The 125,127-nt window shown below is 43.9% G+C and overlaps 2 protein-coding genes across 4 annotated transcripts; both read left to right on the top strand.

The window, feature by feature from the left end:
• The first annotated feature begins 13,062 nt into the window (after positions 1-13,062).
• CREG1 (cellular repressor of E1A stimulated genes 1) lies at positions 13,063-25,797 on the top strand. Of its 2 annotated transcripts, none has more exons than XM_073304878.2 (4): positions 13,063-13,376; positions 19,448-19,567; positions 22,111-22,295; positions 22,879-23,091. In XM_073304878.2, coding segments are annotated over exons 1-4 (576 nt in total). In that variant the 5' UTR covers positions 13,063-13,106; the 3' UTR covers positions 22,880-23,091. The 2 variants fall into 2 exon arrangements, with proteins under 2 accessions (XP_073160979.1, XP_073160968.1); XM_073304867.1 differs by lacking the exon at positions 22,879-23,091 and adding an exon at positions 23,099-25,797 and having other exon boundaries at positions 13,065-13,376.
• An 87-nt stretch (positions 25,798-25,884) lies between these two features.
• On the top strand, positions 25,885-124,703 carry CD247 (CD247 molecule). 2 transcript variants are annotated; one of them, XM_073304902.2, is made up of 8 exons: positions 25,885-37,227; positions 103,391-103,497; positions 108,938-108,991; positions 112,202-112,288; positions 113,657-113,689; positions 115,714-115,770; positions 117,354-117,395; positions 120,846-124,703. In XM_073304902.2, exons 1-8 carry the CDS (start codon positions 37,170-37,172, stop codon positions 120,909-120,911), a joined length of 504 nt encoding a protein of 167 aa, XP_073161003.1. In that variant the 5' UTR covers positions 25,885-37,169; the 3' UTR covers positions 120,912-124,703. The 2 variants fall into 2 exon arrangements, with proteins under 2 accessions (XP_073161003.1, XP_073160993.1); XM_073304892.2 differs by having other exon boundaries at positions 113,654-113,689.
• The last annotated feature ends 424 nt before the right edge of the window (positions 124,704-125,127 follow it).

The raw sequence follows: 125,127 nt of genomic DNA, 5'->3' as shown, positions 1-125,127 counted from the left end.
GGTTTGTTTTGTGACTTGATTTGAGTTTTCAGGTCATGGCACTGTCAGCATGTGATAATACTTTCACTGATGCAGTGGGAAGACGCAGGACCGGATCCTGGGCAGTGCCTGGCAAACACAGGGCCGGCTCTAGGATTTTTGCCGCCCCAAGCAAAAAAAAAACACCACCCGGAATGCCGCCCCTGGAATTGTGCTGCCCCCTTGGTTTGCTGGTGCCTCGAGCCGGTCCTGGGCAAACAGCTGACCCAGGAACAAGGATGTGCAAAGCATCAGCCCCAACCTGCACTGTACGTTCTTTGGGCAAAGTAGAGGATCTGGCTTACATGATTATTTGATCCTGGTACAAATACAAATAAATAGCAGCCATACTGTTTCACTGTCACTTCAGATGGCAACATACCTACAGGTATTAGTAACTTAAACTCTAGATATAATAATACTTAGTTCTTTTATAGTGGTTTTTATCAATAGATCTCAAAGCACGTTCCAAAGAGGAAAGTATCATTCACAACAAATACACTTCACTTGAATAACACACACAAACCATAGCCATACACTAACAACTGTAAATGCAGAGGGGATTGGTGCCATGTGCAAAATGCATTGGTGGTCTCTAGTCACTAGGTAGTCAACAGTGTGACAAGGTCTGGGGTATTAACTGGTTCCTGATGAATAAAAGATTAACTCCAGCTCTGCTTCCCCCTTCCTTTGCACAGGTGGTATGGGGGAAGTGCTAAAACAGAGGTTGCTTGGAAATCAGGGAGCAGAAAGCCCATGGGAAGGTATGTCTCCACCCAGCAGAGGGAATAGGACTGGGTTGCAGCACGTTTTCTGATTATTTTAATATATTTTAGTTTTTTCATGCAAATACTGCTTCTATCCTTCCAGAGTAAATATAGGGGGAAGAGACTCTACTAACTAAAACTGGCTATTGGCTGGTGAATCATTCCATTAGCTCATACCTCCATATCACAACAAACCACTAATGGTACAACTGGAAGCCTCAGCAAAGAGACTAAGAATTGAACAGGATGTTGAGACTCAACTCCCCTCTTACTCCTAAATGGTCCCTTAAATTGGCACATGCTTGCAATTTAAGTTGGTCCCTTAAGTTACCATTGATGGAGGAATGTAGGGGGGCACTTTGTCTGTTCTTGCTGTACCCATTCTGGTGATAGCAAGAGGACTTAATCCTCCATGGATTTCAATGTGACATCTTTCACCTGGGTTTGTTGCTGAGAAGTCTGTCCAATAATAGGCCTTCAAAAAACCACACTTCTCACCCGAATATAACAATTGCTTCATCTCACTGAGGCTCTATTTCAGCGTTATTCTTTCTGGTTTGAGGGGGATGTGTATTGCAAGAGGGTGTTTTTATTCTTCACAAAACAGGGAGCGGAAGTTGCCAGCTGAGGTCTATGAAAAAGGAAACGGTTAGGCAAAGATAGTATCACTTCAGCCGTATTTTCAAAGTGAAGATAGCTGCAACTGCCCAATATCAAGTCTACTTTGTTTGCCTTCTGTAGTTATCCCTGCAACAAACTATCACTCCACAAGGCAAATACTGGCCCTTCTCTGGTTTTCCTACAAACAGGATTCCCAAACAGCAGTTTAAATGCAAATACTGTGAGCACAGTCCAGCATCTTCAGTATAACAAAGAGAGGGTTTTGTTTTTGAAGAAGCAGAATGTGAACATGTAGAATCCTGGTGGACGTTGATGTTTCAAGACTGGAAAATGTGAAGTATGCTCTTGTTCTAGAATCCCTTGTATAAATGGAGATTTCTGGATTGAAAACCACTAGAAAATCTGAGCCAAACCAGCCACACTTGTTAATTCTGTAAAGTCTTCTGGCAGAAAGTTTGGGAAGGGCAATTATAGGCTGTAGGGTAGGGGAAGGCAAGGGGAATTGTGTGCCCTTACATACTGCATGTGTGAAGAGGCTGACAAGTGAAAGATATCCTTGTGTGTACCTATCTGCCACATTGTGTATCTATTTAGTTATGGATCTTCTCAGGGTACAGTAGTGTTTCCGGGTCTGTCTGATGTGTTTGTATATAGAAAGGAGCATGTGAATCTTTCTGTTTCTGTTCTGTTCAGCAGAAAAAAATCTAGCTGTCGCAAGTGTCATGAAATCAGACTCTGGTGAAGAGGGGTTAGAAAATAATTTTGTTGTGGTCCATTTGGGCTTTGTAGCTTCCCAGCTGATCAATACTGCAGTGGGAGAAGGTCAGTCCAGAAAGCTTACTTAGGGCCTAATTACTGCTGTTCCTGTAGGAGTGCACAAAATGTAGGGGAAAGGGCGCAAGGAGCTCCTTCCTTCCCTCCCAGGACACCCATGGAGGAGGCAGCATAATTAGCCTAGCTGGGCTCAGGAACACTTTGCACAGTGTTTGCTGGCCTCCTGGGATTTTGGTTATTAACCCTTGAGAGGAGCTCATATACTGTGATGATGGGTACCATTATAAGAACCTGGATAGATAGACGATATGCAGGGATATGACAATTCTATATTCAGAGACTACCTAAGAAGGAAAGCAATTACATTTTGAGTTTATCTGTAAGACCCTGTGACTTAGCTGTGTATGTTGGTGCAGCTTATTTCATTTGGGTGTGTCTGTGAGGGCAGTTAGTCTGGGAGTATATGTTTGTGAGAGTGGTGAATTATTGTGGGGGTTAGGGGTGTCTGTGTGATGAATTTAGGAAGCTGTTTGTTTAGGATTTGTAGAAGCATTCAGTTCAGGATTGTGTTTTTGTATTTGGCTGGCTATACACTTCACTTGTCAGCAAAGTAGAAGTTGTGGCCAAGTTTCCTTCTGAATCTCTCCTGTTCCAACCCGAATGTTTAAGTCTCAGCAGAAGAAAAGGCGATAGTGCAGTCATGGAAGAGACTGCTTTTCATAGCTTAATCAACTCTAAAAGCCAACATCCTGTTTGTATGTAGGGGCTGTGTACATCAGCGCCTGTAACCCTTTTGTGACAATGGCAAGTTGACAGGAAGCAAATGTGAACAGCCTTTTTATATGGGACCCTTGCTTTTTTAACCTTGTGTCCTGCTAACTGTGTCCCAAAATCTCTCTCCCCACTCATCCCTCCAAACCCTTTCCCATCCCTCACCAGTAAACTAACAGTGCAAGCTCCAAACCTCACCCTCCTCTTCAGGGACTTATCTGCAGGAAATGAAGTCAGCTGGAACGCTTTGTACTATTGACATTTTTGCTCTATTTCTGCAGCTGCACTTAAGCACATTTGAGCACACACAAACCCAGCACTAACTTATTGCTCAGGATATCCAGGACCTGCTGGAATTGATGGGAGAGGGGGCAATTGAGGCCCTGTCACCACTGAAGCTCAAACCAAATTAAGGATGTTTAAATTTGAGCTAAACATGATTCCAGCTAAGCTGATTCCTAACACATTCTGACTGGCCCAAGAGCGCAGGACTTTATTGAGTTTGTAGCCATATACAAAATAGCTAACAGATGGATCCTAACCCTGTGAGTGATTCAAACCTTCCTGTGAGCTGGGCTGTAATATGATTGTCAGGCAGTATCTACTAACATGGTGGTTCTGCTATGCAGAGGCCAGCACTGTGTAACCAGATTAGTCAGTCTTCCTTCCTAACTCTCAAGTTCTTCTGTGAAGAAGAGTATCCCCAGAATATACTAGGAACATAGGAATTGCCCTACTGACAATACTTGATAGGGAGTATTTCACCATATGAAAATAAATCCACAGTTGTCTGCTTTGGTTTTAGAAACAGTATTACATTGAAAGATGTCTTTTCCAACAGCATTGCACTCTCTGACACCAGGCAAAGCCTCAGTATTCAGTGGGAAAGAGTGACATTGTGACACTTCCCAGAGGTACCCAGGGCTGTGAGGCACCTCACTAATACCTGCCCATAGTGCGAGGAAGCCTTGTCTGTGTCTGCCAGGGGTCAGGTCCCCAACTCCATCAGCAACAGACAACACAAGCACTCCCTTTTCAGCCCAGGTGGGCTCCACTGTTCTTCATGAATGCTAGCAATAGGCACACTCCGTCCATTGAGCATTGCCCTGCAGTGTCCAGCCCCTTATCCACTGGAGGGGTGGACAACCTGAGCCTGAGAAGGAGCCAGAATTTACCAATGTACATTGCCAAAAAGCCACAGTAATATGTCAGCAGCTCCCTACCCCGCTCCCAATGCCTCCCACCCACTGGCAGTCCTGCTGATCAATGCCTCGCCCTCCCTCCCCAGTTAGCTGTTTCGTGGTGTTCAGGAGGCATGGGGGGGGAGAGGGAGGAGCGAGGGCATAGCAGGCTCAGGGGAGGGGGCAGGAAGAGGTGGAGTGGGGGCAGGGCCAGTGGCAGAGCCAGGGGTTAAGCAGTGAGCACCCCCCGGCACATTGGAAAGTTGGCGCCTGCAGCTCCAGCCCCGGAGTCGGTGCCTGTACAAGGAGCCGCATATTAACTTCTGAAGAGCTGCATGTGGTTCCAGAGCCACAGGTTGGCCACCCCTGCTGACTGGACACTCAGGCCGTGTCTACACTACCCGCCAGATTGGCGGGTAGTGATCGATCTATCAGGGATCGATTTATCACGTTGAGTGTAGACGTGATAAATCGATCCCCGATTGCTCTGCTGTCGACTCCGGAACTCCACCACGGTGAGAGGCGGAAGCGGAGTCGACGGGGGAGCGGCGGCCGTCGATCCCGCGCTGCGAGGATGCGAAGTAAATGATTCTAAGTCGATCTAAGGTACGTCGACTTCAGCTACGCTATTCTCGTAGCTGAAGTTGTGTATCTGAGATCGATTCCCCTCCCACCAGTGTAGACTAGGCCTCAGAATTATCAGATCCTCTGTTCCCAAAGGAACAGTACACACAGCTTACCAGTTACACCTTAGAACACAACTCTGCTGAACACACAGCCCTTAGATTTTATAGAGAAAGCAAGTATAAGTTTATTTAACAAAGAACAGAGATTCAAATGATAGCAAACAAGTATTGGAAACAAAGGGTTACATATAAAATACATTAATAACACGCATTCTAGAGCCTCAACTCAGCTAACAAGGTGTCCTCTTGTCTGATAAGGTACTGCTTACCCCAATGTCCTTCTCACAGCGTTTTCCAACGAGTAGCTGAGATCCTCTTTTCAGGAGAACAAGCCCCACTGGCAGCTTGTCTTCTCCCAATGAAGGAAGCCAGGGTATCTTTCTGCATCCCTAGGTATACTAGACCGGTCCTTTGTTCTTCACCTCTAAAACAGAGTCCCGTCTCCCTGCTGTTTACCTCTTTTTTTCCTTTCTGAAGTCTCAGAAATCTCTTCATTAGCATTTGACTCAGTATGCTAATAGACTTCTATTGTAAGACCCACCAAACGCCATGGTCACCTAGGGGTACAAATGTTTCTCACCTCCTGTCTGGTGGAATCTGTCTCAATGCTATCTCTGGGTGACCCACCTTTAACTACATGGCCTTAAGACCATAGTATCTAATATATATACATATCTCCTTACATAGTATCCACACATACATTTTGCAAAAATTATGATGACCAATGTGGCACAAGCTTTCAGGAGAAACCTTACATGACAGTCTTTAGTGAACTAGTATGTGAATACTAGACCCAGGGATTCTTGTAACCTTTATGCATCCCTGTACCCTCTGCCAGTTGGCATCAGGAGGTCCTTGGATCACAGAAACACCGAACTGCCATTACTGTCTCTTACAGCACCTAAATTTCTTGGGAGATCTCCCATTTCAGAACTGATTCAGCTATGTCCATGTAGCATGAGAGAACAAAGAGAATGGGAGCACAAAGTGGTTAGGTTGCAAGCATGTGCCATACTGTACAAATACAGTCACTGGACAAGCTCACCACCAGCACAAAACTCATCCTGTCACTGGCCATGGCAAAACTGTTCCAAATAGAATAAATCACCAGTTTAATATACAGCAAGCCTTAATTTAGATATCATTTAAAAAAATACAGTCAGAGCCCAGGAGCTGGGCTAATCTCTATATATTGGTACCAGATGTCAGCATGTCTCTGAATTTGGTGCTGTCAGGTCCAATTCCCAGTGGACAAACACCAACATCATAGAAACTGCAATCACAACTGGCCTCTTTTTCGGCTGTTTCAACAGAGAGGCCAAGAACTGATTGGATCTTGGAGACTGAACCACATGCTCAGTCCCCTGAGGTGGTCCCTTCTCCAGGAGAGGGCTTGGGGCACATGAGTACGGAACTGTGAGGAAGAAGTTTGTAATGTCATTGCCCGTGCTATGATTCTTGTACGAATAAAGATGACTTCAGGCTCTCTGACTGTCAAGCTGGCACTTTTAACCAGCACTAAATTCACTTTAAAAAATGTTTAAAAAGCACGTCACTGGAAGCTGTGTAAGTTAAATACACATAGTTTGAACTGGGACCTTTTCCTGAAAAATAAATACAGGCTTATAGTTCTAACATGCAACATTTTTATGTTGCAATGTTTAGGGTAAGTTTTATGCAATTTCCTAATTGTAACAGAACAGGAATTGGCTGATCTGTTGGGGCTGTTACCTGACAAACATTTTTAGTAACAAATTTGCATGGAGGCTCTCACGTGGCTTTGAGTGGCTGGTACTTCAAACCTTGAATACTTTAGCTTTCTGACAGAACTCTATCAGAGGTCAATGTTTTCTGTGGTACACAGCGGAAAAGTGACTTTAATCTCTCTGTTTGTCACTTGAATGCACAGAGCTGGCTCAGCTCACAGACTGACCATTATCAAGCAGAGATTGCATAGCCCTCAACAAGAGTTAGCCAGACAAAGAAAGGGTCCTGTTCATGGAGAGACTATATGATCTAGACAGGAAGCTTGGCCCAGCTCACAGCTAGCCTGTGGTATCTGAAGAGAATATTAGTCTAGCCCACAGAAAGACTAAGAGCTGGCTCAGTGCAAAGATGGACTGTGTTATCTGCAGAGAGGGCTGGTTGTTCCCACAGACAGACCAGGTAGGATGGACAGAAATCTTGCCCGGCTTATAGCTAGACCGGGGTGGCCAACCTGTGGCTCCGGAGCCACATACGGCTCTTCAGAAGTTAATATGTGGCTCCTTGTACAGGCACCGACTCCAGGTGTGCCGGGGGTGCTCACTGCTCAGCCCCGGCTCTGCCACAGGCCCTGCCCCCACTCCATCCCTTCCTGCCCCCTGCCCTTCGCCTGCCATGTCCTCACTCCTCCCCCCCAGAGCCTCCTGCATGCCATGAAACAGCTGATGAGGAGGTGCAGGGAGGGAGAGGGCGGCTCTGATCGGTGGGGCTGCCAGTGGGTGGGAGGCACTGGGAGCGGGGTGGGGGTGGGGGCGGGGAGTGAAGGGGAGCTAATGCAGGGCTGCTGACATATTACTGTGGCTCTTTGGCAATGTACATTGGTAAATTCTGGTTCCTTCTTAGGCTGGCCACCCCTGAGCTAGACTATGCTATCCAGGGATAGACAAGGCCCAAGCCCAGCCCCTGGAATGAAACCAAGACTAATTCACAAACAATGTTATCTGGACAGAGGGATGGCCCAGCCCCCAGGGGAGTAGATTATCTGGACAGAGGGCTGGACCAGCCCATGGAAAGACTGTACTGCATATTTGTTATTTTTACAAAGGGGGTAAGAATGTGAGTTAAAAACAGAACTAGTAGCTGGCAGTGTTCCCTCAACCTCATTATGCAAGGGCTTTGGAACCCTAAGCTCCTTGTGGAGCAAGAAGAAGAGCCCTTCTCCTTTCTCTAAGAAATATTTGAGGAAGAGAGAGAAGCCCAGATTTATTTCAGATGAGCTGTTGATCTGAACTGGCTGGGGTTAGGGGTGCTAATGACGCATCAACTGGCACTGCAGCCTCCTCTTCCTGATGTTGGGACTATTGCCATTGCTTTGTGACACTTTCAGCAAACAAGCCATCAGTAGACTCACACAGTAATTGTCCTTGCCCACCGAGTGCCCAAAGTGACTGCTCATTAAGTGTCTGCCCCTAAGGCCAAAGTTCATGATATTTTGCCAGCATTCTTCAGTCCAATATACCTTATCCAGTACAGTACACTCAGAAAGCACTGTGCAAGTATGAACCCCGTTGAGTCCAAACTGGTACATTCTGGAAGCACTGTTCAGCCTGGTAAATCCTGTTCAGTTCAGTACGTCCAGCAAGTAATGTTCAGCCTGGTACACTCTGTTCAATTGGTATACTGTATCCAGCAGTCTCTCATTCATCTAGTACATCCAGGGAACGATTCTACAGGCTCAATCCATTTAATTAACTTCTGCAATTCAAACTACCAAAGCTGAAAGAATAGCACCCTCTTGTGACTAATGGAGGGAAGCAGAATGAACATTTCAAGTTTAAAGTAAGATAAACATTCAAAGAAACCTCTAGACCAGAGGTGGGCAAACTATGGCCCACGGGACCATCCTGCCCGACCCCTGAGCTCCTGGCCAACGAGGCTCGCCCATGGCCCCTCCCCCGCTGTCCCTCCTCCCCCTCAGCCTCAGTGCGCCACACCGCCAGCACTATGGCCCGCTGCTCCTGCTGGGCAGCGTGGGCGGTGTGGTTGGCTCTGGCCGGGCAGCGAGCTCCTGCTGTTCTGAGCTGCATGGTAAGGGGGTGGGTGGGGAAGGTTGGATAAGGGGCAGGGGGTCCCGGGGACCAGTCAGGGGCCAGGGAGCGGTTGGATGGGGCGGAGGTTCGGGGGGGGCAGTCAGGGGACAGGGAATAGGGGGCATTGGATAGGTGTGGGAGTCCTGGGAGGGGGGCTATAAGGGTGTGGGGGTGTGGATAGGGGTCAGGGCAGTCAGGGGACAAGGAGCGGGGGGGAGTTGGATAGGGGGTGCTGTCCCAGGGGGCGGTTAGGGGCGGGGGTCCTAGGAGGGGGCAGTCAGGGGACAAGGAGCAGCGGGGATTGGATGGGTCAGGGGCTCTGACAGGGGCAGTCAGGGGCTGGGAAGTGAGAGAGGGTGGATAGGGGGCAGGGGCCAGTCTGGGGAGGCATAGCCTTCCCTACCCAGCCCTCCATACAGTTTCACAACACCGACGTGGCCTTCGGGCCAAAAAGTTTGCTCACTCCTGCTGTAGACATTTGTTGAAATTGTCATGTCAGGAGGATGCTCCAACTCCGCCTTTTCCATTTATTCCCCCTTTGTAAAGAATGATATAATTAACAATAGCTGCAGATTTTTATTGCACCAGTTTCAGAATTTATAACGGCATCGGTAGCTTGTGAGAGCAATAGAATCCAACAGGGTAAGATGGCTGGGCACAAAAAAATCCCTAGAAGTGTGTGTGAAATACATAATATACTTTACACACTTCTACTCCTGGGATAGTAGTGAAAGGTTCTTTTAAAAATACTGCTGTAGACGGTTTTCAATAGCACTTATTGCCAGAGTGGCTGAGCACTTTTGTAACCAAACACCATGATTAATGGGAAGTTGGCAATTGTCACTTTTTGACAATACACTTTTGGTCTAATAATTGAAGTAATAAAACATAGTAGGTCTCCTTGTTCTCCTCCTTGTATCTCCATTGTTCACCTTTTCCCTTCCTTTGCCCCATTTGTTCCATCTACTGTATTTTAGTTTTTTTTCTTCTGTCTTCTTCAGCTGTCTGGTTTCCCACAATCTAATTTTTCTATAATACAGTAACTCCTCACTTAAAGTCATCCCTGTTAACATTGTTTCGTTGTTACATTGCCGATCAATTAGGGAATATCTCATTTGAAGTTGTGCAATGCTCCCTTATAACATCGTTTGGTAGCCACCTGCTTTGTCCACTGCTTGCAGAAAGAGCAGCCAGTTGGAGCTAGTGGGGGGGGCTTGGAACCAGGATGGACCAGCAGTCTCCCTATCAGCTCCCTGCTCCCCTAAGTTCCCTGTGCAGCAGCCACCCAGCAGGCTATCAGTTGCCGGGCAGTTCAGCTGTCCCTCCCCCCACTGCCATGTGCTGCTCCTGCCCTCTGTCTTGGAGCTGCTCCCAGGAGCCTCCTCCTTGCTGTGCAGGAGTGGGGGGGAAGAGGGGTGCTAATGTCAGGTGTCCCCCATCCCCACTCCTTTACCCCATTAGGCTATCTGCACAGAGCAGGGGGGGAACATGACAGGGCTCAGGACAGAGGGAGCTTGCTGGCAGCAGCTGCTGTCTCAACTAGCTGATCTACTTAAAAAGGCAGTGTACTTAGAGTATGGTCAGCGTACTTAAAGGGGCAATGCACATCTCTCTCTCTCTCTGTCTCTCACACAAGGTGTGTCTCTCTCTGCCATGCTTTCTCCCCTCCCTCCATTCGTGCTGCCTTGTAGAGTGAGAGGCTACATTAACAAGTGTTAACCCTTGAGGGCTCAGCCGAGTGCTAGTTCATCATTTAGCAGTAAGGCATTCCCTGGGAAATATCCCACCGTCTTCCAGCCTCTGACTTCACCACCTCAACCAAGCTTAACAATCATCATTGCTGTGTACAGTATTAAATTGTTTAAAACTTATTCTGTATATATATATATATATATATAGTCTTTTGTCTGGCGAAATAAATTTCTGTGGAACCTAACCCCCCCTATTTACCTTAATTCTTATGGGGAAATTGGATTCGCTTAACATCATTTCATTTAAAGTAGAATTTTCCAGGAACATAACTACAACGGTAAGCGAGGAGTTACTGTATTTAATTGCTAACTCCCTCTTTCCTTCTTTCACTTCCATTCCTCTCTTTCCCCTCCCTCTCTTTTTTCCCCTGTGGTGTTCTTTCCTTGTTCCACTGGTCTCCATTACTCCCTATCATTTTTTTCCTGTCCCAGTCACTCTCTCCCCTGCTCACTAACATTCTCTCCTGTTGTGAGCATCATTTATGGTGGAAAGGCTTTCTCAAAGCAGGTTATGCAATGTTTCCTAAAAATGGTCCGATTCTGGATTCACTCGATCTTCTCTAGAAGTTTTCTCTGTAGCCAGATCCCGTCGACTGAGAATGCTCTGTTCCCAGCTCTCACCTGCTTCATTCAAGGTTTTGTGATCTGCATTGTTGTAAAAGAGTGCAGCTGTCACAGTAGTTCACAGAGCAAATTCAGTCTTTTATATAGCTGGGGTTTGTATTATTAATTGGTGTATTAAATGCCAACTGGGACTTGAACAGAGAAGTGAGAGGAAGGAAGTTTTGAAGGAAATGCTGCTTAGAACACTGCTCTATACTCAGATTACTCTGCCTATCTGTTCCAATGGTTTGTTTGTACTGCAATTACAAGGTGTGAGTGCAGCTCAGCTAGACAAACCTCAGCTAGCTTTAATCTAGCTAGCTCAGGTCCCAAAGCAGTGAAGCCAAGAAACCTGGATAATCACCCAGGGGGCTAGCACATGCTGAAGCATGCACTGCTGCAGCTCCACTAGCTAGATTAATGCTAGCTTTGGTATGTCTAATCAAGCTGCAATCACGTTTTGACTGCAATATAGATATAACTAGAGTAGGAAGGTAGACTTCTCTCCAGTCTTTCAGCAAAAGTCAGGGAAAACAAGACTTAGCATTCCTGATACGTATTGGTGATTTTTTAAAAAGGGTCCAGAGGTGATGCGCAATTAGAGGCCAGTAAGCCTAAATTCACTACCACATAAATTGGTTGAAACTATAATAAAGAACAGAATTATCAGACACATAAATGAACATGATATGTTGGGGAAGAGTCAATATGGCTTTTCTAAAGGGAAATTATACCTCACCAATCTGTTAGAATTCTTTGAGTGGGTCAACAAACATGTGGACAAGTGTATAGAGTGTGGACTTTCAGAAAGCTGTTGACAAGGTCCCTCACCAAAGGCTCTTCAGCAAAATAGGCTGTCATGGGATAAGAGGAAAGGCCGTCTCACTGATCACTAATTGGTTAAAAGATAGGAAAGAAAGAAGAGGAATAAATGGTCAGTTTTCACAGTGGAGAGAGGTAAATAGCAAAGGGTCTGTACTGGGATGAGTGCTGTTCAACATATTCATAAATGATCTAAAAAGGGGGTAAAGAGTGAGATTTCAAAGTTTGCAGTTGATACAAAAGTATTCAAGATGGCAGTCAGTTTTGGATTTAACTATGAGTTACAAAGGGCTCTCCCCAAACTGAGTTACTGGGCAATAAAATGACAGATTAAATTTAATGTTGATAAACGCAAAGTAATGCACACTGGAAAACATAATCCCAAGGATACATGCAGCATGATGGGCTCCATCACCTAAATTAGCTGTTACCCCTCAAGAAGGAGAGCTCGGAGTCACTGTGGCTAGTTCTCTGAAAACATCTGCTTAGTGCGCAGCAGCCACCAAAAAAGCTAAGAGCGGCTTAGGAGCCATGAGGAAAGGAACAGACAATGGGACAGAGCCTAGCACAATGCCGCTCTACAAATCCATGGTGTCCAGGGAGCAGCTCTTGCAAAACCAGGGGGCAGCCCTACCCCCTGCTCTTACGCCACCCTGGCAATAGCCGTGCAAAAAATCCTCGAGGGGGCAGGGTGCTTGGGACAAACCTGGGGCGCTCCCCCCAGAGCCCCAAACGGCCCCCGTAGCCTGGGCCCGGGGGCGGAGAGGAGAGGAGAGGGGAGGGGAGGGGAGAGCGACCCGCAGCAGCTCGCGCCTGCCGCGGCCTGGGGAGTCAGGCACCCCTCCCGCCCCTTCTCCCACGTGACCAGTTTGTTTATGTTTCACCTAAACAGTAGCAGCGTGTGAGTGCCACTCACTCCCACCCAAGCCGCTTTAACCCCGCCTCCTCCCTCCCAGTGCGAGTCGTTATTGGAGGAGATTCCGAAGGGGCTTTATTCATTGGCTGACATAGGAGCGACTCCTTCCGCCGCACAGAGCCGGTGCGAGAATCGGTTATGTTTACCAGCGATGGACTTCGTGCCCATTCGCCCCGCCCTCTGGCAGAGCTCATTGGCGGACATGAGAGGGCGGTGTGCGCCCATTGGCTGAAAGCAGAATGACCACGCTCCACTGACGTACCGTTCCGCCTCCAACGCGCCCTCATTGGTGGAGACGGCCGGGTGGCGGGTGCCCATTGGCTGAGCGTGGCGTGGCCCCGCCCCTTCAGGAGGAAACCGTCTGGCCGCCCGCTGCGAGCAGGGTTAGTTACGCTCTTAGCTATGAGGCGGCTGCTTCTCCTCCTCCTCTGGGCGCTGGTGGTCGGCGCGGGGGCCGGGATCCCGCCGCATGAGGACGCGGCGCGCGTGGCCCGCTACGTGGCTCACCAGTGCGACTGGGGCGCGCTGGCCACGCTCTCCGCGCGCGAGCCGCTGCGGGGCCGCCCCTTCGCCAACGTCTTCTCGCTGAGCGACGGGCCGCCCGGGCCCCGCGGCAGCGGCGTCCCCTACCTCTACCTCACCGCGCTCGAGGTGTCGGTGCGGGACCTGCAGGTGAGCGCGGCGCGGGGCCCTGCGCGCCCCGGCGGGGGCGGGCCCGCAGGGCTGGGGCTGGGCGCAGCGGGCGATCGCTGACCCGAGTCCGTGCCGTGGGGTTCGCGTGCGTGTCACTGGAGCCGCCCCAACCCCGGGGCCATCTGCCCCCGGCCCGGTGCCCCTCAGTGCGTCAGTGTCTGGTGCTGGTGAAATGCTGCACTCGCGGGGGGGGGGGGGCGTGTCCCGGCCGCATGTGCCGTGGCCGAGCTCATCGAGGCCGGTGTGTCTCGTCTGTGCCCCTCAGGGGGGACACGGCTTGATCGAGCAGCAGAGGGGACTGGGTCTGCTATTTCAGGCCACAGGGGAGCTCCTGATGAGCATGCCCTTCCTCCCCCATTTGTGAGTGGTGTCATACCCCTGCTGCGATATCCTGTGCGCACACACCGCACGCATGCCCGTTGTGGTACGCGTGAGAGCTCACACTGAACGGGTCTCAAGCATCCCAAGATCGCCAATTCCTTTTGAAGAGTAAAGGAAGTTTATATTGAGATCAGTCTTAATTTGGATGTTACTAGTAAACATCCTTGCCCAACAAGTTTCATAATTGGTGATAATAAGCAAGTTAATAATCATCTTATGGTATGGTACGTGGAAATGGTATGTGGTATGGTATGTGGAAATGGCGAGATGCATCACTCCTTTATTGCAATTATCCTTTCCTTAGCATCCTTGCAAAAGCTGCAAATAGTAGTGTGTGCAAATTTGAAATAAAAGTAGGGATAATGGTGTATGAATTAGCTCCGACATTTGAAAAAACAGCCTAACTTCCTAACCTACTTGCTGCTAATATATTTGTAGTATGTGATATTTTCTTCAGGAGTTGGAACATGGTTTGCTCTGCGACTGCTATGACTTGAGTGCTGATTAAAATAGCCATTATGGAATACAGCATCTGGAGACATCAGAAGTATAAAGTGAAGATAGCGAAGCTGCTAAATGTATAGAAGAGGACTGGAGTGTTACAAGCAGCCAGAAAAGTAATCTCTAGGCAACTCTCCTCAAACATGTCATGGTCATCTATGACAAAAATGCACCAATAGATGAAACTGCTGAAGCTCCAAGAGGGGGCACTGAGTAAAGCAGAGGACTCCAAAAACATCAAAAAGGGGAGGGTGGGCACCAAATGAGCCACACGGGACTTGGGAGCTGAAAAAGTGGCACTGTTGGGCTAAAGCAACCAACGGTGTGTCTATACTTCAGGAAAACAAAAACAACAAAAAAAAACAGGCAGCTAGTCTCGGAGCCCGGATTGACTGAATTGGGCTCACGGGCCTTGCACTGTGAAGCTAAAAATATCAGTGTGAATGTTCCCACTTGGTCTGGAGCAGTGGTGGGCAACATGCGGCACATCAGGGTAAGCTGAAGGCGGGCCGTGAGACATTTTGCTGATGTTGACCGTCCCCAGGCACGGCCCCCCGCAGCTCCCAGTGGCCGCAGTTCACGTTCCTGGCTGATGGGAGCTGTGGGAAGCAGCGGGCAGACTGATGGGCCTCATGCGGGGTGCAGGTTGCCCACCACTGGTCTGGAGCCTGGGCTCTGACTGGGTTTGAGAGCCCGAACGGGAACATATACACTGCTATTTTTAGCCCTGTTCCATGAGTCCAAGTGAGTTGGCATCGGCTCTGAGATTTGCTGATTGAGTCTTTTGCACTGTAGATGTGCCTGAAGAGCTTCAGAGATGCTCAGACCCAAATACTTACTAAATTCATTTATAGCTGAAACAAAAGGCATATGAGAGCAGACTGAGACAAAGTCAAAGCAGCAACCACTGAAAGTCCCTAACCAGTTCCTGCCAAACTTCTTTTTTTGGCTTGGTGAAGAATAAACTAACTAGATTGATTTAGTGTGCTTAAGGCGATAGCAGCAGTTGGTTGTATGTACCAGGGCTTTGGAGCTGTGCTCTGCCTCCACTTCAGCTCCAGGCAAAAACCTGCAGCTCCACTGCTCCGGAGCTGCTCCGCGCTCCAGCTCCAGGCTCCACTCCAAAGCCCTGGTGTATACAATGCAGTAGTGGAGGGGATGGGAGAGATTTTGTGCACTAGTCACTGCTACTGGTTTCTGTAAAGAATTTTAAAAGTAGTAGAAGTGTGTCATGATTCCCAGTGGGGGCATGAGATCCAGGAATGAGGAACCAATAGTGATGGTGTTGTTTAAAGAAATCATTAAACTATGTAATACCCAGGATGGTGCTACTTATTTTTACATGTCTGCACACACTCAAGTCACTGCTGAAGAGTGCAGTCTAAAAAACACGGATTTGGAGGAGAATCCAGTACATGATTTCCCCCTCTCTTCACTCCTGTTTTCCTTGTAAAGAAAACTAAAACATGGGCAAAACACTCATGAAGTTTTGTTTTAGCCTTTGCCTATATAACTAATGCCAATTTGCCTCTTGAATTATCTGTCTGTAGTCCTCACCTGGTTGGTCTGAATGCTTTGTAATTACAATTTTTCCCTTTTAATTTCTATCTGTAATATTTCATGTATGAAACTATTTATTTGTTTTAAGAAATATGGAGGTTTGATCAAACACTGCATTTTAGGACCCCTGCCTAACAGTTTTGACACTGTTATAGATTTTACTGTTTCAGTAGGCTCTTTCCAATCAGAAAGCTCCCCCACAGATGATGTATTCTCTTATCTATATTCTGCTGTTGCAGCACAGAGGTCAACTGTTTGGTTCACCGTCTCATAGAGACCTGTGCCAGCAGATAACACCAAATAACTATGATTCAGCTTTTTTTGGAGTTGATCAACTTGAGCATTTGCACAGTCATAGTCTCGTGGTGGCTGTAGTTCCATAAATGCAGTGGGAACTTGTATAATGCTTAGGTCGCTTAAATTTTTTTTGCTGAAATAAGCTATTCTAATGGAATTTCCCAGATGCAGATTGAACTCTTAGTTGTGTTTGGGGGGAAGGTGTGAAATATAATGTCAAATTATATAAATAATCTAGTGTTTTGAAAGGAGACTTCAGATTCTGAAATCAAAGAAATGCACAAGAAAGTTGGAAACTTATGCAGACCTACATAAAGATTGTGCAAATATCCTTCCTTCTCTGCCTAGCTAAAAGCTCTACAGATCTTTGCAGTTACAAAACTAAATTCATTTGGGACCTAATTTAGATATGAAACTTGTCCTCAGGAGATAGAAGCCTTAATAATTTCTACTTTATCAGTTAAAGGACCAGAACTTATTTAAATTTTGCCCTTTTCTGAAGTCCATTACTGCTAACCTGGTAAACTGAAACCAAACTGAGAGGAATGAGGTTTATCTTCTGTTATTGGTTAAACAGACTTGTAAACAAACATGAGTCCTCCACCATTGGATCTGCATTGACAGAATCTTGTCCCTGTGTGGAACCCCATTGACCAGTAGGGCTTTGCATGGGTGTAAGGGGCTACGCATGTGATTTGACTACAACACTGGGGGGGAGGGTGTTATAGTCTTTTAAATATTGAAAATGAAGAAGTTCATGTGACTGTTCACTCCATGAAGGGAATGCAGTTCTTTGAAGTACTGTATTCCCCTTCTGGCCCCACTTTGGAGGGATAACATTGGTTGAATTGTTTGTTTCCTGACAAACACTTAGGGCCTGACTACGCTAGGAGGCCTTTGCACTGATATAGATGCACTGCTCCATTTTAAAGCAGGGCTTGCATTATTGCAATGTGTCTTGGTTTCAGATGCAACATATCTATACCAGGAATTTGTATCCATGTAGGTAATGTGGTCAGGACCCCTAACCTGTACCTTAAATGCACACTGACTTTTACCGCCTCCATATCTGGCTTTGGAAGAAACTGATTTTCCTAGTCTGGATTCTTTACTACAAAAGCTTCTATGTAAATTTCTTGATGTTTTCAACAAATTAATTTTTGTAAAATTTAAAAAATCTTTATGCATGTGTTGACAACTACTAAGTGTGACAAGTTTCAGAGTAGCAGCCGTGTTAGTCTGTATTCTCAAAAAGAAAAGGAGTACTTGTGGCACCTTAGAGACTAATACATTTATTTGAGCATAAGCTTTCGTGAGCTACAGCTCACTTATGCTCAAATAAATTTGTTAGTCTCTAAGGTGCCACAAGTACTCCTTTTCTTTTTAAACGTGACAAGTTATAGTTAAGGCATTCTCATCATATCAGCTTTTGGGCCTTTCTAACTTATTCTTGGACAGACACTTGTCATGCTTATTTTTAGACGAAAAGGGATTTTTGTTTTTTAAACTAGGTAGTAAGTCTTTCAGATATGTTTGTGCTTCCAGAATGGAGTTGAGTGCTTTTTATTTTAAACAGTTGAAGTTGCTTTCAAATAGATTTTTACACTCCTAACTTAAACTGGATTTTTAAAACTAGCTTCAAACATTGATGGAGTTGAGAATATATAGATCATACGTTAAATTCAGGTGTTAATAAGGCCCATTTTTTGAGGCCTCCAATTGTTAAACAGATTTTCCTGTTAGAACCTTCTAAACCAGGGGTCTCAAACTCAAATGACCACGAGGGCCACATGAGGACTAGTGCATTGGCCCAATGGCTGCATCACTGACACCCCACGCTTGCTGCTCCTGGTCCCTACTCCACTCCACCCCTTCCATTAGGCCCCACCCTTGCCCCCATTCTAACCCCTTCCCCGAAGTCCCCACTCCAATTCCGCCCTCTCCCTGCCCCCAGAGGGAGCAGGGGGTGTGGCGGGGGCTCAGGACAGGGAGTTGAGGTGCAGGAGGTGTGCAGGGTACAGCAGGGGGCTCCGGGCAAGGGTGTGGGGTGCAGCAGGGGATCAGGGTGCGGCAGGGGGCTCCGGGTAGGGGGTTGGGGTGCAGCAGGGGATCAGGGTGCGGCAGGGGGCTCAGGGCAGGGAGTTGGGGTGCAGAAGGGGTGCGGGGTGTGGGGTCTGGCCCGGCGCCGCTTACCTGGAGCAACTCCGTGCACCGGGGCCAGGGCAGGCTTGCTGTCCGCCTGTCCTTGCCCCACTCTGCTCCGCTCCGCTCCAGGAAGCAGCCAGAACCATGTCCCTGGGGGTGGGGGAGGGGGCACATGGCTCTGTGTGCTGCTCTTGCTGCTCCTCCAGGTACCTCCCCTGAAGCTCCCATTGGCCGCGGTTCCCCATTCCCGGCCAATGGGAGGTGCCTGGAAGCAAGAGTTATGCATGCAGCCCTCTTGCTTCCTCCCCAGGGCTGCAGGGGCATGGTTCCGGCCGCTTCATGGAGCGGTGCGGGGCTCGTGGTGCCCCGGGGTAGGCAGAGGGGCGCGCGGGAGCTTGGTGGGCCACACGAAAGAACCCTGCGGGCCCCATTTGGGCCGCGTGTTTGAGACCCCTGTTCTAAACTGTGTGGTCTTTCAGACCTATTCAGAGGCCATCTATCTAGGGCAGTGGTCTCCAAACTTTTTTGATTGCGCACCCCTACCAGTAAAAAACTTCTGAGCATGCACCCCCAATATATGTATATTTATGTATAAATTATATACATGTACTACTGTACTAATATATTATGTAAATTATAAAACATACACAAAAATAGAAATTAAAAGACGATGAGATAAAGATGAAATAAACAATATTTTCAAAAAATTTTATTTAACGGTACAAAAAACCTTTTTGCTCACTAAAAAAAAGTTATTAATATTTATAGTGAGAGCAATGTGATTGAATATGTTTTATTATTTTTTAAAATCTTGATTGAACACTTTGTGATACAGTGGGTGCTCAGGGTGGGGTGTGGGCTCTGAGAGGGAGTTAGGGTGTGGGAGGGCGCTCAGGGTGGGGGTGCGGGAGGAAGACCAGCTTTGATGGATAGACTGAGCCTATTCCTCAGTTTTGAATGGATATATCCATAGTTTGAAAAGATGCATTCTGAACTTGGTGGACACTGATGCAATTATTTTAAACCGGGTTTAGGCTGGTATTCACCAGCACCTGGCATTTCCTGGGAAATTGACAACCCTGCAATCAGTTTATTTTAACAAACTTAGTTATGTAATGCATTGTTTTGGGACAGCTTTGCCAATTACCTTACTGCTTGTATTTCAGGTGGATGCAAATGCCTCCCTAACAGTGTCTTTGGCACAGACTCCTTACTGCAAGAAGAAAGGGTATGATCCCCAGAATCCCCTGTGTGCCCACGTTATCTTCTCTGGGACTGTTGATAAGGTAAACAACTGAAAGTCTGCACTGAACAGGACAGTATTGTGTACAAAGCAGTACTCTTTAGTGAACAGAGAATAGAAATCTGTACAGAAGTGTAACATTACATACTTGACAGAAAAGATTCAAACTAATCGAATGATTCAGGCTAAGCCCTTTGACGATATAGCAATTTAGCTCGTAGTTTCCATTAGTAGATTAAGTCACAACTGACCAATACTCAAAGTATCACTGAGAGTCTCTAGAGAGAATTCTATAGAGGTGTTCTTGGCAGAGCTACTACAGTGAGGGAAGTCTCTAATTTCTGTGGTTCTTTTTTTAAGAACTAACAAATCTAAGCCAAGGTTCAGTCAGTACAAAATAACTTAATGCTATGGTAAGTGCTCAGTCCGGTTTTAAGTGACCTGAATGATTAGGCTTCTACCACTTTACTTCGTTAACAGCTAGTATGAGGCATAAAATTGTAGGAGTTCAAAGATGGAAAAAATATTGCATCATCTGTTGATCTTCCTGCCAGTGCAGTACTGTATTGTTTCCTGCCATTTACTAGTGCTTTTTTCAATCTAAGTTAGTTTTATCAGCCTTCTGTGGGACACTAGACACACTTTGTCATTCAGCCTGAATTTTTCCGTTTAGTATCATCTCATTACTGATGATTATTCCCTCTTAGCAATACCGTAAATAATTCCTTACTTGGTGTTTATGCCCTTCAGATATGAGTACATTATATTTTTCCAACCCCTTAATTCACTGTTCCCACATTTAGCTCTCAATCTTACTTTGTAAATCTGTTCTTCAGTCCTGCATAATTTTTATTACTCATTTGAGCTCCCTCCAGTTTAATGTGTTTTTGGTAATTAGGTGCCCAGAAGATACAACTGCACTTGGAATATTGCATCAGCCATGTAGAAAGGATCAACTACAGTGGTGGGCAACCTGCAGCCTGTCAGGGTAATCCGTTGGCGGGCCGTGAGACAGTTTGTTTACATTGACCGTCCGCAGGCACTGCTGCCAGCAGCTCCCAGTGGCTGCGGTTCGCCGTTCCTGGCCAATGGGAGCCGCAGGAAGCAGCATCCAGCGTGAAACAAGAATAAGGGAGATGGCCCCCAAAAATATGCATGATAAACTTGTATTTAATACACAGTACGTTATTGAACCACTACAGAACTATTTACAAAAGACAGTACTGTCAGGCTGCAGTTTGCATAAATGAATAGCTAGTGTTGCTGGTTACTCTCTCTCCAGACAGGGATATGACATCTTTTGCCAGAGTCTTAGTTTTAAAGGAACTAATATAACTTTCTCATTTTTGCTGAAACTTGCTTGTTTATCCTAATAATGAAGCTACCATCCCTGCTCCCTACCCTTTGTTTCCTAAAAGTTGTTTCTGTATCAATATTAAGTTATCCAGTTGAGAAGTAGAATTAAACCAGGTACTGCATCATTGAGACAGTCACCTTTTTCAGCTCTTGTAAAATGTGCTCTATAGAGGTGTCATTTCTAAAGCGCACTAATGTGATGTACAATAATTGCTCCATGTAAACATTGCTGGTGTGCTTTAGTGTAGTGCACATGAATAGGGTCTACCTGGACCAATTAACGTGCAATACGTTAGTGTGCTTTAGAAACCGCACCTCTGTAAAGTGCAGTGTCCCACAATGTAGTCAAGCCTTTGGCTTCCATTACCTAGTCTAATTAGCGTCACAAAGATTTACCTATGATTTTTTCCAAACGGTGCAGTTTCAGTCTGGGGCCATTCTTTGTACCCAAGCAAAATTATCTCTTCATAAAGATATTACCTTACTATTCTTTGTCTGAGACTAGCTTTTCTCTTATGGGGGAAAGAACTTAATCTGTAGCTGAAGTAGTACTTTATTGTGGCCAGAAGAGCAATGGGAATATCAAATGTTCTTAATTTCAAAAGAGATCAAACTAGTAAGTAAACAAGTGTCAATGATATCCAGTAAACATACTCAAGAACGCTCCTCTTCTTCAGGTGAAAGAAACTGTGTATCCTACAAGGAAACTTGCAAAGCTGCTATATGGCTCTCTCTCTTACTTTTTACTCACTATTACCAAATGATTGGTCTCTTCAACAGATATAGTCTTTGGCATTAGTTGATATTTTCAAGAAATAATATTGAATAAATGCAAACTTTCATGGGATTTATCTTTCTCCTCACTTTAAATTGTCATACATCACTCAGGGTGCAATGCTTTTCTATGGATATTATTTCTCTCTTTGGATAATATTTAATTATAACAGTTACTGCTTGTTAATTTCCAGAGGTGATACTTAGAATGGTGGATATATCCATGCTACAGAGGAACTCCTGTTGGTACATGTATATAGCTTTCTGGGGCAAACCTCAATCTGGTGAATCCTCCCTGTCTGGGTGGATGTGGGGTACTATAATTTGGGAGGGAAACTTATTTTACTCTCAAATTAGTAGAATATTCTTATTGGCAGTTGATTTTAAATGCCTCTAAATTAGTCTTTTACCAATGAAGTTTACATCTTTTGTAATATGTTGCTGGTTACTTGTTAGGTGAATGATACAGAAGCTGTCTTTGCAAAGCTATCGTTATTCAGTCGACACCCTGAGATGGCAAGCTGGCCTCCAGATCATAACTGGTTCTTTGCCAAATTCAACATCACCAATATCTGGGTCCTGGACTACTTTGGTGGGCTGAAAACTGTGACTCCACAAGAATATTACAATGTCACACCTTAGTAAGTCCTTAAGTTTGTCATATACTTGTCCATCTCATACGGAAAACTGCAAACTTAGTCTTAGAACAGCCCCATCAGAGACAGCAGATATGAACTGTGGTCTTGGGTGGTTTTTTTTTTTCTTATTGATGTCTTTCCCCCAAGTGATTTATTAAGTGGATGTTTGTCCCTAGCGTAAAGAAATTGCTATAATGTGAATATTCCTGTTGATCAATCCCTGAGAGACAAAGCTTTCCCTTCAATAGTTTCCTTCCTTTCACCTTTCTGTATGCACTTTTTGGTATGTGAGCAGGAATTCTACCCACTTGTAATCTTAGCCAGAGGAGTATCTACTAAAAGTTGTGAAATACAAAAGTTTGGGACACTTTCCTTTTTAAGAAGGATCATTATGGACAGCTGTAATTGTACCTCTAACTTAAACATAATTTCCAGGGGGAAGGCTCCTTTGGAAGGAGCACTGAGAGACAGTGCTGTCTCTTTATTAAGTGCAGGATGGAAAGATATCTTGTTTGGTGTAATGGTTAAGAATTGTGAGAACACTCAAATGCACTTATGCTAGGATGTGGTTCTTATTGTTTGATAGATCATTGTACTGGCTGCTGGATTATTCTGAGGCAGAATACTCAAGAGTCATACACAACGCCTAAAGTCTCTTATCACAGTATTGGGTGTCTACAAGTCCTGCTACATAACCTTTGTTCAATGGGACAGAAGGCTGCAGAATGAAGTTCCAAAATTTTTCTTGAACTTTTTTTACCTATAGATTCTACTTAATAACTCTTCTTATTTTTACCTTCTTGTAGGTAGAAGAAAATCCTGGATATTATCGACATACAAACTAACTTCCTGGCCTTTCGCCATGCTTTCTGCTTCTCATTCGCTCCTAGAGCTCAGTTAATATGGCAAAAAAAAAATCACAGATGTGCTCAATTTTTAATGAGCTTGCTTTGGGTATACTCCCACCTGTTCATATTCACATCTCACAAACATTTGTGTGATTGAGCTTGTACTGGCAATAATGATGATCACACAAGTGAATTTCCAAATCTCATGTGAGTATGCCTGTTGAGGAAAATGTTAATCAGGGCATAGCCATGGGTAGGCCACACTCAAGTCTACGCAAATCTGAGCCCATGTGAATCCCCTCCCTCCCCTGTTCTAGGGAATGGAGAAGGAAATGGAAAGCCTCTGTTCTTCCCTCTTCTCCTTAACTTTTCTGGATTGGATAGTAACTGCCTCCCCCAACAGGGAGGGAGGGGGCCTACTAGTAGGTGGAACACAGCTGCCCTGCATGGTCATGTAAAGACACATTTTCCCCCCCAGGGATTGGGGAGGGTGGAGTGCTGTGCAACCAGTGGCATCAGGGATCGGCACCAAGTGGCGTCAGCTACAGAACAGAGAAACAGGCTGCTGCTTCTGCCGTGTGAAGCCCAGCCAAGCTCTCTCATCATTGCCCATCTCCATAAATTGGGGCCCAGTCAAATTTCTGTTCCTAGCTGTGCTACTGATGTTAATCACAACTAATCAGCACAGTTTAAATCATATGTCTGAGTACAAACAGTTTTGCAAATATCAATCTGTATGGTTTTAAACAATTATGTCTAATAAATAAGGCTAAGATTTGGTCATGGGTGTTTTTAGTAAAACTCAAAGACAGGTCACAGGCAATAAACAAAAATTCAGGGCCCTGACTTGTCCATGACTTTTGCTATAAATTCCCCTGAGTAATTCTTAGCTGTTCGTAGGGTGCCGCTGCTCAGACGGCCCTGGGGTCAGTCGCACTGGCCGCTGCAGCTGTGGATGTCATCCACAGAATCTGTGACCCCTGTGACAGACTTGCAGCTTTACTAATAACTCGGGTTATGATTTGTTCTGGATTGTCTGCATGCAGAAAAGGGCTAAGTTTATCTAAAACTACTTGAGTATTAACTCAGTTGTACACATTTCTGTGCCTTAATTAAATCATTACTGTTTGTGGGTTCTCTAGAAAGAGAGAACTTCTTAAAATATCAGTTATGTTCTGGGTCATAGTCTTTGGGGCAGAGTAAACTGTAACTAGCTACGTTCTGCAGTGTGGCCCAGGGCTGACATTATCTAGAATATGGAATGAACTAATCACATCAAGATGGAGAGTGAATTGCTGTGGACCTGAAGGCTCCAGGAACCTCAATTGCACATTATTGATGAGTACAGCTGCCGTCTGAAACACTTTCTGTTTAGGTACTTGTATAGCTCTCATCATTATGACTTCACTGCGGTGAGTCGACAGCTGACGCTCCCCTGTCGACTCTGCCTGCACCTCTCTCTCCGGTGGAGTACCGGAGTCGATGGGAGAGCGCTTGATTTATCGCATCCAGACTAGATGCGATAAATCGACCCCTGCTGGACTGATCGCTGCCCATTGATCCTCTGGGTAATGTAGACAAGCCCTCATTCACTTGTCCCCTACATAACATTTGGCTTGTGAGTTTAGTGTAGGCACTGTGAAAAAGGGGTCCATTATTTACTAGTAGCATCTAACTTCTGAATCCATGAAGAAAAGTCTTTTACTTTATAAATCTAATAAATTGATAGTTGAACAACTTTTTCTCCTAACAATAGAACTGGTTTGGGAGGCAGGTATTTTTAAGCATATAAGGAACTTTTCAGTGAGTAACCCAAAAGTGGGGGAGAGGCTTATGAAATGTAATATAGCTGTTTCATCCTTTGAAGTGGTCTTAGTTCACATTAGCTAATGAAAACACTTATGAAAAACTTAGTTCCTTGCTCTTTAAAAGTGTCCCTCCGTCAAGCAGGATTGAATTACAGAATTAAGCCTCTATTTATGACCTAGCTGATCTCCCAAGTGCTAAGTTCACAGGAAGTGTCAGAAAGGACCACCTCAGCAGATTAATTTAAATTGAACTCATAATGAGGAAGTATTGTCTGGTGGCTAGAGCAAGGGACTTGAGAATCAGGATGCCTTAGTGAATCAGTAGCAGGCACAGAAATAGAACAGTGTCCATAGCTAAATTGTGTAACCTCTCCTCTTCTCTATAGTGTGGCTGTATTACTATTTACCTTATAAAGTGTTGGAAGATTTGTAAATCACTTTGATTATCTCTGATAAATTATCAGTCTGCTGTAGGTAAACTACTCCCTTTCCTTCTATGTAAAGGGAAAATCTAGCCAAGTTTACTACATTTTGAAACACTTTTGGTAAACTAATTGGGAACTGAGGAAGCTTGCAATTTGGAAATGACTCGTGTTGGATAGATAATGCTGAATCTAGATGCAGAACGAGCAAATAATTTTATGTTTAAATATATATTTTTAAAAAATTGGAGAGCTCTTAAGTGACTCTAAATTGTCAGAAGGACTCGTTGCATCCATTCTAATGGAAGTCCTTGGATGCTCTTCTTGTGCTTCAGGAGAGTGACTTATGACTCAATATATTTTATTCTGTGTGAACAACCTCTGGTGCTGGGCATCCGTAACAATTAAAATCTATTTTTATGGTGAATGGTGTTTGGTTTAGTTATTTCACAGGATTTACTAATTTTTTCCACTCTTCCTCCTCCTCCTCCCCCCCCCGTTCTTGCCATGTAGCTGTGGATTGCCAGAAGGAATGGGGGATCTGCTCTGTCAAAGCCTGGCTTGCTCTAATCTATCTGGCTTTATGCCTCCATCTTCTTTATTCCTTCCCTACATTAATGCTGTCACTTTGTGGTAGTCTAGAGAGCGATCTGATCTTTTCTGGGGGTGGGGAGAAGGTTTCATTCACATAAACCAAGACCTAGAGATGTTATACTGGGGAAAGGAAGGACTCTTTGGGTCAACACTAGACCTAATAGGCAACAAGTCTGATTTGCCCATTCCTCTTTCCATATTTTACCACATCTAAACCTATTCCACTGATTGTCCTTGTTGCTGACATTTTCTTGTTTTCATGACTTTGTTTTTCACTTAAACCCATTGCTCTGTATTTTACTAGTAGTGATCAAAGTGTATTAATCTTCCTCCTCTTGTATATTAACCCTCTCAGTGTTTTGTGTAGTTCTGACCCCCTAAATGGTTTTTTAAGACTACATTTTTCCATGTAAGGGATCACTGGGGTTGTTCTTACTGTCATTTTAGTTGATCACTGAAATGGGTCACTGACTTTCTCTTTAAACCTTAAATGTGACTATCCTTCTGAGTGTTCTCTATTAAGGTCTGTAAGCAGTTATACTCTCTCCTTTGCCCCTGCCTAGCATGACAGTCTCCTTATATTAGTCTTTTCTCCTTGCACAGATTCCTTTGCTGTTCTGTGGGTTGGGGTGGAACCATTTGTTACTACCTTCCAGTAATATTACACAATTATTTAGGATAAATTGGAATATTTTTTTCCAGTAGAGTCTATAGTAATGGAATTTTGATAAGTAATGGAATTTTGGCCTACATTAGCACTTGGGGCAGAATACTAGGATGAATGCTTCTTCTGGAAAGAGTGATATGACAACCAGAAGGATCTGGCCACATATGCATTCTTCCTACCAAAGGTGCCCAGTGTAGGCCTCTGAGCTTCTAGGGGCCTGGATCTTCAGGACTAGTAATAGAATTTAAGACCAGAAGGGAACACCAGATCATCTAGTGTGACTTGTATCTCACGAGCCATTAACAGCACCTGCACACTAAACGAAATTACCAAAATTAGACCGAAGTATTACAGGTAACAGGAGACTAAACTATTATATGCTACAGGCAGAGAATAGGTACCAAGGCTCCTGCAGTGGCAGGGAATCCTACGAAATAACCCATACCCACATGCTATAGAGGAAAGGAAAAAACCCCAAGGTTGCTGCCAGTCTGACCTTGGTGGAAATTCCTTCCTGACCTCACCCATATGGTGATCAGTTAGACCTTGAACATGTGAGGAAGAATGAACAAGCCAGAGAAGCACCTGAAGAGAGAGAGAGAGAATGCTTGGTGCCACCTTAGAAGCCCTGGCTTACTTCATCCAATGTCCCATCCCCAGTCTCTGCTCCAGAAGATGATCAACCCTCCTCCTCCCGCAGTACATTGGGAGCAGGACAGATGGGAAAGAGGAATAATGGAAAAAGCTTTCTTAACCCCTGCAGGTGACTGGCTGCAGCCTTTTAGGAACATAAGATAGAAACCAGATGGGAACCCCCCAGCTGAACTTAAGAGATCCTAGCTTAAGGTGCTAGTGTGGCTACAGGACTTGTAGAATATTTGGGTTAAAAAGCTTTCACCAGGTCACTGTTAAGATGGCACAGGCGGCTGGAATCCAAGCTAGTATAAAATTTTTTTCCCCCTGAAAGTAGTACTATCAGTGCTAATCCAGTAAAACATCTGACTTCCTTTGCTAAGGGATATGTAGTGGGGTGGTCACCCTGCTCTGGCCCTGAAGGGGTTAAAACAGCCCTGGGAGAGCCAATAGTAAAAGCAGCCCTGGAGAGGGCTACAGCTGGGAAAAGGGATTAAGACCAGCTAGAGGAAGCTGGCTATGTAGCTGACCACAGGTGTGCTGGCTTAATCAGGGCTGGCCCTTATAAGAGGGCTGTGGGCCAGAAGCTGGAGTCTCACTCTAGCCCTGGAGTGGGAAGGGCTAGCTGCCTGATAGCGAGGTACCTTGAGCAGAGCAGAGCAGGGCTGGGGAAGGGCAAAGGGAGCTGGGGAGCTCTAGCCTGGTAAACCCCCTGGCTGCAGGCCTTGGTAAAGGCCCACGAAGGTACTGGGGCTGCAGAGGGGCAGCCTGGGGATAAGCAGAGGCAGCTGGTCCCAACTCCTTACCAATGATAAGTGGCCATTACACTGCAGTCTGCCCCAGTGAGCGGGGGTTAGATGACTGGCAGGAGCCACTGAGGCAAGGTGGGTTTAGAGGGTTGGGGGTTCCCCAGGGAGGGGAGACCCAGAGTGTGGGGGTACTGCTGGGGCAGAACCCCAGGGTAAAGGACACGGGAGTCCGGGAGGGACATGAATGCCAGCGGCAGGTGAGACACCGGCCTGCAGAGGGTGCTCCGAAGGCTGGAAAGAGCTAATTCCCAAGATGACCAGCAAAAGGCGCTGCACTGGTGAGTCTCGCTTCAATACAAAGTGATGGAGAACGTGGGCATAGGCGGTCCACCCCTGACAGTCCTTGCTCTGTCCTTTGTGTCGGACTATTGCCTGGATCAGAGACTTGAGCGACAAAGGGTGGAGAAAAAGGATGGACTATTTGGTTTAGTTATTTCACAGGATTTATTAACTTTTTCCACTCTTCTCCCCCCTCCCAGTTCTTGCCATGTAGCTGTGGATGTATCTTATTTGCCAGAAGGAATGGGGGATCTGCCCTGTCAAAGACGGGCTTGCTCTAATGGAGCCTGTGTGGAGAGCCTGTGTGGCCTGGCTTGCTGAGCAGCAAGCAAGACTGCTTCAGCTGCTGTGGTGGAGGGCACGTGGACCTCATTAGGGGCCTGGGGCTGGAGGCTGGTGCCAGGCCTAAAAACTGTTTCGCCTGTGGGCGACCGGGACACTACAGATGTGAGTGCCCCTACTGGGATGGAGCAAGGAGGCCCCACCCAGAAAACACAACCTCTGTGAGGTCAACAGGGGGGCTCCAAACTTGTTGGGCCTATGGGGAGCCTGGGCACAGGAAGAGGGAGTGCCCCTATGGAACTCATAGGGCCCAGGCTAGCCCTGATGTGGCCAAAGGAAGGCACTGGATGTGCTTCCTGTGCCACAAGGGGGGCCAGGTAAGATGGCCTTGCCCCCAGAGAAAGAGGGGGAGGCTGGAGGATCGGGCTGGGTCGAAAACTGCCCCAAAGGAGAGAGTGGTGAGGACCAGGGCCCTAGAAAGAAGAGGGTCTGGGGCAGAGGGGCCCCAGATCAAAAGGGGAATCCATGTGGGGGCGAGACTTCACTGCTACTTTTGTTTTCCGATCTGTAAGATGAGGTCCTATTTATGTAGCTCACAGATGTGATGTTTTAACTGTTTGCAAAATGCTTGACAGCACCTTTCATTTGAGGATCTAAGAACTGAAGAGTATGGGGTAAACATGTCAAAACAGAAACAGAACAGAATAACCGTGTTAGTTTTGCAGTTTAAGTTATGGTGTTTGAGGCAATGCTGTACCTTTGATCTTAAACTGCTATACATAATATCGTCAGTCTATTGCCCAAAACAATAAATAAATCCTAGCTGAGTCTTTCTTTAGTCATCTAGTTAATTGTCATGTTTTAGAGTCATGCTTCCCTCCCTAGAGACTATCTACCCAGCAAAACATACTCATTGGAGCTGTTTACAACATTGGTGTTTCCTGTCCAGTAACAAAAGTGGGAAGTACCAAACTCTAGTAAATTGTCACTGTTGGCCACAAGAGGGTGCCATAGACTTTAGTTTCTTGGGTTGATACATTTTCAAACTATTACCTAAAATAGATTGATTTTGACCTGTTATAAATCCAGCTTAGAAGAATGCTGGGTCTGGGGGTCGAATACGTAGAGTTCACTTCTCTAACACTTCAAATTCTGTATGCTCTTGTCCACCAAAAAAAGGCATTCTATTACAGCTATCTAATAAAAAACTCATTCTTTTGTTTTTGTCGTTAATTTATGTTGTGAAAGGTGCTGGATTAGCAGCCCTGAAAATTAAAAGTTTTAAATTCACACTTGTCTAGCAAGAGGTGGTGGCATCACAGATTTTCCCACACCTGTCTCAACTTTCTCCAGGAGAAACCACCGCCAGTGGTTGACAGGTTTCCTTGTTCATTCAGTCCTTAGCACTTCTGCTGAATGGAGACAAACGCTGCTGACTGCCGTGGTGGTTTTGTCATGTGGACACTTGTCCACTAGCAAATGGACTGAGATATGTAAATCTCTTTTCCTAATGGTCAAATAGCCACTGGATAATTAACCTTTTTGTTTGCTGTGTATCTGGACCAGATTTGAACAAGTAGTCTAGAGTGTTATGAGCGGCTTGTGGTCAATCAGAGCAGGAGTCAGAAGTCAGGCTGAATCAGGTACCAGAAAGTCAGAGTCCAAGACAGGCCAGAGAGCAAACCAGTAATCAGTTGTCAGTAGGCACGAAGCATCTGGTTACTGGAGGTCAGAGCCTGAGATAGGCCTGGGAATAAACCAAGAGTCCGGCAGGTCAGAAACCAGAGTCTGGGATCTCTCTCTGAAATCGCAGGCAGTCTGTATTGTTGCTCAAACAACTCTCTGGCATAGCTTCTGGCTTAAGTCCCAGTCCCAGCCAATCAGTGGGCTGCAAGGAGCTGCCACTCAGGTCCTGCTAGGCAGTACTTCCTGCTGGGCCCAGCCTCGCATGGTCCTCCCGTGGGAGCCTAGCCTACGCCTCCTGTGGTGATGTGGAGGAGTCAGCACCCAGAACTCCCATGGTTCCAGGCTTTAGCTGTGCAGGCTCTTACACAGAGGAACAGTATTCAAGGAGATAGACCATTCAGCACTTGAAATATTACTGAGACCTTGTTAGACTGGACGACTTCTTGTTTTATGTTCCATCATGGCTGAGAAGCTCAATTCATCAGTTTCTAAGGTTAAACTCTTGGAGTTGGTCCAAAGGCTTCTCCAAAACAAGAACTTGTTTCAGGTCAGTATAATAGGTAGTTGGTATCACTTGGGTTTTTGATGGGATGAAGGCATGTAGGTAGTAAGAGACCAGAGAAGTGATAATTCGCTGTCATTGGAGGCTGGTTTATTTAATTTTTAACGCAAAGGGCCTAGTTGCTGTGATGATGATTAACCTGCAAACCAATAAAAGTAATGTATTTGAAAATGTTTGTTTTAAAAATTCTCCCTGTTGCTAATCCTACATTTAGAGAGCCCCAGTCATCCCCCCAGTTACCCACTAGATTCTAACTCTCATTATCAGCCTTGTGCATATAATCTTTCCAGTTTAAGTAGAATGGATGAGACTCTCTGGAACTTCCCAGTGAAGCTTCTTAAGCAACTGCTGAGTGAGAGGAGGTTGTCCCTCAAAAATGTTGCCTGGGGGGTAGAAAGGAACTAGATGTTAGGACAGGGGTTCTCAGGACAAATTTTTTGGTGGCCTTAGAGTGCGGCCACCAACTCTTGCTGGTTGCCGCTCTCTCACTTTTTCCTAAAACACTTAATTAGCTTTAGGAAAAACAAATAAATATGCACATTTACACGTCCAAATCATTGTAATTTATTTATTGCTAGCTAGTAAGTCTGTTGTCAAAAGTGATATTAACAAACATACTAGTATCATTTTTCACAGCAGACTTACTCAGCCCTGCCAAGCCTGGGGACAAATTAAGCCCTGGATGGGGGACTAGGGGCAGCATCGGGGGGGCTAGAGCCTGAAGCCCCGCCACTGCAGCCTGTTGCTGTACAGGCAGAGCCCGGGACTGGAGCCCGAAGCCCCATGGCCAAAGCCTGCCACCCCTCTAGCCCAGGGCTGAACCCCAGAGTCTGAGCCCTACTGCCCTCTGGGAATGTAGAGAGCTCACTGGGTGCCTGCTCCTCCAGTGTTGTGCCCCAGGTGTCTCCAAAGGGGGGCAAGGCCCAACCCCTGCTGGTGGCCCCAGCAACTAACACAAAGGCAAGGCATCCAGGAACAATGGGGGGGGAGGGGCTGCTACTTTGCCCCTCCTACCCCAACCCAGGAGGCTGTGGCTGCAAGAAAAGTCCCTGCTGGCCACATGCAGCCATGGTGGTCGCATTTGAGAGAGGCTGTGTTAGGACTGCTTGATTTCATTTGTGGTTCTGCCTCTGACTTGCTTTGTGACCTTAACCTCTCTGTCCTTCACATGCTCTGTCTGTAAAATGTAGATAATACCTAACTCACAGGCCCCTTGTGAGACTAATGCTTGTAAAGCAGCTCAACATCTCTAACTGAAAGATTTATTATTATTTTTTAAGTCTAACTAATAGGACCTGTTCTGACTACCACAAAAACATGGTAAGCTGACAAAGCCCAATAGAGGAGTGTATAAGTTTGGGTCTTTGCCCATGATCCCCATTAAAGATCACTTCATCCAGTGCTACAGTCTAGCTACCTGTAGGCCAAAATGCAGCCTTTGTTTAGACAAGAAATAGAGAGATGATTCTATTAAAACTTCAGTGGCAATTTTAGTGTGCAATATGGTTTATGCCTCTTGGCATTTAGTCAAGACCAAGTTACATAATCAACTACTAATTGGTGCCTTGATTAAAAAAAAAAACAAAACCCACTCATTTTAATGTTTTAGCCCTGCAACTAATTATGTGGAAAAGCTCCTAAAAGAAAAAGTGAGAGAAACAAGGAAGAGAACCTGAAATGGAGAAATGCCTCACAGATCACAGTAGTGTCAAGGTGTTCACCATGACTTTAGATCATAAGCCAAACTAATGCATAATAGCTAGTGAGGTCTATATAAATGTGGGAATAAAGTACTGAAGTTGGTTCATATTTGTAGTCAACACATTGGGAGTGTGTGCTTTGAAAAGAATTATGGAGTTTTCCTACATCTAGCCCAAGGGACTGTAAACCTGTGAAACTTGTGCCAGCAAAATAGGCTATAACAGAAATCAAAGTGGAATTAACAGGTCAAATCATTAATGACCAGTGGGATTGCTTATTTCCCTTTCTGTAGGTTAATGTGATTTGCCTACATATTACATTCTCTCATAATCAATTAGATTCTCCAGAGAATTGTGGTCTGAACAGATTGTTGATGGTTTTAGAACCAGCTGCTGCTTTTCAATGTCAGGCATCTTGAAAGTGACACTATAGTGCTTGTTCAACAGGCTGAGAACTGGTGCATGTTCATAGGGGCCCCACATTAATGTTCTTCTAATGTCTTTAGATATATTTCTAACACGTTAATCAGGCTGAACATTTAAAAACAAAGCAGAAACAGATGACTGCAAATCACAAGAAACTAAGCAGTGAATGGGAGTTTTCTGGTATAATACACAGATGCCTGTTTATTTCCCATGGGACATGTACATTCACGGACATGTTTATCTCCTGTGTTATACAGGTGTCTGTTTTCTTCTATTCTACAGTAGCCTGTCACTTTAGATGTGGCAGGGCTTCTGTTTACACTCTGCAGCTGCAAGGGATACTGGCAGCTGAGTGGCAGGCCTTAGGAAAGCAATATTTTCACTCCCCGAGGGGACCAGCTGTAGTAAGACAAACTCCTCTTCACTGTCTGTTGGGAGCATCTGAAGCAAGAGCAGAAGCCAGGAATTCCTCCTTATACTTTTCCTTACAGGGTATTGGCAAATGTGCAGAGGGGGAGGAGATAATCCCCTTGGAATGCAACAATTAATACTTGTGCAATCATTGCTCCATTTCAAGGGGATTAGCACATAGAGGCAATTAGAGCAGAGTGAAGCTTCACTATAAATTCCAATGCACTAAAATGCAGAGGCGCAGTATAGGACTGCCTCTAGATCAGGCGTTCTCAGGACAAATTTTTTGGTGGCCTCAGAGTGCGGCCACCAACTCTTGCTGGTTACCGCTCTGACACTTACTTAATTAGCTTTAGGAAGAACAAATAAATATGCACATACACACATCCAAATCATTGTAATTTATTTATTGCTAGCTAGTAAGTCTGCTGTGAAAAGTGATATTAACAAACATACCATTATCACTTTTCACAGCAGACTTACTCAGCCCTGCCAAGCCTGGGGACAAATTAAGCCCTGGATGGGGGACTAGGGGCAGCATCGGGGGGGCTAGAGCCTGAAGCCCCGCCACTGCAGCCTGTTGCTGTACAGGCAGAGCCCGGGACTGGAGCCCGAAGGACCACGGCCAGAGCCTGCTACCCCAGGGCTGAACTCCATAGCATGAGCCCCACCGTCCCTGGGAAGGTTGGGGACTCACCGTCTGCCTGCTTCTCCAGCATTGTGCCCCACGTGTCTCCAGAGGGGGCAGGGCCCAACCCCTTCTGGCAGCCCCAGCAACCAACACCAAGGCAAGGCATCCAGGAGCAACAGGGACGGGGAGAGGCCTCTACTTTACCCCCAGTTCCTCCAGCCCAGGAGGCTGTGGCTGCATTTGAGAAACGCTGCTCTAGACTACGTTTTGTCAATATTAAGTCACTAGCTTGCATACTTTAAACAGTGATATGCACACTTCTCTTTTCTTTGCAGTGTCTTGTGCATGAATGGCAGGTCCAGCTGTGGGCTACAGCCTGCTCACCATACAGAACTACTACTGTCTATTCAGTATCCATTATCTTTGTGTGAGCATCTCCAAAAATTATTGTAAGAGCTTGGTGTTGAATTAGTTTTTGGGGACTACAATACTACCATTTATTGCTGAAAATAGGCCAGGCTCTACAGACATTGACTTTCTCCAATGTCTTCCAGATCCTCTAACAGGTGACAGAGGTATTAAGTTTGTCTGCAAATACTAACTGTACTAGGTAGGATCAGGAGAATCAGATCTGCTGATAACAGATCTGCCCTTAATCCCAGCAGTCTGTGGTGATGATTATGGGTAGGGTCTCTGGGTAGCAGTGCATGAGCCAGAGGGCAGTGTGTCATTATTTTTATCCCCAGTTTGACTGTGGAGCAGGTTCATTTTTAGTTTTCATTTATTTCCTGTTTAAACTCCAAACCCTGCTGCTTCTTTATACCTCAGGCAAGCACACCCAGCAAGAATGAAAACAGGCTGCCTTTGGGGATGAATTAGCCTCCTGCATCAGAGAAGCTTGTGCTAGGCCTGCCTGTGGCCAGAGAGAGAGAGATTGGCATATTGACACAGCGTCTGGTGAACGTATGCTTTGTGTACTCTAGGAAATTTACCAATCATAGACAACAGGTGCCAGAAGCAGGTGCAGCTTAACCACGCTGAGCACTGTTGAAATAGAAGTGTACAGTATACCAAACTCTTCAGTACAGGTCCAGAAACCATGATTAAACCCATCTCCCTCTGCCAATAATGGGTAATTTCCCCAATAAACATGGTGCTAGACATATAGTCAAGGTAGCTAAAAGCCTCTCTTAACTCTTCAGAGAAGGTCTGCTGTCTCCACTGTGGACTTGACTCACTATAAAGTTGCAAGATTTGACAACATTGCATTGATGAGCATTTTGTCCAGTTTTGTTATAAATATTCCGAGAAATGGAGTTCCCCACCACTTCCTGGTGGAGACTCTGCCATAACTTAATAGATCTCCTTGTTACGAAGGTTTTTTTACGTATTCAAACTAAAATTTCCCTTTCTTAATTTCATCTCATAATTCTTAGTTACCTCCTTTTGTACCAGCCTAAATAATTCTGGTCCTTTTATCGGCCTGTTGCTGCTCAAGTCAGTGGTAAAAAATCTTATCGGGGAATTTTGGGGAGATGTGTGGTCTGACCACCCTCTGGCTCCCATTGCTGTTCCTTTGGTCCCTTTAAAAATTCTGGGGCCTCATGTCCCAGAGTGCTCTGGACTCCTAGGTTTTATTCCCAGCTCTGCCTGCCTTGGCAAGCTAATTTCTCCATCTACATACTGGGCGTAATAATGCTTAGCTGCTGCATCAGGCATGTTTCTGAGACTAATTTAATTCTTTGAGCTCCTCAAGTGAAAACACTGTGGAATGGCTCAGTATTATTAACACTGTCAGCCGACAACAGCTAGCCAACTGACTAAGAGAAGAGGCCAGGAGAATGAAATCTACCAAGTTACTGTTCACTTGAAATAACTCTTCTGTTACTGCCTATATAGTTTGCTAAGTTGGAACTGGGCTACTAAAAGGTGCCTCGGTAGTCTCCCATTTGAGCCTTTTATTTTGAATTGTATATTAAGTGCTGGTTGAAGGTGTTAGATTGAAAGCCCCAAGGAGTCCTATTAATTCCCAGAGCATAACTGTTCTGGTAGAAGCAGGGCAAACATCCCCGACTGCATCCTGCTAGTGTGTCTCAACGGCGTCACGGAGGGACCGCTTCTAGGGATGAGAGGGTTGTTCAGTCTGCTGGCCCACTCAGGCCTTTAGTGAGAGGAGATGTAGCGTATGTAGCTCGGACACTGCAATGCCATTTGTTTTAAAGGTACTACGCCTTTACATTTTCTAAGAACTCTCCCTCTGTGCGGAGGTCAGCAGCCATTTTATTCTGAGTTGTGGCAGCCTGTCCAGGGGGCGCCGACTGAGTCTCTGCGGGAGAGTGCACGCTGTGCGTCTCCTCCCCTAAAGGCTGCAGCAACTCTGAGAACAAAATGGCAGCTGAACTCTGAGGCGAGAGAGGCAGTTCTTAGCTATGTAAAGGAAGGGGCAGCACCTTTAAAACAAAAGGCATCGCAGTTTCCCAGCTACCTACACCCAACAGGGGCCTGTTAGTTCCAAATTTCATGGTGCTTTCCTGTCATGTGGACGCTTGTCTACAGGGAACAAAATTGAGACCAACTCCTTTTACGCAGGCCACCGAGTAGCCGAAAGAGGATAACAAGTTGTGGTCACTGGTGGCCGGTTCTGGATTTAAATCAGTGACCCAAGATGAAAAGCTCCGCCAATCCCCTGAGCCATGTAGCTGTCCGAGGATGAGCGTGGTATGCCCTGAGTTGTGTTTTCACCTCTGTTTCTGATTTACTGTACTATGCGTGCCCTGCGTACTTTATAGGCTTCTTGTAGAAGTTCAGCTGCTGCTGATTTAGAATTTCTGAGGCTCTATCAGAAAAACTAATAAAAGAGGGGAAAAAAAGAGAACCCCAATCATCAATACCAAGAATATGAAACCAAACCTCTAAAGCTTCCTGGTTGTGAAGCAAAAGAAGGAGTGTGTGTTTCAACCACACTGCCGGCAGGTGGACTCTGAAAGATCTTATAGACCTCGCACTTCCTGTGGAGACAGCCAGAAGAACAAAGCCAGTGGAGGTGCCTTTTCTCCTCACCATCCCACTATCTGTTAACTCGCAGCCTCCAGCCCCTCAGTGCAATCCGGGGGAGCAAGATGAAGTGGAAGGGGATTGTTATCTCTGCTGTCCTGCAGGCACAGCTCCCAATTACAGGTATGGCCAGCTTTTCATATTACAAGGAACTATTTTAAAACCTTTTTGAGGTGGGGACAAAACACAACGTTTCTGTCGGATCCCCGCCCTTCTGGTAGCAGGAGGGCATCTGCGTGTGAACCTCTAGCATGTCTGTCCTCCTAATTATGACTAGTTATGCACTAGTTCAGAACCGGCAGCTGCAGGACTTGCTGAAAATGAAGTCTTTGCTATAAAGAAATCCTTTGGAAGGTGGGGAGCGGCAAATGAGGCAGCAGCTACCTACCATTGATGAGGCCTGCCTTTGTTGTGTCACAGTAAAAGATATGGCAGCTGAATAACATCTTGTAATTAAATGGGGTTTCTAACCCTCCCCCCAACAGTTCTCTCTCTGGGATTTAAAAAATGAGAAGTTGATATGCTGAGTGCAACCACCTTCAATATGCTGCCCAAGAGATACCTTTAATTTAGCTGGATAGAGTAAGCACTGTGTTGATCTTTAGTGGCATGTTCAGTCCTTGGTTTCCAATAAACGTCACACCCTAGCAGCTCAGAAGCTGCTGTTGAGGGATTAGAGGAAGGGTAAAAAGGCTATGATTCCCCCCATCTTCTTCTATACCTGTACATTTGCTTTCAGCAGATGTAACTAATCAAAATGAATGAAGTTTCCTTACCTTATGTGTGTGTTTGGTGGGTGTTTATAAAACGACTCCACTCAGGCAGACAGTGGAGTGGGTTTAACATGCAAACATGCACGATTTAAGTTAATTTGGGGGAAGATGGGTGTAATTTTAATAATCCGTAAAATCAAGGAAAACTAGATCAATTTAATTTGCATCTAGAGAAGGGACAGGAAAAGGCCTGAATTTGAATAAGTCAGCAAACATGAAAGACAGTGAGGCCACCTTCAAGTGTATGTAGAAAACCCATATGAAGAGTTTCATCGTTTTCTCTAGTCAACGTACACAACCAATGCACCATAAACAGCGCTTTTACATGAAGTGTTTTGGGGACCTCAATAAACTTTCAAATAAACAAGGTTTTTGGTGATTAGGGAAATGACCCAAAGCATTCACTGCTGCTCTGCAACATAATCATGTTCTAGTTAACCTGTGTACCATATATTTCAATAGGATTTTAAACTAGATTTGCATTCTCTGCAGTAAGTACTCACAGCTACATTTATGTTAATATATAACAATAATATATCCATTTGGGATATTAATGTGTTTCTACATACATTGAGCTGTGTGTGCACATGCAGAAGTATAAGATGTGTACCAAAAGTAGGAAAAGCATTTTTCTGTCCTCTTAGAATATTTTCAAAATGCACAAAGGCCTAGGATGTCTGAAGGAAAGGTGATTGTACTTATAAGCACGTAAAGATTTAGAAACTACTTAGGGTCAACATTTGTTTCTCTGATCCTTCTTCTTTCATTCTTTTATAAAACATCAGTATCTAGCATGCTACAGGTTCTTGCTCTTTTGTTCTTTTTTTAGCAGAAAGGCCATACTGAAAAAACAGAGCAATTTAATCAAATATCCTAATTACTAAAGTATCAACTTTATTAAGGTCTCTCTGTTCACACACCTTGGGGATAACCACGCTCACAGGAAGAGACTATTTAGCTATGACACACCCTGGACCAAATTTTGCTCTATGTACAATTCCTGTTGATTTAAATGGAGATGGTTGTGTATGTATCTGAAGGCAGAAGTTCTGGCTGGGTAGTTGCAATATTATGAAGACCTTTTCACATTTTGGATTGAATGTAGGGTAAGAGGATGATAGTGCAGATTCCATGGAATAATTCAAATGGTATATAGGTACACTAACAAAGATGTGAGCTCTTCACTATTAATTTAGTCTAAACTATTGCCAGGCAGATGAATTTTTGGGGTTAAAACTAAGAACCCTGAATCCGGGACCTTCCGTTATTTAGAGTAAATAGGAGCCTTCTTAAAACAAAGTATATTTTTATTTTTCACAGAACATGTTTGCTTTAAGCAGACCGTCACTAAGTGGAATTGTAGATGGCACTTTACAATTCATGCATACTATGGCGCTCAGGATTTTCAGTCTTCTTCTCTATAGGAGTCTGCTTGTTTTGTAGTTAGTCCACCAAAAGGTGCTGGCCCCAGGAATGGTAGCTGGAGAGCAACCATGCATTTTCTTTTTGCTCTCAACAGTGTTGAGCCAAATACATCAAGCACCAGAAACTTTTTTTAAGAGTAGTTCAAGCTATGGACTAAAGCCGCAAAATTCTGATTTAGCCATCAACCCCAGCCCACAAATTTGAGGATGTTCTGAGTTGGGGTTTGACCAATAAAGCGAGAGGAGCTGCTGGAGAAATTCAGATCCACGTTTGGATTTTGGAATGCTTCCCCTTTCCATAGTTCAGCAGGATTGGATCTAGAGGTCTGATTCAGGCCTTCCTATAAATATTTCACTAGAAGGAGTTTATAAAAGAAAATAAATATGTTCTGAGTCTCTGAGCAGAGTGATTTTGTTTATCACGCTGTACTCTGCTGTTTAGGGAAATTCTGTTAAAAGACCTTTCTTCTGTCTGTCCTTCAAGAACCGCCCCCAAAACAAAAAAAAACCCTAAAAGCCCTGCAATATGCTGCAGTGATGGACACAAACCATTGCAGTTTCCAATAGCAATATGGCCGTGTTGGGGCAGTACTGCCTTTTTTTTCTGGGGGGGAAATCAGCTTAATATAAGAGCCATATGAAGACATGCAACAGGGTCCTAAAAGGGACAAATTCTCACGAATTCTCAAAATCTGCTGTTGAATTGAACCCCGCACTGGATTATTCGTGTTGGCTGTAGGGAAGCTAGAAACGTCCACCGTGGAAAGACATCACTCACACCGTGGAAAGACATCACTCACACATTTAGCTGCCCTATGCAACCGCTCCTTTTACCCATAGGGTAGCGTGCAACTCAGGAACGATTTGCTAATCACCACATGGGTAACAGGAAGAAATGGGCAGTGTTGTGTGTTAAGGGTTCATTTGTTCGTTCCTTCCTTAAAATAAGTTATTTAGAAGATCTACACTTTAAAAAACAGAAAAAAAATTTCTTGTTTACAAATACATCCTGGATACTTCAAACAAATGTAAAGAGAATATTTTTAGGTGCCACCCTCCATATCATCTACACTGTCCTTGCTGTATTCTTGGCACTAATGCAAAAATCTACCAGGGACTTAATTTAATAATAATTGTGCTTCTTTCTACTCACAATGATTCATTAATAATTCATGATAAATACTCAGAAATGGGACGTTTGCGCATCAGACAAAATGTAGGCAAATATAGCCCTTCTTTATAATGGGCTATTTATTAAGCTCCTACAGTGCTAAATTCAGTTTCTTTAGCGATCATTATATGTCATATCGTAAGCGCTCTCTTAAAACAATACCATCTTAAATTCTTAATGAGTGAGGTAACAGGTTAATGATTCACTCCATCTGACTCCCCCCCATGCAATAGGGAGTGTACTTAAAATGGAAGGAGCCATTTGAAAATGTATAACTATATTTCCAGTACAAGTCTAGCCTTGTTATACTGTTGGACTATGTAGATAAATTGAAGAAATCGGGTAGGTTGCTAATAACGGATGCAAATTCATACAACATGTAGTTTAGATACCCATTATTTGTGGAATCCATGCACACTGTTAAATTATGATTTTGAAATACAAAATATCAAACAAAAAAAAGTTTTAGATCTCACAAAATAACATCCCCCCCCCAAATCTTTTAAATTCTAATTAACTCCATGTTTATAGCAGTAAGAATTTTAAAGTCCTTATCATTATATAACTATAGCCAAGACAACACCCCTGGCCACCATCTAGAACTTTAAAATGTGTCTGTGAAGGAACAGATGGGGGCCTGTTAAATAACAGATATGGTACATTTGCTCATTTAGGAAGGCATGGGCAGAAGACACAGCATTGAAAAAAAAAACACCCCGAGAAAATGTCAGGCCTGCCAAAAGCATCTCCTCTGTCTGTCTGTGTTGAAAATATTTCCGTGTCATATGTATATAACTTGGATCAAAACCTACATTAAAATGTTGTTACTCCTTTTATTTTCTTGCTAAGAAAGTGTCTCTACTTACTGAATCTTGGAGAAATTGGGCTTTACAACCTTTTTTTTGATGTGCAATAATGTTACCTGATGTTTGGAGACTAGCTCTGACTGTAGATCTGTTAACAACATTTATTTCTCTTTCTTTAAAAAAGTATGTGTAATCTGTATCCCTTAGGAATGAGGTTTAGAATCAAATTTTTCAAAGAAGGGGATAAAAGCTTTGCTATGTGAAATCCCACATTGCCATGCACAGGTGATTAGTATTCACATATACAAACCAGATAACTGCATACATATGAGTAGTTGAGTTTGCAGTTCCTCAATTTGCACATGCAAATACTTGTTCGCCGAAAACTGGGAAGAAAATGGGTGTGTGAATGTTTAGCTGTGTGCAACTGGTGTGTGAGCACTTGTGTGTGTGCAAGGGGTAAATGGAAGTGTTTGTGGGTGCACCATTTGCTCCCTCCTTTGACAATTTAGCCATTAAAAACAGAGAAGAAAGACCATACCTAGCCATGCTCTTTCCCCAACCCTTAAACACGCACACCCGTCAGTGCGTGTACAAGTTTTGTTCAAAGGCGTGGAAGCTGAATTTTAATTTTAAATATATGTTTCAAATATTTAAAAAACCAAAATTGCTAGAAACCACCCACTGCAATTTGAAAGCCCTCTCTGCTTTTTGTTTGTGATCATTCCTTATAAGATTAGTTAGTTAGTCTACTGAATTGGAAATGACCACAGTCAACTTGGAGAGAAAAAGAATCCTAAACCAAAGGAAAAGACAAAATGAAAAAGCTGGTACACGGCCACTTTCTGCACCACTGTTGTTATTCTGTAACATGGCTGAAAGCAGGTTCCTGAGCCAATTCAAATATTATTGTGTACAACATACAGCCTACATGTTGTTATTTTGACATAATCACAGTGAAATAATACTTGCACATCTCCATCTGTCTCCTGATGCTTTCTGAAGAAAATAGTACTGACTGATTTGTGAAATTTCTGAGTGAAGGAGAAGTCACCCGAATAACGTTATGCTCTTTGGAAGCACAAATACTACAGTATAAGAACTTAGAAGTGGTGGAGGAAGGGACTGTAATATTACCAAGCAACTGATATAATACAAGGCACGGTAGAACAGAATGGGAGTGCGTAGGGGGTAGCAGTGTTACCAACTCTCATGTTTTTTTTCTCAAGTCTTGCAATATTTGGTGATTTTCTTAAAGCCCCAACTCCTGGAATCATGGGATTAGGTGTGAATCTCAGCTTCCATTAAAAATAAAAGTTTTCAGCCCTCAGGACTGCAATTCAAAGTCAGACAATGTGAACCAGAAAGGCTCAAAAACCAGAAAGCAAATTTCCTCCCTGAATTTTTTTTTAAATCTCATGATTTTGAGGGGACCTGATCATGATTTTTGAACAGTATGGATTGGCAATATTGAAAATTCATTCTTTGACCGGAAAGCTATTGAACTTTTAGAGCAGGAGAACAGATAGTTTAGCGCATCTGGGGGTGCGAGATGCCCTTTCTGGGGGTGCGAGACATGCCAGATTTTTTTAGAAGGTAAATCATCGAAAACACAAATTAAGTACCGGCACATAAATACAACTACTTTGTTTCATCAAACCTATGTATTTATTTAAAAATGTATAATGTTAACTATTACTGTAATATACAAACAAAAATATATCTAGGTTTAAAGAACTGACCTATTTCAATGATTTTTGATAAGGAGTGCAAGAACATTTTTTGAGAACCAAAGGGGTGCAGGCTGCAGTAAAGGTTAAGAACCACTGGTATAGAGGGAGTGGGGATATCCACAGTTTCTTCCAGTGCAAATAAATCTCTGGAGCCTGTACATTAAGACACACAGCTCTTAAATGAGAGCTGGAAAATGGCTACTCTCAGTAACCTGCTCCGAGTTTTAGAAAGACACCCAAAAAGCCTACTCTGATGAGAGAGTGACAAAGGATTTAATACCAGGACAGTGTCTTATGCCAACATTACCAGGGCAAAATCTCTTGCCAGTGTCTTCATTCTGTGTTTGCCCCCCAACTGTGAGTAGTGAAAACAAGCAGACAAAACCACCTTTATTTAAAAAAAACCCCAAAACCTGACCCTACGCTGGTCTACAAGGACTGGACCCAAACACTGCACTAATGGTATTTTAAGCCTTAGTGTTTTGGTAACTTCGGGGTAGAATATTGATATATTTTTTAAAAAAGTGACTATACAGCAAAACTGGGTGAATATTGCATGCTTTTAAAAATGGATAGTCATTCAGATTTTGTAATGAATTTGCTCTAGCCATACACATGCCCCTTTTGTGTTCACTTCTGATCAACATTAGAGTGGTGGAGTTTTATTTGTATAAATGCAGCAACCAAACTTTAAATCCACTTGGACAAACATTCATTTCACAGTCCCACCAATGCTTGCCCACCAACCAGTCATGGATCAGAAACAAATGTATTTGGCTTAGATGATAAATCCCAATTAAACGACACAGCTCGGCTGTCGTGTATTGAAGACTAGCAGTAAGATGTTTGCGATCAATCAATCCATACAGTTAAAACAATGTTTTTAAAAAAACAAAAAACAAAACAACCTCGGGGAAACTCTGATCCGCTGCAAACATTCCACAAGCGGAAAGCTAAATTAATGAAGTATAATGGTTCACTAAATTAGACGCACATTTTTTTCAGCATAGATTGGACCTTATTTTTTAAAACCTCAGTCATATAATATTTCTCTCCCCCTTCTCCCATCCTTTGGGACAAGTTTCTTAATGAGATGGATCACATTTCTGATCTACATTCTGATCCACATGGGTGGATCCCTATGCCTGTGTGGAGACCTGTTGAACTTGGCCTATGTGGATTGGACAGTACGTTGGGAGCCTAAAGTCATGGTATTTGTACTGTGCATACGCTCATCTTGGAGAGAAGTATTTTAGCAGATAATCCTCAGAGGACTTTGCTATTGATTTTATGTGGAAGGTGCTTAGATAATATGGTGATAGGCAGCAATTGAAAACCATAAAATTGGTAGAGTTGGAGAGAGAGAGATTACTTTCATACCAAAAAGAAAAGGAGGACTTGTGGCACCTTAGAGACTAACACATGCCACAAGTCTTCCTTTTCTTTTTGCGGATACAGCCTAACATGGCTGCTACTCTGAAACCTTTCATACCAAAGATTTCCATTTTGGATTTTATTTTTGTTTTGATTAGTATTACCCACCATCAATCCAAGAATGTAGCTTTTGTGCGGCAATAAATGTATGCCATCATATCTAAGTCTCTCTCTTTTCGGGGTTTTAAAATTCAGCTGTAAATATTTGCTGTGAGCTGCAACCTGCAGTATATAATTTCAACCCAGGAATCCAATGTATTTAGTCCTTTAAAAGATGTCATACAAACCATCCAGCTATTTTTGAGTTATAATCGTCAAAACAAAATTAGGTTCTATGACTAGAGAGCTTTAGTCACCAATGTTATCAGGCTGGTATCTTTCACTAACACACAATTCACTGAAAATGCTTAAACAGTGATAATATTGCACGGCATAAAAATGGAGTTTTTGTTTTATACTGATCTTTCAAAATCACCCATTTTGCATTCATTTTTATCACTGATCTTTACCATGCATTGTACAGTAATTAAACACAAATCGTATTTCCATACTAAGTAACTCAGGCGATTTTTTTGTAAATATGAAATGTATGGCCTGAAACAAATCACTAAGGGCCCTGATCCTGCAACTAGATCCATGTGGACAGACCCTTGCATCCATGTGGAATCCCACAGGAGTTCTGTGCAAACACAAGTATTTGCCCTTACACATCCCATTGCAAGATTGGGCCTTATTCTCTCTTTGTGAGCCTCAGTTTGCCCATGTGTAAGATGTAGATAATAATGCTGACCTTATAAGGAAATTGTAAGGTTTGATTCATTAAAAAAGTGTGTGTGTGTGTACACACACACACACACACATATATAAAACATTTATTTAAGAGCTTCAGATGAAAGGTGCTATATGAGTGTGTGTATGTATAATTTTTTTGTCTTTGATCTTTTTTTGGTGGCATCATTTCTTATTTAAATAATTCCAAGGGGGTATATAAATGGCTGCTAGTCTTTCAATCCACCTTTCTTCTGCATTTGATTTAACTTGTATCTGACTATTCAAATCTGTAAGTGTTTTTCCCTGATAAGGATCAAAATCATCTGTGCTGCACATCCATAGACTTCAAGAGGTGCGCCTCATGGATAAATTTGGCCCTATACTCTCTTTCTTTCAGCTTTCACGCCAGGTTCCGGGTCACATTCTCACACCACTAGTAATGGACCTTCTCTGATCATTATGATTCCTGAACTCTAGACCTCCTTCTGAAATTTTTTTAAGCCTGGGTCCTGAAATTTGTGCACATGTTTTACTGGGGCTACTCACATGAATAAAGTTAAGCAGGTGCATAAATCCTTGCAGGAGCTGGGCATTGAAAAGTAGATTAAATTTTCATCACCTCTGCTCTGGTTTCCTTTCCCTGTGCTGGAGGGAGTGCACAACACCCACGTCAGTCATGATTTGGCTCATTTTTCACTTAATTTTTTAAGTATGGAATTTTAAAATTTGATTTTTAAACAAATATGCAGAGCTCAGCAGATAGGTATTGTTGTGAAAATGACCCCTCAAAGTCCAGTGAAAACTGATAGGCTGGTAGAGTTTGATCTTTCACTGAAAGTTGAACATCACACTCCAGGTCACTTTTGAAGTTGGTTTCTTAAAAGCAAAATTTATTATTGGATATAGGTGAAAAGAAAAGTCCGTTTTCACAAGCCCATTTGACTGTAATCACTTTTAAAAATAAATACAGACCTATGAATATCTCTAACCTTGCTTCAAATAAATGTCTGTTCTTGTGCTGTCGGAGGGGGACAGGAAAAACAGGTCTAAACTAAAAAAAACCTCCACAGTTAATTTAAGACAAGGCAAGAACAGATAACATTCCAAGGCTTCTTAGAGTAGGGCCTGATCCCATCTGGTCCTTAAAAGTTAGTGGGAAATCAGTGGGGGTTTTGCCTGTATATGAGCGTAGCCGCACTGCACCAAACATAGTGGAAAAACAAAACACCCATAATCCCTTGCAGGGTAGCTTGAGGGTGCGTAAGTAATAGTGGACTGTCATGGACAGCCACATAGGTTGGGCAGTTACCATTCTAGTATAATTACAACCCAGCTGCTTCCCCAAGCAATTAGTAGCAGTGTCTCAGGGTATAACCGGAAGTTCTGATGATGAACGCTTGTAACTTTGAAAGTATTGCCAACCCTAACCATTCCAAAATCATGAGTCATGCCCCAGAAATACATGAAATTGGCTTTAAAATTATGAGGTTTTAGAAATAAATAAATATGGGGTTCTTTATTTGCCTTCTGGTTTTGAGCCTGTAGGGTTCATTTAGGTCGCATCTTCCAGCTTTTTTTCTGTAATCATGAGAGCTAGAAACTTACTTAACTTTTTCAATGAAAGCTGGGATTCTCATATAACCACTTGTTTCCAGGAGTTGTGGCTTTAATAAACCATCAAATATCACAGGACTCGCAATAAAATCAAGATAGTTGGCTACATTGCTTTGATCTCCTGCTTTAGCATTTGAGGTGGCCGGAGCTTATGTGAAGTGGACAGAACTGGAATTTTCTGTTGCCAACCTGTTCATACAGCTAAATTAATCTCTTAGGTTGAATAACCTCAGTTGTTATTTTACTAACCTGCATCCAGACCCAACATTGCTAAAATGTATTTGTTGTTGCTGTGGTTCGGTATGTTTGCACTGGCTGAGGAACAGTAACAGATTTTCAGGCTTCACATAATTCTACTTTTATAATTCTCTTAAACAAGTGTCAGATGTAAACCTATCTTGCTGGAACATCTTTTCCAAGACGTTTTTATCTGATTTTATCTCTCTCAGCTGCAAAGAAGTAGCTGGCAGGTTTGCCCTCTTTCTCTCTTGTTGTTCTTTTTAGGTATTGAAGCCACAGGCCTGTTTGCTAAAAGTGATGGCTTAGTCTACATATTAGGTTTAAAATACCTATATTTGTTAGATCAGGAACTACAGGTTCAAACCCCAGCAGGATTAGCTTAGTTCTTTCAAAGTAGATTAATTAAGTGCCATTGTAAAGCCGACAGACCCCAGTCGTTGCGGGGTGGGATTGAACCTGGGACTTCTGGAATTTAGTGCATGAGCCTCTACCATGTGAGTTAAAAGCCAACTAGCTGTTAGCTAAGGCTGTAGAGCAGACTCATTTTATCTCCCTCTCTAAGTGGTCTTGGTACCACTAGATGGGACAGAACACCACACCCAGAAGGCATGTGGGTTACATACTTCCCCTAGCTGAGGAAGCGCATCCTGAGCTTTGGAGTCTTCCTAATTGAAATCCCAGACGAGCCCCTACTTGTAACGCCAACAGACTCTGGTTGTCGGCGGGCAGGATTGAACCTGGGACCTCAGTGCATGAGGCTCTCGACTGCATGAGCTAAAACCAACTGGCTGTTAGCTAAGGCTATAGAGCAGACTCATTTTATCTCACTCTAAGTGGTCTCGGTGCCACTAGATGGGACAGAACACCACACCCAGAAATTGTGTGGGTTACACCATGCATTTCACTGTTGTTCTTTCAGACAAGGTAGGACACCACAGTCTTGCCAGTTCTGTATGTCCTTTGGGTAAGGATCGTTTTTGCCCTCCCCACCCCAGTGCCTTTGCCCAAAAATTTCCCTTTCCACTGATAGCTGCCCTGCACTTCAGAATTGACAGTATTTCATCAAGTCTGGATTGCCCAGCCAGGCTCTTGCATGTGGGAGGTTCTGGAATGGGTCACAGGATAGCTGCTGCTCTCTCCCACCTGCAGTACAACAGAAATATGAATATTGCTGCCATGTGGTTAGCTGTTACTGAACCCTAATCTTTCCACTCCTGAAGCCGTACTTGCTCATCCCTTGATCACTTAGGCCCGGTTCTCCAAACTACTGTGAGATGCAGGGGAAAGTGCTAGAGTCCAGGCCAGCTCTAGTACCCAAGGGATACAGATAACAGAGGGAGGGAGATTGAACACACTCTGAAGTTAGAACGCTGCCTGGGGAGTGCTGCTGCAGCAGCAACAGAGCTGGGTGCCCACCTCTCTAATCTGGCAGTCCTGGGCAGCTGCAAGTCTCCCGATAATAATGGGCTTTATTGGAGAAAATGGCCTGGGAGCCAAAAGCTTGGGGTTCAGTTCCTGGCTCTGCCGTACACTCTGTGTGACCAAGTAACTTAATCTATCTGTGCCTCAGTTCCCCATGTGTAAAATGGGGATAATGCCTCCTTTCTCTCATATTTGTCTGCCTATTTAGATTGTAAGCTTTTTGCAGCTGTCTCTCACACCTTATACAGTGCCCAGCATAATGAGGCCCTAATCTTAGTTGCAGTTTCAAGGCAGTACTGTAATACAAGTAGTGATAGGGCCTGCTGCCTATTCCCCTTTTAAATGCAACACACAGAATTCCTCCAGGCTCATCAGTAGGCGGGATTAGGGGAAAGCCACAGATCAGGTCCCCAGAAAGGGAGTTCCCTCCAAGCTACCATGCCCATATGTAAAGTGCTTAGCCCTATTTAGGGCTTTTCAGCCATACAAAGGAAAGAAAAGACTATTTCATCTTCCCATTTTATGGGGGAGGACAAATTGAGGCACAGATTTACCCAAAATCACCAGATTAACTAGGAATAAAACCCAGGTCTTCTAATTCCCAGGCCCATGCCTAGTGATCAAACGACATTGCCTCTTATCTATAGACAGTTCCAAATTCTAATACTTGCGGTACTTCTTGTGTTGGTGGTGCAGGCTAGGAGACATCATCTGTGAACAGCAGGGGTTCTGCTTCCATTTTGGGCTATAACAGTAGAGTTCAACTAGACTATCTGTCTTCTCCCCCACCCCTTCTAGTGTGTGGTGGATAAGGCAAGCAGTGGTAGTGAGTGGCTATGAGGTGCAGATGTGTCAGTGGATAAGCTTGGGCAGCTGTGTGGCATGTCAGTAAACAGGAATTAAGAGGTTAAGGGAGCACAGTGCAAGAATTTGTGGAAAGAAGAAAAGTTGGTTTTGGGTACTGTAGAAAGAAGGAATGATCATATTGATATGGAGAAATAGAAGGAAGAGAAAAGATTGAAAAAACATAGGGGAAAGATGGAGCAAATAGAACTTGGAGGGAGAAAACAATAATTTTATCATAGCTGAAAAGCTAGTCTGAGGGGAAAATGATTCCAGCATCTATCATAAAAGGAAGGGAAAAGAACTTGCTGGGGGGAAAGAAAGAGAAAGAAGAACAAATCCAAGAAGGGAAACCTAGTAAGTTAAAGTGTTGTTTTGTTTTTTTAAAAATATACAGTGAACTAGGTGCTCTAATATTACAATGAAATGTAAGTAAATGATACTAATTTGTATATTCCTCTTAGAGAGAGCAATTCAGTGGAGCCCCTATACACATTTAATTCTTTCTCTGGAAAGCCCAAACCTTTCCTCCACTTACCCACCCAAAAAATAAAATTGTGCTGCCCTAAAGATATTCCCTGAGCTGCTTGTAACAATGGCTGGGATGGGCTGCCTGTATCTTCTTGTCTGACCCTAGTGGTGGAAGAAGTGATTTCCCCCCCATATAGACTATTTGTAAACTGTAAGAAACTGTTTGCTATGCCATTCCTCGTTATAATTTGCATACCACTAACAACTTGATGGGCAATTTATAGCTAGATATAAAGACTGGGTCTCTGCTTTTATGAGTTTATAGCCTAAATAGGTCTAAATATCTTCTGACAGTTTAAATGCTGGAGATGCTCACCACTGAGTGATGAATGTGACACCAGTGAAAGAGTTCATTTGAAAATGCTTGCAAGTAGGTAGAAGCAGTATTCTCCTCTCACAACAGGGTGTGATCGGTCAATGGGAGCTTGTTGTGCAGTTGTAAGGTTTTAACTTAATTTCCTTCTGGAGATCTTGGATCGGTGAAGTTCCCATGGATCTAGAATTCTCCCTCTCTAGCCTGCTCCTGCAGTTTCACTTACGTTCAAATTATTTAATGTCCTTTTCCTAAGGAAACTTGATTGTGTGTTTTCTAATATGCCACATTCTTAATTATTCTGCCTCTAGTGAAATGCGGACTACTCTTTAAAGGGCCTTGTGCTGACACCCTTACCACTGGGACTACACTGCTATTTTTGGCATGCTAGCTTGAGCAGCGCTAGCATGTCTGTCCATGAATGTTGGGACTCACCCTTCTGGCTGCTGTGTAGACAGAAACTTGGAAGCAAATCCTCTTCCACTCCCTACAGTCAATTTTTCATCCCGCCCCTCCCCCCCAGGAACATAAGTGCTTTTTAGCAGGCGTTGTGTAGTACCATACATGTACATGCTTAGTGAAGTAGTGTAAAATCTCCTAGCATCTTGCAATCACATCTCTCACATCTGCCCTAGTGTGAGAAAACATTGGCAGGGGGAGAGCAATTGCCTCCCAGCTGGTGCCCAGAGGAGCAGAGCAACAGTTCACTGCTAGGTCTATGCACCTTGTTCAGAGCCTACCGCTACTGCTGCCTCTTTCTCCATTCCTCCCCTGCCCCCTCTTCCCTTGCATGTTTTCTCTCAGTTGTGTCCCCTCAGACACTGCTGCTCTATATTTGCTCTCCCACTAATGGGGGTGTGAGGTGATAAACTTCACCACCAGCCCTCTGCACGGAAGAGGCATGTAGCAGTAGAATCCTCTGCCCATCTACTGCAGGTCTAAGAAATTATACAATGATTTTTGTATTAATCAAAAGGAGCCTCGTGAGACTGTTTGGAAGTCAGAAAATCCAGGGGTGCGATCAGCAAACAACCTAAATCTTTCCCTGAAAACCCTACACTTACATCCCTGAACTATCCTGACACCTACACAATCTACCTCTTCTGTATTTTCAACATGTCACCTGCTCCCCACTGTTCCACCCCACCCTTTACAGACTGATGGGGCCACCATCCGCCCACCATGCACCCACTACACATGTTGCCTCCAATTCTCACTCCCTTTTGAACCAGTTAAAACTTCTCACCTCTTATTCTCCGTACACACATCAAAGACCTGTCTATTCCCAACCCACCTTCGCACTATAATAAAGAAACCAACACGTACCCTCTTCGACAGTCGGCTAACATCTCTTCTATCCACCCACCCACCCTTAGGTTAGATGGGACTTCGCAGTTATTTCACCCTTTTCACACAGGTAGAAATGTCCCTATACTTCTCCATCCTTTCAAAGACCTTGCTACCCACATAAAGATGTTCACTTTAACCCTGTCCACTTTACAAATAGTATTTGCAGACCCCCAAATGTTAGGCTAACTAGCATTTTACTTTATCTGGTCCACATATGGAACAGAGTTGACTTGTGCATATACCTTTTATTGTTAGGAATTTTAAGATTTGGAAAGCTGTTGAAATACTTAGATGTGTATCTACTTTATACAAATGATTTGCTGGCCTGGTCTACACTACAAAATTGTACTGTATCAAACTCCTCTTGGTAACAATCATGTTAACTGAATGAGGGTTCAGCACTGTATCCTGGTCAGTGGAAACCAGGACAAACAGGCTACTAAACAGCATTCAGCATGTAGACAGCTAACATGATTGATTGAAAAAACGTGTTCATATGCAGTTCAATTTTGTAATGTAGACCAGGGCCACAAAGTTACAGGCATGGGACAGCATTATGTTTGTCTGTGGAACCTTAACTCCAAATTTCTTGACCTTCTCAAACACAAGTTTGTCAAACTTCAAAAGTCTAATCAATGTTGAAAGTCTACTTCTTATTTAAGGAATGTGTATTTTAGCCTTGACTTGTGATGAAGGTTTATTTTGGAATTAAAGCCTCACAATCTCTCTGTACAGTCAACATTAGCATTATTGTCCCTGTTCTGCATGCAGGTAAATGGCCGCATAAAGAGTTCAAACAACTTGCTTCACATCTTGCAGTGGCAGAGCTGCGAATAAAACTCTTGTTTATATGACTGTAAAAGGAATATAATATGGTATTTACCTATCCCACAGGGTGTCGTGAGACTTAATATTTTTGTTGCTAGAATGTATTTCATTAGATTGTACAGAGCATTTTGTTGGGGAAATACATGAAAGTGAGAATATGTAGGTGATGTCTTCCTTTCACCGAAGCAGCTCCTGTTTTTTTTTTTTTTTTCTTGTGATGCTTTCTTTCTGTTCTGTCCTCTTGTTCCGTTGATAGGTGCTTTATTGTCTTTTAATTGGCTTTGTGCACCCCAGTCCCTAAAACCTGGCACTATACTTGGCAGCAATTTTGTTTTACGGTGAAGGAGCTTGCTGAAATATTTTAAAAAAAAAAAAAAAAGGGAAAAATAGCCAGTTAGTCAGAGCCTCTGCTACGTCCTGAGAGCAGGGAAGGCACCTGCTAACAGGACAAAGCTTTGTAGCTAGAGATTTTGAGGCAGAGAGACAGAAGAACCACACACACACACACACCCATTAACATGGAGAGCAGAGCTGTGTTAGCTACAACCAAATGTAAACACAAGTCTTGCAAGCAGCCCTCTCGCATGTTTTCCCCCAATGTCGGAGGTGGGGATTTTTTGTCTGTTCTAAATGTTATAACTGTGTGCTCTGTGATGCACTGGACATATATTCTGCAGCAGAGCAAAGCTGAAGTCTGCAGTAGAGTGATATTGTCTCTGGCAGCTACAATTAAATTCAAAGCAGGGTTTGCTTTATTAAAATAGAAAGGAATGATATAAGTGCACTACTCTGTATTTGTTATTTCAATAAAAATTTCCCTTTTGGAATGTCCCTACCCAAAATTTTCCATTTTTAGCATGCTGCAGAATCTTGTTCTGACAATCTATGAAGAACTGCACCATAGAAAATGATGTGGAGTGGGAGTGGAAAATGGGCGGTTTTAACAACAGGATAGGGTGCATCTGGGCAAGGAAGGGAAACAGATGAGGCATCTGAAGATTTTTAGAAGCATCATCTCTGCAGTCCTTTTTCACTGTCCCCTTTGCAGGCAGACATAAAGGTGACGTAAAAGTTTAGGCAGGGGAGTGGGAGAAAGGGACTCGAATTCCTAGTTCCCTACTCCACATACTGACAGAAGCCAGTAGCCCTAATGTACCTCCCCAGTGCCCTCCCCTGCAATATCTGCTCCCGAATCTAATGAGTATGGATAAGTATGTTAGCTGACTGACTCTATTAAAATGATTAGCAGTGAAAGAGTTAACAATGTTAACAGTGAAATGGCCATTAGGTTTCAATGTTAATATCTCAGTTGGGATGAATGGGGGTAGTTCATGTCTCAAGACTACGGTTTCAGGCTGGCTGCTCGTTCAGGAAGATGGAATGCTGCCTCAGTTTACATTCTGTTCAGGTGAGAAGATTTTTCTTAAACTAAAGGGCAAGAAACATAACTTGAGGGGAAAAAAAGAAGTGGTTCCTACAGCTGGAGAATTCTGTGACCACACAATTGTACATACATGGGAACGCTGGCTGTAACCATGCTGGTGACTGTGTAAAGGTGTTAATAAGGGTTGGCTCTTTGGAGAGGAGGAACTCCTGCTCATGCTGGGTGAGGAAACCGCTACAGAACCTTTATAGCTACAAATACTGTAGCCAGCATCCTGCAAAGATGTACACTTCTTCTTGGAAAAATATTCCACTGGTGCTGCTTTTACAGAAGCTAGCAATGGTGGTGCTGGTGTAGAGCTGCTGAGTCAACTAGTCCTCATCTGAACAGCTCTAGACAATATGGGGGTTAAAGTGCTGGTGGCTGGACCATGCCACTGTTCTGCCATTGCTAGAACCTGTGGAGAGCTGCGCCATTCTTGCAACAGTATGTGGGAGTTCTTCAGAGAAAACCTCCGAGTTGACTAGGCCCAACTGTGAAGATGGACAGAGAGAGAAGTCACATCTACATTGCAAAATCAATCATGTAGGTATACCCAGTTACAATGTGGTTAAAGCACAATTTGGTCTTGTAGCATAGACAATTTGGTCTTGTAGCATATGTGTCTTAACCATACCCCTGAACCATGCTATAGCCTTTCACTTCAGCTGGGCTGTCGCATGATTTGGGAACATGGCTTGGCACCATCTATACTGCAAGAATGAACTGTGTTCTAATGCAGGATTTAGAAACTGCCATCTTATAATCGGATTTTCTTCTCCCCCTCACAGTGTCATGTGTTTCTATGATTCCGTGCTTGCCACTTACGTTACTTTGCATTTATCGAGTGATGGTCTGGCTTCTCAAGAACTCGGTGCTTTGCAAGCACCAGGCCCTCTCAGAGATCCAGAGAGGCCCAGGCCATTTCCACCTTTGAGGCCGCTAGCCATAATAAAAATAAAAAGTAAGGCATCAAAAAAAGAGTGAAACATAATTTGAATTTTTTTATTTAACAAATGCTTTTCTAGCCTTTTTCTGTGCAAATTCACTAATTATTGAGGAAAAATCTAGATTTTGTGCAATGTCACAGTTGATATTCAGCATGGCGAGCCGTTCAAATGCTCTTGTCCCATAGTTGAACGGTGATAGTTCTTTACCTGCTTTAACATGTTGAAGGTGCATTCACCTGAAGCCACTGATGCAGGCAAACTGACAAAAATATGCAATGCAATTGTGATATTAGGAAAAATTAACAAGTGTCTAAATTTGAGACCCCCTTTGAGCTTGAGGCCCAGGCCAAATGGCCTTCCTGGGGTCCCCTCTGATTGGCCCTGGCAAGCACTAATTAGCCCTCACAACTCTCGAGGTAGATATGTATTAATCCTCTATTATAGATAGGTAAACCGAGGAACAGCACAGTTACGTGACTCTCTCAAGGTCACAAAATGAGCCAGTTACAGAGCCAGGAATAGAACAATCTCCTGTTCTAGCCTCTAGACATACTGCCTCTCCAAGGACTGTGAATTTTTGACTCTCAGACCAACAGAATGGGACCGTCTAGAAACTATTGGCTCAGAAATATACTTCGGGATCTTTGTTCATAAATCTTCATCTGAAGCAGGGAGGGGGTTGCTTTTAGCAATTAATTTGTATGAAAAACAGCGCTATAAATAGAAACCCATGCTGAGATAAGCAGAGTCCCACAAAACATCCTACTGTAGCAGGAAAGATCGTGAAATACATTGCCAAAGCAAAAGGCAGCTGAATGGTGAGATACTGCATCTACAGTAACCACCAAGACAGCAAAAAACCAAGCAACAGGCAAGGTAAAATCTGATGGTGAATGGATTGGGCGCAAAGGAAATCAGAATCAGACCTCATTACAACAGAGATGAAATGATGCGCACTTTGAATGAGATGTTTCCAGGGGTAAGTGCTGGGACACAGATAAGAGTATGGTTCAGGTCTCTGTGATGACTTCAAGGCCTGTCTGCAAGGTTGTTATGCAGATGGATGAGGTCAACCAGGGATAAGAGCCTAAAGTTTCAGAAGTGACTAGTGATTTTTGAGAGCCCAACTTGAAACACCTTCAAGGGGCCAGACCATTCAGGGAATGGATGTTAAACACTCTCTGGAAAATCAGGCCCCTTCAAGGTATCCCAAGTTGGGCTCCCAAAACTACCAGGCCTGAATCTCCACAAGTGACAAGGTATAGAGTGATCAGGGAAGGGATCAAAGAGAGCCCTGTGTGATATCCATAGAAAGGGGAGAAGGAGGAACCACCACTAAAAGTAAAAAAAATAAGAGTAGTTATTAAGGGAGCAGAACTAAGGGAGGACCTTTGCTGTTTGAAGACGAGCGTGATCAACTGTATTGAAAGCTGCAGAAAGATCAAGGAGAACCGGCACGACACCTTGGCAAGGGAAGAGGCCTTTGGAAACCTTGGAGATAGTGGATGCCAGAACAGAGGGGATCCAAGGCAGTGTTAAAGGAGAGGAAGTTGGGGCAGGATTGTAAGTGACCTATTTAAAGTGCTTGGAGGTGAAGGGAGATGAGATGCTAGTTAAATCTACAAGTTGGGTTGATGGGGAGGGTGGGCAGTTGAATGAGCATCTATCAAGATGGAGAGGGTGAGAGGGAGCGCAGTAGTAAGACAGATAAACAGCTGGGAGGGGAATGTGTCCAAAGAACAAGTGGAGGGGTTTGGAGGTAGGAAGTAAATGAGACTGGTCAGTCAGATACCATGGTAAAGCAGGAAGAGGGATCCTGGGAGGGGAAAGTCCTATCTGATGTCAGATACAAGGCTCTAATGGACACTAATAACAAGGGACTAAATACTGCTTTGTCATGGGAAGTCCAAACTTGGGTGGGAAACTGAGACCTTAAGGCTTCAGAGTCTCAGTCAAACCATCCAGTCAAGGACAGTTGGGTGTTGGCATCTGTTTGGGAGTTCTGGCCATCTAATCCCAGGGATGGTATCACCATTGTTGGGAAATCCCATGGAATGTGGGGGGTTCATAGAGAGTTGGAAGAAGCCCAACCATCCCCCTGGCAGAACTGCTCCCTCACCAAATGTGATGCTGAGGCCATGCTGGTCACCCTCACCTCCCCCTCCCTCCATCGGGGGTTGACCATATGCAGTCAGAGTTGGTGTACAGAGACATTAATAGCATCAGCATAACCTTTGGGCAAAAAGTGGCAGGGAAAGGCTGGCCCTGAATACTAAAGGAGCTGCAACAGGTCTGAGTGTCACATCTGTATCAAATTAGAGACTATATCAATATTAATGCTAGGGTAACAAATACCGTCCAGGCCTGGTACCAATCTCCAACAAGGAACGAGCAGGTGGTGGGTGTCTGAGTTAGTCAAAGAGTTGGAATATGTGTGACTTACGAGGGCACAATCCAGACTAGTGGGAGGCTGTCACCCCTGCCCTGAAACCTGGGGTGCCTTACAGTGCCTTGTTGTAGTAGCTCCCACATGGGTCACTCAGAAACATCCAAACTGCATGAAAGCCATGCCCCGAATGTCTGTGTGTAACTGCAACCTGCCAACTACACGCTGGCTCCCACCAGCCTGGGTTATACCACAGGGTGACCCCATACAGGCCCAGTTTCTCATCTTCCCCCAGAAATGTATATTTTGCACTACCCAGTCCTTTGCTAGACAGTACAAATATATTAAGTCTATTCTTCCTTTTAAGGGTATAATATGCCAGTCCATTGTCTTAAATGGAGTTACCCAGACACTTCAACTTAAACATACTGGATAAGATAAAACAGTCAAACATTTACTAACTACAAAGAGATTTTAAGTGAACACAAGTAATGAAGCATAAAAGTCAGAAATGGCTACAAGAGAAATAAAGATAAAACACTTTCTAGTATCTACTTAAACTATTTTTAGTTGTAAAGCAAACTTCTCACCACATGCTCCAGCAGACTACTGACCAAACTTTCAGGTCAGGAACCCCCGCAGAGTTCAATGTTTGTTTCCTTTTGTCCTCTCAGGTGCAGAGAATGAGGTGGCCAGGGAGAGAGAGGGGGATGCCTGTGCCTCCTTTTTATAGTCTCAGTTCCTCTCTTGAAAAAATATTTCCAGCTGAGACCCAGGAGACAGTCTATGTGGAAGGATATTCCCTGATGGTCTTTCTCCCCCCCCACACACCTATTTGACTTCTTTGTTTTCCCTTCCTGCTTGATGACTCTGTTTACTGCTTAAATGAAAATTAAGGCAAGCACGTAGTCCTTTGTTTAGGACAGATCTGTTTGCTGACTTCTGCTTGGGCAGGGCTGTGGGGTTTGGAACATGTGTTAACCATACAGGGAAAATTTAAAACTTCACATACAGTGTTGACACATTTTTGTCAGGACAATACTGACCAGCAAATTATGAGTTTTCAAATGCTCCCTTACAAGGCATACTTTGTACAAAGATTATTACAATAGTGTGGAGGGTGTGCATACAGGGGTGTATTCTGTCACAGTAAGTCATGAAATTTAAGTGAATAGTAGAATTTTTTTTTCAAGGTGTTGAAAAGGACTGTAGAGGGATAGGAGGCAAAGGAGCCATCACATTATCATAATCTGAATTTCTTCCAGATTAGGAGAGGCTGAAATAAAATATCTTAAATGTATTACTTAATAATTGTTTGGCTAAATTAACGGTAGGAACTGGGGAGGTTTCCAAGTGTGTGCCGGTTGGTGTTGAAAATGAAAGCATGGTGAGGCCGCAAACCTTTAAAATCATATAGTGGAAACCCTGAATTTATAAATGAGGTCTAGGGTTGCCACATTAATTCTCTTGGTGTAGCAGATAGAGAACTGAACTGGGAGAACTGGTCTCTATTCCCAACTCCGCCAGTGATCTGGGCAAGTAACTTCATTTCTCTGTGCCTGTTTCCCCTACCACCTTTGTCACTCTGTGAGTAGCCCCGTTGATTTTATACAGTGCCTAAAGTTAAATGGATTATTAAGACTTTGCAGGATCAGAGCCTAAATAAGCAAGTGACAAAGGGAGGCTGGGGAAACGGGCACAGCGAAATGAAATGACTCGCCAGGGCCATGCACCAGGTCAGCTCAGCAGATGCATAAGTCTTTGCAGGTGCAGCGCTATACATTTTTAGAGATGGGGGCTGTCTTATTATGCATGTGTACAGGTTCTAGAACAATTCACCCTGATCTCTGTTGGGGCCTCTGGGTGCTATTTAATAACACTACCAATAATCACAACATAAAATTGTCATTCTATGGGAGCCACACACACATATCAAAGGTCAAAACTTGTCCGAGGTTGAAGCCTGGAATACAAGGTGAAGGGAAGACAAATGGCCACGTACACTGACAAAAGCCAGGAGCCAGTCTATGGCAAACTGTACTCAGTACATCTGGTAGAAGGTGTCCTTTCTTTTCCGAGGGTGTTATTTTCATTTTCTTGCTAAAAATAACTCTCACAATCTATGCCTCTTCCTCTGGTGATTCTCCTTTGGTGCAAAGAAGGGGGTTTCACCAATGAGGAGGCTGACCCCTTTGTTTTCAGTCTCTTGTTGTGCACAGCTTTTGAAATATGCAAGTGTCTGGTTGCTTTCCCCACAACTCAGCGGAAAACATTAGTGCCACCAATCTCTGTGACAGAACAATGGGTGACAAACTGCCTTGTCATTTCAATCAAAGCCACCCGCACTTGTCATCTGATTTATCCAGGGTTAAACCGTTTATTATGCGCCAGCTCAGGCTGCTCAGGGTAGCTGTTTTTCTTAATCTCTTGTCATAAGTGTTGTTGGGTGGAGGTCGGAGTGAAAACTGCTGCTGGTTGAAATGACAGCTTCATTCTGACAACCAGGGATTCTGTTAAAAGAAAAAACAAATGGGGCTAAAAATGCAGCGCATGCAACTCTGCAGGGTGGTGCCTTCTGTAGAAATACAGTTATTTAAAAGAAACTCTAGCACAGTTCTTGTCACCTCCTCCTCCTCCTCCACCTTAATGCTCTCCTCATCTCCATCTCCCACCTGAAACTCCGTGTCTCCTTTTGTGTGTTTGTGTGTGTATATGTGTGCTAAGAGACTTTATGCTTCAAATCCCTCTTCAGAATTCACCACTTTCCACCAGTTTACAGCGACTGATTTTTGCTCTGGCACCTTCCTTCTTTACATAAATGCAAAAGGAAAAGACAAAGCAGAACCAAATGGTATAATCTGTCACCCATTGTTACAATGATCACCCAAATGCATTTTTCTTCCCATCTCTTCTGCTTTGTCATTTCTCCGTGTTTTAACTCTCTCTCTCTCTCTCCTTTCCTCTTTGCTTCTAGTGTGATCCAATCCAGTGCTCCGACAACTGGGACTTGGGAGACCTTAGTTTAATTCTAGGTTTCAGAGTAACAGCCGTATTAGTCTGTATTTGCAAAAAGAAAAGGAGTACTTGTGGCACCTTAGAGACTAACCAATTTATCTGAGCATAAGCTTTCGTGAGCTACAGCTCACTTCATCGGATGCATACTGTGGAAAATACAGAAGATGTTTGTTTTTATACACACAAATCATGAAAAAATGGGTGTTTATCACTACAAAAGGTTTTCTCTTCCCCTACCCCACTTTCCCGCTGGTAATAGCTTATGTAAAGTGATCACTCTCCTTACAAGGTGTATGATAATCAAGGTGGGCCATTTCCAGCACAAATCCAGGGTTTAACAAGAACGTCTGGGGGGAGGGGGGGTTTAGGAAAACAAGGGGAAATAGGTTACCTTGCATAATGACTTAGCCACTCCCAGTCTCTATTCAAGCCTAAGTTAATTGTATCCAATTTGCAAATGAATTCCAATTCAGCAGTCTCTCGCTGCAGTCTGGATTTGAAGTTTTTCTGTTGTAATATCGCAACTTTCATGTCTGTAATCGCGTGACCAGAGAGATTGAAGTGTTCTCTGACTGGTTTATGAATGTTATAATTCTTGACATCTGATTTGTGTCCATTTATTCTTTTACATAGAGACTGTCCAGTTTGACCAATGTACATGGTAGAGGGGCATTGCTGGCACATGATGGCATATATCACATTGGTAGATGTGCAGGTGAACGAGCCTCTGATAGTGTGGCTGATGTTATTAGGCCCTGTGATGGTGTCCCCTGAATAGATATGTGGGCACAGTTGGCAACGGGCTTTGTTGCAAGGATAGGTTCCTGGGTTAGTGGTTCTGTTGTGTGGTATGTGGTTGCTGGTGAGTATTCACTTCAGGTTGGGGGGCTGTCTGTAGGCAAGGACTGGCCTGTCTCCCAAGATTTGTGAGAGTGTTGGGTCATCCTTCAGGATAGGTTGTAGATCCTTGATAATGCGTTGGAGGGGTTTTAGTTGGGGGCTGAAGGTGACGGCTAGTGGTGTTCTGTTATTTTCTTTGTTGGGTCTGTCCTGTAGTAGGTGACTTCTGGGAACTCTTCTGGCTCTATCAATCTGTTTCTTCACTTCTGCAGGTGGGTATTGTAGTTGTAAGAATGCTTGATAGAGGTCTTGTAGGTGTTTGTCTGAGGGGTTGGAGCAAATGCGGTTGTATCGCAGAGCTTGGCTATAGACAATGGATTGTGTGGTGTGGTCAGGGTGAAAGCTGGAGGCACGTAGGTAGGAATAGCGGTCAGTAGGTTTCCGGTATAGGGTGGTGTTTATGTGACCATCGTTTATTAGCACTGTAATGTCCAGGAAGTGGATCTATTGTGTGGACTGGACCAGGCTGAGGTTGATGGTGGGATGGAAATTGTTGAAATCATGGTGGAATTCCTCAAGAGCTTCTTTTCCATGGGTCCAGATGATGAAGATGTCATCAATATAGCGCAAGTAGAGTAGGGGCGTGAAGGGACGAGAGCTAAGGAAGCGTTGTTCTAAGTCAGCCATAAAAGTGTTGGCATACTGTGGGGCCATGCGGGTACCCATAGCAGTGCCGCAGATTTGAAGGTATACATTGTCCCGAAATGTAAAATAGTTATGGGTAAGGACAAAGTCACAAAGTTCAGCCACCAGGTTAGCCGTGACATCACTCGGCCCCCACCTGCTGTGTGACCCTCAGCAAATCACTTCACTCCTCACTATTTTGGTTTCCTCACCTGTAAAAAGATATTTCTGTGCTTGGTTTGGGTCACAGCTGAGAGTGCCAAATTCAGGGCAGACTGTAGGAAACAGGGCAGACACACCCCAAAACAAAAGTGAGCTCCTGTATCACTACACTAGTTAAAAAGGAGCTAAAATAGTCCCCATAGGCAATCCAGCCCCTATCACCACCCACACAATTGGACTTTTGTGATGTAAGGTTATTAAAACCAAAAGCACCACATATAAGGTTTTTCCAGTTCCAGAGAACCAGCCAAACATCCCAGGTCAACATGCAGTTCAGATCTTACCCAAAAATCATTCAGGTGGTCAATTCCTTTAGTAAACTAAAGAGTTATTAATTGGTTCAAGGAATCCTATACATCACAGTTGATTTCAGAGTCTGTAGGTCAGGATACAGCTGTGATGGTAATTCTGCTAGCTTTCAATAAGTCTCTCTGGATCACCCAAGAATTGGGTGAAGATTGGGGGTCATCAGTCCTTTGCTCAAAGCTTCCCTTTGTTAGAAATCATGGGCCGGAGATGTGGAGCAGGAATGAAGACCAAGAATAATATCACAGTTTGCAATTTATACCACTTACTCCAGGTGCATGGAAAGTTACTGGCACAAACATGGAGTCATTGGTCACGTGCCTTGCTGAATCATGAGGCATTCATTGGCTATGTGCTGCCAGAAGAGACCTTGGAAGAACTGATTATCCTTAATGGGCCACCAAGCAGGCAGGCTAGCTCTGATGTAAATCTGTTTTGGGGAGTTACCCAGAAAGGCAACAGGTTTCTGTTACTAACACATAACAACGTTCCATATCTTCATATATATTGATGATTCCTGAATATAACCAGGCTGGTCATACTTAGCTGACTAAAACTTTTCCAGTGATGCCTTACATAACATATTTTGTACAAGATTTATTGCAATGGGGGGTAATACATCAGCGTTGATACATTAGTGTAAACATTGTCACCTTTCTTTAATACAGCTTCATTTTGTGAAGTACGTGGACAACTATGACTGAAAAGAGCTAAGTGAGGAAAAGTCAGGCATGTAGATGGTACCGTATAAATTACGAAAAGAGGAGCCATGGCCAGGTCAATTCAGGGTAATTGCTTCAGAGAAGGCGTGATAGAAGAAAATAAATTGTTCAGATGCTTATTTTTAAAAATATATACACTTTTTTGCATAGTATTTTTCTTGCAAGAGTATCACAAAATGCAGTACAGATTCAATAACAAAGTTACAGAATGAAATAACAGAATTAATAACAGACATACAGAATTACATAGTGCAGCTATACATGGCATAGCTATAGAGTACCAGAGGGAGAAGGGAACTATTTAAATAATCTGTTTTTCGAAGCCACAGGAAACAAATTGCTGCAATTCAGTTATTCAGAATAAATACCCTCACAGCAGACTCTTTGATTGGATAAAGTGTACTACAGGTGAAGATTTAGACTTTTATGATTGTGTTTTGGCAGTATGCTCATGATCATGTCATGTGGTATGTACAGTGAAAGTTTATACAGAAAATCACTTATGTGGGGGAAATACTGCCTGCTAACTTGTTTCCATTAGACAACTTCTAACCTTCCAGGGACCCAGCATTTTAAAAAAAAACCTGTTACAAAAAGTTTCCTTATTTCCATTCTCAAATACTCTGGCTAAAGGGCCGTGATCTGTAAGAGAATAGGTTTGAGGTTTAAAATCTCAGGACCCTGCACACTAGCAATGGGAGTTCAACCTATATATAGACCATTGTAAAAGCTGCCCATTGGAATATACAGCACTTAGTGTAGGTCCTTGTGATACTGGTTCACAAAACCATGGCTTCATTCTATATAGAAGAGCTATTTATGGGTAACTTTTTTGAGACTTCAGAAGCTGTATTGTATAAAAGGTGCCTCTCTTTATAGACAGGGATGTGGGAAACAGTCAATAATTTTTAAAAGCTTTGTAAAATAGTTTCTCTGTAACATACGTGCCTTGTACCGAAGACATGATGGTGTGTGGGTAGGGTGACCAGATAGCAAGTGTAAAAAATCGGGACAGGGAATGGGGGGTAATGGGTTCCTATATAAGAAAAAGCCCCCAAAATTGGGACTGTCCCTATAAAATCGGGACATCTGGTCATCCTATGTGTGGGGGATACAAAAGTTTTAGTGACAATCACTTGGGAGTAGCTGCCCCGCTCACTTTTGGCTTCACCACTCCTGAGTAATGCACCTACCCCAAATCTTTACACCACATCATATGTACTCTCTCTGTATCCATTATGCACAGGTGCTACTGTGAGTAGGTGTGCATGTAGGGCCCTCAAATCATGGAGGAGAGGGACAAAGCCAGACTATGAAGAGAGTGTTGGCTCCATTCGGGGGCCCAGCAACAAAGTGGGCTCCAGAGTAGTCAAGAGAGCGAAAGAGGAGCCAAGTAAGAGGTTGTGGCTTGGAGAAGGCTGCAGTTTTACTCCCCTTAGCCATAGAAGGGGTTGTGGGGGCTACTGTGGGACTGGGGACAGCTGAATGACTTGAAAGATGCAATGCATGGCTACAATAGCCCTTTTCCATCCTATGGGCGCTAATTTGACCCCCTTCTTGGTTGTCTCAGCATCACAAGGCCAATGGCTGAATGGACCATGGAGACTGATTTGTGCTTTCATCCCTAGATGTGGGTCCACCATGGCAGGTTTGAGCCCTATCAATGAGGTGGTATGAAAAAGATTCTGAATCTGTCCCATGGCTCAGTAGGGGATTCAGTCTTCAGGACTGTCAGTGCAGAACCCTCCACCAGCACTGATTTTCACACTGAAAAAAATAGAAAAAGAGTGTGAGGAGGAAAACAAATGGGTAAGCTTGGAGTATCCTCCTCGCCAAAAACTCAAAAGCTAATAACAAAATGTTTAAGTACATCAGAAGGAGGAAGCCTGCTAAACAACCAGTGGAGCCCCTGAACATCGAGATACAAAAGGAGCACTTAAAGAGGATAAAGTCATTGCGGAGAAACTAAATGAATTCCTTGCTTCAGTCTTCACTGCTGAGGATGTTAGGGAGATTCCCAAACCTGAGCCACCTTTTGTAGGTGACAAATCTGAGGAATTGTCACAGATTGAAGTGTCACTAGAGGAGGTTTTGGAATTAATGGAGAAACTTAACAGTAACAAGTCACTGGGACCAGATGGCATTCACCCAAGAGTTCTGAAAGAATTCAAATGTGAAATTGCAGAACTATTAACTATGGTTTATACCTTGTCCTTTAAATCAGCTACTGTACCCAAAGACTGGAAGATAGCTAATGTAACGCCAATATTTAAGAAGGGCTCTGGAGGTGATCCTGGCAATTACAGACTGGTAAGTCTAACATCAGTACCAGGCAAATTGGTTGAAACAATAGTAAAGAATAAAATTGTCAGACACATAGAAGAACATAAACTGTTGGGCAAAAGTCAACATGGTTTCTGTAAAGGGAGATCATGTTTTATTAATCTATTAGAGTTCTTTGAGGGGGTCAACAAACATGTGGACAAGGGGGATCCAGTGGACATAGTGTACTTAGATTTCCAGAAAGCCTTTGACAAGGTCCTTCACCAAAGGCTCTTATGTAAATTAAGTTTTCATGGGATAAAAGGGAAGATCCTTTCATGGATTGAGAACTGGTGAAAAGTCAGGTAACAAAGGGTAGGAATAAATGGTAAATTTTCAGAATGGAGAGGGGTAACTAGTGGTGTTCCCAAGGGTCAGTCCTAGGACCAATCCTATTCAACTTATTCATAAATGATCTGGAGAAAGGGGTAAAATAGTGAGGTGGCAAAGTTTGCAGACGATACTAAACTGCTCAAGATAGTTAAGACCAAAGCAGACTGTGAAGAACTTCAAAAAGATCTCACAAAACTAAGTGATTGGGCAACAAAAAGGCAAATGAAATTTACTGTGGATAAATGTAAAGTAATGCACATTGGAAAAAATAACCCCAACTATACATACAATATGATGGGGGCTAATTTAGCTACAACTAATCAGGAGAAAGATCTTGGAGTCATTGTGGATAGTTCTCTGAAGATGTCCACGCAGTGTGCAGCAGCAGTCAAAAAAGCAAACGGGATGTGAGGAATTATTAAAAAAGGGATAGAGAATAAGATGGAGAATATCTTATAGTCCTTATATAAATCCATGGTATGCCCACATCTTGAATACTGTGTACAGATCTGGTCCCCTATCTCAAAAAAGATATACTGGCTTTTGAAAAGATTCAGAGAAGGGCAACTAAAATGATTAGGGAACGGGTCCCATATGAGGAGAGATAAGAGACTAGGACTTTTCAGCTTGGAAAAGAGGAGACTAAGGGGGGATATGATAGAGGTATATAAAATCATGCGTGGTGTGGAGAAAGTGAATAACGAAAAGTTATTTACTTGTTCCCATAATATAAGAACTAGGGGCCACCAAATGAAATTAATGGGCAGCAGGTTTAAAACAAATAAAAGGAAGTTCTTCTTCACTCGGCGCACAGTCAACCTGTGGAACTCCTTGCCAGAGGAGGTTGTGAAGGCTAGGACTATAACAGGGTTTAAAAGAGAACTGGATAAATTCATGGAGGTTAAGTCCATTAATGGCTATTAGCCAGGATGGGTAAGGAATGGTGTCCCTAGCCTCTGTTTGTCAGAGAGTGGAGATGGATGGCAGGAGAGAGATCACTTGATCATAACCTGTTAGGTTCACACCCTCTGGGGCACCTGGCATTGGCCACTGTGGGTAGACAGGATACTGGGCTGGATGGACCTTTGGTCTGACCCAGTATGGCCATTCTTATGTTTTCCTTCCTGCAAATAAATGGGGGGAAGCAGCTGTGACTGGAGCATAGCAAAGATTACATGGTATTTAAAGGGAGACACGGAAAGTTACTGTGGGTGCTGCCAGACAAATACTAGGTAGTTTGTAAGGTGCTAGCATGTGAAACTCTTGGCCTGATCCTGTGAGATGCTGAGTACCTACAGCTCCCACTGAAATCCATAAGAAGAGTAGAAGATTAGCAGCTCTCAAAAGCAGGCTCTCCAAGATCAGAGACAGTGCTTTGGTCATTCATGTTCCATTTTCAGCTTGATGTAATTTATGCTTATTTTACGAAGGGAAACTGAAGAGCTTTTCTCTGGGGGTGGGTGGGTGGGTGGGGGGAGAGAGAGATGAAAGGAGGAAAGATCATGAATAAGGTTGGAAGGAGAAATTATGCTGTAAAAGGTTAAACTACTTGTGGAGGCAGCCAAGATGGGAACAAAAGGGAAAGCATCAGTTAGTGGATCAGAGGATAAGAAGCAAAGTATTAGATTAAGGGGGAGAATTGAAGACATGATGGTCTGGTAACTTACCTTCATGTTGTCCCCTTCATGTTAGAAATGATCTGTGGAAGCCAGGCTGCGTTTCAGGGAAAAAATGCAAATCAAATATCACTTTAATCGTGACCTCTGAGGCAATGGTAGAATTGCTCTTCCCAAATCTTTGTTGCCAGCAATGAGAGTCAGCACAAAATCCCAATGAAAGCTTTGAAATCCTCTAGTATTTAGCAAATATTGTCAGTACTGGCTGAATTTCTCAAAGCTTGGGCGTTCTTTCAGTTCAACTATGCTTATCCAGCCTTAATCTGGACTATCCAGGTTTATGGTGGATGTGCACCAGGCCTGAGCTTTCTCTTTTCTAACACATCCCATCCTCAAACGCCCCAGCCATCCCTAGATTAATCTTCAATAGTTTTCACTTATTTGACCATGACTGACTCTCTGAGTGGGGGTGGCTTGGTGGCCCACACCCCAAGTGAGGTGTCCCCTTGTGGGAAGCCTTCTTTTCAGGTAGTCCCTTGGATGGCAGTTCTTCCTCACCTACTTGTTTTTAAAAGCCTTCATAAGGGGGTCCGGGAAGGCTTCTTCCACCACCCCCCTTCTGACCTTTCCTGGGGGAAGCCAGGCTCAGGAACTTGCAGAGGCCAATTTATCTTTGTTTTTATTTAATTTAAAAAAAAAATGTGTGTGTTGTGTGTGTGTGGGGGGGGAATTGCTCTTGACAGAAAGCTGCTGATGCGGTTTCCCTGCTTGCTTACAGGGGAAAAGGACCCTAGGGGTGTGAATGGTGAATTACATATCGCTACGCAGGCTAGAATCTCCCTAACATGCTCGCCGCATCTGTGTTGCCAGCTCACATGATTTTTACTATGGTATTTGTGGCATTTCACATTTTACTTAGAGCCCCCGCTCCTGGAGACTGTTGATCTACAGGAGAATTTCAGCTTTTTTATTTATTAAAGCTTTCATCGTTGCGGAGCAAAGACTGAAAACATGACCTAGGACTAGAACCCTAATTTTTTTTTATCATGATATCTCGTTGTTTGCAGTGTTATTCACAGGATGTTAGAGAGAGAAGGTAGATGAGGTAATACCTTTTATTAGACCATCTTTTGTTGGTGAGAGAGACAAGCGTTCGAGCCACACAGAGTTCTTCTTCAGGTCGTATGTTTCCCAGAGCTGAAGAAGAGCTCTATGTAAAGCTGGTGTCTCTCGCCAACAGAAGTTGGTCCAATAAAAAATATTACCTCACCCACCTTGTCTCTCTAGGATCTCATGACTTTTGAACTTTAGAGTTAGTAATACTTTGGCTATGATGATCTGCTTTGGTTCATATCCTGAACAGCTGGGCACTATTCATGTGCTCTGCTAAGCAGCAATCATATCCTATCTTACCCCTCCAAACACTGACTGCACTTGTGTGGTGTGTGTGTGTGATGTGATGTGATTCCAGTTTGTGTAAATGGCTGAGAGTTCCTTTGGCATGTATTGGAAGTTCATTAATTAATGATTATTCCATCATGTATTCTCTGCTCTCACCTTAATACACACTGCTCTAAAACTTCAAAAGATCATTCCTGTGTCTGGGCAGCTGTGCTGACTAATAGGAAAGCCTGGTGTTTGCGGTGGCGCAGGGTATACTGACTGACAGGTCAGACTGAAATGGAGGAAAGCCTCGGTGACTGCAGATGATCAGTCAACAACTCGAGTTGTCATAGCATCAGCAAGTTCTGCACAGACCTCCGCAATGGAACATATGTAGCTACGCCACTGAGATTAAAAACAAACAGGAAAAAAACCCCACATATGGCCAGAAAGACAATGACTTCTGTGAACCATTGTGCATGCATGTGATGCTGGCTCCCGGGGGTCTGTTACTGCCTTTTATTGTAAATTGTAGCAGCATGCCACTGAGTCGGCTCTTGCCAAGCAATGTAAGCCACAGACTGCTGCCCTTAAAGGTCAGAGCTCAGCAATGTGCCAAGCCTGAACTCTGACAGGATGCCTTTATATGTCATCTGTTAAATACTGACCGCGTGCTCAGTGCTGTATAAGATGCAAAGGTGAAGGCAGTCCCTGCCCCAAAGAAAGTAACCTGCTAACTAAGGTGGAGTGATTTTTTTTAAATCAGTGATTTTTAAATAACTGAATTTACTTCAATTTAGACTTTATAAAACTAATCTGAAAATTGTGCTATTGCAACTCTAGATTAAAATTTATAATGAACTGATTTACAAATGCTGTTTTTGTTTTAAATGGAATTACAGTTAGGGCTTCTTATTTGAATCTTATAAAACTGCTATAGGCAACACCCTCTCCCTAACCCACCAAAATATTGAAAATTTAAGACTGATCGTTCAAACACTTGCACAGGTATGGAAATTCATTCTCACACAGTCTCATGGATTTCAGGTATTCATGTGCTTACAGCTAAAGGCTAAACATGTGCATAAGAATTTGCAGTATCAGAGGCTAAGTTTCAAAATAAAACTTCAATGTTAAAAAAAGTAATTTAGATGTTCAATAAATTAAAAAGTTCACAGTAAATCTGTTCACACTTGCCTAAAGTTATGCAATAAAACCCATATTTAGGCACCGAGAGATGTGATATTTTTTTTTAAGCACCAAAGTTATTTAGGAGCACAAGTCCAAGTGACTTCAAACTGCAAATTCCTATGGAAGATTATAGCCTGGTCAAAGCACTTCAGCTTTCTTGACTTCTGGAAATTTGGATTTATTGGAAGATGGTGGTGGCGGCAAATATTTGGTTATCAGTTTTGAGTTTGTTGTGTTATTGCAACAAGGAAGTTGTCTCTTTTAGCACAGATGAGCATTTCAAGTGTGAAACTTCTTAGAATTTCAGATGTTATAGATATTTTCTCTAACAGTTAAAAAACTAATTAATTACAGATACAAATACAATACAAATCCTATTAGTGATTTAAAACTATAAAATTGAAAGAAAGTGAAGAACTAGCAACATGTAAATAAAAATCAATTTAAAAAATCATGCTTTAAATAAAATTACGTGACTTTTATCCATCCTGCTGTTAACAACACTCGGGGCTTAACAACACATGCTACCACTTATGTCGGTATAACTTACGTTGCTCAGGGGTGTGAATGAGCCAGCTCCCTGAGTGACATGAGTTACACCGACCTAAGCGCTGGTGGACAGTGCTGTTAGCTGGAGAAGCTCTCCCGGCCGACATAGTTACTGCCTTTCGTGGAGGTGGCTTTATTATGCCGATGGGAGAGCTCTCTCCTGCAAGCGTACAGCGTCTTCACCAGATCTACTACCGCAGCACGGCTGCTTCACCGGTGTAGCACATCTAGTCTAGACTAGCCCACAGTCCTTATTTTTAAAATGCTTTACAAACATTAACTGTGTGTGTGTGTGCAGTCCGTAAGTTTGACGATGACATTTTCATGCATCTCTTTTTGTGGGTTCTGGAGTGACTCTGAAGTCCAAAGCGTGACGCACATGCTCATGAGTAGATTGGGCAGACAAAGTCATCGGTGAGCATCTTGGTATCTATAGCAGTAGTATGATGCTTTTCCCTTGCAGCTAACAATCAATTATTTCTGTCCTCTTCAAAGGCTTGGAAAGCTCTGAGTGTTGTGTGTTGCCATGCTGATGTATTTAATGCAGCCTTCTCAAGATCATTCGGTTCCATTGCACCAAAGCGCATACCGTTCTTGATGCTGTCCTTGTAGCACTTTCTGGGGCGGCCTTGATTCCGATGTCCTTGTGCCAATTCTCCACAGAAAATTTTTCTGGGGAGTCAGTAGTCAGGCATCCTAATGCTGTGTCCAACCCAGCGTAGTTAGGCTTTTAGCCACATGGCCTTGACTTATGGCATTTGACTTTTGGAGAACCTCCAGGTTGGTAATTTTGTCTGCCAGCAGATCCCCAAAGTGGTTCGCAGAGGCCGCATATGGAAGGCCTCTAGTTGCAGATCAAACATTAACTAACTATTCCTGATATTGTAAATTTAGTTATTTTTGTTTTCTGTGCGATGCAACTTTTAAACTTCTAAGGGGTGTAGCGTCTGCAGAGGTGGCGGCTATTTTGTGATGCCGTTAATGCATTATATGAGAAAAGAGATAAATTTCACTGTCCTAGAGGGACCTTGCTTTTTAGTTTGTTTATTCTCTTATAGTCACCTTGATTGACAGTTCTGACAACTTGGGGAATCTGTCAATGTATAAGTCATGAATTCTGGTTGATATAATGAAGCTGCTATTTTGAAACTGCAATATCATGGAATTTCTCTGTGTATGTGAAATCCACCATTTGCTGATGGATGGGGGAGGCTATAGCACATCACTGCCGGGCCAGGGACAATGAAGGGGTGTTACCTTTAATGACTATGCTCGGACTGAACAATGGGTGTGCTGAGGAGGGTACCTGAGTGGGGGAAACCAGTTCGACTAAGTTTCTCTTCGGGGGGTGGGGCTGGTGGAGTAAGAGTGGAAAATGGCCAGCAACATAACAAAGACCCCAAGTGTTGGTAGGGAGACAAACTTGGGGGACTTGCAGAACAGGAGACAGGAAGCCTGGGGCAAGAGAGGGGAAAAGATGGATAGCAAGATGGGTCTAGCTTTAATTGTGGGACTAATCAGGGTCAAGGAAATCTAACCAATCTAGAGAAGCTCTTTGATTCTGAAGACAAGCCATGGGTTGTAGGGAAAGGATCCTGGGCACCCCAGAGAACTTGGCTCCAGCCCAAAGTTCTCTCCAGTGGTAAGGAACTTGAGACCCGGTAGTGTGTATAGGTGTGTTGTTTTGTATAGATCTGTGTATTGCTTGTGCTATTCAGTAAATAGCAGTGGTGTTCGGAATCCCATGCTGAGTCTGTTTGTCTGGCTGTATTTGGTTTCAACTGTCATGTGCCCTTGAAGAGTTAAACTATAAATCCAGGGTGCCCCTCTGGCTGGAGGTCTGGGAGAAGGTGTGCTTAAGTTAAAGGACAGTGAGGTGTCAGAACCAGTCCCAGGGGCTAGGCCGTTTGAGTGCAGGGTCTCAGCTCTTGGAAGAGGGAGCTAGAGAGGGTCGGCACCTCCAGAGCATGCCTAGAGACCACAGTGAGGGGTGGTGTCTGCACTTTGTTCAGATTTGAGGCTTAAAGAGCACACAGGCAGAACCCCAATGAGAGAGGCTGGCAGCACAACAGTTTGGGGAGCCTCCAGCCAGAGAGGGAACGCTACCAGGGCTGTATGTGACAAAAGTACAGGGCTTCTGTGGCTCCAGTGATCTGTCTTAACAAGTGCACAGAAGCTAAGAGCAACAGAAATAAACAGTTTGGAGGCTAATTGTGGATGTGGGAATAATGGCTGAGTTTAATAAGATCGTAATTGAACTGAATATATTGGAGAAGAGGACAATAAACCTGGGCTTTTGCAAAATCCCACCCCAAACTCATCTGTAGGCTACTGAGTGATAACATGCTGCTAAAAGAAATGCCAGGTTAGAAGGTTTGCACTGCAAGAACAACTTGCTGGCTCTACTCCACTCTCATGATTTCATCCCACTTCTCTCAGTATTGGGGTTTTTTATTCTTAAAGCTCTGGCTCCTGGAGTCATTACCTGAGTTCCTGGAGATTACCTGAGAATCTGGTGTATCGTTTTCAAAAAGGTAAGTTTCTAGCCCTCATGCCTATGGGACAAAAAGCTTGAAAACATGAACCCTAAAGACTCAAGCCAGGAAGCAAATGATAAAAACCACAATTTAAAAAACAAACAAACAAACCAACAACATGATTTTAGGTGGCCTGAGTCCAGCTTGTTGGAATACCTGGAGCTGACAATACTGGATGATACTCAAAGGGCATGCCATTATTTGTAACATCTCCTCCTCCAAATTAACCTTTCCATGGGTGTTGCACATTCCACCCTGGGGTACTGCAGCAAGCCTGTGGGGTTAGTGACATATGGCTGGGTTACCCCCAGCTGGTGACTGTGAGGAGCATAATAAAGGCGGCTTCTATCCTGTATGTGTCTCTGTCTGCAACAAAGTGCAGGTTGGTTAAACTCTGCCAACTGGATCTGGGTCAAAAACACTAGCTCACCCAACCTCACCAATGCTCCTAAGGCTTGTGGTTAGTGATCCATTGGTAGCTTGTGCCGTGCTGTGATAAGCAGTACATCTTGGCAGATCGCGTGTGCCCTAGGGACGCTTCCTGAATAGGAGGCAGAACTTGGTCACTGAACGAGCGCTGTCCAAAGCAGAGCAGCAAATGGCATGTGAACATAATGGTCTAACTTTCCTCCATTCTCTTTCCGTGCTTCCCTATTTTCCTCCTCCCATCCTTAAATACTGTCAGCTGAATTAAAAATAAAAAAGCGAGTTTGCTGCTCTGCAGTAATCGCTATGCCTCAGACTGGAAATGAGGTGATGGTAAATGTCCAGTTTTTAATAGAACCTTCTGTATCCCTTATCCTCCTTTTCATAATCCCACCTGCCCTCTTTCCTCTTCCCATCCCGCTTTTATCCTGTTCTTTTTCACCCTCCTATAACTCCCTCTGACCCTCTTCGTCTAAGCAGTGAGACCAGTCTAACTGGGAGTGATGTGGCAGGAAAGCTGAGCTGTTTTGATGATTAGGTGCTTTCATGCCGGCGACAGGCACTGTTTTCCAACCCAACGTAGAAGGGAGAACCTGGTAAGGGACCCTACAAAGAAAATCACGTAGGAGGTCTTAGCACTGCACTAACTGCAAGAACAATTACAAAGGTGATGTGACTTTCTCTGTGCTGTGGCTTCAATGTTCCTTCCTGCTGGGGTAAGGCAGGGGGTTCTCTATCAGAAAAGGAAAGCCAGGCTTGTTACTGAAATGGTCTTGTTGTCACACTGGCGTGTGTGTGTGTGTGTGAGAGAGAGACAGACAGACAGACAGAGGGCCAGATTCATGCCTGTTGAAGTCAGTGTTGTTACAGTAGCGATTTGTTTGCCCCAGTGAGTTGCATTCTGTGCTGTTGAACACAGTGAACCTGGGAAGGAGAATTTGTGCAGATTGGGATGAGGGGAGAAGAGGGGTATGTGTGAGCGAGCATTCACACTCTGTGGTCTTCAAGGAGAAAGTAGTAATGGCTGAACCCTAAAGGTTTGGGGGGTTGGTTAGACTCTGAGAAACACCTAACAATCTTTCTGAATTCTATGGTTCTGAAAAATCTCTCCAGACTTCCAACTGGCAACATGATGACAATGGCATTTCTGCCTGTCTCTGCTGGTCCCAGAAGCAGGACACACAGAGGCTACATTAAAAATGGGAAGTAATGGGGAAGGGAGAAAATGAGCAGAATATTTTTGAACTACAGATGTTCAGTGAAGGCTTGTTATAGCCTTACTTCATTCTGACTGGTTCTCCAGTCTCTCAGGATGGGATGACAAGGTTTGGATTAAATAAGAACCCACTGAACTTTTGTCCAAAGTGAGCTCTTTCTGAAGTTTGAAAAAGTTCACTCAACTTTTGTTGCAATGCATTTCTACTCGCAAACTAACTCTAGAAGCCCTAAAATATTATGGGAATAAAACATGTCTTGTATTTCCCACTTGACTAAAATTGGGAAATACCAGAATTCTTGCAAGAAAGTGTGATCTCATGAGGTCTCCTGACTAAGCTATCAGGATATGAATCTGAACTTTCGGATGCTTATTCAAACAATGTCTGAATGGTGGTGCATATAGCTATGTAATTGGAAAACCATGTTTTTCTGTCCTGCATCTTTAAATTTCCAAGAGTCTGCGGCTTTGCAGAGGCAGTGGCTGTTGTGTGAAGCAGAGCTGATGCAGCATGTTACAAAGTGCACAAACAGTGCTCTCTCCTGCTCTCTGTCGTGGAAACTTTACTTGTTGTTTTTCCCTAAATCTACAATAGAAGTCATTCTGACTGAAAGCACGTGATTGCTCTTTAGATATGGAAGAAACATCGCATAAACTTTCGGAAGGTCCCTGATCGCTATTGTGTGTATGTAAGGAGAAGATAGCCTGTGTACCAGTAATCAGACTGAACTGATGTGAAATTGTATAGTTTCAATTTCCTTCTGGCTGCTTCATTTCTCCTCAGCTCTGGTATCCTGGCCAAATTCCCACAAAGGTAACTAACTATATTCTGCCTCCCTAAGTGAACCCAGCAGCTGCAAATGATACAAAATACTTCACTTCCTGTTCCAAACTGAACAAGCACCCAGTGCTGGCCAGTTTTGCTTTGTGTAGTTAGGCAGCTGTGGTGTTCCACTCCAGAAATGTCTGTGTAACTCACACTGTATGAGTGTGGTTTTCTGTTTCTCGCTAATAGCTGGACCACACTGAGGTTTGAGTGTTTTTAGCTCAGGCTGGTGTGTAAGGGGCAGTAGATGCCGCTTCTGGAGTTGTAAAGGAGCCAGATGTGCCACAGGAATTCCAGGTCCAGCTGCCAGCCCCTCTGTGAAATATACCTTGCTCTGTGTTCCCCTTTGGCAGTACAGACTCATAGAAATGTAGGGGTAGAAGGAACCTCCAGGTCATCTAGCTCATTCCATGCTGAGGCAGGATTAAGAATAGCGGCTCTGTGACTATATTTATGTTAGCCAGGAGACTGTACTCTTTCTCCTCTCCCCCAGAAAGTGAGAAGCCATAGATCAGAAGTTACTGTTGCTTCTTGCAGCATTAACTTCCATGGGGGAATCTGTCAGATATTACATGGCTTTCCTGGGGTCATATGCTGCACCCAGACAACTTACTTTGAAATCCGCAAAGCCCCAAATGCACAGTCTTCATAGGAGGAGGATGTTGATGACTGAGATGCAAGAAAAACCATGTGAATTTGGCCGTGCGTTAATGGAACTCTTGGTTATACCATCTCATACTTTATAAAAGGACCGGAGCACTAAAAACCACCCAAATAACATTTGGGCCTAAATAAAGGCCCATTCTATATTTAGTTTTTTCTGAGGTAACAATTTCTAGCTCAGGTATTGCAGCTCTCAGCTACTTTGTGTCCTTCCTCAGATAAGCTTGGTGTTGTCTGTCTTTGCTAACAAACTTCTCAGATGTGTGTTTGCTAGGGCGGGTAGGTTTGGGGGGTAGATTAACATCTGTCTTTAAGGAAAGCGTAGTGACTCACTTTGAGGTTTCAGAGTTGCTGGGGGGGTGCTAGTGGGGGGACAATGAGCATGTGTCACATCTTATATACTGCTGCAGGGAACTAAATTAAAAGGACCTGGTGGTTACGGACATTGTGATTTTTGCGGTTGGTTGCTACAGAAGCTCACAGTTCTCTGTCTGCCAGCAAATGGGAATAAATCTCAGAGGTCAGAGCTGTTGGTTTCACCAACGGGATTGAGAACCATCTTTGCAACTGGGTTGCAGAAGTGTCATGAATGATCTCATGAATCAGCTGGCCTTGAGTGAGAAAGAAAGAAGAAAGGCTGAAGAAATGGATCAGGAAAGTTCTTTACCTTACTGGCATTTAAAATATTCCTGTCTTTGGTCCCCTTTCTTCCTTCCAACCTCATTCAGGGGTCAGCAGGTGTGGCTCTGTGAAAGAAGCCAGTTTGTGCCACAAGAGCGAAGTGGAGTGCAGCTGGAAATGAGTTCGGAGAGCCTTAGAGAGCTCCTGGAGCCAAGGGTACTCTGCTGGTTGCACTGCCTGCCTGGTGGGGAGTATTGGCATGCAATCTGTGGAGAAGCCATTTCCTGAAGGCATTCATGAAAAGCAGGGTTATATTGACACTACCTTAAGGGGGCATGCTAGGAAGAGTTTCCCTCAACTGGAAATGAGGGAGAATTTTCCAAAGCTGGATTGGCGCATAGTAGCAGGCCACTGAGGTGCAATGCCAAACTGGCATCATTTTACCACCTTCAGGAATTCCAGCACTCCTGGAATCAGAGTTCAGGGGTCAATTTAACAGAAGGACAATGGGCAGGGTACAGCTAGAGATAATACCTGACCTTGTTGCCTCTGTGGCTGCTGGCAGGTACACACTCCATGTGTCATAGCATGCAACTTTTAATCCCTGGGAGCAAGCTTTCTCATGGTAGGCAGGCACAGGTGTGTGTGTTCATGTTCTTCTTTCGGTTTATTAAGCACACTGTTAGATCTTTCTAATAGTGCCTGCCATGTTAGTGATCCTCTTTATGATGGTGTATGAGTATATGAACCTTGGGAAAGTGTGGGCATAATGCAGATGAGACAATGTATCAGCTGGTGTTCATGAACACTTCCAGTTGGTAGCTGTGTGCCAGCATAGCCTTTGGTTCTTTCTCCTTCTGCAGTTCTGAAAATATGTTCCATCAAGAATCTCTTTCTAGCTTGCCTGCTTCTCCTTACCTTTAGATGTCCACGGTGCCATGTGACTGAGGGCCCAGACTTCTACTGGAGGAAAGGAATATCTGGGATGTTCAGGAGTGATGCTGTAAGGTTCTGAATTGACCTAGCCCACCTCCAGGATCAGACCCGTGTTCTAATGTGCAGCATATACAGAATTTGGTAGAGGAGAGGGGGTAAAGAGAAGGAGGTTTCCAAAAGCTTTGTAACACCTAAAGCAGTGATTCCCAAACTTGTTCTGCCACTTGTGCAGGGAAAGCCCCTGGCGGGCCGTGCCGGTTTGTTTATCAGCCGTGTCTGCAGATTTGGCCTATCACGGCTCCCAGTGGCTGCCGTTCGCTGCTCCAGGCCAGTGGGAGCCGCTGGAAGCAGTGCAGGCCGAGGGACATACTGGCCACCACTGGGAGCCGCAATCGGCCGAATCTGCAGACGCGGCAGGTAAACAAACCAGTGCGGCCTGCCAGGGGCTTTCCCTGCACCAGAGGCGGAACAAGTTTGGGAACCGCTGACCTAAAGAAAGATGAGTGCTTACTAGCATGGAAAGCAATTTTGTAAAAGGAAAAATTAACAATAAAGACAGAGAAATGTAACAAAGAGCTGAACACATACTAGTATTAGAAATGTGAAATTCCCGTCTGAAGAAGATAGTAATATATTTTCTCACAGTAATACACCTACAGAGCTATTAGCTAAACCAGCTCATGAGACTGTTTAATGTACAATGCACACACAGGAAACAGTGAACATGAAACTATCCTCTATGTTGAAATCCCTACAGTACTTTTGTCCCTTTTCTAAAATATCCTGATAAGCATTAACAAATTATTCAGACTATGAGCCGAAGAGTTTCATTTATTTAGATCCCTTTGATAGGAGAGTGAAAATCAAAAGACTAGGAGAACTTCCTCAACATTCTGTGTAGTTGCAGAAAACAATTTTAAATATTCAGGCTATTGGTTTTCTGCAGATACAAATTCTCTGTATAAAAATTGTTTCTCCTCTAAAGGCCTTATGACAAGTATTCACAAAGAATATTAGTTGTTTGGGAAGGATTGCTGAGGTTAAAACTGTGTAAATATATTTTTATTCCTACCTATAAACATTACTGTATGTTCTTTTATCAGAATTAGTAAGAGAAGAAAAAAATCTTAACTTTCATGGAAGCAAGATTGGGCCTCCAGGGTGTACGGCACCCCAATATAGATATAGGTGAATGAAAAGAGAGACCCTTTCTTCTCACCCCAGGTATTCCTGAAGATTTGGAGTTACCTGCCCCTAGTTTTAGAATTCTGTTCCATAATATAATCTTTGCCCTATTAGGTAAAAACAGCTATATTTTTTTTCTCTATTTTTGTGCTTGGATTGACATTGAACGAGCAACAACTAAAACTGTTGTAAGCATCTGCCGTGAGCATTATGGACATCATGGACCTAATCTTGCGCTCCGTTGCACTGAGGTAAACCTGGAGTCAGTGGTGTTACTCTGGATCTACAACAGTGTAAAGAAGAGTAGAATATGTCTCCATATGTTTATAATTGGGTCTTCTGAACACCACTAATAATAACTTGGCAACGGAGGTTGAATGAACGGTAAGATTTAAACTGCTCGTCTATGACTAGTGCTTGACTGTTTGTAATACAGAGTATATCATGAGAGAGTTAATTCACCCTACTTTTGCATTAAAATCTCAAATGTGAAACGTGACCTTGATGAGAAACAAACTGTCTCCATTCATCTGATATACAGGCAAATGTGTGACTTTCAGTTGAATTGTATTAATTCTAATATTTAAAATTATCTTAGTAAATTATGTTATTTCTAAAATATAGGCTCAGAGAAAATATAATTTAATGACATGGAATATTGGAAGAAGAGCACCACTAACTTTGAAATAAGATCTCATTCTTTTTTTTTCCCCACTTTGTTAGCTACTCAGGTCTCAAATTACAAACCCATTGTATATGAAATATAATCTTGCACTAGATCTGATTGTGTTCATTCAGCCTATTGCTCTTTTCTGCAGGTGGTTTTGATAAGTTAATGGAACCTCTTAGAATATGTACATATTCTAATCTCGGAACAACCAGTCTAGAAGACGTTTATTTCTAAACTGCAGCCAGTTGAGAACTTCAATTGTAGCAGAGTATTCAGTGCCATAGTTTCAGCTGTGATATATGGTTTATAAATCTCAATATAAACCTGACATTCTCTAGCTATTCAGAGAAACAGTGTGTGCAGCATATTTCATAGGAGAGAGCTTTGTGTAGGATTTGTTAAGCTCTGGGTAAAATATTTTGTTCTGTTTTTAAAATTCATCAACCAATGCTTGGTAAGAACATATCTTGCTCTTCGTGTGTATTATCTTTTTAACAGGCAAAAATGTTATTTGTGGGAGGCATGGCCAGGAGGATGGAATGTTGATACAAAGGTGATGAACCGTGTCCTAAAACAGTATAACCTGGGTCACTCATCACCAAACATGCTCATCAAATAACTGCATAGAAGCTTCCTCTCACCTTTCAACTGGCTGACTTTTCTCCCCTAGGGACATTAGTATTACATTGATTATAGTGTTGTGGCTGTGTACTGGAGCATACTCAAGCTCCTACCAGAGAAGGAGAGCTTTGGAAGGTTTGCAGAACCCTTTCAGTGGAACGAGGTACATCTGGCTGTGTGTTTATGTGCGTGCGTGTGTATGCCGATGAGAATTTGGGGAAATCAAACTTTGCTTTTACTTCTCCATTGCAGAGCTCTTTATTGTGTCTAAATGATGCAAAATTGATGGAGAGGATACACAAATCATGATGTTTGATGTAATTTCTGAAATCTATAATTCTGTTTGAAATAGGAGCAGTTGTTCCTGAGTTATACTGATCCAAAGGGTAACTGTTTCATTATTTAACACATCCAGAACATGTCTGCAAGTGTGTGTGTGAGATTCCCAGTGAAATTGTTTGAAGAGTCATACATGCAAAGGATCAAATTCTGCCTTTGAAATGAGCTAAACTGTCTGTGTCTTCTTCTCCTCCTCTGGTTTTGCTCTCCAGGAATAAACCCTGCTGATGCAGTTCCAGCTTTTGAATGATAATTATTAGAACCGTGCACACTGGGAATTTATTTGCACAAAAGTGAGGCAATTCAGAGTTAAGGTCCTGCAGTAACTTCATTGCTGACCTCTGGTGCATATGCTTCTGAAATTACTTGTTTTATAGCTGATTGTAGCCTTAATCTGAAAACAGGGCAGGATTGGTAGAAATATCAGACCCGTAGAAGAGGGGGAGAAAAATAATTTTGCAGGAAAATCTGCTAATCTTCACAGCTTCCAGAACTCAACAATGACTTTCCAGTAAGAAACAGCTTCTTGTAATACTAATCATAACTGATGTGAAACATGCAATATAAAATTAAACTTTCACACTGTAAGTATTTTTTCAGAGCAATATGAACAGAACCCTGTCATGCAGTGCCTACAGTTTTTTGGCTTAGTCACAGATGGGCCCCAGGAACTTTAGGCATTAGTATAATATTCAGAACATTATATATATTCCAAAATAAAGTTTGTTGTTTTTTTTCCTCTTTTTTTTTTAAATGCTACTGCATATCTCTGTATTACTGCATGTCTTTTTGTATTCCCTGTGTGGCTTATACATATTCACTTAGAGCCCAAACCTGCTACTTCTGAAGTTGATGGCAAAATTTGTTTTGACTTAGATCTTTATCCTGCAGTTAGATCCATGCAGGTGGATCCCTGTGCCCTTGCCAAATCTCCTTAAACTCAATTGTGCTTTGCATATGTCTGCTCCGACAGAACTGACTGCAGGGATGGGGCCTTAGATGAGAATGGAATTGTATCATTTATTTGCATTCACTTGCATTTCATTTGGATCCAATGGACCTGAATATAATCTCCCTTTCATCAATGATATTCTAATAACATTACCCCAGCATGGGTGAGATCAGAATTGAGCATCATAGGGTCTGTAAATAGTTCTCAAATTGTGGATTTGAAATCATCAGCATTCATTTAAAAATGGCTTATTCTGTGGAATGTATTCTGATTAGCGCAAAATAAAGCAGACTCTCTTTAGTGGAAAGAAGAAGTGTAATGTATAATAGTAGCACTAGGGTTTTCATGTGGGATAAACAGCCGGCAGGCTCAACAGAAGTATAAAAGATACCAGAAATCCTGTACATGGTTGAATAGTTTCTGTTGTATAGACATTTTAATTACTCGCCACTGGTATGGTTTTGTAATTGTATTCTTATTGCTTGTAGTTTTTATGAATTAAAAATAGTTAAAAGCTGTATGAAACAAATTCAGACCGATCAGAATCACATTGGTACTTTAACACAATTTCAGTTGCATTTAGAAAATAAGTCCGCTTCCAGCCAGCCTTTTTATGTAGTTCATGGTCCCAGAGATGTCCCAATATGGTGGATTTTGAAAGCTTATGTATCCAAATAAGTATCCCATCTGTATTGTACAAACTCTGGTTACATGTTGCTGACTGTAAGTTATTTCTAGAGTAAAATATAAAATATGGCCACAGAAATAACCCCAAAAGACAAAGGTATGGAGCAACAGAAATTCTACAGTAAGTCTCATCTTAGTACCTTATCAACTTGGACCCAATGTTAAAGTCCATAAAAAAAAATGGTTCCCCCCCGAACCCCACTCATCTGTTTTCCAGGTTAATAGTGGTACAAACAAGGATTCTACAGTCACAGAATTAAACTGAAAAAAGATGCATAATGAATGTAATTTATTTTAAGTGATCACTTCAGGGCCATGCAATAAATGGTCATCTAAGAAATTAAAGGTTGAACAAAATTGTTCTGGAATCTATCTTGGGCGTAAACACGTACTGATTATGCAGGCGAAAATGCCATTAGATTGATGGAGTTTTGCCAGCATTAGTAATATAGGATCAAGCTCACTGAGGTACTTTTAAAGCAGTCTCTCGAGACGGGGGATTGATCCATAGAGCAGTCTTTGCAATATGAAGAGTCTGACTATGGTGGAGTATCTCTGATGTTTCTCCTGCAATTATGGAGGAGGTGAATGCATATACGTATATGCAACCAAAGCAGGACTGGGCTTCTGAAATTTCTCTCTGCAGTGTTTTTCAGATAAGATATCGTTTCCCAGAAAGGTCCAAAAGAAAAACAAATACATTTTGAATGCAATACTCCACAGATTAGATTGTTGTTCTATAGAACAACAATCCCCTTCCCATGCATAAACTGTCATCCCTCACTGCATTTGTCTGACCTGGTCAGAGAGACCTTCTGGGAAAAGGATACTATATTTCTAAGTGATCTATAAAGTACCATCTATATATAGAGCTCCATCAATAAGATAATTGTGGGTTTACAGTGCTTTTTGCATATTTTACTGTGTTCTGCTTTCATACTCTTGTAATTCAGTCTGTTAAACCCCCCAGGTTTTGCAAAAATCCAGCCCTTTGAAGCTACAACTTGATGAGAGGGCTATTGTCTGCTGAGTATCTGTTCTCAGGGTCCCAAAATCAAAGGCCCAAACTGTATAAAGGAGTGAGTTTCAGATTCTTGGGTCTGTTTGTTGTGAGCTAACAGTATTGTGAACTTTGTAACCACAGAGAACCCCATGGTGGGGTTTGAATGACCAATCACCTGTTGGAGTCCACGGAATTGGGGTGATCTCTGGTAAGGTTATTAGCATGTTCATAGGTTCCTTTTATTGTTTTAATGTGTTTTCTCTGTAACACTTTCACCTTTTTTAAAAAAAAATGTGCTTGCTCAGAAAGGGCTGTGTGGTAACTTCCATAGGGAATTATGCTATTTATAGATAGATTGATTGATTCTTGGAGAAAGCAAAGCAGGCCTGTTATGGCAGTCTGACTTGCTTGGGAACTTGGTGTAGGCAAGGAAGTGTGCAGACAGGAAAAATCCCAGTCAGCAGGGGGAGATACATGACTCTGCCCAAGAGCGGTGACAGCCAAGGTGCCTGGAGTCTAGAGTGGGCCTCAGCTGAACCACAAGGGAGAGATATGGATACAGTTCCCTGAACTGTGATAGTTGACTCCAGTGAGAGTATCGGAATTTCATGCATGGAGAGGCTGTAGGATTGCACCCAATATTTTCAGGTGATGTGATGCTGAGTATTGCTGTGTGCAATTAAAGTGGCTTTTGTCAGCAACCGTTTTGAATATTGTACTAGTGACAAAGTCAGACAATTGACTTCAGAACTGAACAAGTGAGTGTTTTTTGGGAAGGCTCTATTTAAGTGGATCCACAACAGCAGCTTTTTAAATACTACACAATTTGCTTGGCTGTTAGGACCAAATAGAACCAAAAGTCTTTAAAAGTACAGAAGCAAATGTTCTTTCAGAAAACATGCTACATTGTGATTTTTTTTAACCTAAAAACTGAACCAAAAAAAAAATGTAACTTTTTATAATTGACTTCAAAGATAGAAGAGGTCGTGCTTTGTTCAGTGCAGATTATGAAGTACTGTAAAGTTTCATTACATATTAATCTAGGTAATTTTGTTTAGGGATAGTTGCACACTTTCAGCATTAATTGTTTGATTGTATCAACTGCATTTTTAAAAAATGTGCTGAATAAATTAATACATATTGTTAATAGAAATGAAATAACAAAACAAGTTGACACGCATGAATAAAAACTGTAAGTAAAACACTTAAATATTTTGTCTAACAATTACTACTATCCATTAGTGTTGATGAGTTAATTTTATTAGTAATAAAAATTGATACATGCAATGAATACCAACATTTGGTTGATAATTCATGCAAACTAATATTAATTTTTAACGTACACATATTGATGTGCTTGTTTACCTGAAAGTCTATCACCAACACTGTCTGACATCAAGGACAGATCTGGGCCCTTCTGATAAATCTAAAGAGAATTGCCTTTTCCATGAGATAGAGATAGAACAATAGCTAACCTTTTCTACAGCAAGAGCATTAGAGCTGGGCAGGAAATAGATTTTTCATTCCAGGAGAACTTTTGAGATTTCAAAAATTTTCCCATCAACAACTGGGAAGAAAAATTCACTCCGAAAATTTGCAAACCAAAAATCTGTAAGAAAGAATGTATTTAGGTCCGTTTAAATGTTTCATTTCAATTTCAACTTTTTAAAACATATTTACTATAAATTAACTTCAATTTTGAAACAAGTCATTTTGAAATCAGACAATTCAATTTAAAACCTTTTTTTCTCAATGAGAAATTTGAAATCAACCCACTTCCCGCAAACATTTTAGGTCTTGACATATCGGCATTTTTCCAACAAAAGTCTAGTTAAAATATTTCTGACCAGCTCTACCCAGCACTGAAGTATCTAAGCTTATAAAAATGCTTAGCACTTGGTATTTTGAGAGCACTTCAATGCCCAGTTGAGTTAGGTGACTAAATATTGTTGTTCCCTGTTTATGGATGAAGAAATGAAGGCACAGAGGGGTGAAGCACCTTACCCAATACCGCAGAAGTCAGTGGCAGAACTGAGATGTGGGTATTTCTGCCCACCGGTCTTTTCATGTTACTAGAATTCATTATTTTGTAGCAAATTTGCCAGCTCTCAATAATTTAAAGTCCCAAATCTATACATTCACACATACAACATTCCTTGTTTATATACCGTACAAGTAAGTACATCACAAAAATTTGGTAAATGTAAAGTATTATGATACAAATAAAATGACACACTAATCTGAGTTAGTGCCCTCCAAAATTGGGTGCAATGCTCCGTTTATGTAGCAATATTTCATTTTGATTTTAAATTGAAGTCTATAACAAACTGTTACACTGTGCACTGCAAAATATCGATGGCTATCTGCCCCAGAGGAAAAGATAATTTGATTATTTGTGGGTGAAGTGATCATTGTCTTCTCAAAGGACATTTGTGAGGCTTAACTAGTTAGTATTTGCCAGACAATCTGAGGTACGCAGAGGAAAGGCTCTTAGTACCTCTAAAGCACGGTTGGTTGGTTGATGTTAGTTTATATATATATTTTTAGTTATTTCACAGGCTCCTTTGATACAAGGCTTATGAAATGCCTAAATGTTCAAAGTTACATTCCGGTAAAGAGGATGAGATGCTGGGAGAATGTTGAGGGGAGAATATCTGAAGGCGGTAACAATAATAATAATAATTAATAATGAAGAAAACCCCACCCCAACGTTCAAACTCAACCTGTCTCTTTACTCTGCATTTACTGTAGCTGCATTTTATTCTGGCCATGTTTCTCTTTCACCACATGAGAAGGGAACAGCGGCAGGGGAAGTGACACAAATGGCTGTTCATTAAATGGGTCAGCAGCAGGGGACTGAATGTAATGGGAAATCCTGCTTTTAACCGTCTGCCTGCCTGAGACATAGATACAGAGCCTCAGACCTTATGACTGGTGTAAACTTCTTTCTGCCTGCTCCCTCCTCATCAGGATGTTTATCATTCTCTCCCTGCCTGGCACCATGCTTCATCTGTGCCATTGCTCATGCATCTACACCCTTGACTGTAAACGTACAAAGAAGCCAGCTTGCAAGTATATATCTGTACTTAAACAGATATAAAATCACCTTGAGTCACAGCTCTTTCAAATCAATGCCTGCAGTGCATTATGACACACAATGCAAAATAAACCCACTGAACTCCCCAGCAGAAATCCATAGGATCTCTCTCCACATGCCGTCAACAATGATGATGGTTAAAATCTAATTACTAACTAAGTGGGAATGTGTCTGAGTTAGGTAAATGCTACTGTTGCAGGTATTCAGATTCAGGGCAGTGAGCAGAAGAACCTGCTTTCTGGGTAGCACCCTCAATTTTGGGGCATTTCTGAACGAATTCAGTCATTTCTCTTGATTATCACTTCTCCCTCCCTAGTAGATGGCAGTTTCATCTAGTGGTTGGAGCAGGGGGCTTGGAGTCAGGGCCGGCTCTAGGCGCCAGCTAAGCAAGCTGGAGCGTGGGGTGGTGCTGCTGAAGGGGCGGCACTGCGGCTGTTCTTGGGGTGGCACTTCGGCAGCAGCCCTAGCGGCAGATTTGGCGGCAGCACCTCTCCATGGTTTCCCGGGGCGGCAATTCGATGGCAGCTCCCACCAATGTTCCTGTTCTCTCCAGTGGCGGCGTATTCGACAGGTTGTTTTTTTTGTTTTTGTTTTGTTTTGTTTTGTTTGCAGCTTGGGGCAGCAAAAAACATAGAGCCGGCCCTGCTTGGAGTTAAGGCTGTCTAGTCCCAGCTCTGTCACTGACTTCCTGTGTGACCTTGCACAAGTCTCTTAACTCTTTGGTACCTTCATTTACTGACTCAGGTGTAACGGTACTTCGCTATACCATAGGGGTCGTGAGCCTTCATTAATGTTTGTAAAATCTATTGAGAACCTTGAACGATGGACACCTTACAAGTGCCTTTATACTTTAATCCAAATTTGGATGGCTTTGAATGTCAAGTGGCTGTGCCCCCTACTATGAGGTAAATGAAGGGTCTGTATGTGCCTTTGCTCTCTGGCATGGACTTGACTTGGCACTCCCAAGTGGTGTAGAAAGCAGTTGATTTCAGAAGAAGAACGGGCTTCATGCCAGCAGGATGGGGTGTGTTTTGCGTGCAGCCCGACCAGTTCTTTCAAGTACTCACCAGCAGCAGCACCTGCAGCTGCGGCAGCTTTGATCCCCGTTGACTGCATCGCAACAAGTTGTTCATACGTTGTAGCTCTAGTTCGTAAGCCACTTCCACGCTGGTGACTGGAGTGCCCCAAAAGCATGTCTATAAAACACTTGCTGCTGTAGTTTCTCCTCCTGTCCCTGAGTCCCAGTTTGCATGATTTTGGAGTGCTGAATTGGAATTCCAGAGTTGGCACTGAGCTCAGGGGAGAAGAGTGGTGTTTCTTGCACAAAGCCAGTGAGCTCTGGAAGCCAGTGTCTGCCTGAGCAGAGGTCGACGACCGGCGTGAGAGCAAGGCTCTCTTTCCATCCCTCAAAGCCCACTTGGATACCCTGGCCAATTGTCCCTCAGTTCTGCCATTGAGATCACTTCTAGGCATGAAAGAGTCATTTGGACTCTGTGGCTGAGATTGTGTTTTAATGGGCTTCTTGTTAGCAGTCCAAATATACAGCTCAGTTTTGACTATTTGAGCACAGGTAACGTTATTACAAAATCATCCAGCTGATGGAACTCCCCATCCAAGGAATAGGTATATGCAGTATCAGTAAGTTGAATTTTACAAGATGGAGATTTGCAGGGTTGGGGTGTTGGGGAGAGAAGATACCAGTTAGGTTATCCAGCCCAAGACTGTTCTCTATACTATTAGCAGTTCTTCATTTGTGTTAAGCACTAGCAGGAAGCTGGGTGCTCTACCAAGCATAGTCCCTGCCCCAGCTGCTTGGTGCTTAATACTTAATATCTTTCTAATACATTGTTTTGTTCAGTCTAACTTTGACATTCCACGTTGGTGGGACGCCCATCTCTCTTGGGTGATGATTCCACAGTGAAAAAGCCTGATGCGTTTGCCTTCTTTAATGTGGCTGGATATGTGCACAATAATATATTTACACTTGATCACTCTTGTGTCATCCTTTCCCCAACTCCTCATATTTTGTCTTTCTCATTGTCTTAGGATGCTATTTCTGATAGGGGAAAATTTAGTCTGATTTTCTTAATGTCCTCTGATTATTCCCAGTTCTACATTAAATATTTTCTCTTCCTTCTTTGTTTACACCCTTTACAAGTTTGTTGGCTGTTATCAAGTTTTCCCCCTTACCCAAAATACACATTCAGCTCTTTTTTTAAATCATCCAATTGATTGTCAAGATGAGTTCTACAAATTGAATCTTAGCTTCTAAAAATGACAAACACAATTCTAGCAATTCTGCAAATATAGTACCATATTTAGCTGCATATCATTGCAATAATATTGTTTATTTCTTGATATGACATATGATCTCATTGTCAAGACTTGATTGCAAATGTAGGGGAAATTCTCTTTCCAGTGGCGTGTGAAATGTCCTTCTAGACTAGCAGCTGGAAGAATCTGTAGCTACTAAAAATTTCCCTGAGCTGAGGCTTTTTTGAGGGGATGGGGGCAGCGGCTGTCTAGTTACATATTGTTGTGTGTGTGTGGGTTTTTTTTGTTTTGTTTTTGGGGGGTTTTTTGGTTTTTTTTCATGATCTAGCTTGGTCATTTATTTAAGAGCCTTATACTTTTGCCTTCTTGAATGGTGGATACATGTGCAAAAATATATTTGCAATTGTCCTTGTCATCCTTACCTCACCCTCTCATGTGTTGTACTGCTCTGTACTGGTGTGGTTTTTAAACACACAAACTCCAAAAGAGAGGCTGCTACATTAGACGTTTGGTTGTCTGGTAGGGAGAGCTGAATTTGGGTGAGGGAGGGGGCCAAAGGAGGGACAAAAAGCTACCACCCACCAATCAATAAATGGAGAAGTAACCAAACTAGAAGCAACCTTTAAAAATATAATACAATAGTGATGGTCCTCGTTGCTACAGTATATCTATTGTAAGCTGTAGTACTTTAGGCATTCCTACAGAATACGATTTTGGTTTCCACAAGGGGACTTGAAAGCTTCAAACAATCTCTACTTTGCAGTCTATGCAATCCGTTTTATTTGGGCTCCTGACTGTAAACTCTATTAGTCTGTAAAATAATTTCCCAAGGGAAGTGGTAGAAACTGTCAATTGGGGGCCCTTAAAATAGATTGGACAAAGCAGTGGAAAATGTACTGTAGGGAACAGTCCTGCATTAACTAGATTTGACCTCTAAAGTCTCTTCCATCTCTGAATATGGTTCTGTGCTCACTCTAGAAAAACAACATCTGTCTAGTCTAATACACCTCTAAGAGCTGAAAGGGGCTACGTAGCTGATGTCCGTGTCCTGAAGCCGCTGGATAGGAGGGTTCTGATGGCATTATTGCTCAATTTGCTGTCACTAGGAGCCTTAATCAGGTTTGTTTCAGGAAAGCCCTCTGTGCAGAGTTCTTTCATTTCTCAGTTTTGCAAGCAGCTGCTTTTTCTGAGAATGACTGACTGTTTTGATGAAGGTAGGAGTCCCCTTCAAGAGATGAGCAAGAATCTCCCTCCCGTCTGCTTCTGACGGCGGATCAGGAGACATTCAGAGATGAGGATGGTTACCGTGTTTTATGGGTATGTTGAAAGTTCATCTCTTTTCTCTCTTTTCTCCTCCCCCTTGACTCCCCCACAGCCCTTCAGATTGGGAAGGCAGGTGATTTCTCATGCTTGTGAGTGTGCTGAGTCCCCTTGAAATAGCTCAGACAGCTGGGAGGAGACTCTCTTGACTTGCTTCTGTCACCATACACTGGACCTTTTTATCAGTGGTTTTTATTCTGTGCTGTGGTAGGTAGGGCTCAGATCTCTGTGTTTGTAATAACACCTTCTAAGCTGTGGTCATACCCATGGAGGAAAGACAGTGCTCTTTTCTCCTGTTCTTGAACCCATTGCTTTCCTCATGAAACCTTCCCATAAGTGTCTGCCTTAAGTGTGCCTAAACAGTGGAGCTCCAAGGACTTGCTAGGAGCCTGAGGGCTGCACAAAATGGCAAGAAATGGAGCTGTCTGTACTGTCCTTCATCTTCCATATGGAAGTGTAGCATGTGGAGACTACCAGCATGCAATGGTTTGTCTTTATCTAAGCAGCCTATCAGGCTCAGAAAGAACATGGGCCCTGCAGTCTGTCTGTCTGGGCTGCCCCTCCATTTGAAGGATGAGAGCAACAACAGGCCATGTTGTAGAACTCCATGGAGTGCCGGCTGCACTGTGCACAGCACTGCACTGGTCACTGTGGGTTACGTGCATGGGTGGTGATGAGCTAGTAGCGAATACAGAGTTCCTCCTGAGCTCTAAAATACCACCTGGGAAGGGGAGATCTTCTGCTCCATCATCAGTGGCTTTTGGACTCATTCACTTGCTGGTTTTGAAAGTGTCTGGCTTGAAAAGGCTAGAAAATCTCTGTCTGGAAACACACTCTGCAACTCTCCAGCTGCGGTGAATGATGTGATTGCTCACATCTGCACATTGTAGACCTTGCACATACACAGGGGGGAGCCTCCTGAACTCTTATTTCCAGCTCTGCATAGGAGCCGTTTACTTTTGTGATTACTCATTTCCAACTTCCTAGCATTATTTACTAGACCCATAAACAATTCTGCACTTGCTAACTGGAGAGGTGAGAGGTAGCCAGTCCCTGTGTTCATTCCCTTCTTGGCTCATTTCCTTCACACTGCTTCACCAAGGTGCGTAAATTCTGGCCTAGAAGATTTTGCGCCCCACCCCCCACCCTGGCGTCCTGTGGTGAGAGGGGTATTTGGTCCCCATTTTTGTTCAGTCCTGCTTTTCTCCACAATGTACACTTCAGCCCCATGTTTTTGGGGCCTGTGATATTAAGTGAGCAAATAAACTATGCCAATAGCTGATGCCTGAACTGCTTTTTCCTTCACAAAAGCAGCTCAGCACTTAAGGTCAGCAATAGACATAGGGGTTGTTCCTGTCTTTTCCCAAAGGAAAGGAAGCATGGGCTAGCGAATGGAGTATATGGCCAGAGATCTGGATTCTGTTCCCAGCTCTTCCAGTGCCTTGCTGAGTGATCATTGGCAAGTCCTATACAGCTGAAATTTCAGAGTTGGTCACTATTTTGGGTGCCTCAGATTGTAAGCTCTCTGGGACAGGGATTCTTTTTATTGTGTGTTTGTACAGCACCTAGCACAATGGAGTCCTAGTCCATGAATAGGACTCCTAGAGGCGTTAGTGTACTATAAATAATATTTGATGCTCAACTGCTGAAGAGTCAGTCTTATAACGTCTGAAGTGCTGAACGGCTGCAGTTCCTGTTGACTCAAATTGGTGTTTGTGAAAGTGGATCCCAACGTGTCTGAAGATGAGAACTCAAAATAGTGACTATTTTCGAAAATGTTGGACTTAATTTCTGTGCTTCGACTTCCTTATTTGTAAAATTGGCCTAATACTAGCCTTACAGTATAAAAGTGCTGCAGGCCTTAATTCCTTCATGTGTGTAAAGCAGCTTGAGTTCCTTGGATAGAAGTTGCTATGAAACTGCAGAGCGGTGGTGGTCTAGAAACAATGACTCCTTTATCCAAAAAGAAAAGGAGGACTTGTGGCACCTTAGAGACTAACATTTATTTGAGCATAAGCTTTCGTGAGCTACAGCTCGCTTCATCGGATGCATTCTGATGAAGTGAGCTGTAGCTCACGAAAGCTTATGCTCAAATAAATTGGTTAGTCTCTAAGGTGCCACAAGTCCTCCTTTTCTTTTTGCGAATACAGACTAACATGGATGCTCCTCTGAAACCTATCCTTTATCCAAGTTACAGAGTAGAGAGGCTGCAGTACCCAGGCTGGGTCAGAGGGTAGTGCTAGGAGGCTATAGAATCCCTATCCCTCCATTTAATTGTCTATTTAGATGGTGCCTTTAAAATGGAATATAAAGCTCTTCCTGCTGCCAACAGAATTTTTCCAGAATTTCTTTTGTATAAATGTTCTTTTACTGTGCTCATCACTGCAGTATCTGAACATCTTAATTTAATTAATCCTGTGATTCAGCAAATCACTTATGCCTGTGTCCCAATGTGACTACTACTCACATACATACTTAAAGTTAAGCATGTGCTTTGCTGAGTTGAGGCCTGGATGAGCAACAGTTGGCTCCTGATTGCTGGATTGTGAGAGGGATGATTTGGTCGCCCACTCTTCAGGACTGAAGCAGCTAGAATCCCTCAAACCAAAGGATTGAAGCCTGGCAACATCATGTCAGCTTTTTGTTGTTCTGAGGCAGGTAACCGAGTTTCTTGGCGCTTGGAGAGAAGCCCATAAAATTCACCATCCTGGATGAACGTGCCAGATCCCATGGCACATTCTGCACAAGGGGTTTGCCTTGGTGTCCCGGCCAATTCCCTTCTGCCCTGAGGAGGATGTATGTAAGTTATGAAATGTCTAAATAGCACCTCTTATCTCAAAGCACAAACTTAGAATAATGGGCTCAATTCTGTTAGCGCTCACCAGTTCCTAGGAGACACTGGAGACCAGCATTCGTGAAAACTTTCACAGTGTTGTGAGGCTGCTAGTCTCTGGCTCTACGTCGGGGGGGGGGAGGTGCGGGGGTGGGGGTGTGCTGCGTGCATGTGTACATCGGATAGATAGATGACTGGGAGATAAGCCTCTGGGATTGCAACATAGCACAGGAAACCTCGCACTCAAGAGACACAGCTGTCAGCTCTGAGAGGAGGGGTTGAAACTGCTCTCTGTAACCACACTGAGCACTTGGGCTGTGCTCAGAGCTGAGCTCTGCGTTGACTTCAGCATGGCCCCTCTCTCTCAGGCCCACAGGCTTCCTCTCCTTTAGTTCTATTTCACTCAGTTCTCGCTAAGTAGTGTGGTGGTGTTTTGGGTTTTTTTCGTTTTCTTTTCTTTTCTTTTTTTCTTTTTAAGAAAAAGGTGCAGTGGGTTACCCTCATGGGAACTGGGAATAGTCTATGACGTTCCTGCTCTGTGGGGTATAAACGGGGTCCTACCAAGTTCGTGGTCCATTCTGATCAATTTCACAGTCATAGGATTTTAAAAATAATAAATTTCATGATTTCAGCTATTTAAATCTGAAATTTCACAGTGTTGTAATTGTAGCAGTTCTGACCCAAAAAGAAGTTGAGCAGGGGGAGGGTTATCATAGAATATCAGGGTTGGAAGAAACCTCATGAGGTCATCTAGTCCAACCCCCTGCTCAAAGCAGGACCAATCCCCAATTTTTGTCCCGATCCCTAAATGGCCCCCTCAAGGATTGAACTCACAACCCTGGGTTTAGCAGGCCAACACTCAAACCACTGAGCTATCCCTCCCCCAAAGGAAGATACCACTGCCCTTACTCCTGTGCTGCTGCTGGTGATGGCGCTGCCTTCAGAGCTGGGCAGCTGCAGAGTGGTGGCTGCTGGCCGGGAGCCCAGTCTGAAGGCAGAGCCAGCATCAGCGCATAGTAAGGACGGCATGGTATGATATTGCCACCTTACTTTGGCGCTGCTGCCGTCAGAGCTGGGCCGCCGGTCAGCAGCCGCCACTCTCCGGTCGCCCAGCTCTGAAGGCAGCGGCGCAAGTAGTAAGGGCATCCTGGTATGGTATTGCCACACTTACTTCAGCGCTGCTGCCAGCAGGGCGCTGCCTTCAGAGGTGGGTGCCAGGCCAACCGCTGCTGCTCTCCAGCCACCCAGCTCTGGAGGCAGCACAGACGTAAGGGTGGCAACACTGCAACCCCCCTAAAATAACCTTGCAGCTGCCCTGCAACTCCCTTTTGGGTCAGAACTCCCAATTTGAGAAATGTTGGTCTCCCCCGTGAAATCTGTATAGTATAGGGTAAAAGCACACAAAAGACCAGATTTGCATAGGGGGAGACCAGATTTCACGGCTTGTGATGTGTTCTTCATGGTCGTGAATTTGGTAGGGCCGTAGGTATAAATGCGGAGGGGGATTAAGGCTGCCTCAGTTGTATTTGGACTCCAGAGTCAGAGGGGATTTGGAAGTGGTAGTAAGTCTGCAGCAGAGCAAAAGAGTGGCTGCTTCCAATCTGACCACTTGCTGTGGAGGGGTAGGCTACTTCACTTGGGAGGAGAGTCTATCTGTGTGAGGGGGCTGGAAGGAAATTTCTCAGGGAGTTAGGCTAGGCTGGGAGGAAGTCTGGCTAGCGATCTTAAACATTAGGTGTGTTCCACTGTGTAAAGTTCAAATTTTGTGTTACAAAGTCCTGCAGGACTCTGTCCCTCCTGCTTATCCACCCTGTGTCATTCCATGTCTCCTCACATCCCTCTGCTCTGCCTACCGTGCCAGCCTCATCAACCCGAGTGACTGCTTCTTGTGCATTGTCCTTAGGCTGCCACTGAGCAATTACATAGATCATCAAAGCACCGTATAGATCTTAGCTAATCCTTGCAACGCCCCAGTGGGTAAATATAAATATTATTATTAAATATTATCCCTGTTATACTGGTAGAGCAGCTGAGACATAAAGTTGCAGTTACTCACCCAAAGCCACACAGTGAGTGGGGTAGAGGCAGAATTAGAGCTCGGAACCTCCCAAGACCCAGCCTTGCTGCCTTCGTAGGTGTGGAACATCTGCCCGTCCTGAGCTCATCCACAAAGCCCTGACCATCTTTGCATTTAAGTTCCTCCTAGAGACTTAATTGTGTGTGATGCCTAAGGTGAACTTGCTGACTATCTGTGACAAGTTTCAGGAGTAATCTGGAAATTGCTTACTTGTTTAAAATATTAAGATAACAGTACCTTCTCTCCCTCCCCTCTCATTGTCTATCTTTAATTTAAGTTCCTTAGGGCAGGGATTGTGTTGTGGTGTTCTCTGTTCAGAAAACACCTTGTGTTACCTCACCCCATTTGGACCATCACTAGTACTTGAAGATAGGACCTCCTGCTTGAAAAACATTAGTTGTCTATTGTTAGACTCATCTCGCTGGGAGCAGCAGCAGACTCCTAAACCTCTATGGATTGGCCGAGGGAACATGTAATGCTCACTGGACAGTGAAGTACCCAGCACCAATGGGCACTACTGCAAATAATCATTAATATTGAAGGAGCTCTGTGTGATTTTTTTTTTAGGGTAAGAATCATATAGGGGGATTATTAAATTAAAAGTCTTTATTCTGTTAAAAAGAATTTTCACAGATTTTAAAACGTGTGTGTGTGTGTGTGTGTGTGTGTGAGAGAGAGAGAGAGAGAGAAAATACTGTCCAAAATGTGTGTCATTGTGTTTGTATCTTAGTATGTTAATGTATGACAGTGAATGGACACAGACACTTTCATTGTCGTCTTGTCCACAGTGAGCCACTGATGAGTGATTACGCCTTAAAGCAAAAATATCCCCATCCTTTTAAGCCATTTAAAATAAATGTAGGTAAGCATAAGCCTGCAGCATCTGTGGTTAAATGAGTTACTGGTGTGTGAATTATCAAAGCCAAAAAAGCCCATTTATCAAAAGATAACGATAGCGCAGAGCCCGAATTACAAAATGAGAAGCCATTTAAGAGGCCTGTGCAGGGTTTAATTCCTTTTTTAACTTCAAAATATCTAAATATATATTTCCGTGTTCACAATATACCACAGATGCTGTAGAAGTATGTTACTATACACAACAATAGATGCTTCTCCCATAAGGTTGTTCTGGTCTACTTGTGTGACCTCTGGGGAGACCTCTTGTCTGGTGGTCTGAGCAGCTCTGTGGCAGGTTCATTTCCTGGCCCCCCTCTTTTTCCCTTGGCTACTCTGGGTTTTGCGGTCTGCTGTGGGGGAGGGTGGGGCTTGAGGGGGAGTGGAGGAGGGGTGAGTAGGAGCAGGCTCTCCATGAGCAACTTTCCTATTGTCTTGTCAGGGTAAGTTACGGTCACTCCTTGCCTGTCATTCACATTGTCCCAGATCATCTCCTGCTTGTCAGTCTTGAGGCCCAATTCTGTAAACCCTCACTCACAAATATTATCATTTTTATTTTGGTAGCACCTTAAAGGCGTTGGTTGGGGCTCATTGTGCTAGGCACCATACAACCATAGAACAGAAGATGGCTTCTGCCCTGAAGCACTTTCAATCTAAAATAGTCCCATTGAAGTGACTTGTAGGACTAATAGCAGAACTTTCCTTATTCTTTATTTCCTTATTACAAATATAAGGAGTACAGTAGAATCTCAGACTTATGGAGGTTGTTCATAACTCTGAAATGTTCGTAACGCTGAACAAAACGTTATGGTTGTTCTTTCAAAAGTTTACAATTGAACATTGAGCTTAATACAGCTTTGAAATTTTACTGTGCAGAAGAGAAATGCTGCTTTCCCTTTTTTGGGGGGGTGGGGTCTCTGCTGCTGTCTGATTGCGTACATCTGATTCCAAATGAGGGGTCTGGTTGACTGGTCAGTTCATAACTCTGAGGTTCTACTGTACAATGAAAAAAATGGCTTATCTTTGGCCAAGGATTCAGCGTATACTTGATCTTAAGTCTCCATTTATAAACCTGTTTTATTTATTTTGATATACCCTACTCTTTAACAATGAAGCAAGAAGGTATCAGGTTCTTTGTCATTCTTGAGTTGGCAAGGATCAAAAGGGTTTAATCCGCTTGAAAGAGAAGCAGAGAGGATTTAAGCACTGAGGAGGCTGGTCTGGCCCCTGTATCTTTTAAACGGGTGGCAGGTTTGAGGCGTGCAATTATGTGAATGGGGATTTCCTGGATCTGGCATGCTGGCAAACGGTGTCTCCCAAAGTCAAGGGCCCTGTGCTGCTATACACCAGGTGTGTGCCTTGAGCTAAGGCTGCACAACAAAGTGTGGCCTACTGAATGATTAGAACAAGAAAATGGGCATTGGGACTCTCAGGCCTTGTCTACACTACGAAATTACTCCGATTTTACAAAAGTCAATTTTTGGGAACAGATTGTATAAAGCCGAGTGCATGCGTCCATGCTAAGCACATTAATTCAGCGGTGTGTGTCCACAGTACCGTGGCAAGCGTCAACATTCCGAGTGGTGCACTGTGGGTAGCTATCCCACAGTTCCCGCAGTCCCCGCTGCCCACTGGAATTCTGGGCTGAACTCCCAATGCCTGATGGGGCCAAAAATTTGTTGTGGGTGGTTATGCATAAATGTAGTCAGTCAACCCTCCCTCCGTGAAAGCAACGGCAGACGCCAAAGCAGGGCAAGCATGGAGCCTGTTCAGCTCACCACAGCAGTTATGACCATTGTAAACACATCACGCATTATCGTGCAGTTTATGCAGAACCAGAACCTGAAAAACCAGGTGAGGAGGCGACTGCAACATGGTGACGAGAGTGATGAGGACATGGACACAGATTTCTCTAAAACTGCGGTCCCTGGCAATTTGGAGATCATGGTGTTACTGGGACAGGCTCATGCCGTGGAATGCCAATTCTGGGCCTGGGAAACAAGCACAGACTGGTGGCACCGCATACTGTTGCAGGTTTGGGATGATTCCCAGTGGCTTCGAAACTTTTGCATGCGTAAGGGCACTTTCATGGAACTTGTGACTTGCTTTCCCCTGCCCTGAAGCGCAAGAATACCAAGATGAGAGCAGCCCTCAAAGTTGAGAAGTGAGTGACAATTGCCCTGTGGAAGCTTGCAATGCCAGACAGCTGCCGGTCAGTCGGTAATCAATTTGGAGTGGGCAAATCTACTGTGGGGGTTGCTGTGATGCAAGTAGCCAACGCAATCATTGAGCTGCTGCTATCAAAGGTAGTGACTCTGGGAAATGTGCAGGTCATACTAGATGGCTTTGCTGCAATGGGATTCCCTTACTGTGGTGGGGCTATAGACAGAACGCATATCCCTGTTTTGGGACCGGACCACCAGGGCAGCCAGTACATAAACCGCAAGGGGTACTATTCAATGGTGCTGCAAGCATTGGTGGATCACAAGGGACATTTCACCAACATCAATGTGGGATGGCCAGGAAAGGTTCATGATGCTCACGTCTTCAGGAACTCCGGTCTGTTTCAATGGCTGCAGGAAAGGATTTACTTCCCAGACCAGAAAATAACTGTTGGGGATGTTGAAATGCCTATAGTTATCCTTGGGGACCCAGCCTACCCCTTACTGCCCTGGCTTATGAAGCCGTACACAGGCACCCTGGACAGTAGTACAGAGCAGTTCAACTATAGGCTGAGCAAGTGGAGAATGGTGGTAGAGTGTGCATTTGACCTTTTAAAGGGTCGCTGGCGCAGTTTACTGACTCGCTCAGACCTCAGCAAAACCAATATTCCCACTGTTATTGCTGCTTGCTGTGTGCTCCACAATCTCTGTGAGAGTAAGGGGGAGACGTTTATGGCGGGGTGGGAGGCTGAGGCAAATCGTCTGGCCGCTGAATATGTGTAGCCAGACACCTGGGCGATTAGAAGAGCACAGCAGGAAGCGCTGCGCATCAGAGAAGTTTTGAAAACCAGTTTCATGATTGGCCAGGGTATCGTGTGAACACTTCTGTTTGTTTCTCCTAGATGAACACCCCCGCCGCCCACCTTGGTTGACTCTAATCCTCTGTAAGCCACCCGCCTTCCCCGCTTCGATCACAACTTGCTTGCAAAGGAAATAAAGTTACTGTAGTTTAAAAACCATATATTCTTTATTTATTGATTATAACAAATAGGGAGATAACTCACAAGGTAGCCTGGGTGGGGTGTGGGAGCAGGGTAGGAAGGAAGGAAAAGGCCACTTCAAAACTTGTTGAATGACAGCCTTCTGTTGCTTGGGCTGTCCACTGGGGTAGAGTGGTTGGTGCCCAGAGCCTCCCCCCACCACGTTCTTGGGCGTCTGGGTGAGGAGGCTTTGGAAATTGGGGAGGAGGGAGGGCAGTTAAACAGGGGCTGCAGCAGCAGTCTGTGATCCTGCTGCCATTCCTGAACCTCCACCAGATGCCGGAGCATGTCCGTTTGATCCCGCAGTAGCCCCTGTGTTGCATCCTGCCTCCTCTGAACTTCCTGCCGCCACCTCTCATCTCGATCGTCCCTCCTGTCCTCACATTCATTGGCTGCTTTCCTGTACTGTGCTACTGTGTCCCTCCACACATTCTGCTGAGCTCTGTCAGTGCCGGACAACTGCATGACCTCAGAGAACATTTCAGCGCACGTGCTTTTTTTTTCGCCACCTTATCTGAGATAGCCTTTGGGATGGAGGAGGGAGGCTTGAAACATTTGCAGCTGCGGGAGGAAAAAAAGGGAGTGAAGTATTTAAAAAGATACAGTTTACAGAACAATGGCTATACTCTTTCACGGTGAACAACACTATTCACATTACATAGCACATGTGATTTCGGTACAAGGTCGCATTTTGCATCTTATATTGAGTGCCTGCGGCTTTGGTGTTAGAGAACACACAAGCAGGGCCGGGCAACAGAATGCGGCTTGCAGGTGGCCATGGTAAGCCATAGTCTTTCAGCTTCTGCAACCTTCATAACAGCAGCGCCCTCCTTTCCCATACCAAGCAAAGCCTGTTGAGTTGGCCATTTAGTGCTGTGGTTTTCATGTTAATGTGCAGCAGCAGAAACCAAACTAACCCCCCGCCCCATCCAATTCTCTGGGATGATCACTTTACCCCTCCCCCCACTGCATGGCTGGTATCAGGGAAGATCACTGCTAGCCAAACGTGAACAGCTCAGTGCCAATGCCCCCTCCCCCCACCACTTGGCTAACTGTGGGAAGGATTTCTTTTCAGCTACAAGCAAAGAGCCCAGTAGGAGCGGCTACCTCTGAATGTCCCCTTAATTAAATTCCCATATATCAACCAGGTTACCATGAACAATATCACTCTCCTGAGGATAACACAGAGAGATAAAGAACGGATGTTGCTTGAATGCCAGCAAACACCAGGACCACACATTGCCAGGCTTTGTCATGCAATGATACCAGATTACTTGCTACTAGCATGGCATGGTAAAGTGTCCCACCATGGAGGACGGAATAAGGCTGCTCTCCCCAGAAACCTTTTACAAATGCTTTTTGATTACCTCCAGGAGAGCTTCATGGAGTTGTCCCTGGAGGATTTCCACTCCATCCCCAGACATGTTAACAGACTTCTTCAGTAGCAGTACTGGCCACAAAAACATCCCAAGTCCTCGGGGCAAATTAATTATTAAAAAATGTTTGCTTTTAAAACATGTATTATATTTAAAAAGTACACTCACCAGAGGTCCCTTCTCTGGCTTGGTTGGGTTGGGAGAGCATTTCAGTCAGGGTGATAAAAAGATCCTGGCCGTTGGGGAGAACGGTGTGCTGTCTGCTCTCCTCAAGCTCGTCGTCGTCCTCCTCATTTTCCCCGTCCGCAAAATCCTCAGGCATGGCGAAGAGTACCCCATCATCGGAGTCCATGGACAGGGGTGGGGTAGTGGTGGCGGCTCCCCCTAGAATTGCATGCAGCTCAGCGTAGAAGTGGCATGTCTGGGGCTCTGTCCTGGGGTGTCTGTTTTGATTCTTTTGGTTTTCTGGTACGCTTGTCTGAGCTCCTTAAGTTTCACGTGGCACTGTGTTGCGTCCCTGCTGGAGCCTCTATCCGTCATGGCCTTGGAGATTTTTTTAAATGTTTTGGCATTTCGTCTTTTGGAACATAGTTCTGATCGCTGTATGGGGAGACGAATCCGTGCTATCAGATCCAGTACCTCCCATTCGGTCCATGCTGGAGCTTTTTCGATTCTGGGACTGCATGCTCACCTGTGCTGGTGAGCTCACCTGGCCAAGCAGGAAATGAGATTCAAAAGTTCCCAGGGCTTTTCCTGTACACCTGGCCAGTGCATCAGTGTTCAGAGTGCTGTCCAGAGCGGTCACAATGGTGCACTGTGGGATAGCTCCTGGAGGCCAATACCATCGAATTGCGTCCACACTAACCCTAATTCGAAACAGCAATGTCGATTTCAGTGCTAATCCCCTCATCAGGGAGGAGTACAGAAATCGATTTTAAGAGCCCTTTATGTCGACAAAATGGCTTCGTTGTGTGGATGGGTGCAGGGTTAATTCAATTTAACACTGCTAAATTCGACATAAACTCATAGTGTAGACCAGATTCTGTTCCCAGCTGTGCCATAGATTTACTGTGGGACCTTGAGCAAGTGACTTAACCTCTCCTTGCCTCTGTTTACCTTTTTGGAAGTGGGGTATAATCCTATATCAGATGAGTGTGGTGGTGAAGATTAATTGATATTTGTAAAGTATGTTGAGTATCCTTTAAAAGGCATTTATAGAAGGGTGAGGATCATATACCACTTTCTTTCCCTAGGTGTGACGGTGCAAGCAGTGGAAGAGTAGCCACCCTGAATACACACCTCTCTAAGATGCTACACAATTATTCAGGGTGGCTAGCCCCTCCTGCTGCAAACACTGCCACGGCTATGTTGGTATGCTAGCTCCGTCAAAGCTAACGTGGGTGTGTCTTCTTAAGCTGGATATTACTCCCCTAGCTCAAAGTGTAGACATACCCTGTAAGTGTGTGGTTTCTAATCACATGAACTGTTTTGAATTGAATGTCAATTCCTAATTTAGAAAAATCATTTTATGGTATTGACAGTTTCGTCTGCCTCAGTGTAATAATCCCTTCAGTTTAAACACAACTAGCAGCAAACATTTGTGTCCTGGAATAAATACTGGTATAGTGTCCACATTAGAATTTACAATTGTATTATCAAGAGTTAAAACATGACTAAAAGTTTGAGTGTACCCAGTCTCTCTCTATGAATACAGTTCTTTAAATCCAGCACCATTAACTTACTGGACACTTTGATCCTGTAGAAGGCAGATTTCCTCACATCGATGTGGCTGTTATAGAAAAAACGTTATCTGCAAAAAGCTTTTTAGAGTGAGTGGCCTGTGTGGGAACACCAATCAGAATAGAGATCCAGCATATAGAACGTTCTATTCGGTAAAGGTTCCTATACCACCCTCATCCACCGTAATATCAGCGTGTGTTCCAGTAATGCATTAAGCAACGTGACTAACATCTGTCATGTGTGGTGCATAGGAATTGCCAGGCTGCGTCAGATCCAAGGTTCATCTAGTTCAGTATCCTGTCTGACAGTGGCCAGTAGCAGATTGTAAAGAAAAAGGTGTAAGAACCCTACAGTAGCAGATGTGAGTCTCATCCTGATCTCTAATAGTTAGAGGTTGGCTTAGACCCTGGAGCATGAGGCTTTATACCCCTTCCACAATTTTTATAATGAATTATGGTAATTCTGGATATGTTTGATATCTGTATTAATGCCAAGTTTGAATCTTGCTAAAGTCTTGGTCTCAACAACTTCCTGTGGTAATGAGTTCTATAGTTTAATCACATGTTTTGTGAAAAAGTATTTCCTTGTATCAGTTTTGAATTTGCCACCTTTTTAATTTAATTGTGTTATGAGACTGGGAACTGCTGTTCTCCCTGTCTACCTTCTCTACACCATTTATTATTTTATGTACTTGTCCCTTCTTATTCATCTCCTTCCTAAGGCGAACAATCCCAGACTTTTCATTCTCTCTTCATATGAGTTTTCTGTACTCTTGATACTTTTTTCACCCTTCTCTGAATTCCCTCTAATTCTGCAATTCAAATAACCTGTTACCTTCCTCCGTTTCCCGGAAAGGTGATCTTTCTCTGCTTTTTAGATTACACTGTAACCTTTCCTCTACAGATGGTTCTGGACCTGAACCCTCGATCTAAGACTGCTCCAACTTCTGGACCTGAACTTTTGGCTCCACAGCTGAATTTCTCCGCTCTGGCTCCTCTTTTTAGTTCTCTGAAAAGGTGTAGTCATGACTGTAATAGGTGCCACTGGAGTCAGGGCATTCTGCTGCCTGCCATAAGATGGGATCAGGAGGTAACCTGAACCATATCATCTGATTGGGCCCAGAACATAAACACCAACACTTAACAGCATTTCTGTGTCACAACTTCTTGTTGCCATGACTCCCTGCAGGGGATAATATTGGATCCTAATGACCGACTTGATGGGTAGTAGTTGTCTATGTCAGGCATTCTTCAAATAACTGCATTGTAGCTGATCTTTGACCATAGATGTGCAGATGTCCTAGTCGCCAGCTAAAACTGTGCACACATGCCACAGGGAATAGAACCTGGACTTTCTGCTTCATAACAGTCATCTTTAGCCTCTTGTGCTAAAAGAGAGTCTTCCTTTACTGCCAGTTGCCTTAGGGCTTGTATGTCCTTTTGTAGGACTCCAGCCGCTATGGGGGTACATAATCACACACACTGAAGTGGCTGTTGCTCTGTTGAGTAGAGGGCAGCAAAGCCATATACACGCCAGCCTGTATATTATAACCCAGATGACCTTGTTTTTATTAATGTACTTGGTATTTCTGTACAGATGCTGCACCGGTTCCGGGACTGACAGACCCGAGACTGTGCTACATACTGGATGGGATCCTCTTCATCTATGCAGTCATCATTACGGCCCTCTTTTTGAAAGCTAAGGTTAGTCTAATTGCCACAGTGTCTCCTCAAAACACTGAACCATTAGGTGTTTGTCACGTAATCCAGTCTGTCTATGGACTGGGAAGTGGTTGGGGGAAGATCAGCTTTTCTTGGATAATTGCCTGGCTTGAAAGTTGGTGTATAAGCCTATGATCATTTGGCTCCCATTGCAAATGAGAAGTGCTGGGTTTGCAGTTTGATCGTTGTGATGCCTGAGAGCCTGTTGCTAAGCACTGGGATCTGGCGGGAGTGAAAGCAGTTCAGTATTTGAGCGTTGAAGATATAGGGAAAGCATGGTAGGATTATTGCAACTTCCTTTGTGGTAAGGCCTTTCCTTTTCTGAAGTGGGCTGTGAGCAGTCAACTGATTTTGTTTTTCCAGAGCAGGGCCCAGAAGTGCACGAGTCCCAAGCATAAAATGCAAAATCTAGCAAAACATTGCAGCTGGTGATCTGTACTGGTGGGTTAATTAAAAAGAAACAGGCAGTGCTCCTTCAAGAGTCGCACCCACTCACCATCAGAATATGGAAAGTACAAGGAGGGGCCTGGGAGCTTTCAGAAAGTAGCCAACCTAGTCACTGTGGGTGATGATGGCAAGGTTCCCCAGAGTCCACATCCTGTGAGGATTCAGCATCTGCAGCCACACGATCTTGAATCCAAAATGCATTTCTTCTCTCTCCACTTTAGAACTTGTAGGTGATTTTTGGCTCATGCCCCATCTTTGGCCTGGTCTTTGGATGAGGTATAGACATAAAGAACAATGCCAACCAGCCCCAGCCTGATATTGCCTCATTCAAGCCGTGGTCAGAGCTCTTCCTGCCTTTAGGCAACATGACAGTCACGTGATAATAGTTCAGCCCTGAAGGCTCAGGGACCCCAACACACTCTGACAACAGAGCAAGGAATTGTGGGTCTGGTAGCCATTGTGCGCATGTTTGTTATTGTTGTGCCATGGGGCCCAGTCACGGTAATGAAAAGACAGTCCCTGCCTCAGAAAGATAACTATCTCAACTTACGACAAGACAAAATGGGTGTATAAAACAGACAAACAGGAGTGGGGATGGGGGACAAAATAACCGTAAAATGTGGATGCTTGTGCAAAATAAACAGTAGCCTTTCCTTGCTGAGGCATTCTCTGCTAGTGGTGTTTACAGGCATCATAACAGAGGAAGAATTTGAGGAAGGATAAAGCAGTGGGCCTACCGATTTTGTTGGGGATTATTTTTTCCTTCTGCACAAGGCTTGGTGTGGGAGAAGTGGGCAGTAAAGATGGGCATTTTTGCCAGAGAGGAGGTGGTGTCAGAGGGATGGATGGAAACTTGAACACCAGTAGCTGGGGAACTCTAACTGAAGTAGCCTCCATGCAGTTCAACTGTACCCAAACTTCAAAAGTGACTAGTGATGTTGGCTGTCTCAGGTGAAAACTCTGAGACATAACCTTTCCCTGAAGGGGAGGAAACCTCACATGATAGATGCCAGTCTCCTTGGCCCAGAGCTGTAAAGGTATTTAGCCTCCTAACTTTCATTGGCTTCAGCGGAATAAAGCCGGAGGACCTTGGCAGCTCTGGGTCCTTCTTAACTCTGTACGCTGCTCTGATACAACAGTGGTGGACACTGTTACCAGAGGCTGCACAGACTAGGGAGGAGATGCTGGGTCAGCACTGTGAGTTGGTTTATGCCTCTTTGAAATGAAGAGACCATGATAAATGGTGAGAGAGGAATACCTCAGGAACAGGGTCTGAGCACTTAGGAGGATAAATCCCAAGCTAAACTGTGTTTAAAACCACCACTCTGGATGTCGAGTTGGGGACTGGTAATGGATACATGGAGTCTTAGGAGGCTTGGCTCCAGCTGGGAGCTGTGACAGGGGTAAGTGGGCAGTGATGGACTGTTCAGTGACTCATGAAGGGAGTTGGTGGCTTCAGTCCAATTCCCCCCAGAGGCCAATGTGAGGGGGCCGGGGAAAAGCACAACCCCTGCTTTTTGCTAAAAACAGAGGAGAGCGTCCCTCCTCTCCCTGGCTTAGGCAAGCAGCCCTTCCCAGCATCTCCGCTCTGACTGGCGAAGTGAGAAATCTCCCTCTGGTTTCAGTCTACTCTAATCAATGGGTTCAGCCCAAAACCCCACTCAAAACAGGCACCTTCCTTGTTAGCCTGCAGTGGAGAAGCCAAGGATTGAATAGGCCTGGAACTGGATCTCTCTTCTCGCGGGTACTCCCAGGCAGGGCGGAGGTATGCTAGTTGGGGCTGGCAGAGGGGTGGTTTGCCCTGCAGCTGCTGGCACTCATCTGTTCCACAGATAAACAGTGTCCCAAGGCAGCATATGCACCACGAAAATCAGAAGGAAGAAAGTTTTAGAAGAAATGAATGGAACTCAGCAGTGGCAGGAAGGAGTTGTGGGGTTTTTTTTTTGGCTGCCGTTATAAATCCAGATGAAAGTGCTGCTCTAGGACTGCTAGTCTGTGTGAGCCTGCCAGAGCGAAAAGACAGATGTACAGATGCCCCTCAAGTACACGTTGTACTTAACTGCAGGAGTCATGGACCTGTCCTGCTGTTGGGGAAAGAGAGCGGGCATTAGGCGCGGCTCAGTAAAATTGCCAGGGAGCTTGTGAACCTGGAGCAGCAAGATGCTGAAGCAGGGTTGAACTAGCCCAGCAGTTGCTTGTTCCCAGCCCAGAACTTCTCTTAAAGTGAGAAATCAAAGTGAGAGAAATTCATTCCCCTTCTAAGGTTAACAGATTTGCAGGGTGATTTGAATATTGTCAGCAGGTGCATGTAATCTACTTGGAGATGTCCTAGGTAGTGGATTTTACCCGTAGGAGATGGAATAGCCTACCTTCTGCAATTTGTCTAGCTGTTAACTGAATGTGTATACAGTAATAATTCAGTGATAGCAAATAACTAAGTTGTTGCTTCAGAGGAAGAGGCAGGATGACAAACCCATCGCTGGTACCACTCCATTTATTTAAGATGGAGCTATAAAATTGGAGTCTGCAGCCTTCCCAGTGTCATGATGGGGAGAGCAAAGAGGAGCTGTTTTGATTCCCCTCAGCAAGAAGAGTCTGTACACGCAAGTCCTGTCTACCTGGTGTTCTTCTCTCTAGAAAGTGGTGTCTGTATACAAAGTTCTGTACGTACGTGCAGTGCAAAGCCCTTGCCTAAATTCATAGATTAGGGCCAGAAGAGACAGTCAGATCCTCTAGTCTGATCTGTATATCATAGGCCACTAAATTTCTCCCCATTACCCCTGTATATAGTCTCAAAACCATTCTGTGTAGACAAACCCTCCATCAATCTTTTGCTACGTAGGCATGTCTGAGGTAGAAAGCTTTTTGTGTGATGCCTTTTTGTGTAGAAAGTTGGCTACAAAGAAGCTTTGCTGAATTCCCCAGGAGACCCAGAGCAGCTTCAGTGCAATTAAAAATGTAACCATTTCCCCAGCAGATCTCATAAATTACTAGAATAGAAGCTATTTTGTCTTGTGGCATTTAGAGGCTCTGCATGTCTGTAGAGCTTGTCAGTTCTTTGCTTTAGCTATTAGGCTGTAGAACTGGTACCTCTCCTGGCTGCTGCATAGGCAGAGGAGGCCTTCAAAGAACTGCTAGCTGTCTCATTGCCCTGTGATGGAATTGTATATAAATGAATTGATAATGGCCCCTGACAAGCCATCAGCCTGCTTTGGCAGGGTCTGTGCGACTACAACTGCTCCAGCCCCCTTTTAAGCCTGCTACAAGGGCCAGCAAGCACCTTCAGACTGCAGAGGTTATGAGATCCATACTGATTGCTAGAGCCCACTCCACACCCATGCAAGGCTGGGGTCTCAGAGATCTTAAATGCAAGTTCTGAATGTGCTGTCTGGGGTAAGTGCTTTAGCTGTAAGTGTGGCGCTAACGGGTATACAGCAATGCCTGTGTCCCTTCAAAGTAGTGGAGTTGGGGGGAGGTACCCCAACATGGCAGGCACAGCTGCTCCATAGAGGTGTGCTTGGAGCCAATGTATTGGCACTGAGTCAATGTCCTACTGTGCCTGATTCAAAATGGCATGGGCAAAGCACCTGCCTTAGCTGATAGGAATCAAACTGCACTAGCAGACGTTGTAGGTTTGGGACCTAGTTACCTGAGATTGTCTGTCTTTCCATGAATGTGTACTGTGCTAGTCAGGATCAGCAGAGGCTGAAATGGCGTGACCACTATAAAAGTGAGGAGCTGCGAGCAGGGTGCTCTCTGAGGGTCCTCTATTTTGAACCCCACTCCACAATCTGTTGGAGCCCAGACTTTTTAATCTTCCAAGCACGCAGCAAAGCTTGTCTCTTCTCTCTCTTAGTAAGTCTGCTGAGGAGGGTGTCATTTGACGTGGATATATTTATGGGTGCACGTTTGTCTGCTTATATTGTGATGAATGTATGAGACAGAGGCCCAGAGCACCAGATGGGCCCCTAGAGATGCATCTTTTTAAAATGAATGAATATAGGCAATGCAAACTAACCTTGTAAACTCCATTGTAGTAAGAAGGAGGTTTAGCAGCTCTGTAGCCTACAGGGCATGCCAAATATTCAAAGGAGGCTATGCCATTCGTGTGGGGGGGGGAAAAAAAAAAACCTAAATGTCAGACTAAGTTTACATTTCTGGAGTCTGTCTGCTAGTTTTCAGTGCATAAAACAAATTGGAAATGTTTAGGCCAAGCTCCTTTTGAGCTATGAGAGGTTAAAACACTTGTAAAAATTTGGTGGTTTTTCACTTTTTGAAAAATCTCAGAACTCAAATTGCTGCTCTTTCACCCCCCCCCCCCCCCCGAAAAAAACCCCAACAACAACAAACAACTAAGCCTGGGCAGGCCAAGGAGAAGTGTGTGTGGTTGGTTGCAAGAGTTGTGCAGATGGGAGCAAAAATATTCAGACTTAAGAGGAAAATTTTCAAACACCCCTCCCCCAATCTATATAGCACCTTCTGCCGCTGCGCAGCCTGGAGACTTAAAAGGTGTCCTTAGTCTTTTAGAGCTTGATCCTGCAGGGCGGGACCCATGAAAGACCTGGCATTAATGCTAGCAGCCCTTGCCCTCATAAGAGACTTTCCAATAACTGGCTTGGAGCTTGACGGTGACCCTGCTGTAGCATGCTGGTGTGCACGGGCACAGTGGAGGGGAACATTCAGTAGGAAATCCTGTCTGTGTTTCAGCTTCCAAAGGACTGTTATAAAGCACCATTAAAAGGATGACCAAGCCTGAGAGTGGACTGAAATACAAAGGAAAGCTCCCTCAGAGAGCAGGGCAGGAATTTGTATAGTTTTTTGGCCCTTTTGGGCACCCCAGATGGCAAACTCTTGATGGCACTGGCAGGGCTGTTAGTCTGTAGGTTCCCCACCTAAGGTAAGAATAACTCCCCCGGGGGCTGTGTCTACTATGTTGCCATTACCAGGTGCTCACTTTGCTGTCTCTCTCTTTCAGTTCAGCAACGCTCCTGAATCTCAAGCTCTGCAGGATCAGAATGACGTGTATAATGTAAGTGACTGCTGCTCTTGTGTCAACATGTTTTTAATTTGCTCATCCAGACATGCTCTCTTCTCCTGCTGTCCTTTGAATGAGGTGACTTTCTTCTGGCCAGAAGGCTCTCAGGATGGGCTGGATGAGGCAGACTAATGAGGAACAATCACAAGTGGGCAGTGCAGTAGCTACAAGAGGAAGTGACTTCCCACTGGGGCGAACTCCTAATGGCTCACCGTGGGGGAAACTTCCTTCTCACTCACCTGTTACCAACAGAACACTAGGACTCTGGTTTAAGGCTTGACGCTATTAATGTGCAGGAGGTGCACTTGGCATGTCCATTCACCAGAAGGGCGGGAACAATTAATTCCAGTATTGAGCCAGCGCTCTCCAGTTGGCAGATGCAGCCAGTTCAATACATGCACAGGAGCTGGTGTGTGGATCACAGAGTGCTGTCTGTAAGTCCATGAAACACACATGTGCCCATCAGCGTATGCTTTCCTCTGCAGGGGGCCTGACCCTGCAGTACTGCCTCACACTGAGTAGTAGGTACGTATTTGAGTAGCCCCAATTAAGGCACCTGTGTCTCTTCACTGCTCTGTGTGGTAGGGTTTAGAATATGGATATCTGGAATGCAACGCTTTAAGGGTCAAATGTGAACTCTTCCCAGGTTATTTATTAACTATTGCTTGAATGTTGCATTGTGGGTTGCTGGAAAGGGAGTAGACCATAGGTTGTCTGTAAGGTACCAAGTCTAACCTCTATGCTTATAAAGGTTATAAAGCTTATATAAGGTTATAAAGGAGTACTCTAGTAATGGACCAGAGCACTACACTTGTAATAGCTCCATATGCTTGTACTATCACTATTAGACACTTACTTGTAAAAATACATAATATTGTATGTCTTCTAAAAAAAACCCAAACAACCCAAAATGTCTCAATGTGCTGTTGATCTCCTGACAGGAATTTATTTTAGATTTACTAGAATTTTATTATTTTACCTTTAGAAATGAGGGAGGGTGATTAAAGGTTTATAAACTAATATATTTACACTGATTGATTTTTTTACCTGTTCTCAGGTAAGGAGGCTGGCTAATGCTCAGAGATCTGTTCAGTTATATAGCTTTTCTTCTACACACTTGCATCCTGTCAGTTTCTCCCTTTTCTGATAGGGACAATATGGCACAGCACAGTGGCATGACTATCTTCCATTCAACCATGACAAGGCACTAGTATAGTAAACTCTTGGGAAGGGGACAAGAGAGAGAGTTATGTCATGCTACCCTTGCTTAATTAACCAGCATCAGCCCTAGAACAGGAATATGCTTGTACTGATGTTTTTAACCTGCCTCTCAGGCTTGGTGAGACCAGAGTAAGTGGAAGAGCCTACTGGTCAGAAATTGATCTTGTCTTGAGCTGCAGCAAATGGATGAATTTCAGTGTAAACTGAGACTCACTGACCTGCTGGGGTCCAGATCTAACTTCAAATACCCCCAGAAGTAACATTTGGGGGTTGTATTTTTATTTGACCCTGACAGCTGTCTGGGTCTGAATTTGGATCCAGCATTAGAATCCAAATGGTGGAAATCTCACTGCGCCATGTTTGTTTGTTTGCTTGCTTGCTTGCTTACCCTCCCTCAACCCCTGTTCCCCCACATCCTCTCTGTCAATAGGGCCCGCACTTACTGCTCCTGCGGTTTTTTGAATGAGGCATCCACAAACCCCTTCCCATACCTGGCTCCTAGGTATTTGGCGCTTTGCAAGAGCTAGTAATTGACTTGACCCTCTTCTCCCCACTGAGGGGAGCAGCAGCAATGTCTGCTCCCTGCTGCGGGTGTGCCGCACAGGAACTGCACACCCAAAAACCTTTGTGTAGTCCCTGAGGTGGCTCCACTCTAAAGAGCCCAGGAAGGGTGGAGGCTTGTGGCTCTTCCTCCCAGAAGATAGCAAGGGTGAGCGTGGAATCTAGTGGGGGGCAGGGGGATCTAGGCAAGATCAGAGCTAGACCCCAGAAGTAGGAACTGTCCATTTCCAGGTTTTGGATTTGAATGGAAGATGGGGTGGGATCAGACATGCAGAATCTGAGCACTACTGGGGCGATTTTGGTTCTTCTTTAAGTAACAGGGATCACTTTATCTCCTGTGGCTCAAGTCACCATGTCTCCATTGGTCTAGTCATGTGACTTGCTATGTATCCTAGAACAGGGGAAGTACCACACTGGATCAGATCCATGGTCCTTCTTGACCAATATCCTGTCTTTTATAGTGGCCAGTATCAGATGCTGCAGTGGATAATACAAACAACTCCACAGTAGGCAGATGTGAGAATCTGGGCCTCGTGCAGTGTTTGCCTAGCCCCAGATAGCTAGAGATTAGTTTAAGATTTGAAGCATGAAGGTATTAGATTTCTTCCAATAAACTTTTTAGCATTAGCTATTAGTCTCTGGATAGTCTTATCCATGTAAATGTACAGTCTTTTTGAATCTTGCCATGTTCTTGACCTCAACCACATCCTGTGGCCAAAGAATCATCTAATTGTTGAATGGATGAAAAAGTATTTCTTTTGTATGTTTTGAATTTGCCATCTTTTCAAGTCCATTGACTGTCCCCTCATTCTTTTGATATGAGATGGGGAGAACAGAAGCACCTGATCTATCCTCTTTTTATATCATGCCTAATTTTGGGTACTTCTATCACAGCCCTCTCATATTTGTCTACTTTGTAAAGTAAACAGTCCAATCAAGAGTGAGCTCAGGCAAAGGGTTTCCTGAATTTATTGAATGCAAATCAAGACTTTTTAAAAGGGGGACAAACATCAATGGTGTAATGTCATGGCTGATATAGATATGGTATCAGTGTGTCTTCTGTTAAATACAATCAAATCTGCTCCAGTGTTTGAGTATACATCCCCAGCTACTAGAGGGAGACAGTATAAAAACCATAATCCTATTTCAACTAACTGTGATTTGCCTTTAGCTCTAGGGTCCGGAAGATCTGGATTCTAGTGGATAGACTAGCAAGCAGGGTGGCTGATGCATACAGCTCTAGATCATTAGTGTTGATTATTTTTCTTTTAAAACTACTTTTTGGCTTATTTATCAGTTATAACTTGTGCAGTAAATTGGATGTTGAACTGGAATTTCCTTCTAGTGTTAACTAATCCAAGATCTAAGTTGCTTATTAACACAGCCTCTGTCACTCTGACTTCTTTTGCTTTTTCATTGCAGAAATTGTCTCGTACAACCAGAGATGACTATGATGTTCTGGGAACTAAAAAGAGAGGCTCTGACCTTGAAATGGGAGGGAGAAATCAGGTAATTTCCTCTAACTTGCACTCTTGTTTAACTTTCCTTCCTTCCTTTTGTGCTTACCCTCTCTCAAAGATGTGCATGTACCCATTCACACGATGTCCTGGCTAACGTGTACAGGGCACCATTATCCTCTGTTAGCCACACATGTCTGATGTACCATCTATGCTGCCCCTCAGGACTTGTCCACAACCGGAGTAGATGCCTTAATGCTGAAGCAGGTTACTGGAGATTCTCAAGTGACAATTCAACCTTAATCAGGCTTTTGCAGCTGGCACGCTGCCGTGGTGTGGCTAGAATTGAGGGCTGCTGGATATAAACAGACTTGGTTGTGGAAATCCTGCACCAGCTCAACCTCTTGTGAGAAGGGTCCTATATGCCCTTAGCCACACTGGGCTTAGGGCTAGACATAATTCACATAACCCCCTGAAACTTTTTCCTGGCATAGCTATGTTGGTGAGGCGGGTGTATGCGTTTTTTGTTTTTTAAACCAGCGGAGCTGGGCCAGCACAAACTGCACTTACGGCACTATAGATTGTTTGTTTGTTTCAGGGAACTGACCTAAGCTGCAGGCAGTTTTGGCAGCATACCTGTGTCCATTCTAGGAGGGCGTTGCTAGTATATCTCCAATGCTTTTTTTGGGTAATCACCTCCCTAACATAGCTGGGCCAGCAACAATCTTGAGCCTAACACTCCTCCTTTCAGGGGACTCAGAACGCCCTGCTAGCTGCTCGTGTTGAAGCCTGAAGTTAACTCTCTTCAGGTCTCTCACAAGGCAAGGGACGACCTTGGATAGAGACAGAAGAGTCCTAACACAACACGAGGCTGGAGCCTTTGATGTGCAGACAGTAAAATCTTTACCCATGCCTTTCTTAGGAGCTAACAGCCCAGAATAGGAAATCACACACCATCTCAAACCCAACGGATGTGGGGGCAGGGCATACAGGGGCTGAGTGGCTCACGGTAGATCTGTGTGACACTTTGACTCTTATGTTACTTCACTGGCACTTGCTAAAGTAACTGCACTTGCTGAGACCTCACTGCTGCTGAAGAGGGAGGGGACGCCTTCCCCTTGCTCAGTGTTTCCCTGTGATGCAGATCAAGGGAGGAAGGATAAGGCTTCAGTAAGCATAACAAATAAAAATAAACAACTTCAAAGCAGCAGCTCTTCTACACACATCTGTCCAGGTGCCAGACTGGAGAGCCGTATGTGGAAAAAGATGGCAGTAATATGCGTCCACTGGATACATAGAAACATGGCAGTACATAACCATGCCATTTTCATAGCTATGGCTCGTACACAGCCTATGCACAGAGGTAAAGGATGCTGACACAGTGCTGTGTACTCAGCCCTTCCCCTTTGTTTTTCAGCAGAGAAGAAAGAAGCCTCAGGACGCTGTTTACACTGTGAGTAACCCAACGAAGGAGCTGCAGAGTGCTCAAGGCAGTGTTTGATACACTCTCTCACGCAGCAGTGTCTCTCTGTGCTGATGTTGTGTGGGTCAGGTTTTGGATATGTTCCCCAGGCTGTCACCTTTCCCCAAAATGAGCTAGACTGACCCACTTCATAGGGCAAGGATGGGGACTGTACAGAGAGATACTGCCTACCCCCAGCACTTACTGCCCCAGTCTATGGAATATTTTTGCTTCCAGTTGGCCCCCTGCCTGCTCTCTCTGAAGTAACATTGGCAGAACTTCCTTTGTAACTAACTGCATCCCCAGAAGCATCTTACTTAGGATACTGGTTCATTAACACTACCACAGTGAAGGGGAACAATATCCTACCCTGAGGGGTAGCAGACAGCCATAGTGACCTGGAGAATTAGCACTGGAGTCCTGCTCAACTTCTCCCTGGGTTTTCATCCTGTGTTGGGAATTTACAGCTGCATGGAGGAGTCCATCGGTTTCCCTTACAGACTTTCAGCACCACCTGAGTTAGCACAGGTTCTGATTGCAGCAGGTCCCTGAGAGTTAGTAAACCCCTTCCCATAGCACAGCCAGGAGGATATCCTCTTCCTCTGACCTTGCAGAGCTCCTTTCTCTCCCTCCCTCTATAGCCTGAGCAGTACCCTGTGCCAGCCCTCAGTTCAGCTTTTCTCTCTAAATAGGGTGCCTATAACCCTTGGTGATATGGTCACCACTCTACAGCCAGAGGAGCTGTTCTGAACCTTGGTTGACCCTGGGATTTTCTAGTGAAGGAGCCAATTACAAGTTAGTTGAGTTGGTGCTATGAAGAAGTACTGGTAGAATAAATAGTCCATTAGATTCCATCCATGCTGCATATTCATTGGCTTGTCCCATGCAATGTGCCACACAAAAACCAACTAGTCTGAGCTATAGAGGAAAACTCTGCACATAGTACGAATCGATCTTGACTCTTCATGACCACAGTCCAAGAAAAGTCATCTGGTGGTGTATGAGAATGAAACAGATGGCTGAAGGCTAGCCAGACTCATCCAGGATCTGTATCAGGCGTACCACAGTTAGAAGGCCATATGGAGAAACTGAACAGTCTCTAGTAAGAGTTGGAGTATACCATGGCTTGGCAAAAAGTCCCTTATTATTTACATGGGTGCTTAATGCACTCACAGAAAACAGCCAGAGCGTGGCACCCTGCCGCATGCTTTTTGCAGCTGATGATGTGCTTGTGGGGGAGAGCAAAGAGGAAGTGGAAGAAGATTTCAGAGATGGAGGGGCATACTTGAAAGAAAGGGCATGAAAATCAGCTGCAATAAAACAGAGTATAGGGGCTGTTGATTCGATACCTTGCAGGAAGATGCCAAGACTATGTCTGGAGGGCAGCCATTACTAACAGGTACAGAAGTTCAAGGACCTAGGTTCAATAGTAGAGGATAAAGGTGAGCTCAGCAACTAACTTAAGCAGAACAGGAAAGGCATGGACTAAATGGAGAGAAGTGAGCTGAGTGCTCTACAATAGGCGAATGCCTAGCAAATTGAAAACAAAGATCTTGCAAGACAGTAATAAGGCCTGCACATTTGCGTGGCTCTGAATGCTGGGCACTGAGGAAGAGAGAAGCAGATCTTGAATACAGTGGAAATGAATGCATTAAGCTGGATGCTTGCAGTTAGAAGGTTGGAAAAGAAGATTGGAAGAACATATAGGAAACAGGATGATACCCTCCCTTTTTAAGTTTAAGAGAAGGGTTGGAAGACTGAGCTAAACATCATACAGAAGTATTTGATTAGCTGTCAAATTTCCAAGAAACTGCTTTAAGAGAGACTGGACTGGAGAAGGTCTCAAAGAACCAACCTCATATAGATGGAGTTAAGGCTAGGAGTCGTCTGAGGGAGGGGAGGGATTAGAAGTGAAAGGGAGGGAAAGGAGCAACTCTGCAGTGGGGCTAAGGATATCAATGGGGCTAGCACGACTTCTTACACTGCTAATGCTGTTCTTTAAATTTGGTTGCCAGTCTTTGCAGAAGGACAAGATGGGCGAGGCATACAGTGAAATTGGGAAGAAGGGAGAGGTGAGTGGTACCTTTCTTTTCAAGAAGGGCAGGTATAATGATGCAAAGAATTTTCCATCCCATATAAGAGGTTCCCACTACAACACACACAAAGTTAATTCCCAATTAAAAAAAACAAAACAAACCACCCCACTAAAGCAAGAATTGACTTCTTTCCAGTAGCAGCTGCAGTCTACTAGTGCTTTCCAAACAGCTAATACATTAAATATTGAAGTGCTTTGAAAGCTACTGATGAAAAGCACTCGATAAAAACCAGGTCTTATTAATGTAACTTTTACTTCTGTTCATGACTTGAGTGCAGCCTTAGAGGTTAGACAGAAGGTTGTGTCCCATCGATACTAGAAACAAACGGTTACACCGCTGCCGTTATGCTGGGCATTCAGTTCTGTGCCTGCAGAATAACTTCAGGGAAAAAATTAAATGTGCTGATTTTTAAAATCTATTTATACCAATTTTCTTCCTTCCCAGCTTAATTTAAGTTTCAGGGGAAAGTCTGAAGAAAAGCAGTGCTGTAGTTTCAAAGTTCTGAATGTTTGATGCCAAGTGAATTTTGGACTATGTGTCAGTTTGCAAACATCACTGGGAAAAGTCTGTTTTGCACGCTTGGCGCACAGTTTACAAGGGCTCCAGTTCCCCCCCCCTCAAACCAAATAAAGGCACTCATGGTTCTGGGTAAGGATCATACCCTTGCTGAGTTTCAACTCTCAAGCATCTTTATGGTAGTTCTTGCTAAAATTGCATAGGTAGACTTGTTTTTAAAAAAAGGTAAATACCCCTTTCCTTTTCCTGTCACTCAAACAGATATGGGCCTGGGCCCAAAGGTCCAAAAAAAAATTCACCCTCAGAAAAAGACAAATTGGAGAATTTCATCCTCAATAAGAGTATTTTGTTTCAGAAAGCTGTGAAAACAAGGGTATTTAGTGTAAACTTTAACTTTAGTGGGCATGACAGCTGATAATGTTCACCTAACCCCCTCAGATGGGGGTGTGCATACAGCTTGTCAGCTCACCCTTTCATACATACATCATAGTGCTTAAGGACTGCTGCAGCCACTCTTTGAAATGTCACACTTGGTTCACTTGGAAACCTGCATCTTGCATGACGCTGTGGTCAGCTGGTTGATCTGACAAAACACCATTCCAAGGGAAATGTTTCATTGATTGGAATCCAGGTGATAAGGCCGGTTTTTCTTCTGAAAGCCTAGAGAGACCGACAGCTTCTGGGGCTATTTACGTGCATGTCATTTTACTGAATGCTGTTTGAGTTTGTTGTTTCCTAAAGGGCCCATGAGTGCTTCCTTTGCATCATAGGCTGTTCACAAAATTAACGCTGGGTGAAGAGCTGAAGGTTAGGAAACTTACTGCATTGTCCTCTGTATTTAATGGAGTGCAGAGTCACTTGGCCCCCACCTGGCATGCAGCAGTCACCACCTGAGAAATGAGGGCCGTTTCTTAATTGTATCTGGCCTATAAAATAGGAGGCACTTTTGTGAACACTACATATTGAAATACAGTAAATCACAGTGCCCCTACTACACAAAGCAGTAGTGGCTATTAATCCATGGCTTCTCTTACTTCCCAAAGCACCAGAGGCGGCGAGGCAAAGGGAACGATGGCGTCTACCAGGTAGGGAGTGCATACATATTAATGTTCTCATCTAATTCAGTAATTGGATTGCAGCCCCTAACTGTATGTCTAACCTTTGTTTGCTAATGGATGATGCTATGGGGCTTTAGAGTGTCTGTGTGACCAGAGGCGATATGCTGCTGCTACTTCAAAGCTAAGAACACCCCGCTGTAACCCTTTGTTAAAAGTAGCCCAGATCACCTTAAAATGTCCCTGCTATTTGTATTTTCCAGCAGGAGAAGGAGGTGCTCCACACTAGTCCCAAAACTCTGGCAGCTGGACTTCCTAAAACAATCATTTGCTCCCTCTGTCTGCTCTATAGTCCCTGGTCCAGATAGGTCAGCTGTAATATGTAAAGAATAAAGAAAAGGAGGACTTGTGGCACCTTAGAGACTAACCAGTTTATTTGAGCATAAGCTGTAGCTCACGAAAGCTCATGCTCAAATAAATTGGTTAGTCTCTAAGGTGCCACAAGGACTCCTTTTCTTTTTGTGAACACAGACTAACACGGCTGCTACTCTGAAACATGTAAAGTATGTGTCTGGTTGTTCTTGAAGTAGCTCGACTTAGCTGCTGCCTAATATGACCAACTGTTGGTTAAGGGCTGCCTAGCACCTGCAGCGACTCAAAGGTGAAATCAAAAACTTAGTTCTCCTTAGTTCACCACCAGCTACTTTCGTTATCTCACAGTATTGAACAGGCAGGTTCATTAGGGGATTTTCATTTTCTCTGGCACATGTGGCATTGACCACTAGCGGAGAGGGTAGGTTAGCAGCAGGGAGTTGGACCAGCGCTGCAGCACCAGTTCAAACTGGTATTTTTACCTGAACCGGAACTGAACTGGAAGAAAAAAAGTTGGGTGACGGGTTTAAAATAAAGGTTTGGCATTTTTAAGCTCAATATTTTAAACTATTGTGAACTTCTTTCATGAAACAACCACCAGGCCTGGCTTGAGGCTTGTCTACACTAAAGGCTGTAGCACTTCAGTGAAGATGCTACCCACGCTGACAGGGGAGCTTCTCTGGTTGGCCCAGGCACTCCAGCTCCCTGAGAGGCAGTACCTAGCTCGAGGGGAGAAGCCCTCCCAGTGCCATAGCACTGTCTACACCATGAGTTAGGTCAGTAGAATGGTGCTGTAACAACGCAGTTAAACCAACCTAAGTTGCTAGTGTAGACCAAGCCCTAGTATAAGGAGAATAAAAGGAGGCAAGTCCACAAGCATAGGGAGGGAGGGGGCAGCTCAGGACTGTACACCAGCCAGGGGCCCAGAGCTAGATGAAGCATTACTGGATATTTGTCTATGTGCCAATAAAATCCCCTGGCGGAGAGTCCCAGAGCCCAGGTCAGCTGGCTCAGGCTGAAGCCCAGCCTTTGAGACCGATTTCAAAACCAAAACATCTACACTGCTATTTTTAGCCCCACCACTTGAACCCTGTGAGCTCACTGACCTGGGCTCTGAGACCCTGTGCCATGGGTCTCTTATTGCTGTGCAGCCATAGCCTCTGAGGTTCCCCTGGAGGGAGAGAAGAAGTGGAATGCTCCCTGGTCCCAGGAGTTAGTAACTTTTCAAGTCCAAGGGAAAAGCTCTCCATCCCTGGGGCAATGCGTTCCTACAGATGCGCCCCCCCCCCACCCCAAGGCAGGGCCCATGCCCTAAACTCACTTATCCTTTCACCGCAGTGGTCCCATATAGGAAAGAGCAAATGGTTGAAGATGTGATCTGAGGGAACTAAAACACAGTGTTCTTAAAAAAGTTTAACAAAAAACACTATGAAAACTCATGTTAAAGTTGAAAAATAAACTGTCAAAATAAAAAAAGCTTCAATTGTAAGTTTTAACTCTTTGAGTTTACTTCCACTAAGACTGAAATTTGATGTGAATCAGTTCGAAACAGTAACCAAACTTTTTGTTTTGTTTTGGTGGCTTGAAGCAGAACTGAACCAAAATATAGGCTTGACCCTGAGCCCAAGTGCCCTTCTCCAGTAGTGAAGTTTATTTGGAGGAGCCTGGCAGATATATTAAAGGCACTGAAACTGAGATGATCATCTTATATTCCCTAGGGAAGTCCCTCATGGAGAGTCAAGGTGGGGGACGTGGGGAAAAAAGGTTTTTTCCCTTCTCTCCTACACTTAACTTTCGGTGAGCAACTTTGTCATGGTGGTCATACTTGTAGCTGAGGACTGAGTGGGATCTCCCTGAGATGCTTTCTCCACGAAGGCCTTAGTTGCAGGCTTGATCACTACAGATTCCCCAGTAGGAGAACAGAACATTTTTGCTGAAGTGGAATGGAGGCGGACGCATGCTACAGCTGGGTTGTTGGGTTACTGGGTTGGGATATGGGACACCCAGGTTAAAGTCTCTACTTGGCCTGATTTGGAATGAGTCGGGGTACGGAAAAACCCTCTGTTCGCAATCAGGCAGAACAAAGACTTGAACCTGGATCTTCTACATCCCCAGTAAACATAACTTACGCAGATCCATACATACCTGAAAAGTCGCCATGAACCTGAATGGTCATTGGCTGATCAGCTCTAACCAGCCGCAATGATTTTGTTCAAAGCTGGTTTCGACTAGGCCCTTGTGAGATTATAGACTCCCAGAAAGGTAGGACTGGCTGGAGGACCAAGTAAACCTATGAATGTTCAGTATCAGCCACTGAGCTAAGAAACATACCTTTAAAGCGGCACAGAGCATCTTGCTTTTAGCCAGTATCTACAGCCTGCAGGAGTCCCAGCAGCTTGTTGGTCAGTTAGCTGTAGGTGGAGCCTTTGGGCCTCAAGTACCCCAGAATCTTGTGTGCTGCTTGTTCATCACTTTAGTAATCTGTTGCAATCAGTGCAAAGGATGCTGGGACAAGTAAAGTAAATAAAGCCATTTGTCACAGCTAACGGAGTGATGCCAAAGACCATTTTGGAACAGAAAATCAGAGGACTGAACTGGGGAGAAAGGGATTGATGAGTACTCTTCCATCTGCAGTGCTGCTGCCATACCAAATGCACCAAGCTGGTGGCAGAAGTTGGTATTAAACTCAGGTGTCCTGTCGAAATTCCTACTTGGGTCAGTGCAGAGGCAAATTTAGTGAAGCAGAATGCACGGTCAGTTGGTCATAGCTTATTGTGGTGCATAGCTCTGCCTAGCTGACACATTTGTCCACTGTTCAGACATAGCCACTATGTGAGTGAACGTGCTGCTGCTGAGGCTAGTATTGTAAAGCACTGTTGAGCTTTCAGGGTAAGTTACTATAGCAGCGTTTTCCATTAACCCGTATTCAGCATGCATCTTACCTTCAGGGTAACTGATAGCCATTGACCTTTCATCTTCAAGGGAAATAGTGATCTGAACAAGTGCCTCTCATCACTGCTACAGACCAGATTAGTGTGCTGAAGACTAAAGGCAGGTGATTGGTCCAAGGTCTACCTCATCCGCCTTACCCTCTCTTTCTTCTTTCAGGGACTCAGCTCTGCAACCAAGGACACATATGATGCCCTCCAGATGCAGCCGTTGCCCCCTCACTAAGTGGCATTCATGCAGTGGATGGGCAAGACGGAGAAGTCCAGAAGCTTTGGGGGAGGAGAGAAGGGAAACAATCATCACTCCAAAAAGGCCATTCAGTCAACACCCATTTTTTCAGGACTGCAAATTACATATGCGCGATTCATTGCACAAAGTAGGACAAGTCTGGATTTAGTTCCCCTCCTCCCTTCCCCCCTTCAAAACTATACAATCTCAAGCTTTAGCTTTTAAATGTACATATCTGTAAAACTATTCCTAATGATCGTGGCTGTTTTGTACCAGCAAGTGTTGGGCAGGAGACTAGGACTTTGGGTTCTCTTCCTCCTCGTTGAGCCGGTTTCTCTGGCTATTTAAATAGCAAACCCCCCCCCCCCCCCCCCAAACTACACCTCACCTCACAAGTGGCTGATGTTTAATTACTGGCTAAAGCACTTTTAAAGGTCCTCGAAAGGAAGGTGCTATAGCTACGCCCAGTATTATCTACAGGAAGAATAATCTGCATCAGCATAACTAGGGCAGTCTCGCGCCAATATTTTTCTGCTGTAAATTTAGCTTTATTTCTAAGCTGGTTTTAGCTGTGGAGAGCTGTTCTTACTGTGGACGATGACATGTTCCTTGAGTGAAAGACAAATGCTAAAAGCAGGCTGAGGAGGAATCAGTGCTCGGCTGCAACAAGCTTGAAGAAAACAACATCCCAGTGTGAACAGCTCTTGCAGCACATGGACGGCATCCAGAAATGCTAATGGAAATATATGAAAGCTAGGACGCCTTTACCGGCGAGGTTCCACAGTAAAAACAGGAGTGGTGCAGCATACAGATTTTACCACCTCCATCATCCATTATGATGTGAGCCAGGGGACTAGGCCTCTGTAAGGACTGACATTTGAAATAATGCTGGAGAACACTGGGAAAGTTGGGATTTAATTAAAAAGGGAAGTTTTTAAGACAATCCAAAACTTGACCTCTCTCTTCCCTCACTGTTGCTCAAGCCACACAATTTTTTAAGGGCTATTCCTTCCCCACTTAAAGTACAGCACCAAAGTATGTTCCTGTTATATAAAACAATGCCAGCAAGTGATGAGTATATTGCTAAGGAAAGTGTACAAAAGCCGAAAGAAATGTAAGAATTTGTAAATACCTTGCAGAATAAGTTTAAAGATGAGCAACACAGATTCAAGACAAAGGTGATGGTGGTTCAGCAATTCAGACGGTTTTTGATAAGGTAATAAAATTGATGGGGAAGCCATGGATGCGTAAATGTGTTTACCTGAGCCTTGTGCCATTCCTGCCGTTGGATTTAAAAAAAACCCTCATCTGTGTTAGGGAATAAGACAACCACGAACCAGGGGCGGGGGAGTTCCCCTTTATGCAGTCTCTGGCTCTAGTAGTTCTTCCAGGACTCGCAAGGCATCGAACATGCAAGGTGGTTGGAAGACTAACAGGCTGGCCCTAGTGCTATGCACATGGTAATTGCATCCTTTCCTATTTTCCAAATTCAGTCTTTACATTCAAGAAACTTTGCCCACGGTCCCAAGAAGACAACCCAGGCTGCTGCTTCTCTTCTAAAAAAGAAGAGTGGACAATGCCGTGGTGCCAGAGCAAAAGCTTCTAGAAAAGAGCTGATCACCCACAATATCCTGCAATCTGTTGGGCACAACTGACAAATAGCAAGAGGGAACATCTCTCAGGCCCAGCTTGGTGGATCTGAAGAACAGAAATAAGGAAATTTTTTGCCCGCAAACTATTGACATGTATTTAAAAACCACAAACAAGTGCATACATGTTAAAACACTTGGAAAATGGTTTAATGATGTTTACAACAGAAATGAACTGTACAGTTACAGTAAGTTTAATATATATAAAAAATTACAGCAGACAAATGCATCTACACAAAATCTACCATTTCATCCTGATTCACTGTAATCTACACAATCTCTCAATGCCTATAGCCACCTGCAGGCAGCCACTGGGGCAGGGGGGATGGGGGACATCTTTAAAGAAACAGCATCCCTTTTATCCCCCCATCAAGAAAAAGATATCAGTTTCAAAATCATAGGGGTCTTTCACATTTCAGTCTCAAGACCAGATGAGAATGTGTTTCATCTGGGTACAAGTGTCGCATTAAGGTCCCTGACTTCAAGTGTTCAGCTGACCCCAGGTGTACAAGTGATAGTATAGGAGGAGAGGTGAGAAAAAGGGTTTTAACACCCAGACTGCAAATTGATCTTTGGCTGAAGAGAAGCATAAAAGGACTCCCCCACAGACTATTCACAACTCATTGCTTCACTAAAAGCTATTGGCCAGCTTCAGCGGAAAGGGTTTTCCCCAAATTCCAACTTTTCACTCAACGAGAAACTGATAGTTTTCAGACTAACATGCTTCCAAGATTTTTCTTAAATAAATCTCGGGCCACTTTCTAAAACCCCCCTCCCCTTGAAAATAATGGAAAACACTCTTTGACCCAGTTATGTAAAAAGTAAATTCAGGTCCTTAAGGATGCTGTCTCCTTAAAAAAAAATAAGGAATCCCAGCTGGGAATGGCAATCAGTGAAAATGCAATCCAAACTGACAGTCTGGTGGAAGTTCATTATGGAATATTATGTACACTTTAGAACTTTTTAATTCTTTTTTTTAATTATGAACACCTAGGCAGTGAAAACTGTTATGTTAATACATACATAGACACACCCAAAACATACAAAAATACTATTATTTCAAACTACTAAGAATAGGACAGTTCAGTTATCTCCATGCTATGACTTTAAGAGCATTACACTGAAACAAACAAGAATTTAAACGACAATTTTTTTAATATCCCAGAAATATACCAAAATATACATCTAAGCTTTGGAATTACTGAGGTTAGACTAATGCAAGTGCTGGGTAATCGTACTTAATACACAAGTCTAAGGTTCTGCAGGAAAGAAATTATCTTTGGTATCTGCATCAGGCTAATATTATTAACATTTGGATTTTGCTTTGGGATAGAGCTTGTATGACCCTAGAACCAAACACCCCCCCAATCAACTGAGATTAAAAAGATCCATGTATAAAGTTCCTTCATTTGCAATCCCCCCCCAAAGTTAAAAAGTCACAGGCATCTACCAAGCATAAAAGGTTGAGAAATACAATGCATAGTTGCACAGTGGTGCTGCAAAAATAATAAAAATATAGAAAAAAAGAAACTAGAGGAGAAATGAAAAGCTCTCTTCTTTCAGAGATTTCTCACATCAGGACAGCCTCTTCCAAGCAGTTATGGAGGGGGGTGGGGGGCAGTAGGGAAAAAAGCTCAGAAGTGCACCTCAGCGTGTATTAATCAACATCACCCAGCCCCCAAAGGGTTAAAGCACCTATCAGAGCAGCCAATCATGCACCAATGTCTTCAGCTTCTCAACCAATCTGAGGAGTCCCATTGGCTGCAGCAACCCTTCTGCTCTCCCAACCCACCTCCCCTAGTGGCTGCACCCTGGGTTTTTGTGAGCTTAAAGAGCAAGTTTCCTCTGCAACACATTAGCAAAGGGTGGGATGGAAATGGCCTGGCTCAGGTTGAGTCCACTTTGCTGCGGAAGAGCCACACAGTATCGGGCCATGGGAAGCCAGTCTTTCCACTTTAGCAGCCTGCTGGGAACCCCTTCCTCCTCTACCAGGGCTGGCCTCGCAGATGGGATTGCTGAAGACGCCCCTTTGTCTTTGGTTTGTTTGTTTGTTTTGAGTTTATACAATCATTAGGAAATCTTTGGTTTTGGCTGGAAATTTTAAAAGAACAAAACAAAACAAAGAAACCGCCCCCCCCAGCTTATAGCAGCGCATCGTGACCTGTCAAAGCTTCTCTTTCCCATGGGGGTGGAGGAACTACATTCAAAGTAAAGGTGGAAGGGATCAAGGATGCAGCTTCTGGACAGCCCGGAGGATACAAGATTGTCAAATAATAAAGAAGAAAATTAAATATTTGGAAAATTTTCTTTTTTGGTCCTTTTTAAAAAAAGAAAAGAAAAAAAGAAATGGATGAGTAGTGTGTGCACAGCACTCAGCTGAAAGAAACCTTCAGGGGCTTGCCCGACCCTGGAGTTTCAGTGTAGTCCTGACACCAGGAGAGCGGGGAAAGGCAGTTGTGGAAGTTTCATGCACAGATTGGAGGGAGGCTGCCTTTGGATATTCACAGACTAATCGAGAGGACCCCTTGTAACCAAAAGAAATAGTATAAGATTGCAATTTGCCC

The sequence above is a fragment of the Lepidochelys kempii genome, chromosome 1, assembly GCF_965140285.1.
Source record: "Lepidochelys kempii isolate rLepKem1 chromosome 1, rLepKem1.hap1, whole genome shotgun sequence".
NCBI classification, from domain to species: Eukaryota; Metazoa; Chordata; order Testudines; family Cheloniidae; genus Lepidochelys; species Lepidochelys kempii.
The sequence above is the reverse complement of the archived record's forward strand: the minus strand, read 5'-3'. Positions and strand labels throughout refer to the sequence as shown.

Coding starts and splice junctions, on each gene's coding strand:
- CD247 (XM_073304892.2), top strand. CDS start 37,170: ATGAAGTGGAAGGGGATTGTTATCTCTGCTGTCCTGCAGGCACAGCTC. Junction 103,498..108,937: donor CCCTCTTTTTGAAAGCTAAG/GTTAGTCTAATT, acceptor TCTCTCTTTCAG/TTCAGCAACGCTCCTGAATC. Junction 108,992..112,201: donor ATCAGAATGACGTGTATAAT/GTAAGTGACTGC, acceptor TTTTCATTGCAG/AAATTGTCTCGTACAACCAG.
- CREG1 (XM_073304867.1), top strand. CDS start 13,107: ATGAGGCGGCTGCTTCTCCTCCTCCTCTGGGCGCTGGTGGTCGGCGCG. Junction 13,377..19,447: donor TGTCGGTGCGGGACCTGCAG/GTGAGCGCGGCG, acceptor CTTGTATTTCAG/GTGGATGCAAATGCCTCCCT. Junction 19,568..22,110: donor TCTCTGGGACTGTTGATAAG/GTAAACAACTGA, acceptor GTTACTTGTTAG/GTGAATGATACAGAAGCTGT.